At 41.1% G+C, this 144,179-nt stretch overlaps 1 protein-coding gene and 2 long non-coding RNA genes across 5 annotated transcripts; all 3 read left to right on the top strand.

Annotated features, from left to right (window-relative positions):
* Positions 1-43,719: 43,719 nt before the first annotated feature.
* Positions 43,720-141,052, top strand: ANKH (ANKH inorganic pyrophosphate transport regulator). 3 transcript variants are annotated; one of them, XM_030488360.1, is made up of 12 exons: positions 43,720-45,330; positions 100,725-100,941; positions 108,699-108,817; positions 109,871-109,954; positions 112,378-112,548; positions 113,125-113,259; positions 114,879-114,971; positions 118,750-118,845; positions 135,630-135,759; positions 136,794-136,917; positions 137,504-137,603; positions 139,954-141,052. In XM_030488360.1, exons 1-12 carry the CDS (start codon positions 45,235-45,237, stop codon positions 140,068-140,070), a joined length of 1,482 nt encoding a protein of 493 aa, XP_030344220.1. In that variant the 5' UTR covers positions 43,720-45,234; the 3' UTR covers positions 140,071-141,052. The 3 variants fall into 3 exon arrangements, with proteins under 3 accessions (XP_030344220.1, XP_030344391.1, XP_030344303.1); XM_030488443.2 differs by lacking the exon at positions 43,720-45,330 and adding an exon at positions 65,980-67,069; XM_030488531.1 differs by lacking the exon at positions 112,378-112,548 and having other exon boundaries at positions 44,879-45,330.
* Positions 76,808-77,371, top strand: LOC115609000. Its single transcript, XR_003991710.1, has 2 exons — positions 76,808-77,055; positions 77,158-77,371. It is a non-coding gene; the product is annotated as an uncharacterized LOC115609000 (long non-coding RNA).
* LOC115609036 lies at positions 100,949-103,411 on the top strand. The gene is made up of 2 exons (XR_003991719.1): positions 100,949-101,830; positions 103,119-103,411. It is a non-coding gene; the product is annotated as an uncharacterized LOC115609036 (long non-coding RNA).
* Positions 141,053-144,179: the final 3,127 nt, after the last annotated feature.

Below are 144,179 nucleotides of genomic sequence, written 5' to 3'. Positions count from 1 at the left end.
TAGCTTCATTGACACTACTATGTTCCAAAACATATTTAAGTTCACAATTATTACCAAGATTTGATAGATAGACATAAGACTGGAATTTCTCAGTCACTATGGTGGCTTTCACCATAGTGTAAGTTCTTCCAGTGCACTAGGTTCAAAACAGCCTGAAAATGATGATGCTTTCAGTGCATCTATCTCCCTTATGGCAGACAAACCGTACATTTGCTCCCACACATGTATACAGACAGGAAACTAAATATGCAATTACCCAATTCACAAGTGTGACACATGTGCACACATCTTTGAGGACACACCCTTTCAAGCTCCATCCTGTATTTCCCCAAATTTAATTCAGTTTCTTTCCTCCCACAGACACCCATCCTGCTTGCCAAATTCAATTCTGGAAAAAAACAAGAAATGAGTAGCACCAGTCATTCTGGCTGTTTATGAACCAAATGTTTTTTACTCAATTAGTGCTTTATGTAGGTTCATTAAAAGAAAAGCCCAAAAAGATGGCAACAGAAAGACAAAAGTTAAAGTCAACCTTTTTTTTTCTGGAAGTCACTCAGAGAAGAAAAAAAATTGGAAAACAATATTTAAGAATAGGAAAACAGATCCAGTGAAGCAGCCCATTCAGCTATTATGTTTTACTGCAACTGCTTATTTTAGGCCACATCAGTACTGCTGGAAAGTAGAGATGAGTACATTGTTTCCCAAGTCATATCAGTGATAAATGATTGAAAATTTAGAAACCAAACCAAACGAGCTTCTCTTGGTTATCTTCCAATATGTACAGCAAGATTGAAGGAGGAGAGAAACTACCTGAAGACTAAAATTACATGCCATCTTATCAGACAGTTTAGCTTTAAGCTACTCTGGTGACTGACAGAGATAACAGCTGACAGAAACATCAGTATCAGGCACACAGAATAAAATAACAATTCCTGAAGTAAAGCCAAAGTGAAACAATTGTTTTTCATCAAACTGGCCAAGGGCACGAATGCAGAGGGTTGAAAGAAGGCAAGAAGTAGTCTGGGAGTAAAGATAAACCAGTTAAGTTTCACAGGAGTATTGGAGTAACACTAGAAAATAAAATTCATAATTAAAAAGGAAAAAAAATCACAAATGCAAGATTATGAGAATTTACGTTTTTTTGTTGGGTTGGTTTTTTTTTCCCCCCTAAACAGGGATCATTACAAAGATTAACTCTCTTCTTCCCACCACTTTAGCTAATCTTGAGAGTTAAGAGTCTTACATAGGACACTTCTGGGTGACCATCCCCTCTGAAACCATGCAACGAGGCCGAGGTTACACAAGCCTGGCTGTAGCTGGAGCCTACTCCCAGCTCCCTGGGACTATTACCTACAAGCAAGAACTCGATTACAGGACTAGCTGCTGAGGTGCCCAGCCCTTACAAACCCTGGACCTCAGTGACACTCACGTGCTGGTTCAAATAAGTGTTAGCAATGGCTGAGGTCACACAGGAGAGGGTAAACAAGGCCAGGCTGGGTTTCTGCCCCTGCCAGGAAGCAGTGCCCCTCTGCGGCTCCCCGCCACATGCCACAAGCACCTCCAGCTAACAGACAGGCCCCAATCAACCCCTTACAGGAAACTCAGCTGCACTGAAGTGGTTTAGTTCATTTTTATTTGGGAAGGGTGCGCTAGGCCACTTCAGCTGAACAAGAGAGCTGAAATATTTAAAGTATACAGCAAGAGAATTAACCCTAACTTTACCCACAGCAGACTCACGAGCAGGCAAAGTGCTACTAAGACAAAAGTCAATCAGAAAGACCAACCAAGCCTAAGTTAGCTCACAGGCCAGCACAGACATTAACCTCCAATGCTGCAAGGGAACAGTTCTCAATGTGAGAGCATTAGATTTACACACACATAATGATTTGAGCTATAGGCTTATGAACACAGAGCTGCTGCCTCAGGGCAACATCTTGAAGTGATCCTGCTAACATCCAGCCCCAAAACTCTACCTTCAGTCATGAAGTGACATGTGGTCTTTCAGATTATTATTACTATTATTATTATTCATTTTTATGATACAGTCTTGTGAGCAGAGGCTGTAAAGTTGAAGATTGTCTTCCAAACAGAAACTAGACTAGACCAAGACTAGATTCTAGTCTGCAGGAACAATTTTTGAAATATGAGAAAAGTAACCTCAAGCTTCTCAAATTCCTTTGATTTTCAGGCCTGTCTTCCAAAGAAGACCCTAGACTCCAGAACAGGGGGATACGTGTGCTCTAAACCCCCATGCTGAAACTCCAGACAAAGGCATACATAACCCTCAGTTCATTGTTTCCTGCCACTTGCATTCTGGATATTGTGTAATCTTTACAGATTAACTATCAAAACTACAATCTAAAGAAGCCTAAACCCCAAATAGCTATGATCACCTGTTGGAGCTCAATAACCTTCTCTCAAGCTTTTGTACCTTCATATACACATACGTAAGCAAACACAGTGAATCTGAACTATGTAATTAACTTGTATGCTGGGCAACTTTTTTATTATTACTGTTTTGCAGCTTATTATTTACCATGCACACATCAATACAAATGAAGCAATAACTTCACCTGCACAAGAGGAAGTGGGTTGTGATATGCTATTGCCAAACATCCCTGCTACCAGAGTGCTAATAAGCTCAAAAATTCTGTTGCTTACCCACAAAGTAGGATTTTGGAGCACAGTGAGGGCTGGCTGCTGCCTCAGTATGACATCCCACAGCCCCAGCCAGGGAGCAGGGTACATGGAGCAGGCTGCCCAAGATCTAGACTTCAGGCATTTGCCTAGGTATGGGCAAAGGCTAGGCTAGGCTAGGACATTAGTCCACAGGTCAGGAACAACAGTGTCCATAGCCAGGCAGGAGCATAACAGACTCCTGTAAAGCAGCTCAAACAGGACTGAGGGCCCAGGGCTGAACTGAAATGGAGCTCCTGGGCCATGGGCAGAGAGTGGCCCCAGGTGAAGGTGGTCAAGACCATCAGAGCCTATTAGTGCCCCCAAGGCCCCAGTAAGAACTGTGTGTATGAGGCAAAACAAGTCTTATGAATAAGGGAACCCTTAATCCTGCAGCCTAGGGCCTCTTTCAAATGTTAAAGGCGCATAAAGGGACATGACATAAATGCCATTTTCAAAGCTCCTTTTGAGCTCCTGGAAAAAGTTAGTAAGAGCTTTTTCTTCTCCTTCTTCACATGTTCTTGTTTTAAGGTAAAGGCCATGCAGATAACATTAAACTTACTTACATGGAGATTTCTGTAGGAGATGATACACTTATAATTAAATACAACCCTGAATGGATATATTTCAAACTCTGGTTTTCACTGGATGGCATAAAGAATGGACAAGCATCTACTTAACTTGCACTGCTCATTAGGCCACCAGCTCCTGAGAATTAACAAGTTTATGCTGAATTTTGAGGCTTTACCAGGGAGGTTACAGAAGCCTCACCCCAATTTCATCAAGATACTAAACCAAAATACTGGTTCTCCTTTTTGTTTATCAAACATATATTTAGCATTAGGGTTTTTTTCAGCTATAAGAAGTTGACTAGTCTATACTTATCTTTGCAAAGAAAAACCTCCTTCAGGCAGCTTAAAATCTGGAAGTTTAGGATATGCCAGAGGAAGACAAAAATCATAGCTTCTAAGTATCATGCCACATTAGTCGAAAGGAAAAGAGAATCATTATGGCTGTTTTGTACAGACCAGCTGGAAAGGCAGCAGGCACAGCATTTGCTACCACATGGCTATTTCAGGACTGCAGATGCTTGGTTCTACCAGCCTCAAGAACCAGCTGCAAAAAAAAGGATCTCCAAGGAAATATTTTTTTTTCTCTGCCCAGTGAGAAACCCTGTAACACAGAGATTTAGGAGCAACCAGAAACTTGGCTGTGATGTTCTGCAGGAAGATACTGTTTTCCCTAAACTTCAAAGGACTCTGGATTTATACTACACCAGAAACTGCATAGTACTTTTATACAGTCTGGCATTGTAAACAGAAAGTGGTGGGGTGTTTCTATAAGAAAGGGTTAAAGAGCACTGACCTAGGCTAAAGACAGCGCACTAAAAGGCCCAGGTGACGTGGTGGCTGGGGCTATAAAAATCTGCAGCCACGTGGTAGAAGGGTAAAGGAAAAACGTTTAAAAGCTTAATTTTTCCCTTCCTGACTGCTAGGGAGGATGGGAAAGGCAGTAAAGAAGTCTCCACTGGGTTTTAAAAGACTACTGTGTTACTTAGTTATACAGAAAACAAAAGTATGGACATACCGTGAGAGAACTTTAAACTAACTTACTAAAATTTAGGGATTTTGTTGGTTCTATGATTCTATAGTGGTTCCAATGCTCTATGTAGATTGCAAAAATGATGGAAATAAAAGTAGAAAAAGGGTAGCAATGCGTGTGTACTTAAAGTGCTTAAAAAGTGGGGAAGAGAGGAGGGGAGAGAAACCTCTGACAGCTTGACTAGAAGGTAATTCCCACCATCTACCTCTCTCCTTGAAGGATGGTGCAACCATCCTAGTGGGATTAGCTCCATGATTCTTTAGCCTTCTCTTTGCTCTATGGTCCCATTTACAGAGACCAGTGAAAAACTTGCCCTTCAAAGCTTTGGCACTGTTTATGACAGCTCATTAGCACAAAAATGTAGCCTCTACGCTGATTATTTCATTCACTTGATCACATGAGGTACAACAATGTCACCTACCGGATTTGAAAAAGACACTTCAGGAAGAAATCTAAACTTAAAGTGGCCCATTACTTTGTTTCATGGGTGCTGGAATTTAGGTAGTTTTGCATTATTATGCAAAAGTTAGTTTTGTTAATTAGAAAACCTTTTTCATACTCAGAGCTCATAAAAAGTAAGATTTGTTTTTATAACACAGGATTTTTCCATTTGCCTGAAATTGCAATGAAAGATAAGTTAAGCATTTTTAAAATGGAAAACTAAGAAATTGCTAACTATATTTGTGGTACTTAGCTGTGAGACCCAGATTCATTTCAACAGTAATCTAATTTATTTAAGTTAAAGTCACACCTCCCACATGCTACATAAGTACTCTGTCTCCCCTCTGTAACAGGACTGGAGTGTCTAATATCTTATTCCCTGCTGAGGATGTGAAAATCTTCACAGAATGCATTTGTGAAATATCTCATTTAGAGATACAACAGGTTTCTCTGGAAACAAAAGTAACCTGACAAATTCCTTGACCATCTGATGAAAACTGAGGCATATTTTATGTGCATTGGTTTTATCTTAATACCAACATAAAAAGATTAGTTTGCCCCAGTTTGCTGAGCCAGTGGGCTGTAGACTACATCTACTGCTGCAGTCTCTGAGGAAGTGTGTTTACAGCAGTATGCTAAGCTTTGAAGTTAAATACCCACTATTCAGGCAACGGATAGTCTTTAAAATCACAGTTATTACTGAATATTCCTAAGCAGCTGGGTAGAGGACCAATCTTCACATATGGATGTCCCTGTACAGCAGGTTGCACGAATTTAACTTAGAACCTCACCAAAAGCTTTTAGTTCTTAGCAAGCCTGGCTATGCCTGCAAGACAAACAGGCTGCATTCAAATAATATAGGTGTTTTCTTGGCATATGAAAAAATGTAAAGTTTTGGAAGGACTTCTTAATTGACACCCTGTGACTGTGTGGTTCCGTGGGGTTCTGGTAGAGAAATTGTGTGTATATAAATATCTATGTATATATATACGCACACTCATATGCAGAAGAGGACGGACAGAAAGAGCAGAAACAAGCTATCTAATTGAAGGTAATCCTAGAGGCAAACTTGCATGCCTTGCCTACTGCAAAACAGTGAGAATTGCTTGGGTTATTGAAAGAGCAAAATCATGATATGTACATCTCCTGTAATGATTTCCGTTGAAGGCTGCATTCTAAAGAAAAAGGGAGCTGGCAGGGACAGAGAACAGTGGATTTAACCACTTGTTACTTCTCCAGCAGGAAGCCAACTCAAAATACATCTGCTAACATCTGTTCACCTGATAACTTGATAGCAGATGTGCCAAATTATCGGTTAGGCTTACTGGTTACTGCTCTTACCTGCGGTGTCTAAACCATGTCACCTGCTTCGGGAAAGACCACCTTGACAACACAAGGTTGAGGTGCAGAGGCCTTTCGGAAGACAGTGACACTGGCTAAACCTGGACCTGTCCCAGTGCCTGCCACTGACAGTGGTCAAAATGCACACACCTTGGGAGAAGTGTACAACCAGAGTGAGTGGGGAGCATTCCTTACCTGTACCATGCATGCAGTCTCCCATGACTCTCAGCTCAGACATACTTCCTGAGCAACATATAATATTTAATAACAGAGGATAGTATTCTCTTCCACAAATTTGTCCAGTCTCCCTTTGAATGTAAAATATCTAGGATCAATAGCATCCTGTGACAAGGATTTCTACTGCTTAATAAGCAGTTTTGAACCTGAGTGCTGCCAGTTTCATCCCATGTACCCTATTTCTGCATCAGAGGGGTCACAAAGCAATCAAACCTTACTCACATTGTGACACTTGAAATATTACATGTGAGGTCTACTTCTCCTAAGCTCTTTCTCTTCCAGCCTGAAGTGTTACAGTCTACTAGATGATTTCTCATATAGAAGTCATTACATACCTCTGACCTTTTTTCCTTCAGCTCTACTACCTCTTTTGGACATAGGCTTGTGGGAGGATTAAGCAGAAACAAGGAGAACAGGGGGAGAAGCAACACCATAACTGTACACAATGCACCAGATATAGGCATACTATGGATTTCTGCAGAGGTCCAGTGCTGTCCATTCTAGACTCTGACAATAACTGTGCATTAAACTGACGATAATACGGGTGACTATAACAATGTCTATATGCTGTCCATCAGAAATGTGGTAAGACAAACACGTCTGTGTGTGCAGGATGGGAGTTGTTTCCTCCTCCTGCCCCTTGAGCATCACTTCATACCTGTTTACATGGAGTTGCAACAGCTGTTCAGTACTATGAGGTTCTTCTGCAACTCTTTACAGCCTGCTTCAGTTGTTACACCCTGAATGCCACAGTAATCAGCAGCAAAATGATTAAAATGGTAGCTTTTCTGTAATACTGGTACTGGTCAATAGTCTGGGTGTCAAAATACTTGCTGTCAAGTATGCTCAACCCTAGACATATACAAGAAACCCAATGAAACAGTTCTAGTCTCCTGACCACTTCCAAGTTTTTAAGTACATTGAAGGATAAGAAATGCTGTGCCCACTTCTCTTCATGCTTGAAGTTGAGTGTTCCTACATAAGTACAGTAACAAAGAGGTTTTGACTCAAGGGTTTCAATCCCCTTTCTTTCAATAAAAAAGTAGACAGCACTTTAGATGCTGGCTAATTTTTTACCAGTTAAAACACCCCCTCTTGTATATATCACAAAGGTGTGAATAGAGCCATACAAACCGTGACTTAATACACTCACTTCTCCAAGCTGAGCTTGTAAGCTTGCTGGTTTACGGTTATCAGATCACTGCATAGTTTGTACTTGCTGGTCCTGCCTGTCTTAGAAAGCCATAGAGCCAAGAAAACTGGATTTTTAAATACGTATTTTCAACCAGTAATAAAAGATTCTTAGTTTAAGATCCTAATGAATGTATGTGCCAACTGCAAATGCAAAGCTAACATCCTACATGGTGGAGTCCTGCTGGGACAAAATCAACCCTGGAAAGCTCTTGAAACACATGCTGTGAAAACTCAAGAATTTTGTCTTTCCATCACAGGGAGAAATTACATGTAGTAGATGTTCACTATGAGTTAATGAACTGGTTTAAGCTAGCTAATCCTCACACAGGAAACATTCAGTTCTTGTATCTCAGTCAGACATGGTCAGCCTTCACTGTTATACAGTAACCCTGAAATCTGCAGGCAGTTTTTTGACTGCTAGAGTGACAAAAGTTTTCATTTCCACACAATGATTGCTTTAAAAAGGTTTTCTTAAGCAGTTTGATGGCAATAGTTTCATGGACACTAGTTCTCCAAGTGTAAAGCACATGTATATTAACATCTCTAGATACACACCAGAGGGAATGACCTCTCCTCTACCTAATCCACTGCAATTAAACAACAACAAATGTTATGACAATGATGCTGTCTTCCCATTTATTTTCTGAAAAGCACAGTACCATATAGCATCAAAGGCATCTTCACGAATACTCTGATTCTACTTCTGACTCCAGGAAAAGTGCAATTGAATTGGAGCACAGTATTTATGCTCTAGCATGGTCCATAGTAAAAGCTGTCTGTAATTGGGTATAATCAGTTGAGAAAGTCAACGATCACATTGTCATTGCATCACTTATTAGCCAGTATGCTGCATTTTTTTACTCTCCTATTTTTTCCAGTCTACTGTTAGGTTTGATCTTATTTCTCTGGACCATTGCAAGAACAGGATCCCAGCAGAATTTCATGTAAAAACAAATAAAATGTTCTTTGCATGCAGGAAATGGGAGAAAATAGTGCTACCTACCTGAATCAAGACAACTGTAGCCATAAGTGATTTAGGTGACTTTATTGCCATATGGTACACTCTAGAGATGGCTATAAAAATGAGCATTAAATAAATTAACGTTGAGTCCTGGGGAGTTCAAACAGCAGATTTTCCAGCATAAGGAAACAAAACAAAACACTATCTTAATGCATGTGGACACCATTAGGAAACACCAAGGAGTGTGGGAAAACATTTAACTCTTTTTTTCATACCTATTCTTTAAGAGGTCAGACGTAAGGGAGTAAATGTCACTCCCTTTGTTGGACATAAGGGAATAACCCACTATCAGAATTGAAGGCAACAGCTTTTGACCATATAAGTGCATGATTTAAGTGGCAGCATGGAAACCCGTTTCTTAGATCCTAACTGCACTGCCAATCTCAGGTGTATTGAACTGAATCAATTTCTCTGCATCATTATTTTGGTCAACCTAGGCAAGATCCTGCAATAGAAATATGGAAAGTAGTAACTGCTGTATAAGTGGTGACTGCTGACCTCATCTCTATCTTCCCAACTGAGAGTAGCAGAGACAATACTTAGAATTTGATTCCACAGTACACGTTACTTCTAATATGCAGGTCAAAGATCAACTTGCCTGAAGAAATACAATGAAAATATGCACTCCCCTCTCTGCAATAGAACTAGTGCACATCACGTGTCTGCCAAATCAAAAGATAGATAAGCAAACAACTGCCTTTCCCCTTGCAGTCACCTTCGGAGATTCCTCCCCTCATGTCACAGTTATGCAGTTGCCTTAAGGATAAATCACTGCAGTCCATATGAGGAGTGAGTGGAAAAGCACTGCTTCCTTATTTCCCTCAGTCTCAGCAACAAAAGAACTGCTGCTGAGAGTTTATCAATTATTTATTCAACTGCCATTTCTTCTGCTGCCCTTTATTCCCCAGATTCAAATACCTCTCTCTCTGGGCCAAACTCAATTGAATAATCTTCAATTATTCATTCAATTGGGCAAAATTCTTCCCTTGCTCATTTAAGTTCTTTTTTTTGTTTGTTTGACTTGAACTCTTGGAACAGTAGTAATTTGTAGATTAGATAATACTGAGTTTGAAAGTTAGCAAAGACCTACAAGTCTCTGCTAAATAAATTATCAAGACATGGCATGGAGGATGGAGTAAATATTGCAATGACTGTCATGGTCTTTGCGTCATATCATAATCATGCTAGCCTAATCTATGTGAATAGTGGCACTCACAATAACTGGGTAAGTGGCACAGCTGAAGTACCTGTCACTAACTGACAGTGACCTCTGTATACCTGTTGCAGCATATAAATCCCAGATAACACATAAACAACAAGTAAAACACCCAAAGAAGTGTGCCGGTTGGCTTCCTGTGCCAAGAATCCAGTCAACACATTTGGCTTGAGTTCACTCTTTCATCTTCAGAAGAAATTTCTCATTTTGCTAAGAAATATAATTAAACCAAAATCAGCATTTTCAAAAATAACTTTACAAACATGCACCCATTTCCAACAAGTATTACATATGCAAGGTAGTCTAAATTGCCACAGAAGCTAAAGAAAAGAAGGGAGAAGGATTTTAGGTTCATCATCTCTGGAAATCACTCTCTTTGAGTCTGAATTTTATACTGAATCGGTTAAAGCGATGAGGACTCAGAAATAGCATTTCTGCCTCTTTTTAGAAGCTGTGCATGATGTCTTTAATATAATGAAAGCACAATTTTTTAAAAAGGCTCAGAAAATAACTTCTCACTCTTCCTTTCCCATTCTTTGCAGTTTGAACATTCTTGTTGTTCATATAGAACCATTTCGTCTTCTGTTTCCACTAAACAACACATTAAGACAACTAAATGTAGTACCTGAAAGTTCTGAAATGAGGGGAAAACACCAAGAAGGCTAATTACTGTCCTTACACAATTGTTGTGCAATGGTTAATTATGGAGATAACAGTTGTGGCACCACGCCTAAAGCTGAACCAAGTATTTGGCTTCAAAATGTGTATTTTTTACATAAAGTTTTTTAAACTTTAATATTTATTTAATATACAAACAAGCAAACATAAAATGGAATCTAGGTGGAAATCTCACCAACTTTCTCAGAGTTTTTTTTAGTGGTAATTTCTCTCCTTGGTGGGTAGAGAACAAAGCACATTTTTCTGTCGTCTTGTCCATTCTGCATCATCTTACCCTACTAAGCAGAAGTTGTTTTCCCTGTTTTAGGCAACAGGGTCCTATGGTAATGTACTAGAAGGGCTTAAACTCTTTCTTATGATGATGAACTGTATCTCTACCTTACATCTACTGCACCCTGTGAACATGCATTTTCCAGTGCTTAACACTTAGATAAATTGACCAGATAACACATCCCTCCTAACAACACTCAGATGACATAGCTCTTTGTTGACAAAGCACTACTACTACATCCGATGACTCAGTATTTTGGAGAAGATCAATTACAAGATTGGGGAAGGCTGGTGGAAACTGAAGCTGAGGTAGGTAAAATAGTAGTCACACCACAGCATAACAGCCTTATTTTAAAAGACCTTCTGCAACTTCTGGCTGGCAGCTGGAGTAGGTCACTCTTCCTTTCTGACCTCATGGGTGTCTCCTGGGGAGAGGAAAGAGGAGGCCAGGGAGGAAGGATTGCTGGCTGTGTAGGAGACAAAGTCTCACATTCAGTCTGTTAGATAAATATTCGACACAAACCTCATCCCCAATCCTTTGCTTTGTCTCTTCTAGAAAACTGCATGTAATAATTACAAATAAGTGAAAAAAAGCACCCACAGGGCAATCTGGTGCATTTCCGCCTCCACAAGGTGGGAGATAAAAACATGACAGATGTTAGATGGCCTTGTAGAAAGTGATGAACAGACTGTAGAAATGTGGGGAGACACGCAAAGGCACAGAATACAGGAGAACAAGACAAATCAAATCTAATGCTCACTAAGTGGTCCAGATTCAAATAAAATTATTTCAGTCATTAATTCTACAACAAAGCAACATTAGCCAGAAATTAAATGCAGAGAGACCTTTAGGTCAGTATCAATCTGTTGCAGAGAATGAGTAAAACCAAAACAGACATGTGTTTTAAATTCACTTCTGTTAGATTGCTTCTACTTCACACAGGTTTGGTTCAAATAGACCTGTCTCTAGCTTGTATCGCAGAGAGCTTTTTATAAATTTCAATGTATTATTAATATGACTACTACTTTAAAGCTGCTTTTGTCATTAATGTCCCAGGTAACTAAAGCTAGAAAAAGCCAATGCTTCTACAAAGTTGGAGCATCAGTATATATCAAATGCCACAGACTAAGTGTATAACTATTAGCCTTCATCCCTACATAGCTTAGGTAAGTATTAAAAACACTCCAAATGAAAGCAGACTCACTTCAAACACCAAAGCACAGCAAGCCTCTGTATATCTTGACAGGACTGATCTATTTTGTGTCACCCTTTCAGTACAGAAAGACATTATATTAGTCACTATCACTTGACAATTATTTTATTAAAGAGCTTTAAAGGTCTTGTTCATGTAACTAGTATCTTTCACCCCCAGGCACTTTACCTGGTTGCATAGGCAAGACATCAGCAAAATACAGTCAGACCTTATTTGATTATAGCAGCACTCATTTTTCATAAGTAAGGAGAGAGAAAAGACAGAAATAATTTACTCTGAACACTCAGTAAAACAGTGGGTATCCCTGAAACTGCCAGTGAATGCAAAGGGCTGTGACTGCAGTGCTTCTATTTAGTTTCACTTGGTTTGCAATTCTGCCCTTTCTCCTTGCACAGAGGAAGCAGAAGCTCATGGACTAACTTCTTGGAGCCGCTGAGCCCAAGGCAGGCAAGAATAACAGCTCTGGGTGCTCAGTGTCTGGAGAAAACTAGCTATTTAATTTTGAGACTTCCTCCACAGGTAGTCTCAAAGCATGTTGTGCAACTGTTAGTACATCTCTCCCTCCCCAAACAGTCAGAACCATGTCAACCCTACTACAGCTCAAGAGTAGCTGCTTATTTCAAGCTTGCTGCTTATGACAAGTTCACAAGACCATGACGATGTGAATTAGGAAGGTTCTTCCTCTCTTCCATTTTCTGTCTCCCAGTTATTCCTTCCTACAGAGAGAGAAGGGTATCAGATGGAGCTAGCATGTCCATGAAATCTCACTGCAGGCAGCACTTCGTTTAACTTATGCATGCTCTGAGGATTACTGATGGACATTTTGCATTCCATGTTGAGGAGAGAACACTTTGTATTAATTATGTTGCTGTCAATTAACCATTGTTGTGACTTCAGTGGATTTATGCTCAGGACCTATTCGTCTGTGAGGCTTTTTGGTGCTGTGGCCTCAGCCGCCCATTAGAACAGCAGTCCCTTGGGAAAAGCTCAAAAGACAGTCTCTTCTTCCCCTTTTAATTTCATTCTGTAAATTTAATTCCAGTTTTTATCTTCATTGACAATAGCCTTTCTATGCAGTTTGCTTATAGAAAATTACATCATTGCCTTTGAAAACACAGAAGGTGGAATCTGTGGAAATGAATACACCATGGCAGGGGACCTCTTTGGAGCAAGGCTGCTTCACACAGGGTGAGCAGCTGTACAGGGAGCTTGCTGGGGAACTTCTCAACTGCAAACCACCAGCAGGAAGCAGCCTCTGTGTAAGGAAGTGATTAGGTATTTATATCCTTCACTGCGGCCAGTAAACAGAATTAGTGTGACTTGGACCAAGTTTTAATTATACAGGAGCTTAATGATCTAAGTTGTTGTGGGAGGAGAGCGTGGGGAAAGAGAATGAAGGGTCAACAAAGTGCATCTGTCTGTTTTCTCTCCTTCTCTCTTCAGAAATGGCACTCAGAGGTATTTCGGGGTTTTTTTCCAAGGTGTTTTTTTTTCCCCTTAGTCCAAAGAAAATGAGATTCATGACTGGCTCTTGCAAAGGTGAAAAGCAAGGAGATGCTGGGTCATGTTTCTAAGTACAACTCCTCACCACCATGTAAGTCGCTAAGCTTAAAACACCAGCAATCTCATTTCTCAGCATACATCCTAAAACCTGCTAGGCAGGTGAGAAAATCCTCTCTGAATGGCACCTGCCCACACTCCACGAGCTGACAAAGTTACTGTGCTGCCTTGACCAACAGCACAACTTGAGGGTCTTACTGAAGAAGACCCTCAAGAACCAGCACTGATTCTATAAGTGACAGCTTTAATTAGAAATTTCAGGGATAGTAGGTCAGTTCCTACCTGTCTGGAAGAAAATTAATCTTCTGCATACTTAACTTCAGGAACTGTAATCGGATTTACATTTGACTCCTTATTTTTTCTCCAATCTCCCGAATTGGAATACACCCTTAACAAATTGTATTGAATATTACTGTTTCATTCCAGCTACCAAAAAAGCTCTGAAAAAAATGCAGTTTCAGCCTGTTGTTTTGAATATTTCGATCCTTTCTGATTTTCTTTTGCATAGAGGGCGCGCTCCTTGAAAATGTCCAACACTTAGTTTGCCTAGGGATTCTCCACAGCTCAGCTGTTGCAGCTAGCATGGCAGGGAAAGAACACTTGCAGTACAAAACTCACATTTTGCATTTCTAAATGCACTTAAAGTTATAGCTAAGGCCTTGGCCAGTCTGCCTGGCAAATGGAGGGTCTGTACAGGTTCAGATCTTACTAACGCCTACTTGCAGGGATTTCATTAACCCCTGCTATTCATTTTTAGGCTGGAAATAAGTATAGAGAAGATGCATGCATGCTGAAGTAGGTAAACTCATAGACTTGTGGGTTTAGTCACAAATACTGATATTTCCCTTTTTCATCTTTCAAAGTGTTAGCTGCTACGCCAGCCTCCAACATGATTCTGAACTGACAGAATATGCATCGCTGTCATAAACAGAAAATAGGACCATCACATTAAAAATATAGGGCTCTGGCGTATACTAGTTCCACAGAAATAGAAATGTTTTTATGCAAGTAGTTTGCAATCCCCTGGAAAAAAGCAAAGGTGATCAACATCATTATCACTCTAGTAATGCTGAAAAGCACCCTAACAGTAAAGGTGATCTGAAATATGACTTTAAGACAAACAAAGAACCTATTTTCTTTTACACATGGACTGGGTATTCCGATGACTTCCAAACAGAAAATTACAGCACAAGAAATCGTGATTTGCTGCCATCCTCTTCCTTCAGTGGAGCTCATTATGATTTTGACTAACAAGCATCCCTGTCAGCAGGGGTAAACCACTGCTTTGTCAGCTCAATTGCCACTCACCTAACCAGAGCACAATCCCGCAATCAATCAACTCTGTCAGGACAGAGCCACCAAGTTAACAGAAGGAGGGGGAAATGAGTAGAATTAATTTGTCCCATGAATGCTCAATTTGAGAAATCTCAAATATGATTTACAGGCTCCTGCCCTGGTCACCTGTGCTTGTGCTGAGCAGACTCACAGTTAAGTACTTACAAGCAATATGCAGAACACAAGTATGCAGGAGAGGCATTGATGCATAGCTCAGGTAAAGGTTATACAGCTTTGAACAGCTGCAGATTACAACGCAGCTATTCAAGTAATTAAGTTTTCCTCACCTTTTGCTGAGATTGCAGAACACAGCTTCATGGTTCCTACACTGCTATTGAAATAGTACACTGCTATTGAAATAGTTTATCAAAGGTTTGCTTTTCAAAATGGCTGCTACTCATTTTCAGCTTAATGAGTAGTATCAGCCTTTGTGGTTAAAGCAACCTCGAAACTGAAGCTACCTTTTTTAATGTAAAGAGGTTGTTAAGAAGGCAAAATAAACCATTGACACTATCAAGCAGATAGTATTAAGTAGATAATTCTGCGTTTTCATTTAAAGGACGATCAGCTGGATTCAAGTGCTAAGTGAATTAAAAACCAGGTTACCACACCTGAAATCCCAGTCCAATACATCATCATCTGTGAGTCAGATACCATAGAAACCCATGTCTTGTTCAGTGTGATAAATTTTGGCACAGCAAAAACCTGTTTCTCTATGCCCAAAGATAAAAACCTGAAATATCTAAAATGAATCAGGGAGAGGTTTATTCTGCAAGAAGCTATCTATCATTTTGAGCCAAACTTCTACAGTTTGTCATCCTGAAGTAGGTATCTACTGCAATTAAATTAGCTTTTCTTTAGGCTGTTGATAAATATAATTTGTGAATGTGCTATGCACTGTTTCTGTAGATTCCAGTTTATTCACAGTGACAGCAACTGAAGGCATCATCACTTATTCACCTAGAATAAATGCCACACTAAGAAGTAATGCTATAGTTTTTCAAGGAAAAGTAATTCTTTAAAAAGCATGCAATTTACAGGTTACTCCCTTTCATAATGCACAGACATACCTTCTTAAAGAAGTTATATATATTTACACAGAAGCCAAACAACACAAACCAGTGTTGTCGATTCTAAATGCCAATTATTCTCTTAACACCTCAGTAAAAAAAAAAAAAAAAATTGAAATTCTTTGCTTCCTGATAAGTTCATCTAAGACCATGTGTTGGCATATGCATAGGGGTTATGCACTCTCTAACTGTATTGTGCCAATCGATTACATGCATCAAGGAAAGGTTTTCAGAGATTACATTCTTACATGTAGAAGTGCAAGTTCAAATCTGGAGGGCAATGCTTCAACACAAAGCAGTCAACAATGTGTACATCTGGGATTTACTATATCTCATGACTCCCTTTAAACTTCAATGAATGACAGTGTAAAAGGTTGCAGTCACACAGTAAAACACCATGAGGAGACAGCTAGAGAGCTACAAAACTGATCGCTTCCTAACACAGAAAGAGTTTTTACAAACAGAAAATCCCAAAGTGAGTTATTTTACTCTGCAATAGTAAGCAGTTGTTGAACAATATTTCCAAACTATCAATACGGAGTCAGAATGAAGGCTTTAACTAAGAAATTGGTAAGGTTCTAATCCTTCATTCAAATGCAAACAACATGCATTGAACATCTGTAAAACAAAACATGTTTATGTTTTCTGTGGCTTTTGCCTAACATACTTCTATATGTACCCACTTCACAGTCCAGCGGTGTGACTGGAACACAGACAGCTTTACTTATTTTAAATTAAATTCAAAATAGTAGTTAGGAGGAGGGGAGAAAGAGTTTATTGAGCAGAAAACAGACATTCCCTACAAATAACTTTATAAACATGCAAAGCTCTTCAAGAACCTTAAAGAATAGCAAAGAGATTCACTCAACTCTGAACGTTGAATGAGGGAGAAAAACCAAAGGCCATTGGAAGAAAGCACCTCTACCATTTTTCACTACAGTTACACTATTTGAAATGAAGTGGAAAACTGCAGTACATAATAAAAGGGGAGACTTAGAAAATGTGACTATGCTTTCAGAATCCCAATCAGAGTGATTTTAGGCAGCATTATTAAAACAAGAAATAGAGATTAAAAGTAGGCCAATGTAAAGAATATCTTTTTTCAGAATGAAATAATTTCTCTAGTTTCAACAGTTTAATCATAATAGTTCAAAAAAAACCTATCATTGCTTTTCAGCAGAACAGATCTGAGAACATTAAGGACTTGAGTTCTTTCCTTTACAGAAACTATCCAACAAACTGAAACCTCACTCTCCTAAAATGTTTGCTCCCAACAACACACAAGAAGTTACCTTCTCTCTCTGCTAAGCACACCTGACATGCAGGGCCAGATGCCCAGAGCCGAAAGGAACCAAGGAACGTGACACAGATTAGAACACAAAATAGATAGGGCAGCGTGAAAAACAGGACATCACCTGGAACAGAGCTCGGTTCCAGGTCTCCTCCAGAAAAGGAGCACTGGGTCAGATCACCTCAAGATAAAAGCCAGTAAAACATTAAGATGCAAACTTCCATTAAACTATGCGCTTGTCAATGTCACTGCACACTTCATCACATTGCATGGGATTCACATGGTCAGGGAGACTGCCCTGCACATGAAGCCTTTCGCACTGCAGGTTTTTTCCATTCTTTTCTATAAAGTTGAGGAAGTTCTGGAAATCTAGAATCATGTCAGGAGGACAGAAATCACCATGAGTACAACCATTATAGCAGGGGTCTTTTGATGTCAATGGAACAGTATTTTCCAGGGAAGGAGTTTCAGACAATTAGTCATTGGTGATAGTGCAGGATAACAGGCTAATTACAGCACTATTTCTGGACAGCAACTTTCCAGCTCACTGTAGAACACTGTAATGAGGCAGCTGGCATCATTTTTAAGGTACTTAAGGTGGCAGAAGGTTGCTATTATGAGCTGTCCCTACAAGCACAACAAATATCATAGGGGGCCTTGGAAGCCCCAGTTAAGAAAAGAATAGAGTAAATTTCTGTTCAGATGACAAATAGCAATCTTGTAGCATGTAAGGAGAGTTTCATGACTGGCAATCCATGTTCCCAGCATGAATCCCTGCTTTTGACAATTCTGCTTTTGAGAATTTCACAATATAAGGGAGAAAAACCCGAGAAGTTGGAAAAAAATGAACACAATATGCTTCTCAACTCATTCCAAGTCAGGTACTCATCCAAATGTAGAGTCAACTCGTTAAAAGCAATAAACCAGCAAAACTTCACAGATAAAAAAATGAATCATTGTATTTTAACACTTGGCAGCATGGAAAAGACATCATTTTGACTTTCATTCAGTTAAAGAATTCAGACATATGTGTAGGTTCTCTATTAACCTCAAGGACATAAACTACCATGCAAGATGTGCACTGAAGTATCTCACTGAATCGGAAACCTAGCCCCTGACAAGTTGTTAGGATTTTTTCTTTTCCCCAGGAGCTGCTCAGGGCTTCCTGCAACCCCCTTTTTCCAACTCCATGCTGCCTTTTTATACTAGTTCTCCATTGAATGCTTATTCACAGGTTTCTATCAGGTTCATGACTGTAGAGCATCATGAAGGTAGGGTGTAAACTGAAGTATGTTTGTATCAGTCAAACACCAACATTATTTTAAACTCACTGCACAGCCATTGCCATACAAGGATAAGTAGGCCAGCCACCAAAAGATAAGAAAATGACACATGGGGTTACATATAAAGCTTCAATTTCAAGCACAAAAAATCCATAACAATGCTTGGCTCACATCTACAGAAATGTGAACCTGTTTACAGAAGGCTTTGACCTACTCATGGAGAGCATTTATCCACCAATAACCCCAGGTTTTTCCACTTCAGCTGCTCACGACTCAAATTGAAGCTTCTTATCAAGAGAAAAAGGAGTTTCTCCTATTCCCTCTGTGACACATTTCATCAGCAGCTCAAGGCCACAGTTAGTGTCTTAGCTTCATAGCACAAAACACTTTCTCCTTCAGCCTTGCCAGGCTATCTTCAGATACAGGAGTCAAGACTCTTCCTCTCCTTCCTCACACCAGCCCACTGTAAGATGACAGCAGTTCTACATTTTCCTCTGCATGCATACCTCCCTCACAGATTTCAAGGGGTCCGTAAGAAACAAGCAGCATCCAAAGTAAATAAAAATTTTCGGTTTTGCCCTGCCAGTGCTCTGCAGACTATAGAATTTGGCCTTCATAAGTCATCTTCAACTCATAATGAAACACCTTATCTATATCTGTTTTTCCTATTTGTGATGTTTGAGGAATATGTTAGCAGCATGGCAAAAACAGACTTTAACGAAAATGCACCAGAAAGATCTGTAAAATGAGATGGTTACTTGGATGTGGGGAGGAGGGTGCTTTATTAAGTATATTAAAAGAAGAATGTCTTATCTGTGCTATTTCCATATACTTGTGGCTCCATTATGGAGGAAGGTGCACCCGAGATAACAAAGGAATAACTTGAAGAAAGCAATTTCCTTTAAATATTCTGGGGTGCATTACAGAATAGTCCCAGTCTGTCAGGGCCCTGAGTATACTAATATGCCTTAAATAGCTGTGACCAGGCTCCCATGAGGCTGCTCCCACATCCTTGGGCCCTCACGAGTGAAGTAGATAGCATCGTGAGAATGGAAATAAATAGAACTCATATGAAAATAATATTTTTCTCATTCTAAAGGAGAATTAGTGAACAATTTCTTCCAAAACACTGAAGGAAGAGTTACTTCTACACCACTTCAAGGATCATTTTTTATAACCAGAAATAAGATTTTCATAATATGATAGATCATCAGTTTCTGCCTTACTGGTACAACTCTCAAAAGACCGTCACTTGTACAAAATGTCAGTATGGGAGTTTTATGCAACGATCATAAATCTGAAAATGAGTTTGACCCTAAAATATGTAAATTTTCTTTGTAAATCTAGAGCTATAATGGATTCCTGAAAAAGAAAACAATTATAATTTTTGGAAGTACATTTCAGGTTGCATTCAAGAAGCAGACTGACTTGTGGTGCAATCATATGAAAGTAACTCAAACTTTTGGATTGGTTTACCCTTTCCTAAGAGCAGATTTTAATGCCCACCTTTGTAGGGAGTTTACAGTGGGCCTTGTTAGACAACTTAAGAAAATGCTTTTACATACTTGCATAAGAATTGGATAAATGCTTTATTGTTCACTACAACTGTAAAACAAAGGTCTTCCTTTGGGGAGGCGGGGGAACTCAACCAAACAAAACATTCTACCCAGATGAAGCATGCAAACATAAATCTGTTCACAACGTACTTTGAACTACACTGTGAGATGATGAATACTAATTCACCAAAAAAGAAAAAGCTATATGCAGCCAATCTACATACCAAGAGATTAATTTTAAGATACTTATTTTTTAAAGCAGTTATGTAGATTGTTTTGCAAGTATACTGCTTTTTAGATCAATGACCTCTATTTCTTTTTATTTTCAGTTTATGAAGCTTACTACAGAACTAAAAAATGTTATTTTGTACAGTCTTTTCCTGCACTAATTTAAACTTTATTACACAATATGATGAAGTCATAGTCCTATTTTCCAAAAGGAGGCAGGAAAGACCTGACCACAGCAGAAAGAATCTTGGGACATAAGGGGGACAGGGGCAACATAATTACCAATTACTTAAATTCTGCAAGAAAAACAGGGGTAATGAAGAGCATGTTGAGTGAAAGAAACAAGGCTTCTGTTTACCAATGAAGGAGAGAGTCATCTTCTGTTTCTTGTGTAATCTGTCAAGTAAGAAATGTTTGATTTGGGCAAGAACCAGCAGCAGAATCAAAAATAACACTATTGATCAGTGTCAAATCACCTTTTAGATCTAGAGTAAACTTAGAATGAGACTTCTTGCACAAAAATATCTGAAAATAAAGGACCATATGTCTCTAATATCAAAACACTGATGTTTTGTTTATCATCTGAGTAAGGAACTTAAAAGTAATTAAACTGCAAGAAGCACATCTTTAGGACACAATTCATCCAACTTATTCCTACTATAAACCTGGAGCTTTTGTTCAGACTCTATTTTGATCTCTCTAAGTTTTCTGCCTCCTGTTCTGCTGTCACTTTATTCTGTTTTTTCACACTGCTGCTGGTGCACTATGAGAAATGTCTTTTGATGTTCTTGGCTTTACTCCACCATTTTCTAGATTCTAAACAGAGACAAGTTTTGTCTGGTACTGTAAGGCGAACAGCCATGCTATGTAGCTAGAAAGTAAGCCAGCATATCTCCCTTTTAGCACCCTTTCCTGAGTTGCCAAAAGACTTTTAAGCTACATTTTCCATATTGGGTTCTTCCTCAACCTGCATACTTTTGCAGTTTAGATATTGAATCGGAATCAACTCTACCATTTCCAAGAAGAGTTTTTCGCCTGATTTAACAAGAAAAAGAAAACTATTCCTTTTTGAAAATCATATTCAGTGCTTTCCAGCAAGATTTGAGGTCTGCTGGGATGGGACTACAGTCAGCTTTTACAATCATTGTGAAATCCAGACAATATACAAGCCTTTGTACAAGTCAGAATCTATGCATTCAGAGCAGACCACTTAACTGTAGAACAGAACTTAACTGTACTTGTAGTACAGATTTTGTCTATACTATGTATAATGAACCTTTCACAAACATATCTAGTGATTCTATTTGTTCCTTGGAAATAAGAATGATGAGCAGTCAGAAGATGCAATTGCAGGGAAAATCACACTGAGGTTGAGTGTTCTTGCTTCAGGCAACTGCATACTGGTGCTGGACAAGGAAACTGTGTGCCCATCTCTGACACAGCCCTCATGGGATACAGGACATTCATCCAAGATAGAAATATCGAAGTTTTAATTCCAGGCACTACAGGAGACCCTTCAGTCTGGCTTAAAAATGCTCAGCATACAGAACTACCAACGCAGTCACAGAGAGGGGAGCCATGCTTTGAGCATATTGTATAGTATTAGGCATCTCAGACCAGGTACTCCAAGTTGCCAAAGAGCTTACTTCAAGTTACCAGAGAACTTTGACTTTAATTTCTCTGTGTTTTGAATATCAGCTTTATAGGTAGAGCAATGCCCTTTGCACAGCTCATACAAGTCTCTATGGGAATTAACGTTTATGGAACAGACGCTGCTTGAAGTACACAGGAGAAATATTCACAAAGATGTTGCCAGCAGGTGTGTACAGTCTGCTCTAAATGGGGTCTAGCATTATGAAGGGAATGGGAATAAGAGAAAGTCAGGCAGCTATGTGACAGCTTCTCGTGAGCCTCGAACTTCCCAGACACACCTCAACATCTCGCTGTATGCCCAAGCCCCTCCTATCTGCTAATTGCCACAGGGAGACATAGCTGTATCCCCTCACCCCACTGTGCCAGCTCCTCACTCAGGCCCTGCAAGAGGAAAGGAGATTGTAAAGTCTGTCAGTACACTCTGATACAGTACAGGATCATGTCCTATAATTCATCTGTCTATTGAAAACTCCTCGTCTCAATAAGCGATTTTTTTTCTTTGTTTTTTTTGTGGTTTGTTTTTTTTTTTTTTTTTTTTTGGTGACTTATTGGAATTTTCCTGTGTGCAAAGTGGTTTAGTCTGGACATTATGTATAAATGTATATGGACAAAATATGTGATTCAGTCAATAATACAGAATAAATAAATGCACTTTTCATTACCGTCTCAGACACAACAACCACTTTGGGATCACAGCAGTCATGGGCAGGCTGATCCTCAATCCTGCCTCAGAATGAAAAAAAGGATGTGGCAATCTAATTAAAGACTGCATTGATGCACACAATCAAGGAACCAAACTGGAACTGTAGACAGGAATGGAAAAAAACTGTCTGAGCAGTCCCCACACCTCTATTTCTACCCCAGTGACTTCACTTACTGTAATGTTCCTAAACAGTTTAACGACCATACACTTTCACACAAAAAATCGCAGGGGTCAGAGGAACCAAAAGTTACAAATAATAGATTATGCTAGATGTTTCACTTCATCATCACATAGCCTCAAGACTATGAGGCTTCTCTTACTGATAAATTCCTCCTTTAATCCATGGGGCTCAAATTGATTAAATATAAAGTACTGCATTTTCAAACAGTTTAAACCATGCTAGGGTTAAAGACTTAGCTTTCCCTGTCAGTGCTTGCTGCAGATGGGGACTCTCAAAGGAGCAGGACCCTGTCTTTTCTCCTCTCAGGATTGACATGGCATAAGACTAACCAGTGAGCCACTCACTCCTTAGCATCAGGCCTTTGGCCAGGGTAAGTTACAGAAAGGGCCCAGTCACTGCAAACATGCTCTGGGTGAACAGAGATGGGGATGAAAATCTGGCCCAGGAAAGATAACAGGGGGGAACTTTATGTAGTGAAGCTCCAGATTCAATCATCTCAGTCTCCCCTTCAAGCATGGAATCAGTTTCCTTTTGACTGAAGTCTCCAGCTTTGAGGACTCTCAGGTTGCTACTACAACCCGACCATCGGGTTAAAAGCCAAACATACACCCCATCCAAGCGGAATCTCTATAAAAAACTTTTCCCAGACAGTCACAACTTTCCCTAGCCACTATTTTGGTTCACTTTGAGATAAAGTTAATATAAATTCTCTGGTACAGTTGCAAATGCAGCACAATAAAATCCTCAAAGTAAATGGTTGCATGTTTCTAAAGCACAAAGAGCCCGGTGTATTATGTTTCCACAGACTTTATGCGTGTTAGTCTTAAAATTTTCCCTTCATACAGGAGATTCCAGTCCCACAGCCTTACCACTGCTGTTTGAAAGGAAGCCTCAGTCTTACTCAGCATAAGTTGTTTGGTTGTGTTCAGAGGAATAAATCTAACAGGATAAAATGCTCCTAGTAGACTCTGGTGACATTACTGTACATGAACATCTGGATTTACTTTATATTTTCAATATAATTACACATTTTATTTCTGATTCATTAGACAGTAAAATATAATGAAAACAGAACTCTAGAAATAAGTAGCTTTTGCTGTATTTTTAAAATAATTATTCTAATATGAAGTATACCTCATCTCTGTTTCTTCCTATCGACTACTTTGTTGAAGCTGTCATTTCTACAAGGAACATAGACAAAATCAAAGAATTTCTTTCTTCTTTTTTTTTTTTTCCCCATTAGAAATGAATATCAGATTGACAGGTTTTAAGCTCAAAGGCCTTTGGTTTTAAGCCCCTGGAAGGGTTCTGTGCCTCAAGTCAGCAGTTGTGTGTGTGGGGTTTGTAACTTCTCCTCTTCCTGCCTCTTAAACAAACATGGTTTCACTGCAGGCTAATGTAAAGAATAGAAAATAAGCTGTTGAGAGCTTAAGTCACCTTATACCATGTAACTGAGGTTATGACAGGGACTAGCTATAGAACTAGAGAATTAATTGTGGACTAGTTTTGGAAGCAAACTATAAACGATGGTACAGTCTACTCTTATTTCCACCATGCCAGGGTGAAATGTTAAGTTTATATTTAAGCTGCCTGTCCATCTGTAAGGAAACCAAGAAAAGCAGCCTAGAAACAAGCCTAGAATCAATTCTACTTCTGCATTACCTGTAAAGATGGCTATTTTGTGAAATTCTGTACCCACAGGTACTCTGCTGTCTAGAAATCTCCACAGAGCCCAAGACCAGTGTTTCTGGACAACGTTTTCAGAGCACTCGAGCACATTATTCTCTATGTCTTGGGTAACATGAGCCTTTAAATTTGATCGTTAGTTCTCTTACAGATGGAGACTTTTATAATCTGTTATTGTTGCTGCTAAAACAACTGAGGTTTTGAAGGCAGGAAAAACCCTTATGGAATGAGGTTTCTGAAACATGACCAAGCCAAAGCCACCAAAAATAAATCTGGCCTGTCTGCAAAACAGAACTCTTAGTCTGTGTCAGTCCATTCCCTGTGTTGCAGCTATGCTTTTGGCAATACACACTCACCTTGCCACTTAATCACAAAAGGAAAAACAACCTAGCCAACCCCATGTCAGTAGATGAACCCCAAGTCTTAATGTCATTCATACTGCAGACTGGAAAACATTAGAAGAATAAGGTTTTCTTCTCATTGTGCTCCTCCTCAAAGCAAATATATGTGGAAGACAGGAATTAGAAGAAGAATCTAAACAGCACAGACTGCACAAAAATGCAGTGACTTCAGCAACTGTACTCCAGGTTTATGTCAGCAGAAGTGGAGGACATCACCAATTAACTGACTCTCTCCAGATGTCATCAGGGAACCAGAATGCAACAGACATTACTAAGATGGCTGTTCAAACCTTAGTGAAGGTTCAGACTGCTGTAGTTTCCTTCAAATAGTCAACAGCAACCTTTCTGGGAAAGCTCCTCTTTCCTCAGTAACTACTGGCTGGAATCTCATTAACAACTAATCGACCTGCATAACATAAAAATAAGTATGTTAGGGGACCTGAGTGGCACTTGAAAGACACTCTGAACAGAAAAAACTGTCCCCTTTTTCCCTTATGTCAAAACCTCACCAAACAACAATTATAGGGAAAACATGATAAAAAGAAAATGAAGAGATCTTGAGCTTTTCTGTGAAGGATCCCACACAGGATATTTACTCAGCCAGTTGATGACTATGGAGAGAGAATTCCAGACATGTGGGTCTCAGCTAGGAAAGCCTTCCTTTCCCCTACACACCCACACACATCCACTTTGTGCTACACTTAAGCAAGCTTCAGGATGAAAAAGTAAGTATTATGGGTGAAATACTTGACATGAACATACACTCTTTGGCTTATGCAGACCTCTTGATGGATTGTCTTGAGAGTAAATGTGTACCATACAATTTTCCTTGAATAGAAGGAAATGCCAGACATTTACGCAGTGACCAAGTTACCACTGAACTTTGTTGCCTCTACCAAAGAGAGCTGTATATCTGATCCTCCTAGAAGAGGTTTGGTTGTCAAAGAGGTCACAGGTAATTAAGCTTAAGTAGATTGTTCACTAGTAACCTGTAAGAACTCAACATTTATCCAGCAGATCTTACTAGATATACTGGCCTTATTTCTTATTCCAAACACTGGGATCTTCTGAAGTACTGTCATATAAGAAGACTTCTGATACAAGTTTCACACTGGTATAGCAGTGTTGACTATGACTCGCTCCTACCCTGCATGGATAGCAAATCTTCAATACAAGGATTCTTCCATTTTCTTCAGGTTAGCAACTTTGTTTGAACCTTAAATATTAATCAGAACATAACTAAAAGCACTAAATGATTATAATGTCTATGCTAATAAGAGAAAAATAAATATCATCATGCTACTCACAGCTGATAAAATCTATTTGTGTTCAAAATATTAAGAGACCATGTGAGGCATACAGTTGTCCAAAGACACACAATTGCAACAGCCTTTATGCTGTATTGAGCTTAAGTATTTTGTGAACCTAGTGGCCTTTCAGTAGAAAACACTCCATTTATTCTTTTTGGTGTGAGAAGACAACATTCATAGCAATTCCCACATTATATGACCTTCAGGAGAATAAAGACCTGATATTTGCACTTCATTATAAGTCAGGAAGGATGACTCCACTTCCTGATTGCTAAATTTACCATAAATCCCAAAAGCTGACTGTGAAAAAAGAAGTTCCAGGAGCCCAGGTCTTCCCGAAAATTTATCACAACGGAAAAACAAAGTAGTTTACCCTTCTTCCACGCCTACACCCCAAAGGAAAATAATATTCTACCTGCTGATGACAGAACTCTACCAGCTGCTCCAGCCACACTATTGTTCTGGTCTGGATTGCTTTCTTTGCTGGTTTTTAGTCTTGGAGAAAATTCATCACTGAAAAAAAGCCCAAAAGAAACTCCCTTTCACTGCTTTTCAGAGAACATATATGCTTAGGTCAATAGAAAGTTTAGACCTATGATTATAATTAAAAACAGACAAACAACAAAACTTTCTCAGATGCCAAACTTGGGAAAGACTACTCTGTCCCACCTGGTCCCTTGGTTAGTCACCTTAGACAATTACCCTTTCATTACTATTGCAAGTTATGGAGCTGTTAGGTATGAAGCATGCATCCACAGGCAAAAGTAGTATCTCGTAGACTTGATAGGATGGATATCATTCCTAACTATTTTTAATGAAAAAAAAAACAAAAAACCAAAAAACCCTACTGAATACACCAACAAGAAAAATATCACTTCCTCTCTTTTAGAAAATAATTTAAAATACATGCTTTGCTTTTTCAGTTTAAATACTGCAACACGTGAAGGTCCATGTCTTTGGGAATTTCTGTTTCTAGCCACAATGGGACAGAAAGTGAAGCATGCATGTTTAGTGCTTACATGTTAATCTGATATAAGATTTCTATAATTATATGCACCTTGTAATAGCCACATATCAATCCAGATTCTGACCCTAGTTACAAGGTTGAAGCTTCTTGAAGCTTTGTTGAAGTCACCCATCAATTTGAACTAAACAGCTAATTATAGCCATATGTTGATGAGGGACAGATCTGTAAAGGAAGATTTTTGTAAAAAAGTAAGATTAAATTAGTGGAGATGTCAATGCTCAACTTCACAGAGAAAGCATTCACTTTAACTGCAAGGTGTTGACTTGGTATTTTAATGCCAAAGCAATGGATCTGCGAGGATCTATCAATGCTGCTTTTTGCTTTTTGCTTTTTTTTTTAAATACTGAGACTACAAAACAACATTTGCGGCTCGTTTGGAATTTCTTACTGAATATTGATCTTCAGGAAGGCTACCTCACTGTCTTGGGAGAGGCAGGAGGATACAGTGGGATTGCACCTTGAAATTTACTAGCACAGAAACTAAGTTTGTCAAGCTGGTAGCATCAGGCACCTAGATTTTAACCCCTGCCTGTCTGCTTCCTTCCCCAAGAATGTAGTTAGGCAACAACACAAGGACTTCCTGCGTTTTAAAATTAGTATTTGCACAGTGTGATGGAAACGTAATGATGGGTCTTTGCTTCTGGTAATTGTGGGTTATGCAGTCACAGCAGTTTTGCAAGGGATGAACGCAGTGGGGGGTAAATGGGGAGGATGTGGCCACCCCATTAAAAAACAAAGTGGTGAGAAGCTGTCCACTTGACTGAGGATACTTTCCAGAAGCAGTGACAAGCTGCTGAGATTCACCATAGAGCCCAGTTTACTTCCTTCAGAGATTTGGCAGGAGTGCAGTACTGTCACCACCCTCTCCCCAACCAGTTTTCCTCTCATGGTAGAGTAAGAACTTGCTGATTAAGAATAGAAACAAAAAGAAAGTTCAGATTTTGGATGTAGGTGTAATGCCCCACTACAAAGAGAAAGGTGTGACTGCCCTTGATGATTAACCTGGCTAGACTCCTTTATCTCTAGATAATCATCAGGGTGAAGCATGAACCTCAAAAAGGTGATTCAGCCCCTCTCAGCCATATCTTGGAACTGCCTATCTGCTTTCACCATCTGGGGATCCTGAGAGAGCTAAGGACCCAACCTTCAATGAATCCTCATATTCTGTTAGTAAGGCATTTACTAGCCTAGGTGTTTCCTGCCACTGGAATAAAGGGAAAGAAGCCAAAACATACAAGACACCCTAAATCGTTATTATCATTTGACATTACCTGCATCAATGTGATGCTATTTTGTCAAAGAATAACCTCTCGGGCTTGCAGTACCAAAGAGCCTTTGTTTTCAGCATACATAAAATCCAGATTTCACAACTGTAAAACAGCATATCTGATTCTAGCTGCAGATAAAAGCACAACACAATTATCGAGCAATTCAGCTGATGATTATTAGTATAAGCTCCTTTTCAGACTTCTAAAGAAAATGAACCAATTATCTTATCCCAGTAGATGTGTACTACATCTTCCATCTGAAAAGAAGGCATTTCTACATATTGTTTTTTAAATTTTGCTGAGATAAGCAACATACAGTGTAATCCTTATAATGCTACAATCGTGTTTATAATTGCTACCGTGTATTTACCATCTCCTGCATTGTTGTTGAGTATTTCAATGACTGCTGTCTTTAGTTGGTATCTGGGGTAGAAAGCGAAAAATCACCTTGCCTCATTGATGGGAGATTTCTATAGACATTTTCTATCTCATTCCTTGAGCTGACAGGGTCCCCATCTCTAGGAAGATGACCCAACGCGTTGTGAATATGCAAGTGTTTCTCTTCAACCCCTTGCCAAGCAGTTTGAAATAAATGGTCAGTGTGTTGTTTTTGTAAGAAATAGTATCTGGCAGAGAGGTGAGCACCTTAACTTCATTCACTGCCATTGCTTCAGTTCAAATTTTTTATATAATTTCACAGAACAAGAGATAAGCACTCTGACATACTTCACTGACTGCTCTGAAGAACAGTCTTCCTCTGTACCATCATAACTGATACATGAAACGATGGTCACACTTGTGATGATGACAGTTCTGTCACTGTTCAGAGGTTTCCACGTGTTCATGGCTTCACTACAAAAGCAGGAGACATTATTAGGTGAAGACAGCTGACAGATTACTGAAACTTGCCAGCTTGGTCAAAATCTCCAAAAGCTTTAAATAGCATTTCCATTGTCAGCACCAACCAATAAAGCAAAATCATAAACCCTTCCTATTTCTTTTCCAAAAGTTCATTTTCACGTATTCATAAAATCCACCAGCTACAGCACAAAAAATCTTTTTTTGAGCACTTTTAACTACTGGCAGAATGTCATCATGGAGGTGAATTGCAAAATAAAATGTAAGTAATTAACTTTGACAGTGCATTTGTTCGATGAAGTATCATCTTGCAAAGCACAGAGTCAGTTACAGACACTTGCTGCCAGATTGAAGAAAAGAAATCACTGTTTATCTGCTTAACTGCAAGGCTACTCTAGTTCCAAGACTCCTTTTGATACAGGCTCATAGAGTCCCAGCATAAAGCATGCAGGCAGCAAATCCTTGCTTCCCTCTGTGGTAAAATAGCAAATCGGCGTATTGATTAATAAGAACTGTTCCTGCTTAGGCTGTGGAAGTGTAAACAGGATGGATTACAATTGATCTCCAACAGATTAAAAATTAGCATCATATTTAAATCTCTGTTCAATTAACTGATACTCATAAAGCATTTTCAGCAACTAGCAAATCTCAGATTATTTACCTTTGATACAGCAGCGTCAACAAGACAGTCCTTGTGCTAGGACCCATCAGTTTTGGGGGCCACTTTTGTGACCACGAAGAAGGACCTTCATTTTCAGAAACTAGAGAGGACCCTGCCTTGGGCGAGCACCACTGCGTCCCATCCACTGCACCCCACTACCTCTAAACAAAAGGTATTGTCTGCTTTACTGCAGAAGTGGCTGAAAAATGCAGTGCTTTCTGAGACTTTGCCAGCAACAACTAGATGGAAGAAAATTTTGGAAGAGCTTCAGCACTTGAAGGACAACTCCAGGTCAAGTGTCCTCATGGCAGTTTTAACAGCCCATGGAGTTTGCTGGATGAATGAACAATTTCATGAACTAGAAAGATGACACCTCTTGTGTTCACCCATATCCTGGGAAGATTACCATCTTTGGTCCAGACAGCCACAAGAGGTCAAGCCTCCAGTAATAGCCAGGGCTGTAACCAAAATTGGAAGATTACTATCAAGAACAGCTCTCACAGAATTTCCCATATGCTACATTAGCAAACTGAACTAGAAATGTATTTATCCTTCAACAAATTAAGTTTTTCCTAGACGTGAGACAAATTTAATAATGAAAAAGAGAAGTTAATTTTAAAATAGTTTGTACTTTGTTATGCTTGTAAATATCAATCAAGGTAACTGCTGATCACAGCAGAATCAAACCTTAACATAATGTTAACAAAGCAAAAGCATCCCTCAGGGAAAAACTTGTAAACATCTTTATATGTATTTTGTTGTTCAACAGTTGAACAGAAACTACAGTTAATCTGTGCTATTGCTTAAGTACCAGAATTACCAGAAGGAATTAAATTCAATACATATGTAATAATAAAAATAAAATATCCTGGTGTTTGTTTGTTTACTGCAGCATTCCAGAGATGTCCAGATGTGCATGAGGGATAATGAAATGTTAGGAAGAAGCATCAAGATTTGTTCAATTAATTGTGATAGGACTGGAAGAACCAGACCTATTGAAGAACATACCAAAAAGTTTAGTCAAGTTTCACATTAGTAAAGACTCTTCCATGAAACCTGGCATCCCTGAATGACCTAACCACCTCTGCATCCACATCTGGAAGAAGTGAGAATCCCATCAGATGGAGTGGTTTGGTACATATTAATAAACATTTCTGTACTCAAACCAAGAATCTGATGTCAGATAATAGAGAACTGCTTATCGACTTCAACTGATTTGCTCTTGAAAAGGAAATCTTAAATACATGTTATTTTTTACAAAAGTGGTGCTTGACAGAATAACAAAATAAGATCAATTTCTGAAGAAAGATTTAGTTAGGATGGGAAGGGGGGCTCAGAAAGAAGCAAAAACTCAGAAAACGTACCTCAGCTCTGCCTCTTCAGGGCACTTGCACACCTGTATCTCTAATGACCTCAGTGATAATGTGTTCTGTACATAGAGAGTTCAGGATAAATCATTCAGAAAGCTAAATAAAATAATGAAAGTTAAAGGCAAGTTCTGTAATCAAGCATAAGTCTGTCTGAGAAGTGCCTATACACACACACACATACCAAAGCTTCATAAGTATGGATTCTCCTCTCTATAGCTAAACTAGCCTACACTGAAACGCATCATCAGCCAGAAGCGAAAGCAGATTCTGGGCATCTAACCACTATGAGCCAGTGATCAGCCCCAAATTTAACATTGCACATAACTGCTTCTCATGAACATAGAAGCTTGGCACAAAGCTACCAGAGGGATTTGTCTGTCACATGAAAGTTATCAAACATAATAAGGAACTGCTCTTTGATAGCGCAGAACACTCCTTGCCCAATTTAGTCCTTATTTTCATTCCCAGGAGAAACACTCAAAGCCTAGCAAACCTATGCAAAAAAGCACCAGAAGAAACACTCACTAAGCTCATCTTGACACCCACTAATGCCACAGAACCCACTAGCAGCGGGACACTAACACACAGAGATAGAGGAATCCCATAGCACTGTATTGCTTTCTTCAACTCCTGCTCATTCACACACACGGAAATGACTGAAACATGGTACCTATTAAGTGAATAATTAAAATGTCGCACGCATTGCAAAAATGCATGATGAAATGAGATTAAAAGGGTGATTTTTCTATGCTACAACTTGAGTTTTAAAACTAAAATACCACCCAGCGGAAACAAGGGGCAATTGCTGGCTTGTTGGTGACAGGTCCTAATTTGTCCTTTGATAGCATAATGACTCCCTAGCAGCACAATGATGTGTTCACTCTCACGCTACAAAAGCAATTATTTTTGCAAAACCGAATCACTTTACATTCTGGAGCTATATAAATAATTAAGATTCAACTAAATTTGTCAAAATACATAAGCACAGCACTCTACAACAGTAAAGACTGTGCTTTATTCATGCAGTTTCAGTCTAGTGCACGTAATGAACCTTGTCACTTTGCCCAGAGGATATTTAAACCCCCAGGAGTTCAGCCCAGAGCTCGAAGATCACATGGCAGGAACCTGGGGCTGGCAAATTACATCTCAGTATATGTAACATCTTCCACTACCAAAGGCTTGAATTAAAACAAATTGTTTGGGCAGTTGGCATGCTGTGAATCAAAGAGTGCTTAAGCTTAACAGGGAGATTAATCCTTAGGCAAGCAGCACTGATTCTAACTTTGTATTCCCAGGGCTTCATGTCAACCAACCAATGTTCATGGGGTTTTTTCCTATGTGCTTCTTATCTGCACTAATAAGTCATAGAGATCCATTACGCCTTTATAAAAACCTAACTTAAGTTTTCCAATGGCATTTGCAGAAGTTAATAGGTACACATCAAATATCTGAGAAAAATTAAAAACAATAGACACTTCGTTTATCTATTTATTTTCATTTCATTGAACAAAAATCTTTCAGGCTCAAGGCATAGTTGTTACTGATCATATTTAGCATGAACAAGTGTTCCTAAGCACATGAGGCAGTCTGCCACTCTGCTGTTTGGCAGTGCATCCATTTGTCCTTGCCTGACACTCTTCAAGCATCTGACTGCCTTCAATTAATTTTTGCCAGAGGAGAAAAAGTCTTGGAAAATCTTCCAAGTTCTCCAAGGATCAGCAGTTAAGCATCTGGGGATCATAAGAGCATCTGATAAACCACATTTTATTAAAAAATGAGAAATAGCTTCCTACTTGCTAGAAAACCAGACTTTATTGGGAAAACACAAACTTGGGAAAAAATGAAAAAATAACAGCAGATGAGACTGACATCCTTCAGAGTACATTGGTAAATGTCCTGACTTAGTCTGCCACCATCCACAGTGAGTAGCTAGAAAGGTATTCCCCTGTCTGGTGGGACCATGCTGATCTGCAGTGAAGGGGAGGTAAATCTGTTGCCTTTCATGGATATTTGATTTTGAGGACTGCATGGTCCAATCCATTGGGGAAGAGAGGCCTCCCTACCATTCAGGCACTAAACCATAGTGCCTGAAATATCTGCTGCCTGTACAGATCAACAGATACCCTTGCTAACTGCATTCACTGCTGGCTGTTTGTTACAGCAACCACTGCAGTGCAGTACAACTCTTTCAGCAAGAGCCTGAGGGCTGATATCCTCACACAATCTGTATTTCAAGACAGGTAACCTTTTACATGCAGTCTTTTCCTGTCCTCCAACAAGGGAAAAAAAACCTTCCCACGACCAACAAAACTCCACCATTTTTAACTGCAGACTACAAGCAAGCATCACAACTTCCTTCAGCAAATTTACATCTATTCTTCTTAGCTGAGCTGATCTTAAACAGCACCATTACCCCCCACCAAAGCAAGCCTGACCCACTGCAGGTGCTTTCACATGTTCTTGGACAGATGCCCACAAATTATTATCTTTCCCTGCCTCGCTGTGAGATGCTTCTGCTTCCCTGACCTGCCAGGTTGCAGGCGTTAAGCCTCACCACTTTCTCAGGTTCAGCTCCCAGGCCCTGAGAGGCAACGCCATTACATCCAGTAAAGGACAGAGCCTTTGGAGAAAATCAAAGATTTACCCTGGTGTCATGCTATAAATTCACAGGCCACTACACCAATAAACACTGATAAAAGCAGAAGCAAGGAAGCACAGCACAGGCCGCTTTCACCACTGAGCTCCACCTGCACAGCAAAACATGAGGTGAGCCCTCTGCTGTCATTGCCACTGACCCAAGAAGCTCTGCTCCAAGTGTGAGGCTTGCTTTGTTTGACTCCCTCATCAATCTGCCACTTCTAGCAGATCCCCATTCCCCTGCACCCAGAGGGTGGGATGCATCTGGCCAACTTGATGCAGCTGCCAAGCTGCAAGAGAGGGCTACCCTCAGCACCCTTCCATAACAACATGGGTTTCCCTAACACACCAAGCCCACCCTGACATATGTGGTTTCTCCATTACCTTCTTTCACCCACTTTTCCCACCAATCCATAGCGTGGCTGCTGGATGGAGGATGGAGAAAAATCTGTGCTTCACTTTCACAGGTGAAGGCACTGTCCAGTCTGCTAAAAGATGCTGAGATACGAGAAAGAGCAGTGCATGACCAAAACAGGATGACAGGTCTCCATCTCTTTCTTCCTCCCTCATACCCCCAGGACTAGGGCAACTTGAACTACGCTCTTCTAGACCAGGCCTTGGCAGCTCAAACTTGTTAATTCTGTTTGGAGGAGCTCTGGTTCACAGGGTTTGTGTCATATTGTCGTACTTCAAACAGCGACTGTGATGTGTTTTGGATGTGAGGAAGATTGATTACTGCTATGAGATTTTATTCATCAAATCAGTCTTTGTTCACAGTTTGCCCCAGGTCTAATGCAGTTCTTCTCAAAGTATTAATTTATTGCTGGAAGGCTCTTTTCTAAAAAGGTAAGGAAAATGTGGCGATCAATTACTTAAATATATTGGTGGGTCTGGAGCTTGTCTACACCAAATTCCTTGTGGTTCATCACCAACTGAGACAACACACTTGTTAGACAGTTTTGGTAAGAAATCCGTTCAGCATACAATTTTTACTTTCGTTAGTAACTGAGTAGATCAATTCCATTTTATTCTATTGGATACGACAGATCTTTCTTGCGGTTTAAGATAGTAACATGTTAATCCAAATTCCCATAGGCAGAAAAGACTATGCCATAGTGTTCTTTTTTTAGACTTAGCACAATGTGGTTCAGCTAATAAGAGTCTCATTCCACCAGCATGCAAGAAACAATTGTTTGACTATATTCAGATATAAATACAACCTGTTTTAGGCAATAAGTTTGGAGTCTGAGTGGATTAGCAAACTGATTGCACTGCACCCAAAGAATAAGCACGCATTTGAGAAGTTTGATAACCTAAGTGAAAACATTCAGTTTTCCATGTCCTAGGAAGAATGTGAATCCTGTTAATGAAATCTCCAGAAGAGAAAGAGAAGAGATTTTGAGAAAATCCCACTGTCCTGCTTTCAGCTGGGATAGAGTTATTTTTATTCCTCATAGCTGGTGCAGTGCTGTGTTTTGGCTTTAGTCTGAGAACAATGCTGATAACACACCGATGTTTCAGTTGCTGCTAAGTAGCACTTTTACCCTGATCAAGGACTTTTCAGTCTCTCATGCTCTGTCAGTGAGGAGGGGCACAAGAAGCCAGGAGGAAGCAGAGACAGGACACCTGACCCAAACTGGCCAAAGGGGTATTCCATACCACAGCACATCATGCCCAGTGTATAAACTGGGGGGAGTTACCTGGAAGGGACCAATCGCTGCTTGAGTCAGGTTGGGTATTGGTCAGCAGGTGGTGAGCAATTTTATTGTGCATCACTTGGGGGGGGGGAGGAGGCGGTGTTTGTTTTATTCCTCTCTCTCTCTCTTTATTTCCTGTTATTATTACTATTGTTATTCTATTTTACTTTATTTCAATTACTAAACTGTTCAACCCATGGGTTTTTACCTTTTTTTCCAATTCCTCTTCCCATCCCACTGGGCTGGGGGGGAAGTGACAGAGCAGCTCCGTGGAACCTAGTTGCCAGCTGAGATATATGACACTCACCTAAGATATTTCACATCCACACGCAAATGACAGCCAGTACTGTGCTAGTCTCTTCTGTCCCTTCATAATGCTGTTTTTAAAGTACAGAAAACAATTACAGCAAAAATTTTGGGAAAAATGCCAATAGTTGTGTCATTCAGCATCCTTTGTGAAATAAAAAGGAAACTTCTACATTCCTTTAACAGGTTTACAGGTGCTCTCGTAGCAGATTTGAACATAAGTGCAAGAAAGTACTTGAGGCGTTTTTAAATATCAAACTCATCCTTATATGTGGAAATGCATTCGATCAAAACAACATCATTTATCACCGAGAGATATTCTGATGAAATTTATCAGCTGCTAGGCAATTCCAATATTAAAGTGTCATGCAAATTGAAGTCTCTTTCATCTTTCCATCACTACTTCCTTTTTCCAGAGGACCTGACCATGCTGCCTTTTGGAGTAGTTATAAATAGTATAAATAGAGAAAATTTTGTATTGTTGGAGTGGAATTCCTTTTAGATTTTTACCATTTATTTTGCATCAATCCACCAACTGCCTTCATTTGGATAGGCCAATATTGACTTTGTCTCTCTAACCATGGAATGAAAATTGAAGAGACTTCCTGTAGTTATCCAGTGTCTACCCTTCCATTATTAGAAGAGATGAACATCTTGCAGGGACAGAGAGATATGATCAAGAGCCAATCCATTTCTCAGGGGTAAGCATTTTGGAAAGTCATGTAAGATACTAATAAGGTTTTGAGTGCAGCTTCCATTCTTCTATCAATTATACAGGCTTCTTTTCCTTTTTCTTTTTTTTTTTAACAATCCAACATATCTAGGCCTTGAAAGAAATATTTTGAACTTTCAGATGAAGATGGTTCTTTTTTTCTTCTTTCAACTCTCTGTAAGAGAGGACTATGATACAGCTTCATCTATTAAAGAACGATAGATGTCTGAGACCTTGGATAAGGACATTATCCACACGCAAATAACAGACTATACTTGGCTTTAAACTTCTGCTTGTTCTCTAGATATTTATAAACTAACTTGACAGAATAGACTCCCTGCCTGTGAACCAATTCTTTTTGGGTTTGTTTTTCATATAGGTTCAGCAAAAAAACTTGAACAAATCAGAAGATACAAAGGGGTCTGTTACAGGTCTGGGATACATGTCCCTCTGCCTAACCTACACAGGCCATTTGCTTCCCTCAGTTTTTCCCATCTGTAAAATAGGAACTTTTCTTGCCCTTGGTACTTCTGATATTGCAGCATCTATCACAAGAACATTTCATATTTCTAAAGCACTTTAGGGTCTGACAGGCATCAAGGGCAATGAAATTGTTGAAAAGTGATTTTGTATAGTTTCATAAATTGGTTGCCTTGTACCCTCTTGAATAACATCCTTATCATAAAAGTATAGAATGCTCATTCCAAAAAGCAAATATTTCATAAAAGCTCCCAGTGGGTAAAAAGAAGTTAGGAACAAAATCTCATTTCTCTAAAATAAGCAAATTTTATCAAATATTATAGTTAGATGGTCAGACAGGAGGAGTGTCTTAAGATGTCAAAGAGAGCACTGTACATTTTAAAGATAAAACTTAGTACTAGGTATATTGGCTTTAGTAGGCGTATGCTGTAGCATTTTCACTCATATAAGCCATAATAAATAATGCTTATGCATTTGTAAGTTACTATATTTTCACAAATATGTTAGATTACTCATTACCGTGGGTTCTGTAAAGAGGTTATTTTTATGATGGCTACAATAATACAAAAGCCATACTTGCCAAGACACATACTTAGGATAGACTGACCCCATTCTAAAGAAAACTGGAGAGGATGAAGTATTGCAAGCTCATAAATGCATATCTCTGAAACATTTACACATATTCTCAACAATTAATCCAATTACTAAGCTCAAATCATAAAAGGACATAGAATAGGAGAGTTTGGAACACAAATTCACCAACACCTCCTACAAGTTTTAGTCAAATGGTGTTCAACTACACCAATAATCTCACAGACAGCTAAAGTCAAATATTAATTATCGTTTTAATGATACCCAAAGCCATAAAGATTAACCTTTGCAACTCTACATTATTGGTAAGGTTGTGTGCTTATCACTTTTTGTATACAGGACAGCAAGCGATGTTACATGTAGATGTTTTAGTGAGAAGCAACCAGGCTGCAGAAAGTCCTAGTATGTCCTAATGCTTGGAGTAAAGATGCCAAATGTACATAAAAAAAAGGATTCTAAATTCCACGCAAATCAAAGCTTATTGAGGATATAAATAAATTTTAATTCATTAACCAGGAATAAGCTCTGGAAAACATTTTAAATTATTATATTTCTATCAAGATGTTTGAACACATATTATAATCATTAAATAATCCATAATTTAGAAATTACGGGGGGTAAACCCTACAGACAAGACAAAAAACCTCCTATGTTAAAGACTAAATTTCTCCCATGCTGAGGGAACACAACATTTGTATATGCTTGCTTTGATGATGAGAAAGTTTCCATCCCTCTGATCACAAAACAATGCTGGAGCCTCAGGCCTTATGTGAGGATAATACGAGCCTCTCTGTAGCATATAAGGATCATAAGCACTGAAGTCCCTTCTTCAGGATCCCAGCTACCACAGGACAAGAACTTGAAAGCGAGAAATCTTTTACTCAGGCAGAGCCTGGTCCAGTTAGCCTCCTGCAATGCGGTATTCACATTCATGCAACTACAACACCAAGGCAAGAGTTGTTGGGATTAATCTGCACAGTGTTGCCTTAATGAGTGGAGTTGCAGTTGAGCATCACCATGTTTCCCCACCTGCAGCTCACAGCTTGAGACCAGCTGCTCCCATCAGCTTCCTCGTCTTGGAGTCACATGCCCCACATTGCCTTGGAAGAAGATAGTTTTAGACTTGGAACACAAGCCCAAAAGACAAATATGTACAGAACCACAAATCACCATACAGCTGGGATTACTCCAGTCTGTGAGCTTGAGTGAGCAGTGGAGCAGACACTGCTGTGCAGACACAAAAGTGCAGCCCTTGGGAAAGGGCCAAGACTCTGGATGCCCTGTGATAGAAGGCATCTTCTGGACTGGTCCCCTGATGCAGGTCACTAGAGACAGTGCTTTGATTCTCACCTGAAAAATGAGTCAGGCACTTCTGAGTGACCCAGGTCTCCTTGTGCCACTGAAACATGACCTTTTTTTTCTCTTGGTCTGTTAAGCATTAATAGGAAGCTTCTCCTTTTTCATCAGCCAGGAAACAGTTTTGCCTGAAGCTGCCAGTTCACTTGTGCCAGCCGAAAAAAAAAGACATGGGCTTCCTGCAGGGGCATCATTTTTATCATCTAACTTGACAAGCCAGCTGCAGCCGGAGCAGACTGGCCTTAGGAGGGGGCATAGGTTGAACGTAAAGACCATTTTTATTCTTCACACAGAGCTGCAGCTAAATTGGGATTGGATTAGTTGGATACTTGTCTGACTGACAACGTCAATTCCTTTGGCTGTTTTCTGATCTTTCAATTCAACTCTAGCCATTCACAGAATAAAATCTTATATAGACATTTCCCACAGCATTTCTGTACTCTTTCCAGTTATGAACTGCACTAGCCTAGGCACACAGCCCAAGAACAGTGCCTCCTGATCCTAAGGATGACGCATGAGGAGTAAGACAAGGAGAGTTTCACGAATCCTTTGAGATGAAGGCTTTCTGCACAGCTCACAGTGATTACAATGGCATAGGCTTAGTTTTCACCTAGGAAGAGAAAACGTGCATACAGCTGTCCTTTGCCCTGCAGGAAAAGAAGAGCCCAGGCGTACATTTTTCCTAGAAACAGGCTTTCTGCGGAACTGGGGACCCAGTTCAAGAAGGGGACCTTCAGCTGGGCCACAACAATTCCTTAATACTGAGCTTTGTGGCGGGCCAGTCCCCTAAAAAGAAAATAGTGGGTAGATGATTTTTGTTTTTTATTTCTCAATACCAAATCAGAATTAGTATTTTTCCTCTAAGTGCACAAGACCCACATTCTGAGCATTTCTGCAGCAACATTCAGTCACAGTTTGACAGCATTTTAAAATTACAATCTTATTGGTTTAATTGTTGTTGTATAAGGAGGTGGAAATATGCATCAGACTCAGTTCCAAATTAAAAATTATGTCTGCAAGAGGCAGCTGTTGCAGGGGGAGGAATAACTCAAGATAGAGTCATAGAACCATACAACAGTTAGGATTGGAAGGGACTTTAAAGATCACCTAGTTCTAACCCCCTGCCATGGACAGGGACAACTTCCACTAGACCAGGTTGCTCAGAGCCTCATCCAGCCTGGCCTTGAACATTACCAGGGATGGGGCAGCCACAGCTTCTTTGGGCAACCTGTTCCAGTGCCTCACCACCCTCACAGTAAAGAATTTCATCCTAATATCTTATCTAAATCTCCCCTCTGTCAGTTTAAGGCCATTGCCCCTTGCCCTATCACTACATGTCCTTGTAAAAAGTCCCTCTCCAGCTGTTTTGTAGGCCCCTTTTAGGTACTAGAAGGCTGCTATAGAAGCCAAATACGACTGTGGAGATGTCTTTCCACTTTGTCAGGCAACAGACAGGGAAAGACAGTCATCACCTTTTCCCTCCCAGCCCAACACCATTCAGAGACCAGAATCCTTGGCCATTCTGTAGGCTGGGAGATCCAGTTCACCTGTCCTCTTTTGGAATGACTGGCTCACAAATTTTGTTAACCACAAGACTGAGAGTGCTTCCCAGAAGCACTAGACTATCAGAAAAAAAAAAAAAAATCCTAGGTAGAAAACAAGATTTGGAAGAGAGCCAGTAGCTCCAAAAGCCACGGGTGACAGCTGAATTGCCAACTGGGGATGGAAAGACCAAGCACAGAGATTTAAGGGGAAAAAAACCCAACAAAACCCAAACAAAAAAAACCCAACCACAACCAACCAAGACCTGTTTTCTCTAGTAGGTAATTAGCAGTAGCCTCAATAAGGAAACAGAGGCATCTTTCTGAATCCAGGCAATAGCACAGCAGGGTCCTCTCAAGATTCTCATCATGTAGTTGTGGTGAGGGACCCCTTTTAAGTTCAGGAAAGGACCGGGACTCTAACACATGTTAAAGTCTTAAAGCTCATGTGCGGATCCATGTGTTGGATTTCTGACTGCATGAGTAAAGCTAACATGCACTGCCCTGATAATGATCTGCTACTGGGAACACCTTTGGACTTTTGACTCTGTTGCTTAAGCAGCAATCACAGGCACATTTTGTCACCAGGCACGAGGGAGTCTTCTGATACGTTTCATCATTTATACTGTAACACATTACTGCACTGTACTTGATTCATATGGGACTTCTCCAGTGAGAAGCCTCCATTCTAGATACTCCTGGACCAGACAATTTTTCTTTCAAAAGCAAAGAGATCATGGCTAATTATTTCCTGCTGTCCATTCTGTGTCTTTTTTATTCCTCTAAACAAACAGACAGTGTTTGGTATATGAGTAAGAAATGTAGCGTAACAGAAAATATGCTAGAAAGGAAATGATTACTAATCACTGCTTTTTGCCCAAGACAGCTAAAATGACCTATTTCCTCAGCTCATCAGCTGAGCAAACTACTGACTTCAAGATGTGAGAAACCATTCTTGTTCTTTGGTTCCAAACACAATTTTGTTTCTGTAATGAATTCGAGGAGCAAACATGACCTGGCTGAAAGAGAAGCACACAAGAACCACATTCATCCCATAAACAGAAGACATGAATGGGAAGCAGACAGACAAACCTAAACCGTAGCCTAAGAATTTATTAAATAAGTTTAATGATTTTATTATACATCAGTTAGGTTAACATGTGCCCATGTGACATTCCAGTACATGTTAGGAGGTGAAATGTAAGCTACTCTTAAAATAAAACTGTACTATTGCTTCGGGCAGCAGGAAGATAAAAAGTTCATCAGAGCTCTCAAGTGACCCATCAGATGGAAATTAATTACAGATGTTAGAGGCCTGATTCATTATCTACTGGAGTTGAAAAGTATCAACTACCTTATGAACACACAACAAACTCCCAACTGGATATGCCTCCCTTACACTCCATTAAACTACTCCCATGTATCAGTATTTCCAGGACTGAACATAACTTTGTGACAAAGTAATTAATCACTATGTATGATTTATAGTTAGCACTGTGAGCCACACACTTAGTGTCCAAATGTTTTGATTCAGGAAGTTTAATTTTGTTGTGGCTTGTTTTCGCCAGGAAGGGTAGTCCTCAAACATCAACTCACCTGAGAATTTCACATGGCAAGTTAAAATCATGTATTTACAAGTGGCTTTGGGGCTTCCCTTTTACTTTTCTCTGACTCAAGAATGGCACTAAAGGTTTCTTTCCTTTAAAAAAAAAAAAAGATCCCTCTAAACTGAAACAAAATAGGGACACCTTGGCAAGAAAATATGCAAAAACACGGAGTTGTAAACAATATTCTTCCATAATTTCAGCTACAAGTTGTTCTCAGATCCATGGCAATGTGGAATGACCTCACTCCCAGTGAAATCTAGTCCTATCGGAAAGAAAAGTTACCGGCAGTACAGTTATCTAAAACCAAATACAGCCTCCGGAAAACAGAATTTAATATTGAATTAAATGGCTTTGAAATATAGCCAGCTTTGTCTTCAAAAGCCATGAGACTTGCTCCAAAAGAATGTTCTACACAGATCTTCTACATACTTCTTCTACAACTTACACATTGTAGATCTTCTGCAACTTCCACGTAAGCATACACACATGAGATGTTTAAATCAGCTGGTAATTCAGCTCAGGGAAAGCAAACAAGTAAAACAAGGCAGTTGGTGTAAGGCCCCTGCACCTACATGAGAGTTTCTACTTCAGTCCAACTTTAGTCTGGTTGGTTGGAGACCGAATGTTCCCCACCGTGGATGTGGTTTGAAGTTGTCTGATGGACCAACCACTGGTCCATCTGGAGATGATTAGATCTTACTTAGGGTGATGAAGATTTGGTGCTGTTAATTCAAAGATGCACTAAGGCAATCAGAAACAAATCCTGCTTCCCTCCTCCCAGTTTATTGTCCTCTCCTGCTTGCACTGCTCCCCAGGACACCATGCCCGTGGCATTTTAAGTGATCAATAGGATGAAGGCAAGTTTACACTCTCGTAACTGAGTTTGCTCCCGTACACCCACAAGGAAGGCTGTGCCAGCTTAAGGGCTGCTAAACGAGAAAAACTCCAGCTGCAGAGGGAAAAACACCTCCAGCAACAGCTGGGGCTGACTGTTGAGTCACTTTGGGAGCCGGGGCTCTTGCACTCCTACCCCACAGTCTGTCACCTGCCCATCAGGGCTTTTCAGAGCTCACCTCCTGTTGACTCTCCAAACTATGTGGAACGGCTCTTGGTCACAGGAATATTTCAGTACGGGAGTCTTTGGGTAAGGCAGGCTTTCCACTACTCTTCTGCTGGCCACTGCCCCTCTGAGGATCAGATACAGGTATCTGACTTCCCATGGGGCTTCCACCTTCCTGAAATATTTGGCAATCTTCCCTGAAGGTGGCAAGGTGGCAACACAAACCTAAATGCCCCAGAGAAACTCAATTACAATGAAACCCTTGAGATACCCCTCAGCGAGTTTGAAAATGTTGAGAAACTTACACAACATGTTCAGAAGGGGGATGGGTTGGTTTCTCTTCTTTTCCCCACCCCTTAAACTGACAAGGGCCTCGCAGTTTGTCAAGGCTGTGGGTCAGAATGCAATCTGTGTGCCCAGCCAGGCCGGACCCTCCTGGAAGCTGCCTTGGGGCCACAAACACAATCCTTCGTCCAGGACTCAGGCAGAGACTTTGAAAAACAACGATGCTGCATGGCCAAATGTCCACCATTTGTTTATTTCAGGTGTTTGACCAGAATAAATTATTAAAAAAAAATTAGGAAAAATATTAGGAAGAAAAAAATCATGGGAGATTTAGGTTCGATATAAGGAGGAAGTTCTTTCCTGTGAGGGTGGTGAGGCACTGGCACAGGTTGCCCAGAGAAGCTGTGGCTGCCCCATCCCCGGCAGTGTCCAAGGCCAGGCTGGACGGGGCTTGGAGCAACCTGGTCTAGTGGAAGGTGTCCCTGCCCGTGGCAGGGGATTGGAACTGGATAAGCTTTAAGGTCCCTTTCAACCCAAACCAGCCTATGGTTCTATGATTCTAGAAGAAAAGCCGTGGCTCAGATATTCTGCTTAACGCCTTGTTGAGGATCCCCACCTGTCCCGTAGCTCCTCAAGCGCCTTACAGCGAGGCCCGATGCCCACCACAGGAAAGGCCGTCCCCCGCCCTGGGCCGCATAAGCGCGGGGAGGGTCGCTCAGACGGGGGTCCTTCACTGCGCCCAGCGGGACCCACCGGGGCGGTGTGTGTGTGTCGGCAGGTGCCCGGCCCGGCCGCCGCCGCCGCCGCGGGCGGGGGGCGCAGCGCGGCCGCTCGGGCGCCAGGAGGAGCCGCTCGGTGCCGCTCTTTCCCCCGCCGCCGGCAGCCGGCCCGTGTGCCGAGCGTGTGTCAAACCCACGTGCTCCGGCAGCCCGCGCTGGGGAGCGGCGACCAGCGCCTGGGCCCCGCACCGCGCATCGCCGGCCCGCACACGGACTTCCAACGCGGCGGCCCGACCCGCACCGCGGCACCGCGGCCTGCAGCGTTCCCGCGGCGGCGGCGGCGGCGGCAGCCGGGAGGAGGGCGGCGTTTTCCTGCGTGGCGCCGCGGCCGTCGCCCCGCCGCCGGCGAGCGTCAGGCGGGGGGAGGCTCCGGCCCGGCCCGGCCCTTCCCCTGGCCCCCGCGCCCCGAGGATGGCAGCGCTGCCCGCACGAGTGGCTGGCGGCGGTGTCCCTCCTCCTTTTTTTTCCGGCAGCGGCGGCGGCGGCAGCGGCGGCGGATCATTGTTGTGTGGGAGGAGGGCGGCGGGGATGGACTTGATCTCTCGGGTCTCCTGCTAAGGCGGCCGCACAACGCGCCCCGCCGCCCAGACAGCATCTGCCAGGGCCGAGCCGAGCCGCGCCGGGCAGGGAGGGACCGGCCCCCGCCCGCTACCCCGGCGGCTTTATTTTTGGGGGCTCTGCTGCGCCTCTCCCTCGCCCTTATTCCTCCCTGTGCCCCCCCGCTCGCACACACGCACAGGGACACGCACGCACCCTCCTCCTTTGCCCTTTCATCCTTCCCCCCCCCCGCCGTCCTCCCGCGCCGTCTCCTGCCGCGGCAGATGCGCTGGGGGTCACCGCGCAGCTGGGACTATGGTGAAATTTCCAGCGCTCACTAACTACTGGCCCCTGATCCGGTTCCTCGTCCCTCTCGGCATCACCAACATCGCCATCGACTTCGGGGAGCAGGTAAGGCAGCGCCTCCCCCGGGGACACCCTCACTCACTCACCCGCCCGCCCTTCCGCAAGGGCCGGGCCAGCCGGGCTCGGCGCCTCCGCCAGGGAGGGTAGGGAAGGAGAGCCGGGCTGTGGCGGGCCGGGCCCCGCCGTCCTCCCGCGGCGCATCGCGGCTGAGCTCCCGGACTGCCCGCACCCCCGCCCGGTGCACGGGAGGGCCGGCGGGTCTGGGTGGTTGGCTGCTCATTTGGTTTGGGGTTTTTTCCCCCCTTGTGTTTCAGGATTATATAATCTGAAATTACATCATGCGTTCGCCGGGGCTAGTTCTGGTTTATGCCCCGCGCTCCCACGGCAGCTCAGGTGCAGGCAGCCCCTAGCGCAGCGCCGCGCAGCCCGGGGACCGGCGTGCTGGAGGAGGATGGGGGGGAACCGAGGGGCACCGCGCTCCCCCCGCCCCGCCCCGCGCTGCCGGTGCCGGTGCCGCAGCGGCTTGTCCGTCCCCGCTCCGCCACCGGCAGCCCCCGCCGCGGCATCCCGGGAGGAGGGCGGCAGCCGCTCCGCATCCCCTTCGGTGAGGGAGCGGCTTCCCGGCGGGGCTCCGGACAGGTGAGGCTCTGGCTGAGCTCCTTCCTCCGCTGGTGTGCTGTGAGCCTGGAGTCCGCGGTGATGGGCACAGGGCAGAAGCCTGGAAGGATCGGGGCGCAGCAAAGGGAGCTGCTGCCACCGTACTTCACCCCTGAACAGATCTGTGCACTTCAGCCCTGCTGAAATTCTCTAGCGGTGTTGGTGATCTAAGGCTGTCCCCTGCCAAGGAGACAAGGAAATATCCCACTGTACCCTGACTTACTATCAGACCCCCTTTACATGCAGCCCTCCTGCTTCATCGTCCTCATCCCCGCTTGCTGCATTTGCACCGAAAACATGTTTTGTGCTTGACATACCCACTCCTCCTTTGCCCAAGCTTTACAGGCAGAGGCTTGTTTGCCACAGCACCGTGGTATGGGGAAATCTCTGTTCTCTTGTTTCGGTATTTATGACAGGTAAGGCCCCTGTCTTGTGTCAGGCTGCACTGGAGAGGGCCTATCGTTACATTTTTAGTAGGACAGTATACTCTAATACTTACGAGTGCTAAGCTGGGCAGCCACAGTAAGTATCATATCTCAAATAGCTTTTATCCTTGTCTTAAGTCACTTGGTTTTTCTGAGAAGCTTTTGTTTTCTAAGCAGACTAGGCACTTGCTCCCATGCTCCTTGAGCAAAGGTACTAGAAAATTAGCAGTACTTCCTCCCATTTTTAAAGAAGAAAGTGAAAGGAAAAATATTACAGTGGGAAAAAATAGCTAACATTAATCATATGTTTGTCAGGGCTGTGTTAATCTCATTTTGCTTCATAGTCCTTTAAATTTAAATAAGCCATGATACTAAAAAATGCAATTCTATCCTTGTCTAACAACTGTGTACTTTCCTACTAAGTCTTCTATAAATCATACTCGGGAGTGAGGGGGAGGTAAAACTAAAGATAGAAATGACAAGGGAGAAGGTGATTTAAATGCTAATAACTGTGCCATGTTAATAACATGTAACAGAATTTAAATTGAAAGCACTTCACTCAGCAAACTGAATATGACAGGTATATGTATGATGTCTGCTTTGTACAAGGTCAGCTTGATGCGAAAGTCCATGTTAGCTCATAAAAAACATCCCCCTGGCTTCAGTGTGCTCTGGACCAAGATTTAAAAAATGAGCAAGCAGGAGGTTACAGTTTTGTAAGTGGGGGGCCTTCTAGCTGGCTGGGTACCAGTGACATGAGAGGGATATTAACATGTGGATGATAGATGAAAGCACTTACCTAAGCAACTTTGATGGCATTAGGGACAAAATATCTCAAATAATGTGTTTTATTTGATAGCCAAGTCGTAGGATTGGCCCTCTGGGAGAGCTGGGGTTATTCCCTATCTCAGATGGAAGCCTGGGGAGGTGCTTAATTGAAAAGGGAGAAATCTAGCAAGCAGGGTGACTCCTGCAGAAAATCCCAGCTCAGGAGTGGAATCTGGAAAGATACTTTTTGTACCAGCCTAGTGGGCAACTTACCTACATGGAAATCAGGAAACTGAGGCACGGACAAAGTTACTCCAGGTCTGAAGATATCCTCTTACAGGCAAAAGGACAGGGATTTTATTTTTCTGTATATAATACATGGAATCATTGTTTACACTTGTAGGGCATTACTGCTGGACTTGTGTGGCTGAAAATATACTGACTAGCTGAACCAGTCACCTTTCTGCTCTACAAGATTGTAATAATTTTAATGACAGGGCTGAATGGAAGCAACGTAGGAGAAGGGGTGTGCCAACAGATAGCTCTGAAAACGCTGCCATATCTCCTTCTGTGAACATATGCTGCAGATAAAGAAGATTTCTAAGAATGATAAGTAAAATTTGCATGAAGTAATGTTACCCGCTTTGGGTACTGTAAAAGAGACAAGAGAACTACAGGTCAGAAGTAAGAGATGACTGTAAAACAATTAGGGAGAAAAGGGAGCTTGCTTGACCAGGGAAGAAGTGTTTAAGAAATGCTGTAAGTCATAGAATCATAGCATAGTTAGGGTTGGAAAGGATCTTGAGATCATCATAAACCCTTCTGATTTGTCATATCTTGAGTGGAGAGAGTATTTGGAAGCAGAGTGGTCAAAGCAAAACCTAATACTATGAGGTACCTGAGACTGAAAAGTGAGAAACAAAGACAATCTCACTTTTTTTTTTTTTTTTTTTTCCACCTTGAGAGGCATCTCTAGGTGTGGAATAGTTTTATTCAGCAGCAAACATCATTGGGAAATTGCCATTTCCTTGGTATGGGATGGTCTCTAGGTTTCTTGATACTTCAAGGCAAATTTACAGTAAGGCTAGAGAATATTTGTAGAACACAGTTTGTGACTGTCACCATTGATCCAGATGAGATGCTTGCTGTAGCAATTCTGTTTAGTTTGTAGGAAGTGAAAAATGCTGGAGCAGTGCTCCTTGTAACTAACACACTCAGCTCCTGCAGTCACTTCCAGAACTCCTACAGCCAGTGAAGGGCCTCGTGTTGACCCTTGGACCCTAATCCAATAACACTTTAGGACAAAGCTATATTACAGAGTTACTCCAATCTGGTGAGCTAACCTCATCTGTTCACCTCTTAAAATCTTCTTAGACAAATATCTGATCCTTCCCCTGCAAAAGGTAGTCCTGATGCATGACCAGGTAAATTACCAGAAGATTAGGGATATAACAATTTCTAATCTATTTCCACGATTTCCTTCTGCAACCAATTTCCCTTACAATTTATTTACAGTACTACATAGCTTTTATGAAATAAAATACTACAAAGCTTTCTTCTTAGTGTAAGGCCTTCAGGAAAATAGTCCCAAATATTTTGGCTGAATGTTCCTTCTCCATATAAATATATGTCTATATGTGTGTGTTTGCACATCATTTATTTATTCATCTCCTGGTATATGCATGCACACACAAATATACACAACAGAGTCATTTTCATCCCAAGAGCTTAACACTTACCACCAGAAGAGAGATTCTCCCTTTCATTCTGCTGGTGAGAGCATTCGGCTCTCAACATGTTACCCGAGATTCACAGTAATAAGTGTTTTATTTAGAGCTCAGCTGCTGGAGAGCAGAGTTGGCATTAAAAATCCCAGCTCCTGTGGAAAAATGTTGTTGTATGTATTTGGTTGGAAATAAATAAATAAACTGCTCCCATGCGATAGATGGGAGCGTGCGACACAACCTCAAACAACTCACTGACGAATAATACCACTGTTACCCTGTGCGTTCAAAAATCCATCACCACCCACATCAGTTTTCCTTTTAATACAGTTTCAGAGCCACTCACATATTGTGGTGGGCTGATTCGTAATGTATGTGTACATTTGCATTGGCATTGCTATAAGAGGGGCAAGCTGAGGTGTGCGTTAGTACGCTAACTTTCTCAGAAGCACAGAATCTGCACTAGGCAGCGTTAAATACATTTTGTGAATGTGGCTGGTAACTCTCTCTGCTGCTCACAGGGTGGCAAAGGCCAGGCCAGGAGCAATATTTTGAACTCAGGCCCTGTCTGCAGTAGTCCCTTAATTACCAGCGGGAACAGTAGGAGGGTTTTTTTTTCCTTTCTAGCTATCATATAGCCAGCCCTGGATCATTAGTTTCAATTGCTGTCAGTAGCTGTTGGTTGGGCAGCTTTTTTGCCAACATGACTGTTACGTATGCAGACATCATGTTCAGCAGCTTGCAGGTCCTGGGAAACTAAAACCGAGCGAGCAGAGTCCTGCTGCCACCTTCTCCTGAGGTCACTCGGGTGCCCTGGTCCTGCACAGAAATTGCCATACCTTGTGCAAAGTGTAGTGGTTGGGATCAAACAGGCAAGCTGTAAAGGCTAAACGTTTTGGATTCCAAATTATTTTGCAGTAATTGCTTGAAAAGCAAACTGGTTTTATTTTTTTTTCCTTGTAGTTGAATAGTTTCTGTTTGTGTTTTGTTTTTAAGTGTTGCCAGAAAAGAAGAACAAGTCATGAATAATGTATCAAAAAGTATTAGTGAGCTTATTGTCTGCCCATGCTATTTGCAAACCTAGCAGGGGCTTAAACATTTTGATTAATGCTTCGTGAAGCTCACTTTTGGGGTAAGTATTATTGTCTGGACATTCAGAACAAGCAATGGTAGAGTTCACATTCCCAGCTGTTCCCCGGGGATTTGGGCCAAGTTGTGTAACCTTTCCGTGGCACAGTTCCCCTTCCTTTGAAGTGTGCCTACACACCTACCTGTGTGTCACAGGGATGAAATGAAATTGCACGTGTCAGAAGCACTCCGAGATGAAAGGTGATGTATGAGTGCAAAGTGCGCCTGTTATTGAGGTTGTGAGAGGTCAGGGACTCACTTAAATCATGCAGGACTTTAGTGCCATATAAACAAGAAAGCTAACAAGGTCTTACAATTGGTGTAGGCCATGATGGTGTGTTATTACCACAACCACATTATTAGTAGGGTGTGCTGATGGAAATGCTCTGTTTGTTTAAAATAAATGTGAACTACGCAGCATTTTTAAATTAATTTTAGACGAAATTGTGTTGAAGAAGTAGCAATTCTCAGAATTTGTCCCTCCATCTTAACTCCAGAGACTTTCTTCTAAGCAATGCTGCTTTACTTCCTTTTGCATGCCAGCCTGAACCCTACGGACTTAACTCCTGAACAGTCACCTGCCAAGCACTGGGGGGTTTCAAGCTAGTGCTAAGTGGCCTGTAGGCCACACAGGCAATTCCTGAGACTACCCAACAGGCTAATTAGGCTTGTATGTCAGTGTTAGTTGTAGTGGGTGTTAGATACCAGGCATTGCATTCCCCAGTCATGCAGAGCATTTGTCGGAGTTTCACAGCAAGCGATGCACGCTGAGATCTGGGAAGAAGTCAAAGATCTCATAAACATTTGCAGATAAAAGCCAGATCTCAACAAAGCTCTGATGCTCTTAAAGGTAACACAGACACGTACTCCCGGCAACTAAACCAATATATATTTGCATTTGGTAGCACATTAGGTACAAAGTAAACAGGTTATGAAAAGCAGTGGGGCTATCACAAGATTTCAGATGATACTGGAGATGATGAGAATGAACCTACAAATGAAGTGTCTGTCCCCTGCAGTGCTCCATGTTGCTGCAGTATAATATACATAATTTAGAGCTATGATCTGTGTTATGCCTTATTTGTCAGTATCTTCTCTTTTTTCATCATCTCCTTCCTTCACAAAAACCCCCAGTTCCCTGCTTCCCACTCCCATTGCCTCCAACCTCCCAACACATGGCTGTGTCAGTCCCTAGGGACTTCTCCAGACTTTTACTGTTAAAAACTAGCAAGTTTTGTATTTGGTGATACCCATTAAGCATGTCTGAAGTAGTTGGCTATCTATGTAGCTGCAGAGATAGCCTATTCCAGGAAGGAATGGAAGGAAGGAGGGAGAAACAGCTCTGTGCAGCACCAACCAGCCACTTTCTTATTTCTGAAGTAGCTTAATTCATCTCAAAACTGTGAGTTCAGATGATATTTGCCCAAATCTGGTTCCTGGAAAATAAAACTTTGAGGTCTGTGAGGTGGAAACAATTCTCTCTACCAGAAGGGTAACCGATGTGGTGCATTTACCACCTTTCTCGGCAGTCCTGAGTCCCAGTATCCAGTGTGAAGGGCCTTCTCTGGAGATACTGCAGTCATAATACCACTGGATATTCACTGAGAAAGGGTCATGGGGCAGCCAAATACTTCTGGTGATTATTGCAGACATAAGGGAATTGGGTCCTCCTCCCTACACCAATGAAAATCTAGTAGACTTAAGACAGCGTCTGGAGGATAGATGAAAATACCCAAGCCTAATTTAAAAAAATGGGCTCAGAACTGAAATTGTGAAAAGGTTTTGAACCACCATATTCTGTGTCATGGAGAGAAATCCCCAACGTAAAACTTTTAGGTTGAACTGACTATTTGATTTGTTTCAGGGATTTTCTTGTTCATTGGCAGTCCTGGGGTAACAGTTGGACTTGGTGATCTCAAAGGCCTTTTCCAGCCTGGTTGATTCTGTGATTTCTTTTTGTTGGGTTTTCACAAAACCGGGAAAGCTTATTTCTTTTTGCATTTGATTTGGTCTGAATGGTTTCTTTTTAGTCTTTGCTCATTTTACTGCTGCATGGAGAACTGAGTTGTATACAGTGGCTTATATGACATGACCGATCTTATGACCATTTGAAGATAAGTGACTTTTTGTATGCAAAGAAGGTATATACACAAGGCTCCAGCTCTGAAAGTACACATGCTCTATATGCCTGTCTTGAACTTAGGCATTTATCTCTCTCTTTGTGCGAGTGTTGTCAGTTCTAAAATAGTGGTGTGTTTCACAAGGCAGTTACAGAGTTTATTCCTTCGTGTTTGTAAAACATGGATGTAAGTTGCTGTATAAATAGCAAATTTAAATATATCTGCCAGCTCATGCAGAAACCTCCGTGCATAAAACTGAGCAATTGCAAACAGATTTTGCTTTGTAGCTACTTTCAGAAATCTGTGATGTTTTTAAATAACATGTATTACTGCTGAGCTCAACTCCAGTTTAAATGTTATATCAGAACATGTGTTTCTTAAAAAAGAAATGGAAAATTTGTAATGTCGCTAATCTCACTGGCTAGTAGTACCTCATCCTATTTATACTTGGAAACCTGTGGATTTTGGGGAGAGGGAAGCAGAGTGTTAATATGCAATTAGATCATGAGATTATGCTTCTTTCTGCTTGCTTGATTTCCTACTGACATTATATTGCTATAGCTACAGTTTTAGACACCGTTGCTGCCTTTTCAGATGACCACTAGCTGGAGAATTAAAAAAGAGCTGCCATAAGAACAAGAGACCTAAATGACCCATGAACTTCAGTGTCTGAAACAGCAAAGCTCTGCAGTTCTTCTGTCTCCTCTGTGGTATCGCTTCTCTTTCAGATTTTCCACAGAACTTTGCTGCTTTGCTTTAGATTTTGTCTGCATATACAGTTTTTCTTGATTAGTTCCCCTTCTGATGTAGTGCAGAATAAAATTGCCTGCATGAAGCATTAGCTAAGAATAATTTCAGGTGTAAACACGCTTTCGGCTCCAAAGAGAGCTGTAGTACGGCATTGTTATTTGCAAAACCACACTTGATTTCTGTAGCTTTTTCAAGAGCATTCTGGAAAAGGACAAAGGAAAAATACTGGAGAGTTAAGAGCAGATTGTTAAAAAGTGCTACAATGGCATGAAATCTCAAGTGCCAATTTAATTATTTTTCACAAGATGATGTAAAAAATTTACTGTTTCTGATTTGGCAGGAGCATTGCTGCTGGAGAAAGGGTGGCCACTGTTGCCCAGCATGCCCAGTTTGCTTTACTGATGCAGTGGTTCAGCAAGAGTTCAGCTTTTAGCGTGGGAGGCAAATGAACTGCAAGACGCAAGTTATTTTCAAGTGATTTGCTTCAGAAAGCTTTCCTGCATTGCTGCTGGATGGACGAGGCAATTGTTTCCAATCTTCTTCAATTTTCAGAGCAGAGAAAATTCCAGTGGAGATGCAGAGAACATTCTCGTCCATACAAGCTGGACGGCATATTTGTTTTTACATTTTTTTCAGTTACCTCTCTGCAACTCCTTGTAAATATTCCCTAAGATAGAGAGTTCTGTGGGACTGAAAAGCTGATGGCACCAAAGCACGGACTAGTATGCTTGCTAACAAATACATTTGAAAGGCTTTTGGCAGGGAGATGGTCTGTCTTCTGGCCTTATTACCTATGTTTTGTACTTCAATTAGTGAATGAAGTCAGGTGCAGGCCATGCTTGAGCTTGCAGGTGCTGACCTTTGGTCTGTGTGGCTGCATGGCTTTCATCTGCTCTGGTCAAAGAAAGTATTGCCACATGCCAGCCAGGACTGATATTTTTCCTTTGTTGAGTCAGGTGGGCAGCGTGTGCAGGTATAAAGGGGGCAACCACGTGGCACCCACTGTTCTTCCCCTGTTTTTTTTAATGATGGTGTTTGACATCTACTTCCCTGAAAATACAGGATTTATGTTTAGATTTTATTGGTCTCTTTTCCCTGTTCACTTTCTGCTAACACCATGTTACCTCTCCTTCATTCTGCTGCAGATGGGTGACCAGTATCTTATTTTCGTAACCTCCCTGTCAGCAAGCAGCAGCTCCTGTTCCTGCAGCCATGGCCAGCTAAGGTGAGGTAGCTCTGATCCACCTCCAGCAGCTCCCTCCTCATTGCAAAGGCTTTCCCTCGTGTAACATACCAACACGCTTCAGGAACTTGGCAGCCTTAGATCTCAGATCTGCCATCCTGCAGGTGAAAGACAGACTCTTGCACAAGTCCATCGTTACCATTTCCTCTGTCAGCATCTTACCAATTAAAGAGCATTTAGGCTATTTGAAAAGAAAACTAATAGTAGCATTACAGAGCAGAAAGACACTTCACATTTTCAGTTTTGGTGAGAGAGAGAAAAATGTCATTTATGTGAGAGGAAAGATTATAGAAGTGAAGCATTTATAGTTTGGACAAAAAAGGGAATTTGATAACTGCAGTTGTAAGAACTGCAGCGTGGTCATGAAGGAAAGGAAATGTGGCTAGCTAGGTCAGTGCTGTGGAGGAGAACGTGGCCAGGAGCAATGAGCGAGATTGGGGTTGGTTAAACACGATTTAGACTTGAAAAGGTTTCCGGATGACTTTGAGCGTTAGAATTATTTGCAACCCACTGAGCCCAAGAGGACAGCTAAGGAGATGAGTTCAAACCAGCTACCAGCTCTGCCCAGCAGAAGTGAACATACTGGGTGATGTACTTGGAGGGGTAGCAGGTTTTCCCCATTTGTATGGCTTGTGGTGGTGGGGAATAAATGTTCTGATCTGAGTATTAGGATCATCCTACTTACTAAATTCTAATTTTTTCCCTCTCTTGCTGATAGTTTTTTTGAAGCCTCTCAAAATAACCCCAGTTGTCCTTGGTTTTGTACAGTCATGGGGACATCTCTGGTCATTTTTCTCTGCACTTCAGTAGTACAAAGCGACTGGTAACGTGGGGCTCCAAATTTAGTTTGACAGCTCTGTCAGCTTCCCCTGTGGTTATGTTGGGGCGTAATGATTTTGCAATCTTAAGCATTTGCTTTAGAAGAGAAAGAAAGTACAAACCACAAAATATTTTTCAGCTCCTTAAGACACCAAAGGTAGTCATCCAAAAAAGCCGCCTGTTTGCTACAGGTAAATGCTTTTTCTAAGTACTTCTCAAATACACACATACACATGCACGTGTATGTGTTGTGTTGTGAGCAGCAGACTACCTTTATAGGAGAATTATACACCAAGTGGGGCTAAAGTACTGTCTTGATTGCTTACTGGTTTATATGCAAGGCCAAATGGTTAAGGAAATTAGGACAAGAGTTGTGCATGGAATTACTTAGGTAATTGCACATGCACCTGATACTGCTTATAGTTTGAGCCACCTCTGGTTACATGGCATTATAGTGGTTGGATGTGCAAATGCTGTTTTATTTTTGAATCAATGGTTTTGCACATGGATTTCATCTTTTCAAAATGTGACCTTGAGAGCACTCTTGATCCCTGCACCACTGTTCTTTATATACTTGTGGGCAGTCATTTTACTTCGGAGTGTTTTATTTCAAAGCATGAAAGCATGACGACCTTTCAGCATTCACAGTCTTGTTCTTATATGAGCTTTCTGAGATGCAGTCAACGGTCTACTGGTTAGGACATGCTCCAGCATTGTAATAGTCTTGGGAAGAGTTTTCGTCAGCAATGCCTTCTGGATCCAATATATAAGTAGTGTTCTTTTTTCTGCTAATACTGTGTGGAGGCCAATGTTTCTCTCTTTAATGAATTTATGAGAAATCACACCAGGTAGCCTGCTTGACATTTTCATGTTGTAGGCTTGACCTGTTGGTGAGCTTTGAATCGCTGTCCGGAAAAGGCCAGTATACTTGTGGGCTAGCTTTTCCAAATCACAGCAGGCCTTTTTTGTCAGCTGCAAGCTCCTACCGCATTGTGGGTGGTTGCATCACTAAGGAGAAAATAGCTAGCAAAGGCACAATCATTGCCTCAGGATTTCATCAGGAAAACCTCATGTTAAGTTACATAGTTGTGACTTGAGTTCCAAGGGTTGGGTGATGCTTGCAGTAATCTGCAGATGTGGAGTCTGTTGTATTCTGTGTGCATCCACTGATTGGAAAGGGGAAATGAGTTGTAAGAGAGAGGGGTTTAGATCAAGAGCGAAGCTGCCTGAGAGGGAGAAGCCTGACAACTTTGGCTTTGGAAGTACAAGCACATTCCAGAAGTCCCAGTGTCCAGCAAATGTCTGTCTCGGGCCATGAAAGCTTTTCACCACAGTAGAAAGACTGAGATGCTTACAGACAAAGCGGCTGCAGGGCCATAATTTCATTACTCATATCTTGCTGAATAATGAACTAAATATTTTTTTCCTCCCTCTTCCTGCTGGAAGTCTAAAGTAGACAAAGGAGTCATGCCAATGTAAATTTAGCTTAATGAGAAGGCCATCAGGTTCTCTATGACCAGCACCAAGAAGAATGTTAAAGCAATACTCGTGCAGATGGCGATAAAGGATAACCTGCACTGAACTATAGAAATAAATGGAGGAAAAAATGACTCACTAATATCCTTGACCTTTTTTCAAGAGCAGATAAGAATAGTAGCAGCACCTGAAACCATTAGATATGAATACGGTGATTTCTGGATGAGTTTGCCTTATCTCTTGAGAACTCTGAGTATGGAGTACTATGGCAAGAAATAAGCAAATCGGCTGGACAGGGAAGTGCTTATGTCTGCAGCCAGAATAACAAACGATATTTGAGTTTTTTTTTACTCTTGACAGACTCACAGCACTGGGGACCCTAAGCACTGTTTCAGTTTGCTGTTGACACAGCATAGGGGTGAGGGATGCACAGACAGCTTGGAATGGTTACAAAAGAAAAGGATTAGTAGCCGTTTTGGAAGAGGTTATTATTTCAGTTTTTGGGAGTTGGTTTCAAAAGCCACTACAAGCATGAGTATCCCTCATTTGGTCTCTGTAGAGAATAGTGCCTCTATAGTCTCATGGCATTTAACATCAAATACCTGTACACTTCTTTCTGTTTTGGCCAGATAAGATTCTATAACCTCAAATCTTCTGCGTATACCCCTTTGTTTTGTGATTCCTTTGTGAAAGAAAGAAAACATCCTATTGAGAAGGAAATAGGATATAAAAATAGGGAGCTGCACACAATTCAGTCCTTTTTTTTCCCTTCTACTGAATCCGTGCATGGCAGTGCACTGGTGCAGCATGATAACCAACAGTCTCATGTTTGCAGCCTGCCAAGCTGAACCCAACAGGATCAAGCATCATCAATATATCATCTTTTACCCTGTTTTTTTTGTCTCTTTATACATATTTATTTGAAACTGGGAATTTTTTGGGTTCAGCTCTGGGTTAGGGCCACCCGTGCACTGCTGTGGTTTGTGGCTCTGGACAGCTCCTGAACCTCTTTCCTGCCTCCTCCTTCTCACCCTGCCACCCATTTGCTGCCCTATTTCTTTCCAGAGAAGTCTGTAATCTTCAAATATCTGCTTCCTTTCTGTCCTGTCTACTTTTCCTTTTCTGTCCCTTTCCAGGGGCTGCCTCCAGAGCACGTCCCATTGTTGTTTGGAGGCAAGCAGCCCCCTGTAATCATGACTGCACAGCATCCACCGCCTGCCTCTGACAGATTCCTTCCTAGCAAACAAGAGGCCCGGTTCAGCAACAGAAATGCTTAACTGGAAATCTTTTTGATGTTTGTGGGCTTTGAATTTAGGCCTGAGTTAAGCTTATGCACAGGTGTTTATCTCATGTGAGGCAGCCAGGCTTTGCGTGAAGAATGTGAGCTGTGCAAAGCTGCAAGACTTTATCTAGCAAAGTGTCTGTGCTCTCCTCCTCTCCTTCCTCCAGACATGCAGTTGCAGTACCAGGAAACGTGCTACCCAGCTATCCATAATCCTCCTTTCATGTCCCGCCATGTCAGGGCCAGCTCTGGGTCAGTCTGGTTCAGGTACTTTCTCTCAGTGCTGCCGAGACATGGCTATGAGTGCTCTGCCACTGCTGGTGACCTGAGGCTCCTGCTCATCCTGACTCTGGTGGCTTATTCTGAATTCCTGCTCAGCACAATGCTGTATCGGAGAAGCAGTAAAGTTTTTCTCCCTGCATGCTGGTGTCTGCTGGCACGTGGTAAATGCCTGCTGCCCTCACTGGCAGGGTTTTTTAAGATGCTGCATACGAAGGTCAGGGTGATTATTTTCTCACTAAGCCTTAAAGCCAATTTCTGGATCACAGACGAGAATAACATTGCCTGCATTCCTCACATGCCTGTTCATCCTGCCATATAGGTCTCATTGCTGTAGCAATGACCACTGATGTTTTCTTACCTGCAGGGCCAGAGATAAAGATGTTGGAGTGCTGAGGGAATCTAATCTCAGCAAAGCTTCTTTTGGATCAGAGAGCAGTTCTGCTGTTTGGTGTATTCTTTCAATCATTTGAGGAAACCTGGCAGAAGCATGCCGAGCTCAGTCATTTGTACACAGGCATGAATGCATTGAGAGAGAGGTCCGGGTATTGTGAAGTAGGTGTTCAGTGTAGGTTTCAGGCAGAGACATGTCCATTCTGAATCTGTGCATCACTTGAGGGACTTTGGAGATGTTTAGAACCATACTTCACATTATAAACACTTTTTGAAAAGCTATAAATAATTTGGCTTCAGACATTTCCAGGTCATAACTAAATTACTAGGCTTGTTTCAAATCAGGGGTGAATAGCACTGTGTGAGTCAGACGAATCACATGTTCTAAATTAAACTTCTGCTGAACCAACATTGATCTTTAGACTCTTCTTAAAAATCTCCCCGCCTTACAGAAATTGCTGATAGCATTTCTGCAGAGGTTGATAACAAATTAAAAAATAAAGCAGAAGCATGGAGGAGAGTAAGGAAGCCAACTGTATAATGGGAAGAATCAAAACATGCAACTTGGATAAGGTATTCTGAATAAACAAGTAGTGGAATAACAGCTTCAGTAGTAGATAGTTTTTAGCTTGCCTAGCACTCTCAAGAGTTCAGATTGCAAATCTTGTAAATTTACTAAAGCGGGATCATCTCCTAAGGAGTATGAATGAGTATTTCCCTACCTAGGCAGTGTAAACTGCCTGAAGTATTACCACAAAGGGCTCCCGTTCTCTTTGGGAGAGGGGAAAGAAGAATATGAGATAAATGAGAATGACATAAAGATGAGAAGATAGGAGATCTTGCAGGATTTATCTGATGACCTGTCTCCCAGTAGAGATAATATATGCCCCAAATGAGATTTCACCTGGAATACTTTGTGCAGTTCTGGCCCTACATGCGTAAGGTCAATTCAAGCTTGTTCTACAGATTAGGCAACAGAAACCCCAGGTATTGGTTCTTGCCCTTTTTTTTTTTTTTTTGTATCATCCTATCTGAGAAGGAGAAACTGAAAGATGTTGATTTCTGTATCCCAGCAAAGATGGGTAGAGAATGAATAAGGTTGTTCCCTGTGAGTAGATAAGGGAAGATGTTAGCGTACCTGCAAACAAGAGCACACTGGGTAGCAACACCTGACTGTAAACAGCCAGTGAGTGCTTTTAAGCTGGAAATGAGAAAGTCTCCAGACTACCAGAAGAATGAGGCTCTGGAAAGAGCAAGAGCAGAAAAGCTGAACTACTTGTTTTAGAGATTGTGTTAATGAATGACATGCTATTGCATGTGTGCCTGGAGCGCAGCAAAGGACTGAAGCCTATACCCTGGGAAGTTGTTTCCCTTCCCTGTGTGATGAGAAGAAATACAGAACGCAGAAGTTGGTACAGACAACTATTATTTTGTATATATGTGTATATATTGTGTATATGTGTGTATATATTTCCAATATATGATCTATATATGCACAAAAAGGAATGGGAGACCCTGCGTGGAGGTGCATGAAAGCAAATGCTCTGGCTTTAGCTTATGCTACTGTCCTGTGGTCACCTAAGAGAACCTGCTATTGCTGCTTAAGCTCTAGTTTTGAATGCTTTCTCTTCTCATAGCAGTTTTTAAAATCTCTCTGAATATGCTGTCATTCTAAAACGGAATCATGGAATCATAGTATGGTTTGGGTTGGAAGGGACCTTGAAGATCATCCAGTTCCATCCCATCTGCCATGGGCAGGGACATCTTCCACTAGACCAGGTCCCGTCCGACCTGGCCTTGAACATAGAATCATAGAATCATAGAATGGTTAGGGTTAGAAAGGACCTTAAGATCATCTAGTTCCAACCCCCCTGCCATGGGCAGGGACACCTTGCCCTAAACCACGTGGTCCAAGGCTCTGTCCTTGCTTTTGAATCTCTCTTTCTTATATTTAAAAATAAAAAATAAATAAAATCATTGTTTACTTGAGACCCTGTTCTCTCAAAAGAATGGCAGTTCATTGGGGTGCACGATTCCTGAAACCACGATGTGTCTCCTCTCTGGGGGCCACGGAGGCAGGGTGACTGCTTCTGTGAGGCTGACACTGCTGCTGCTGGCACCAGCAGACAAATGAAGCTCTGTTCATTTTCTGCTCCAGCAGAATGAGTGGGGGGTGGGGGATGGGACAGGAGAATGATGAGCTTGGGGATAGAGGTTGCTTAATCCAATGAGGAAAAATATAATGAGAGAAGACAGTGTATATTCAGGTTCATAAAGAAGTGCTTTCAATGATAACACATTAAACAAAATTTGGAAGGGTTTGGCAATGCTCTTTTATCGCTGATCACAGGACAGCTTATCTGTTCATTTTTGCTGTTTCACATGCTAATGATAAATCAAAGCTGAGTGTCAATGTTTGCTTTGTCATTGTCATTGACCCTGATTTAGGTCGATCTCAAAATATGAAGTACCTTCCTGGTTTCTCATTGCTTATGTCTTCTCCCAGCATTCCAAATAGAAGGCTGGCATTGTGATTTGAAGATCCTTTTAAACATTGCTGCTGTAGTGTATTCTTAGTGAAAATAAGAGTGCCAAAAGTGTGACAGAGGGGGAAGCATCCAGACTGTGCTGAGTGTACCAGAAGAGTGTACAGGAGAGAAATGCTTAACTCCCATTGGCCACTTCAAAAGTCTCAGTCTGTATCTTTCAATCCATTTGAATTACACTGTTTTGGTCCTGCTGAAAACAAAGCAACCATTAATACAGCAATGAGATATTAAAAGAAAACCGATATCACAAGTTTTATAAAATGCATGCAGTACCTTCAGAAGCGTGGCATTTTAGAAGTGCAGGCATTACATTTGCTGGCCTCTGCATAAGTGCAGCAAATAAGAAGCCCTACTAGTGTTGCTCTAGTTAATGAAAAATGTGATTTTAAAATGTTTTCATGATGTGACTAGAACAATGCATCCTGTAAGGAGAGCAAATGCTGAAACGTGAGATGCTTGCTTCTGTGTCTGAGAAATAAAGCATTTTCATCTGGCTGAGTTGAGGTTGAGGGAAGAGGGAGCTTTATTTGACTTGGGGGCTTCTGCATTTATTTTAGTTACCCTATGTACGTGCGGGTGTCCAGGCGCTGATTGAGCGTGGTCTAATTACTCTGCTGACAGCAGACAGAAGCAAGTGGCCAGACCATGAGGTGTGTTGTACCTGCTTTGACCTACAGCCGTCATCTGGCCCTACTCCTTGTTCAGACATGCTGAGGAGGGGCAGCCAGCGGCAGGGGGATGCAAAAAGTTTACCTCACGCTGCCACTGCTGTACATGCAGAGAGGTGAATTCTTTGGCCTCTATAAAGGCTGTTGACCTTTATATTTTTTTAAGTCAGGACAGAGTTCGTTCTTCCACAAACAAAGTGGCAAATCTGTTTGTTTTATACTTGCATCCTAGACTCTGAAAGGTTGAAATCTTTTTGCAACATATCTATTCCCTTTTCATCTCTAATGATCACTCTTCATTGCTATTCATTGCATAGGGGAATGGGTGCAGATTTCGCATTTCCCTGAATACGTTCACTCCTTGAATAGTCATTATGCTCCCTGTAGCCATAGCTAGGTAGCAATATCCTTGAAAGTGGAGAACTGATTTTTTTTCCTTCCACAGTCTTTTTAAAAGACTGGTCTTTTTTATTCACTGTTGGTAGAATTAGAAATTTGCTGTATCATTCTTAACCAAGCAGAATAAAGACAGTCTGGAAATAGAAATTGCTGCAGCTTGTGCTGAGAGATGTCAGCCATTGCTCAATGTCATTATGAAACTGTGAAGTCATCAGAAATTTTCCTCACTGGGAAAGTGAATATTGGGCACTGTGGTGGGTTTCCAAACTGAAAATGGTGAGACAGAGGTCTAGGAAAAAGAAAGGAATATCACATGACATAAAAGTGTCTCCAGTTCTTTTTCGCTCACTGGAAGTTTTTGGCTGTCTGTAATATCTGATAGCCACAGAAAAGATAACTGAAGATCCATGACCAGTAAGTGCATTTCTAATCCAAGACAGCCTGTAGAGTTTCTGTATGCTCGGTGGGAACTTTCTCCACATTAACATTGAAGCCATGCAAAAACATGACCCTTGAAAGTGAACAGGAGGAGGAGATTTAGGAAAGGATAACTTATCTTGTTAATGACACCAAAGAATACGACACTCAGGAGAAACCCAATAGCATCAGCAGTAAAGGTCCCGTTACCACTGTCAAGGATGAAAAGGAAAGCCTTTAAGAAAAAGAGGCAATAAATTTGCTTTCCAACTCTTTTATCACCCAGTACATAAAAAGCCTGAGGGAATGAGATCTTACAATTGGAAGGAGTCTTAATGGCCCAAAACTCAGCCCAGACCTTGGAACAAAAGCTATAGTCATCACATTGCTTTGCTTTCCAGACAAAGAACTTATTATGTAAAAAGCAGAATAAAACTCAAGAGCCTGGGGTATGCCAATAAGCAAATCTCCCTTTACTCAGACAATAAGAGAAAAGATCAGGAGAGAGGAACAAATGCAAGGCTTCAAACAGCAGTCTGTTAACCCGTCAGACCAATGTGGATTTAAGATGAAGGTCCACCAGTTTTTCACCTACACAGGAAAACACTGTCTGTGCCTTTGCAATTTCTCTTGTAACATCAAAGCCAGTGCCTCTAACAATTCCACATCTTCTGTCAGAAGTTAGTGCAGTTATAAAAGTAAGCGGTATCTGCTTATTCATATAACATGATTCAGCTTCTTTTGCTTCCAGTAATGTAGAGCTGAAATCACTGCTGAGTGCTTATTTCATATTAGTGGTATTTCAGAAGACGAGGAGAGAAAAGAATAGAGAAATTAGTAGTTGAAACACCTGTTATTGTATTATTACCTTTGTTTTATACCAACTGTATCACTGGGGCTTGTTTGCCATAAACCAAGAAGTCAGCAATGAAAGTAGCTGGCACTCCTCACTGACAGAAGAAGAGACAGCAGCAGTGACTGAAAAAGCATCTTTACTTATGAATTATTACCAGATAATCCTAATGAGGCTGAAGGATGTCCATTGTAGAAGGCAGTAGCCAAAGCTCACAGATTTTAATGAAACTAACAAAATGAGGCAAAGGATGTTCTTTTCTTTTACTGCTCCAATAGCCTGGTCTTTATTTGTAACTGAAGGGTACTTCTGTGAAGAAATCATTAGTATCGTTATAGTAAGATGCAGAAGAGATCCCAGAAGAGATGAAGAAACCACTGCCTCGGCTTTCACTGGTTACCAAAGGAGTGTGGTCTGTGATGCCTCCATTGGAAGTAATTTTTGCCCACTGGAGGAGCTGGACAGTGTCTGCTGGGAAGAACAAACTCAGACCTGAAAAAGCAAAAACCTGATTCTCACTATGCGTAAGTGTGCAATGTTTTCTGGGAATAAAGCTCAGATAAAGCTGATCTCCCATAATGTAACTCCATGAAAATGAAATTCAAGGCAGTGATTCAGGCAAGTGCATAGTTTCTATTTGAAACTCCAAATTGAGAACTACTTTATGTGAATCATTCTATTTTCCATGATTTTCTATACAGATAAATGTTTATATTACTTAGAGAAGATCAACAAAACATACAGCTGACTATAGCCGTTCTTAACATAGTTAAACAAAGGAGGAAGGCTGCTCTGAAGCTATTTTTCATGCCTTTTTTGAAGATGGATAAGTAATCAATTTTTCAATATTGTATTGTCTCAATTATATTTATAAAACTAGTATCAGGAACAGAAAACAGTATTAGCCTAACCCAGTTCGGTAACAGGTAGTGAACAGACCTCAGCTCAAAATCGGGAAGGCTATACAACAGCTGTGGGGAGCAAGCAGCATCATTTGCTGTATAATGTGTCAGAAAAAAAGATCAGAGAAAAAAAGTTGCAGGTGGTGAGATGATATAACCTGCAGAAATATACAGGCATACTCAGGAAGAGGAAGAAAAAATTCCCCTTCTAGTTCAGAGGACACTGTAACTGTAATCCCTTATTTGCTGTTACAGAAGTAGTCAAAAAAAGATTGTTTCCTCCAGAAACCTGAAGACCCACCTTTTGAATGTAGCTCATAGCGCTTTGCCTGCTAGCAAACATCTGCCTCCAATTTCTATGCAGATGCTCTTGATCACATGTATCTGAGTCATGCTTCTTCTGGAAACATGTAATGAATTATCTAAATACCGAGCTGACCTGATGTTACACTGAACAGCTACTTATTCACTGCTTCCTTTACTGGGGTATTGCTGGTCTCAGCGATGCTGCTGTAGTCGCAGCTTAGATGTCAGCACTGGCGTAATTCGTAGCTCTGCAGTCAATACCTTTTAAGATGAAAAATGCATAAAATACATGCCTCAGAGAATCCTAAGGAAATTCCCCCCCTTCCACAAAAAACACCTCCCCACCTCACCATATCTCAGGACTTCTAACTCAAACAGCACCTAAGTTTCTTCCCTTCCCTTTTTCAACCATCATCAGGAACCACCGAGGGATGTTTACACCACTGACCCTCTGGCTCTCACCTGGGTCCCAAAGCTGTCTCTGGCAACTTCAGCATAAGTGTGCAGCTAACCAAGCCAGAACTTAGATTAAAACTATTTTTTGCTTTAATAATTGGCTTATTTGTTAGGTCATCAGCTGTGGAAGTAAAAGTTAGGGACAGGAGTGCTATGAACAAATACAATGACAATTACTGTTCACTGCTGAACATCTGTCACAATTAAGTCTGCTTTCAGATTTTCCTTCACTCTTAGTGGCTGTCACCATTTCACCTGTCCTGTCTAATATGTGGAGTTGCGTGATGCAAGTCACTTGCTACTTTGCTCAATTTCCTCCTCCCTGTTCAACGAATACTTACCTGACCTAAAAATAAATGTGGATTAGTTTATAAATACGATCCTTGGGCTGCAGGCTGTTAGAAGGGAACAAATCCAGCCAGTCGTGTATGTGTGATGAAATGAAAACTGTGCATTGATTTTTTCCTGCTTTGAACTCTAGGCCATTTTGTATTTCTGGCTGCTGCATGCAGGATGAGGCTGTATCTGACAGCAGAAGTGGACTTTAAAAGGCAGAATGTAAATAACGTATTTGGAATGTGCCCAAGGAGATGGGTCTTGCTTCCTCCTTTTTCCCTTCAAGTTTCACTTAATGGTTTGTGACCACCAGCCTCCTGCTTTTTCACTGAAGCAGTGAGAACTGCCCTTTGCCAAAATTCAAGTCGGTGTTTTTGAACTGAAGAAAAAAAGTGAACTGAGAAAATGTACCACCTTGAGAACAGATCTCCTGCTGTGGGTGCAGCAGCTCAGCGGCAGGCACTGGGCCCTGACTGTCCTGTGGTGGCAGGGGTCATGGAGCCTCCCATGGAGCCAGGGAGCTGTGCATCCCAGTGTGGCGGTCACTACAGACCGGGCATACCAAATAGGGTACAGTGAGGTAGCTCTGAAGCCATCATCCAGCACCTGGTGATACTGCTTAGGAGCTCACTCAGACTAAAGAGATATATCATAAAGTAATATGTGAAGTCAGAATACCTCCCTTACCCCTTTACCCACCACACCAAAAAAAAGATCGGTGTTTGCGTTGCTGATGCCGACTGTGGCAGATAAACACAGTGTTGCACCATTGCTGTTTCTGTGCTTTCCTGAGGGCAAGCAGGAGTGCTGGCCTCTGTGGACTGGAGAAAGGATTTCTCACTTGAGGCTGTTTGGGGACAGTGCAACTTGTGAGCAGCATTTCAGAGATTATGAGCTCTGTGTAAGCACCTTTATCGTACAGCAAGCTCCATTTGTTTGTAAGCCCAGTCTCTCCTGCTATCTTAATGATCTCCGCAGTCCACATTTGGCTGCAGTTGCAAGCAATGATGTTGCAACGGTGTCCATAGAAGGTCACTAAATCTCAATGACCCTTGGTTATCAGGAAGAACTTATCTTGCCAGCTATTTTCAAGAGAAGAAATTATGCAGAAGGCAAAGCTATGTCAGCGAAGGTCCCCAAATACTTTAAATGCCCCCAAATACTTTAAATGCCCCCAAATTCTCTGGCAAACAACAATCAAAAGGAAAAATTTCCAAAGCTGGGAAATGCAGACAACAATTTTTCTTTTGTCTAATTCTGTTTATTTCTTATGCAACCGTAAATTGCAAAATCTCTGTTCTGTATCTTAGCCATATCTGCTCTTGCACTTACAAACCACCAACTGGCAAATACGTAGAAAATGGAAAGTCTAGTGCTTCTGCAAATACGCATGGTTGTGCATGCGTGTGTATGTAAAGGCAGACATATGGAATAGGAATAGCTCTGACTGGACATTTGGACCATAAAGTTCTACTTTGTTCTATGTTAGCAGTCTGAATTTGTGTGAAAGAAATATGTCTCAGAGCTATTGGAGAGAGGGAAGGAAGTTCTCCCTTGAAGTTACCCCAGGTCAAAGGAAAATAAAGATATACAAGTCCACATCCAAACTCAGTTTTCTGGCAAGCATAAAACTCTGGAAACTTTATAAGTCTGATCACCATCTAATAAAAAATTTTGAGACGCTGAAGTTGACGGGACACAGAGGAGCTCCGGGGTAGCAGCAAGCAGATCCAAATTTGAAAGCTTATTTGTTTATTTGTTCTTTCTTTCGCATGCTGATATCAGTGATGGCTGATACTTCAGAGTCAGACTTTAAGTTAGTATTTGTTAATATGTAAACCTACATGTTCAAATAGCAAGTCATTCTCAACAGTTAACAAACTAGTTATTAGCATGGCATGACTTAGGCAGTGTTAACATCACTTAAGGATGATCTCCTCTACTCCCTCTTGTGAAATTTTGTTTCAGGAGATAGAGATGTTATCTACAGTATTTCTTCCTTCCATTTTACCTTAATTCCTATTCCATCTTGGCTTAAGCTGCTTTTCATAAGATCGTGGTTTGTCTTTTGTCTCTTTGGACAACCTGCAGCTGAATTAGTGTTGGTCAGGCAAGGTTATGCAATTTTATGTATAGTTGTAGGGCTCTGAAACCTTGGCCATTCAGCATAAACATAAGTGTTTCAGCTCCGAGAATCTGGAAGCTTTCTCATTTGTGAGGTGTTTTGATTCCTGCCTTAAAGCCACCAACAGATTTAATACCACTGGACATTTCCATTCAAGTGAGGAAAAACACTTGCAATCATAGAAATAGAACAATATTCAGCTAGAACCTCGTGGTACTGCTGTGTAATCTGATAAATTACATGACATTTCTCACGTTAACTCCCAAGTATCATAAATACTTCTAACAGGAGAATCAAGTCCACAACTTTCTCCACAAAATGTAATAACCATAAACTTCACAAATTATTTAGATTTACCATATAGTAATTTAAAAATAAAAAGTCAAAATGCACCATGTGCTTGAGCAGTGTCTTACAAGCAGTCTGCAAGTAATACTGTCCTGGTCAGTGTCAGTCTGGTCCTGGCGCGATGCATATGAGCAGGTGCTTGTGGTGCTCCACTGACTTCAAAGCAGCTTTGTGCATGCCTCAGCAGATTATTTCATGGTCAAGCTTGAAGGCACTTGGTACCAATCAAGTGTGGTTGAATGAGGCTCAGAGGTAGAATAGCAAAAGGCACCAGCCATGGTTTATGGATCCAGTCTCAGGTGAGCGCGTTCTTATGTCACAGCCTGGGATGCCAAATTGCATATTTTGTCCAGCATGATCCAGAGTGAGTTTTCCTAAAGTCATCTTTCCTATTTCCATGCAGCTTTTCCTACTGTACTTCCTACTCATCTGTGCTTCTGGTCACCTTCCCTCAGCACCTTCACCTACCACTCTTACATTTCTCTGATGGCCCTTGGGTATCAGCTGTCTGACAAGCTGCTGGCCTGCCAGTGCTCTGAACTGTTCATCTGCAAAAGCTGACTTTTTTAATCTCTTCGGATCATTAATGAATGCTCGAATTCACTATTGACATCTGTTCCATTTCTGTGAAATTAATTTCATCATCTACAGTGACTACTCCCTGGCAAAGCTTAAAACCTTTGCTTTCTTCTTACCATTTTCTTTCATTTAGTCTGTATTGCAGTTGACCGCTTTTACTGCATACTCTCTCTCTTGTTAGTCTCCTTCCTAACTTTTGTTTATTCATTTTCTATATTATTGTAACCATCTGTTATCCTGGACTCCTCTTTTAACATTTCCTTTTCTATTTGTACCTGTTTTCTCAGGCTTTCTTATCGGTACTGCCTGATGACTGTGCATCTGACCTTTCAGCCTGCTATGCAAGAAACCCAGCATCTGCTCATTCAAATCTATGCCAATGCTGTATTTATTACCCCCTCCAAACCACAAATTCTTTTCTCGAAACAAATGTTGTCAAAGGAGAAATGAGAGTGAATGGGACAGTCGGTAGGAAAACCACATCCAAATGAACATATGCTGTTTTGCAGCATGTCCCATGCATCATTCAAATACTTTTTGGCATATGCACAAACTGCCCAGGTCACACATGGCTCTGCTACCTTGTCTTCTGTCCAGCTGCCTTACCTCTCCAGCCCCACTGGCTGTTCTCCTTCCCTTAACAACAGTATTTGTGTTGACATTGCAATGACAGTGCCTGGTAACGGGATCCCCTATTTACATGTACGGTGGTACGTGGCTCTTGCCCTGGTCTGGCTTTCTTGCTCCATATGCCGAACGTCTGCAATTATTTATATGATTGATAAAGAGAGTCAGAACCTTGTTGGAAATGGGGTAAGGCCACTGTTGATTTGACTTTTGTTAACTTAATACTATTCCCAAGTTTCTTTTCCTTAGTTGAAAAACATTCACTCTACTAGTCTGGGTAGAATTCATGAGGATAATCAGCAGAACATGATTACTAATTCACTGCAGCATTCCTGGAATGTACTTCTTCCATTCCTGAATTGTTACATTGGCATTTAAATTACTAAAGCTGCATAATAACACGTCATAAACTTCTCCCGAGAACCTGAAACATTCTGACATTTCTATTAATGAAAATACTTCAAAAAGATTTTAAAAAAAGTTTTAATGAAGTATCATCATAGGAGCATGAGACCATGTGAATAGGTTAACTACATGTCCACTCAATTTAGGAGAAAATTAGTACAAATTCTTCACAGCATAGCTCTGTGATGTGTTTTTCCGGTCTTGCTCTTTAACACCACCACCCCCCCACCCCCCGTGACTTGATTTGGACCAAAACTGAGTACAGCATCCACATTATGGTGTTCCATCTCTGGCCTTTCCTTCCCTCCTCCGCACAGGCTGAGTTGTTGTGCTTGGCCACCTCTCATGCGGGCCGAGGGGTGCAGAGGGCCAGCTTCTCCTCCCTTTTCCGTGCCGGGGGAGGCATCTTCCTGTAGCCTGCAGCCTGATGGGCCGTGAGATATGTTATTTTTTCCACCTTAATTTAGGTTTATTGCAGTCGCTTTTTCTGCAAATGCAGAAGACGCTCCAGAAGAAAATAGACAAGTTCACTCAGTGATAGAGGACCTGGTCCAATATTGATTGAAGCCAAAGCAGTGTTTCCGTTGGCTTAAGTGGAGGCTGGGTTAGAGGAGGAGTGCCAGGGAGACTGACACAGTGGAGGCTGTGCCCGTGGCCATGTGGCCTGGCAACTTCCAGCATCTCCACAACTGGTGCTGGGGGTTTTAACCTGTATTTCAGGGAAAAGAGGAATGGTTGTTCATATACAGTATTACAATTTGCCAGAAAAGCTACTGAGCAAGACAGAACACTTCACTGTGAGATTTCTTGTCACATGCTCTACCTGTAGGGAATGCAGCAAAACATAATCCATTGGTAAAGACCTTGCTCTTGGGACACGGAGACTGTGAGATGGACTTGATGATCTTAAAGGTCTTTTCCAACCTAGTTGATTTAATGATTCTATGTCTCTTCTTCCTGGCTTATTTTAAGTGTATTCTGATCAGTTCGTTCCTTGTCTTGAACTTACTAGACTACTTATCCGTGCAGTATTTTTAACTCGTGTGCCGCCTTCTCTTCCCATGGGAAATCACTTAAGATTTACACTGGGAGCTGAACGAGGAGATGAGCAAAAGTAATGGTAGATAACTTGATGGGATGGTTACTGCTGTTCAGTGATGAAATACCCCTGAGGTGAGAAGCCAGCTTCTCAGGAGAGACCAAAACAAGCCTGGTGCTCCTGCCTGCTGAAGGAGAACAACCCACCATGCTTGGGTTTAACAGCATGGCAATAAAGAAAAGGTTGGGAAGGTAATAAATGCCCCAGCCTAGCATCAGCTGAGGGATTTAGGCTGCCTGCTGTTGTGAGCCTGTAGCAGCTGAGTACCTCATTCTCTGGAAAAAAACCTCTCTCTCGTAATTGCACTGAGGAAAACCACCAACTGGAGTGTCAACTCGAGTATACATTAAAAAACAATAGATCAATTAGTGCAATTTGTTTGACGTCAATTTATTCATTCCTATATGTATATTGCAGAAATGACTTGATTGGGCACCTCAGAAAATATCTGAAGGTTTCTGATGTAAGAGTGTGACTTAATGTAATTTTTACCAAAAACCTTAACCCTGCAAATGCTGAATGATCTGGGCCTGTCATTTTTCTTGTCACAATTGTTTTGACCAGCATTCCATATATAGATTTTCTTATTTTAAACACCATCACAGAAGACAGATTACTTCCCTTAAACTTAGGTGCATATTTTGTGCATAGGACTCTTATCTCCAAGCACACCTTAGATATTGATAAATATCCTCTAAGGTATGTTAGTAGTATTTCAAATGGTATGAATGAGGAGTAAATGCATGTTACTGACGCCAGAGCAGCCAGTGTCCCTCTAGTCGTGCATCAGTGCCCATTCAGTTGTCCGTCTAGTCTAGCAACTCCTTCTCACAGTTGCTAACATTTGTTAGAAGCTGGTGCTGAGGGACATTGGTGGAATAACTTGTCCAGTGGGGAGGTTGCGTCTGTCTTTGGCAGTGACACTGCAGTGGACATGGGGGCTCACATAAGGAGGATCATCCTATTTGCGTAAAATCTCTCATACTGCTTAGCATTAGTTTGCTTTTATTCTGTAAAATATATATAAAAATAATTTATAATTCAGATTTTACGAACTCCAATTCCATTAAACTTGTATAATGCAGAGGCTTGCACATACCTTTTTGTTTGTAGACTGCACTCAGTTGTCTTTCCTCATGAACATGCCTTATTCTTCCTGACACAGTGCAAAGCCTCCTATAATTCTCCAAGAATCACAGCTTTTGCATATAGAAATCAAATCCACACAGTAAAGGTCAGCATGGGGTGTTCTTTATTTCTATACTACTGCTGCGTTTTCCACTATGTGGTTTCTAAATACTCTAATTCTCAATGCACATTGCAAAGGCACTATCATACAAAAAGTCATATGACAACGTCATACAAGTCCATGGCTGGACAAGAAACAGGACCCGCTTCCAGCAGTTCAGACGTCCTTAAAAACTCTGGAACATGTTTTTTCTCTGTTAAACAGCTCATCCTTCAGAAAGATACTGTCACTTGCTGATCTTTGGTTTTAATAACCTGCTTCTTTCTGCTGCTGGCTGAATGTGCACATCCCTGCAAATAGGCACATCTCTGTCTATTACATCTCTATTATCTGTGGGCCTGTATTTGAGACGTGTTCTTTTCAGCAGTGAAAGAGCTACAATGTCTACCTATTAAAATAGCATTTAAATTAAATTTAAGAGAAGCAGATGTCACTTTCTGGTGGAGAACAGTCCTTATGCACAGAGCTCTTCTTTTGCATATGGGGCCTAATTTGGTTTATATCATGCTTAGCCTTGTGATTTTCAGGATTCAGATCAGTGACCTGGTGCCACATCATGCTAAAGCTTTTAGTTGTGACTACCACCACTAGCATCTTATTCTGTGGCTTTCATATAACATTGAATACAGAAGTGATTGGCTGAAAGGTGCAGCTCTTTCCTCCGGGACAGCTGTTGTCATTTATTTTTTCTCCTCCTTTATCACGTACCCAGTAACAAGTCTTGGTTAGGCAACAGCCGTGATCTGGCTGCACAGAAATGCCAGACTAAGGAAGATTGATTCGTTCCTCTGCTGTTGTCCAAGGATGTTCCTGTTAAGCAAGGTGTAATGTAATAAATTACAGCAGTAGCTATTTGTAGGTGGAGCTACCGTTAGGTATAAACTCCACAGTCCGCACAGCTTACATCGAAGGTGCTGTTGTTTTCTTCCATTATCATTTGTATTTCAGCTGCTGGTGCAAGCGGATCAATTTTGGTTCCTGCTTTTATTTTATTTTATTTTAGTTTAATTTAGTTTAATTTTTGCTGTGTCACTGAATTGCTGTCTACTTTTCAGACATCGTGCCCAACTCATACTTAATCCAGTGTCAGAGGAGAGCAGTGAGAATTACCAACAAGGGAGACTAAAGCAAGGTACAGTTTGTGAATACTGGCAGCGAGGGAAGGAAATTCATCTATTCTCCCACTTCAGTCGAGCAAGTCTCCTGGGTGAATTATTCATGCCGTTTCCCCCCCAGCTGTATTTGAAAAGGTGTAGCAACAGCACAGCCTTGCCTGAGAGTTGCTTTCTTCCCGCAGCTTTTCACACACCCTCCAAGGGATGGCTTCTTAGGGAATGACCCTTATTTAATACTGCGGCCTCCTTTCGTGCAGCTCAGTACTTGGGACTGTGACACAAATCCGACAGAATAACCACCATAATAAATGTAGCTCCATTACTACCGTACTGGTGTTCCTTCCTTTTGCAATTTTTCATTCCCCTCAGAAGGAAAGCAAAGAACAAAGACCAGCTGGGAAGACTCTCATTATTTCATGTCATTTTCTAATTAGCCCTTAGGCTTCTTCCAGGAGGCTCCACGGGGTTAAGCCTAATCAAAGGCTGGAGATGCCATAGGGAAGCAGTGTGTTCGTTCTGAGAGTATGCTTTCCTCCTGACACTGTTGGTACTTCCTTTAAGTCCTTTTAAGTATCCTTTAAATCCCCTTTCAAGTATTATGGCTCTTTTAACCTCCCTATTTTCCTGCTACTATCAAGCAACAAAAGAATAGGAACTCTGCAGTTTCTTCAGAAGTTACAATACCAAGGGAGAAAGACTGAGACGTAACAGGACTTACAGAGAATATCCTCCTTCGGCCCAAGGATGAAACGTCTGCCTATGCAGCTTTAGAAGCAAACTCCAAAATGACAAGTCACCAGCAGATTCCATTTATTTAGATTCAAGATAGATCTATCTTTTGAAGCATACATGTTCAGTGTAATGAAGCATACATGTTCAGTGTAATGCCAGTGGCACGTTATAGTTGGGTCATTTTGTACGACTTTAATTGGATATTTTTGACCAGTCAGTCACTGGTAGGAAACAGCAATAAAATAAGTCTCTTATTTTGAGCAAAATACAGTAAGATTAGGGCTCAGGAGTGGCACATAGAATTAAAGACAGGAATCTTATGTGGACATTAATAGTAATAGTATTAACTTCATAGGTATTTGTATGAAATTAGCCAGTATTGGTCAGCATAGTGAATATCTCTTAATGGAAATCAGCATCGATGGTCTTACAGAACAAGAAGAAAGGAGCAAGTATCGATAATTACTTTTTGAGAAGTTATTTATATAAATAAGCTCATGTATGTCCTTCTGAGCCTACTACTGTAACTTAGTGAGACTTTTAAATTGTGATATGAAGAAGAGAGATTTAATGGCAGTTTAAAAATATATTTTATCTAAGAAAAAACCCATACTGTGGAGCTTTATGCTCCCACAAAACCAACTTGGGTCATCTCTCAATATGCGCTGAAAGCAAAATATGATGGACCTGACAGTCAAGGAGTACAACCTCTTTAAAAGCAGTCACCACTTACCAAACTTTAGGAGAGCATCTAGGTGAGAAGGACTCAGTTTGGTGAAGAACCACCCAGAGATGGATGTCGTGACTGTTCAGTCAAAAATTCATAACGAAATCTTTCTTTTCTTTAAAAATAGAGTAAAAACAAAAGCTAAGCTCAGAATCATTTCAGTTCCTTTTGGTAGCAGAGTCTGGGTGTCCATTCCCTGGTCTACTCTCTTCTCTACAAGCAATTTTCCTACTTCGGTTTCCAACCCACTTGCTTTATTTGTACTTTGTGACTTGGCAGGGACATGGTGTAGGAGCAGAAGACTTTTTAATAGCAGTCCTCTCTGACCTCCCACTTTTGTAGTACTCTCTATTTTCTGAATGTAAGAGAACTAAGGAGATCTTCAAAAGAAAGGAGGAGCAGCATCTGCTATACCTCTTTGCTGAAAATCAAGTTGGTGTTGCAACAGAGGAGACGTGTGCTTAGGTAAGCTTTACCTAGAGGCTGTCATCTTTCTATCATTATGATCCCTATGAAACTCCCTGGCGTTTTTTATTTATTAAATTAATTTTGTTGTTTCACTTTCTCTGAAAGTCTGCAGCCTATGGGAAGGATGTGACATAAGGCTTTCTCTTCCAGAGCTTTCCTCTTCCAGAGCTTTCATCTTCCCAGGACCATCACAGGCTCTTCTGCAATAGAAGCCAAGTTTCCTTCAGCAGCAGTAGCAATTCAGTTCCATGTTTTCCCCAGTTTGCTGCATCATGCATTTACATGCTGGTACTTAATTTCTTTCTCCCTGCCTAGAACCTCACTCCCAGCCGCGCTAGCCATTTTTGTTAGATGGTGTGGTGTTCGCTTAGTGCCCATCCCTATTTTGTACTGTTTGCTTTCTGCGGGATCCCTTTCTGCAGGAGTTCAAGGTGTCAGCTTGCATAATATGCAATTCTTATGCTGCTGGAAGACAGATTTGGTATTACTATAGTTAAACTTCTAAACACAAGAATTCCCAAAAGAAATTCTGACTTTATTCTTGTATAGCTTTGCTATGCTTTTCCACAAAGGATATACGCTGTATGCTTTCCTACTTTTCCTAGCTAAACATGAATCAGCAAAGCTACATATGCTTTCAATGCGGCAGAAAGTTGTTGACAATATTTTTCTTTTTTTGTCCAAGAAAAAAAAAGGCCCAAACCCAACTTTTGGCAGGCGCAGCGAGAGAGTTTTTTAAATTACCATTTTGGGGCATCCTGCAATCTTTCCCAATGTAAGCTGCCTTCCTGTTTATGCCCTTCACTCCCCCAGAACCTACAGTGGGGAAAAAAAGGCTAATTTCAAGCCAGCCTATGGGGAAAGGTGAGAGATTGAAAGTAGTTTTGTGGTAAATCCACACGTCCTGTTTAAAAATACATAATTTCTCCCAGCAATGCCTTTTTGGCTTGCTGAGCTTCCAGAGAGCGTTAAGGGCTATGACAAGTTGGCATCACTGCTGTGGTATCGTAGCAACTCTAGCAAATCAAGACGGCACCCTCCAACAATGAATCGTTCATTTAGAAACCATATCTCCTCTTTCCCTTACTTGTGAAAGATTTATTCCTTTCATGAGGGAAATCTATATCCACCATACAGACGTGGGCTGCACAATACCTCATGGAGCACAGTACAATAGCTTTGGAGGCATTGCTCAGGGCATTGCCTTCTGCCAAGGCAGTAATTTTAAAGAAGTCTGAAATAGGCAGCAGTGGTAGCTGTTTGGATAGCTGCCACTTGCCAAAGCTGCTCCCCTTCAACCTCTGCATTTTACCTGTCTCACTGAAGAAAATTAACATCACATCATTACATGCTTCAGTTTGTCTTCTGGTAAGGTAGCTGAATCACATAGTGAGCCAGCAACAGAAAGTAACAATGCTGCCAAGTTAGTTAAGTTAGTTATTAATGATCGGCCTCTAACAAGCATCTAAGCTATAAGCAGGAAACAAATAAGTAAGTCTTTTCTTACTAGGAAATCCCATTGCTAAGAAACTCATCAAAAGAGTCAGCTTAGAACACACTAAGCCAGATTTCCATCCACACACCATCCAGTTAATGGAGTTAATAACAGCATTGGAACACATGCCTCTTTTTCATTTGATGTGTAGATTGAAGGAGAGGACTTGTCTTAGGACAAGTAAGCCAATTCAGTTAAATGCAAATACAGAAGAGAAATGCCTTTGCACAGTAAGAAAGTACAGTTATTTTAGCACTGAAATTCAGCCCTTCAGGGAAGTAATATGGTGAAGTAATTTGATTAATAAGTACAGGAATATGTCATACTGAGGCTTGTTGACAGCAAAGTAAACAATAAAAAATTGTTTGGGCATTCACTGTAATCAAACTTTATTATATTTGGCATTTTCTAAAATGCTAACTCTTGAATTTTGTGATTTTACCAACAGTTCATCTTTCCAAAGTTGACAGCACTCCAGAATCAAAAATTGAAAACATGCATTTCAAAGGATAAAAAAAAAATACAAACTTCAAATTTTTAAGCTAATCAGCAGATATTTTTATACCAGATATTGATTTTTTTCTTATTGCTTCAGTGCTTCTAAAGCATTAGAATTGGTATGTTTTGGTTTTTTACTTTTAACTCAAGTATAGCAAGTTTTTAGGTAGTGCTCGTTGAAAGAATTTACTGGATTTGAAAGAGTGAGGGAAAGAAAACTTGTCAAAACCATTTCTTCCATGCATGGCTGAGCTCGTCAATAAAAACCCCAAACACCTTATTTCCCCTTTCTCTGTCTCCAGCTTTCTTACCAGAGCTGCGCAGAAGAACAATGATGAGTGAATAAAAGGGTAGTTTCATTGACAAGTACACTCTCTTTTTCATTGGGCACAGAATGCCTGATAATCCAGTTAAGGTACTTTATATGGAAGGGCTTGATGTCTGCTTCATCACAGCGTGCGAAACTTCAAACATAGCAACTATTTGTGCTTTGTTTTAACCAAGCAGCGTTGGAGAAATAAAATGAGCTCAATCGTTCATTGCCGCCTTAAGGAAGCATCCGGTTATCTGTTAGCTTCACCGTAGAATAGGACAGTAGACAAGTGACAGATAAGCTTTTTTGAAACTGCAGGTGGACATGCCTTTCAAAGCTGTAGTGTCCGAGTTTGTTTGTTTGCTTGATTTTTTAATCTGAGGGCTTTTTGTTCCTATTTCAAGGTGAGGGAAGTAGTAAATGCTGAAAAAGTCATGACTGGGGTTGTACCTACAAATGCTTTAATTATAGCAGTTGAAAAGCACTTCTGATACACACAAAACTATTCAGATACCTCTCTGGTTATAGGATTATCACCGCCACAGATCCAAATTTCAGTCAGTGCATTTCAGCAATTAGTTTATTTTGTCTCCTTTCCATCATCAGAAAAGACTAGGAACAGTATTTTCAATTATAATGTTGTCTTCATTTAAAAATAAATATGTGCGCTGATGCTAAGCACTGTTCAAATATAGAAGACTCCCTAGCCTCATAGGTCTGGTCCTTGAGGAGCAAGGAGATTAGAAGAAAACACGGCGGCATCTGTAAATAAGGCTGTGGTCTGGCTTCCAGTTCCTTAGAGTTACATGGTGTATATGCATTATTTTCTGCTGAGCATCCTGAAAAAAAGTTACTAGCTTTCTAGGGAATAACTTGTATCCTGACTCTTCTTTGGCAAATAAGGGAGAGAGGTTTAAGAGGTTAACCTCTAACAGAAAGGCCTGTAAAGGTATGACTAGTCACTAGGGAAGGAGGCAAACCACCTCCTTTTCCATTTCGTATCTGCTCAAATTGTTCAGTTGAGTTTCAGCCTTAGTTAAACAAAACTTCAGAGCAGTGGTTTAAGCCCCACTGTTTGGTTTGGCTCCCAGGTTAGGACTTTGGAAGTGGTGTTAGAATCCATAATATAATTCTGTTTGCGAGCGTTTACTTAAATGTGGATGGATTATTTTTATTTAGTTTTCATTAATGTAATCCTTTGTCTCTTGGCGTTACAGTGACACCTCTGAACAGATGACAAGCAACACTGAACTTCTCTAGCCAGAGGCTGAAGCATTTTCTTTCTGCAGATCCCATGTGACTGCTTAGATCAGTGTATCATCTTCACTTAGAAGTGAATACTCTCTTCTCTCTCAGATACCTTTTAAAGCTATTTAGGCTTTAGGGATAGAATGGTAGGTTTTCATTCATCCTCCGCCAAATTGGCTGTATCAAAATTTCAGGTCTGGCATTTGAAGTCATGCCTGCCCTCGTGCCCTTGAAAAACTGAAGACACTTTTCATAGGCTAAATGAAATCTTAGTCTTGATGACCTTTTACTTGTTACAGAAGATTGTTTTTTTGGACTATGGCCTCTGGCCTTCATGTGTAGTATCAGATTTTTCCACTCGTGTGCTGTGAGTACTTAGTCATCAGGAAGTACACTGCCAGACAAATCATAGCTCTGCCTTTCCTGTTGTCACTTTTTAGTACCAGTCTTTGAACTATTCATCTGCTGATTAGTTTTTCAGCAATGAATGTGGGGCAATAAAGTTCATGATTCCTCTGTGAACTGCTCACCACTTGTCATATTTCTTCAAAACACTGAAAAAATGGAAGAGATAGATTCAGTTTCTAGTTACTGAAAAGATGTCCAAGTTTGCTGCTCCTTCCTCCAGACATTTACAGGATGTTTATCCTCACTGTAGCAGTCATTTTCTCTCTTGGACATGCAGATGAACACCACTCCCAAAGGGACAAAGTGAATAAACTTTGGTTCATTGACTGGCCTGTGGTAGGAAGAAAGAGAAAACTGTAAGAAACCTTTCCATCTGTGTCTATTTGGCAAGAAAGAAAAAGGAAAAAAATACAAGAGTTGCTATCTTCAGGAATTCAAGCCTTCTGCCTTGGAGTGTATTAAATTTAGAAAACATATTAATGTACCGCAAAACCCACAGGGCAGATTTCAATTGACTCCACCTAGATTTTGGTGGCAAAACATCCTGGCCACATAAACCGATGGAGCATTTTGTATGGAAAGGTTGGCTTCAGCAGTTATTACTCACAAGTCAAAACAGAAAGATTTATTTCATTTTCCATTTCAGTTCTCCTCCATCTTATAACCTCAAGAGGAGAGCTTGCTTCTTTTTGGTTTATCCAGATGCAAATACCTATAGAAAGTAGAAGGCAGTGAAGAATCCTCCCTGAAGCTTTCCCCGGTTGCATTCTTCATATAGAAGCTTGTTGGAAAGGTTTTCGAAGTCAGAGAGGATGCTTGGGATTCACCTCTGAAGCTTCTGCAGCTGCTCCAGAAAATAAATGCAGCCACTTTTATGATTAGGCATTTTGAGTAAGTTTGTCCCAGTATATATGTTTTCTAAAAGTAATACTTTAAAGCAGGTAAATGTATTGGAAGGGACTGTGGTTTCAGGTGTGCAGGCTCTGTAGCCGTTCAGGATCAAATAGTGTCATGCAAACAAAAAACCCTCAAGCAAAACCAAATAATGAAAATAAAAGGAGGGAAAAGGGGTGTTAAGGAAAAGAAGTATTTATTTCCAGAGAACTGAGATACCAAACTAACCAGGGTCTTTTTAGTTTCTAGCCTGAAGAGTGATTCTGAGCAAGCCTCAAACCGTTTTGAGGCACAGCAGCTAGCTCCTATACCTAGCTGATGTAGGAGGTCTTGCGCCTTTCCCTGTCTTGTAACTACTTAAAGTCTTTCTGAGATGTAAGCAGGGGAAGAAGGACACAGATCCTCTCCCACTTTTACTAAAATAAGCTTCAGAGCCTGCACCCTTCCAAGCCTGACCACCCTATTGAATGCAGAGTCCTCATGATGTTTACTTCTAAAAAGTACAACATAAAGCCATTAATCAAATTTCTCATTATCTTGGCTTGCACCACACATACAGTTATATTTGTTATATCTTTTAATATATATTCATCTATTCTGTTTGTACGTGTAGTCAAGTAAAAACAGTGATGCTGATAAAATATTGGTTTACCTGATGCTAAAGGAGATAATTTGGGACAAGGCTAATAAAAGCTGAAGCCAGAATGATTAAAGAAAAAAAAAGAGGTGATACCTGCAAGTATAACGGTATTGAATGGTGCTGGCGGTTTGGTGCAACGTGAACGCGGTACACAGGGAAAGAGGAGCTGGGGCTGTGGTGGTCAGGAGTACGGGAAAGTAGGAGCAATGTGGTTGTGACCCATCCCTCCCTTACAGGCTTTTTTTGAAAGGCTAAATTTGCCCCGTTACTGGCCAAAGAGAAAGAGGAAACAGGGAGGCAAAGAGGAAGCTGTAACCATAGTGCAGGGTAACAGGCAGAACAAAGCAGGACTATGAAAAAAACAGAACCCAACAACCTCCCCGTATGCAGCAGAGCTGTTGCTCTCAGTAGCACTGAAACATACTGCCTCAGAGACTGGCCCAGCTGTTTTGTGTTAGAAAACAGCTGGAGAAGGAGGGGAAAACACCTGGGGGACGGGACCTGGAGCACCTAAGACTGAGCCTTCTGCTGAAGTTGTCCTTGGGAGCATCCTCTGTAGAAGGAGGCAAAGCCCCCTTGCTTGAAAGCAGGCTTTGGGGGTGTTTTCTCATCCTCATGCTGCATGTTCTGCTGAAAGAAGGGATGAAATGGGATGAGAGATTGAAGCAACAATAGTACCTGTAGAAATAATTGAAAAACAAGACACAGGCACCCAGCCCTTTGATTTTCCAGGTCACGTTTCCGTACCCTCATGTGCACAAGTTATATATTGCTGAGAGGGATTATGCCATATATCTTCTTGCCCTAGTTACCTCTAGAGGAAAAAGAGTTTTCTGTTTCCAGTGGTTAGAGAGCCACCTTCTAAACTACAGCCAAAATGTATCCAAGTCCTGTTTATACCCATTCGTTCTAATGCCAGCATCATCTTCTGAATTGAATGGCTCTTCTTCCCTGTTTTTTCCATCATGGTTATATTGAAACAGAGCAGCCTCTCAGCCTTCCCTTTGCTATGGAAAACAAGCTCTTTTGGTTTCCTCTCACTTGATCAGGTTTCCCTGTACCCTCAGATCAGCTTAGTAACCTTGCACTGACCTGGGAATTCTCTGAAAGCCTCCTTGATCCGGAGCAGAGCTATTCCTGCTGTTGTCTTAACAAGGCCTTAAACTGGCAAAAATAATTCTCAGTCTCTACCAGAAATGCCTCACCAGACCCATTCTCCAGTTGCATTTTCCTTTTTCCGTGGCTGCATCGTCCTGCTGGTCAGTCATTTGGCAGCATGTTAGTACACCCAGTCTAGCTGTTGAGTTCCTGGCTCGTGGCAGAAATTCTTGTTATTAGTTCCCAGTATTTGGTTTAGCTTTTTATGCTTTTTTCATCTCATTTTTATTACACAAGTTTCAAAGTCGTCTGTGCTGGTGGTGCGTACTAGATTTGCATCCTTAGCATATGTAATCTGCATATTCATAGTCTTTGTCATGTGGTGAATAAAAATTAATGGAAATGCTGAAGAATATCAGCTTGATCTTTAGGAGCCCCACCAGTGAATTCCTTTGAGGCCGTTGCATCTCCTTTCAGCACTGCTGATTGCATTTCTCTTTGAGTCAGCCCTGTAAGCGTTTCAGAGGTCCTCTTCTAATCCATGTAATTATTCAGTCTGATGAATCCTCTCCTATGTGATACCATATCTGATGCTGTTACCTAATCAGATTGTACAAATACCAGCATGACAAATTAATTAAACCCCCTGCAATTTCATGCACTGGTTCTTTCGAAGGTTTGAAGCGTAGCCTGTCTAGCTGTTGTTGTCTGGACCCTGCAGGAATCTCACTGAATATAGCTTCAATCCTCAGCTTTGCCTGTGTTTAACATCATTACTGTATTTGCCAAAAAATCCAGTGGTGAGATATTCTTTTGATTTTGGAATTTATTATAACTTGAACCATTTCAAGTAATGATAAGAGGAGGAGAATGTTCCACTTCGTTGGCCATTTTCTGAAGTGTTCAACACTACTTTTTCTCCCATGTAAGCACTGCTGGAAGATTTCCTCCCATTTTTTTGTTTTCACTGCCGCAATATGCAAGCTTGGTTGTTTACTTGATGTGGGCAAAGTATGTAACATGGTCAGAATGCACTGAAGTACCAGTGCCAGCAGTACTCCCACAGACCTGTGCAAAGGCATCTGCAGCAGAGTGGGATTTTTTTGTGAGCTGAAACCAGCAGTCCTGCTTCCCACCGACTTGGTAGTGTTCCACCATGAGATCTACTGTCGCCTCCAAAATAAAATGTGTGTGTACAGCCAAACACGCTTGTCAAAAGAGCATTTGCGATAGGCGTGCAGTGTTGCTTCCCTCAGTTGACTTCACAGTCTCCTCTGTCGTTACTGCTGTTGATAGAGATGCAGAGGTAGAGATGTCTGCTGCAGTGGAAAATGGAAAAATACTGAGTGTCTGCCAGAGCCATACCTTGCAAGTATTTTATGGTCTGAAGTCTTCAAGTCTCTTCCTCTTTTCTCACGGCATCTTCCAAGCCTGTCCTCTCCCTCCATTCCAAATCTACCAGAACAGGCAAAACTACCCGTGTGTTTCTGTATGGTTTGCTGGCTCCCTGCTAACAAATTGTTTTCCTATCGCAGGCTTCCTGGTGAGCAGGTGAGCTTGGTAAGTATGCTGAATTCACATTGCTGAGCATCCCAAAGAACTCACTGACTTGTTACCAAATCAATAAATCTTAGTCCAAATGTCCAAAAATGTTAAGTCACGAAGCATAAGGATGTAGACTGTATGTGTGGCTTCAAAACAGAACATCCATTCTTGCATCGACCTAGATTTCACTTTTGTCTTTTAAAATCTATTTATTCCGAACTAATTTGTCCTGATGGGAAATCATAATCTTCTGTGGCATGACATAATGCTGGCACTGAAATAACTAACAAATGTATGATGTTAACATCAAGTTCTCTAGGAGCAGGAAAGAGAAAAGACTTCTGGTTAAAGGCAAATTATTGAAATGCCCTCTAGTATCAATATAATGAAGATATTTTTGTTTAGGTCCAGTGTAGGCTTGCTTCGTAGCTTATGAATCTGCTGTAGGCAGACAACCCAGCCTGGAATCAGAAAGTTGGAAAGCCCCTTGTTGAAGGCTTTCAGAGTTGTATGGACACTGGCTCGCTCACCAGCCACTGCACAGCCCTGTGCTGAAGCTGTGGCACCATGGGTTGCTTCCTACGATGTACAGTCGTATGGTACAATGCCTTCTTGAGTTCATGGGTGCTTTAAGCCACTTTAGTTCTTCCAGTCTCCACAGAAGAATGGTAATCCTAATCTGAACCAGCATTTTAAAAGTGAAATAAATAAATAGATGGCATTTATACAATTATTTTATCATAGCACAAGGTAAACTGTGAAATACTCCAGATAAACATTGTAAATTCAAAATGTACATTGAAATGTAAACTTGCCCGGAAGATTGTGTGAACAGCCCTTAAATGTTCAACATATGAATTTAGGACAGAAAGAAAAGGCTACTACATAACTGAACCTTCAAGACTGTTTAATCTAACATCTCTAAAAGAAACATGTCCAAATCATACAAAACAAGACATGTGACTGTTGTCATGATCACAGGTAGCACAGCTGAGAGTCGATAGCACTCTTTAAAAGAGATTACCTTTGGAATATTAAAAACAATATTAAATTCAAAAAAGTCAAGCTTAGCATCACAACTTCATGCAGAACTGTACCATTCCTTCTTCCCATTGCTGATATACTTTCACCTGCTTAAGTTTATGAGGCTGGACAAGATGAGAGGGGGAGGTCTCAACAGTCATTAATCCTTCCATGTCTTCTGGTAAGATGTCTGGGGAAGCAAAAGCACTCAAGGAAAGTTACTCCTTAAGGCAAAAAAACACTTTTTGAGTAGCACTGAGTTCAGAAGCTACTGGATCAGGTCCTGCACCTTGCATAAATTAGCATTTTAAGTACATTTACTTACCATTCACGAAACATGAGTTAGAAAAAAGAAGCTTGTGCTTCGGGTTATTATCATACTACTGGTTGGAGCCCCATCTCATTCCAGATGGTCTAGGCTGAGTGCTTGCATTGCGAATGTCGTTATACAAACATGAAGAGTGTACCAGTCCATTTTGCCATAGCCGTCTGGTATTTAGCAGAAAACTTTGGGGTTTACCCCTAGTGACAGTACATCCATTGGTGCTGTAGATCTTTCTCAAGAAGTCTGAGAGTGGTGGGGAACACAAATGTGCTAGTCCAAACAGAGCTCAAGAGTTGATCCCCAAATTGGAGCTCAGATAAATACCATGACTGAAAGACGTTCAACTGTTATTCTTTGTCATGTGCTATTCTGGTTTCAAGATAAGCATGCAACAGAGCTTCAGAGTAGAATTGCTTTTTAATTTTACAATACCTTTAATTCAAGGCTCTTCAGTTATAAACCCCCACCCAGTTTCAGGGAGAAAAGGTTTAATCCACTAGATACCACTGTGACAAGCATCTGCTTCCTCAAAGGCATCTTTATTAAAAGGAATCAAGATAGTCTCCTCAGGGAAGACATCACGAAAGCTCTGTAATAAAAATAAATACCTTATTTTCCTTAAGCCCTTCTGATCAACAGCAGCAGCTTTGTTCCTGGCTGCAAAAAGAATTGAGAGTATTTGAATATGTAATTGAGTGGTTCTCTTTTGTTCAGAGTGAAATAAGTCATGTAGCTAAAAAAGGAAATTAAATACTTCACCCCGATTTTAGCTGTATTTGTTTAAGAGATTGTTAATTGAGTTACATAATTATTACGGCTCAGTTCCTACTATAAGATTTTGGCGCTCTTGCCTGGACTTGACAAATCAGTCACCCCTGGTAGCATAAATCTGCAGACAGCAATGACAGCAATAGTCCTCCTCCTCTGCAGCCTCGACAAAGGATTTTCTCCAAATTCAATCAGTAAAAAGAAGTTGAAACATAAAGTTAGGTCTTCCAAAAAGACAATGCAGAAGTAGTAAGTTGCCTCACAGACAATGAAATATGCATTAAGAGATACAGAATCATAGAATCATAGAATGGTTAGGGTTGGAAAGGACCCTAAGGTCATCCAGTTCCAACCCCCCTGCTATGGGCAGGGACGTCTCATATATTTACTTCAGAGTTTATGAAAATACAGTCCTTTTCCTATTCTTAAGGCAATCTGATCTCACCCTATGGTAGGGCAGGAGGCAATTTTCAGTGCTTTTAAAGCTAGTTCAGTGATCTGTGATGAGACCTAAGAACAGTGGGAGTCGACCAGGGTCTGGCTCAGCCAGCAAGCAGGGGAAAGAGTGTACATCCCTGCCCCATGCCTGAGCAAGAGCTGCCAGGGTTGCAGCCAAGGACGGAGAGGGAGAGAGGAGGAAAACATGGAGAAGGTCTAAAGCATCTGAGAGTGGGCAGCAGTGAGAAGCTGTTTTTCTGTGACACCTTCTACTGCTCCCATGGTCAAGTGCATGATGACCTAAAGAAAGCTGAATCTGTTACCGTTATATCAACCCACAAGGGACAAACTCATTGAGTCTTGTATGTAACCCACCAGTAACAGGGGATTGGCTCCAGAGCTCTGGGGGTTAAGAGTCCTGCCCTACACTGTCATCATGGTAGAGTAACTAATTTTGGGACATTTTCTGCCTGCTGTAAATTTGGGTTGACCCAAGGGAAAGGCTCTTATTGGATCATCTAACCTTCAGGTTGGACTGTTCACAAGAGGTGTCATGACACCTGCTTTGACTTTGCTCTTATTATAGTCATGGTTTTGACTCTTTGAGATGAAGAATTTCAAATAGATAGTTTAAAAAAGATACATGCTGTGCAGCATCATTAACGTCTTAAATACCTGGAGTAGAGAACTGTGCTTTTACAGTTCTAGTAAGCTGGTTTTGATCATCTGTCTCTTTAGGATCACCATTCCCATATGACAATGCTTTGGAGGACCATCCCACAATACTCCTACAGCTCTTAGACCACAATCCCTAAGCTAGAGCACTTCTTACATTCCAGCAGAATATAGCCTAGTTTTAGCTCCAGTTATAAATTTTCCTTTGAGACCTGCAACTAGTATGAGCAATTTTCTTAATCTGGCCTCCTCAGAACAGACATACTAGATTATCAGCAGGAACATGGCCAGAGGGAGTAGCAATTAAAACTATCACACGGCATTATCTCAAAGAAATGTTCATTTTCTTTGCAAGCATACCTTCCAGCTTTTGTTTTAAGACATCCACCAGTGCTGACCACTTCAAAATACTCCAGACCTTTGCTCTGCTCTACAAGGCACGTTCCAGGACTTCATTTCCCTGATGTCGGAAAGAATTTATTCATCAAGACAGCATAGACTAATTTTTTCCTGACCTGCACCTGGAGACTCTGTAGTCTTTGTGACTTCCTGGCACTTACTTCCCAGAAGTATTCCACAGTTGCTGTGGATATCCTCATTCCAGTTTTTCTACCATGCAAGTAAAAAAAGAGAGTTCTGTCAGGATCACTGCGTGCTGTTGGCTTCATGCATGCATCTGAGATTTCTGTATTCTAGTATTATGCACCACCGCTAAAAGAGCTTCAGCATTATATTTACCCCAGGATGGTATGCCCATTGCAGTCCAAGCGGGTGGTCTATTTTGGGAACACTCAATGCTTTTCCCTGACTGCCCTGCAAACCTGAACAAAGAAAGCTCAGCAAGCTATAAGGGCTAGAGTTTCACCAGTACTGGAGTCCATGGAAGTGTGATGATGAGCAGAGCATCCACTGCTTTCTATTGGTCCATCTCATCGTGCTTTAATAAGGAAGTATCCACTGTGGATATTCTTTTCAGTAGAAAAACAGTGTTTCTAAATAAACAGATGAATAAGAATAGAATATGTGTGCAACAAGGGTTTTAAACCCTGTTGCTAAACCCCAAGGATGAAACCATTAGAGTTGCTTGTGCTACGCTTTTCTGAGGGCCTGCAAATACAGCATAAGCTATTTACACCCACAGTTTCAGAAACCAAAGCTGGGCTGAAATGTGTCCTTTGTTTCCTGCTTTATTGCTACGCCATTGCATACCAGAGTCGTCAGTATGGTCAGACAGAATGCAAGGAGTTTGAGTAGATTATGATAGAAAAATACTGTGCTTGTGGGTTTGCCCCCCTGCAAGTTTTCAAGTTTTGTTAAGGGAAAATACAGCTAGTTAGAGAGTCCATCAACTTGTCCATAGTAACGTTGGTCCTTTTATTATCTGTGCATCCAGGGCTTTGCAAATGAGAATCTTTTTTTCTTCTACCTTTCTCAGTCTTGTACCTTGTGTTGCATTTTGTCTCTGGCATTGAAGATTTCAGCGAAGGATAAACTGTAATTTGTTGTTCTTTTAGATAGAAAACTGTAGTAAAAAATTCAGTGGGTAAGACAAGCTTATAGGCCATACTATGTTATCAAAGCAAGCCAGCCCAATTTTTCAATCCCCACAATGGCAGTAGCGTGGCACTCAACTTGACTCTCTCCTCCTTGGTAAGAATCTTGGCAGGATGTCCATCCGAAGCCAATTTTGTATTTCACATTAAAGCAGCTCAGAGATAAATTTTAGCTGTGCTGAATTAATGTTGTAAATCCTGTGTGCTTCCCTGCCCATCAGCAAAAGGACAAAAAAAAACCCCCAGCTATGGAGAAGATAGGAAAGAGATTGCATCTTCTCAGTGGAAATGGGGTGTTAAATGATTCAGAAAGCAGAACTAGACTGGTTTGGAGGTAGAGGGACTGTGACAGGAGGCTGTTCTCGTGGTGAAACCTCTGCACGATGTAGAGTACTACTGTGAAAGAATGGTAGATAAGTCTATCACATTGCATTTCTTGCCACTTTTGAAATCCAGGAGTAAAGAAATCCATTATTTAAAATCAGTGACTCAGACAGAGAACCTACTAGGCAAAATTACCTGTTGCACTGTGATGTTTCAGCATCAATTTCTCTTAAGCCTCTGAGAGCTTCTCAGTGTTTTTACTGAACTTAACAAATCAGGGTCTTGTGCTTTTATAAAATAAATTAAAATGAGCTAATAGGTTTCAACTAAGGGAATAAAAAATTGAGCTGGCTGGCTTTGATAGTGTGGTATGACCTGTAAGCTAGTTTTACCCAGTGAATTCTTCACTACGTTTATGTCTTTAAAAGAGCAACAGATTGCAATTTATTCTTTGCTGAAATCTTCAATGCCAGAGAACAAAATACAATACAAGGTGCAAGGCTGAAAAAGACAGAAGAAAAAAAGACCATCATGAGACACTTGATATGTTTCAACCATGCAATTCAAGTCAAGGAGTTAGAGGGAGTGGGTTAGTAGAAAAATGTTCATTGTTATTGAAAGAATCACTTTTGATAAGAAGGGTTCATTGCATCGGGTCGCAAGGAATGCACAAGTGAGAAAGGATGTCAGTAAAAATAATTTTAAGCTTGGAGTTAAGTTTGATGTAGGCACAAAGCTGAGAGCATTGAGCTTACAAATTAAGTGTCTCATGATGGCGGGTGCTCTGTTGCTGAAGGTATCCGTAGAGATGCTGTTAGGCAGCAGAACCCATTTAAGAATTATTGTGGCACCTTTTACAATTCCTCAGTGGAGGAACCATCCACTGTGTGTCTGATCACCTCTTCAGCTGGAAAAGATTTAAATATATATACCTTTTGAATATGGATTTTGTGAACCCAAGGGTAGACACCGCTGAAACTAGATTAGGCATCAAATTATACCACAGATTTGGCTCACAAAATCACTTGTGACTGCACTTCTGGTTAAGACTCATTCCTGCCAGACACATAGAAATAAAAGTTACAAGGCTTGCTACAACTCCATGGGTGCTTCCAAGTCTCTTCTTCCCTGAGGAGACGGCTGCCTGGGTACTGCTAAAGGAATTCTGAGCAGAAGCATTAGCCAGGGATTTGCTGAAGGTAAAACAGGCTGGACTATTGCTAGATACGTGGAAGTTCCAGTGAACTGTTCCAGTGAACCCCTGGCTCGAGGGTTTGTATGTCCCGCTATATTCAGAAATAATGCCTTCTTGTCTCCCTCTCTAACTTATGTGTTCCCAGGAGATAGACAGAGCAAAAGCTTGAAGCATTGATACATTTTCCCGTTCTCTCCTTTTTGTTGAACCCAGTAAGGATAGAGCATATCTAGCCTGATTGCATTTCAGATTATTGGTATTTTACCCATATTTCCATTATCAAAGAAAGCCATTTATTATAACAGAACAGCTGCCAGCTGCCATGAGATCACATAAGCAACAGTAATCAGGTTCTCCCATGGCCTCCTGCTCTTCTAGGTCAGAGAGGGTATTTTCAGCCTTGCTTGTGCAGAAATATAACTGTGCTTCCCCTTGTTTCAAAAAGAGTGCATGATTTCAGGAGAAACTTTTTAGTTACCTGGGCTTCATACACCCACCACCTGGAAAAAACCATGGGCAATAATTTCATTGTGAGTTGACTTGTTGACTTCATGTCATTGGATACTGAGAGAGTTGGTCGAGCTATTTTTAACAGGAAACATTACCCAATCTTATCACACCACCTGCAAAAACAGGAGAGAAGTTCAAGTTTCTCAAAACTCAGGCTGGGGGCATAGAAGGTTAGATTTTCAAGAGAAAAAATTCACTCTGGAGCAAGTCTACTTATTTTTTTCTGTGTTCCTCCATACCCTCATCTTTACCACCCATTTCCCTTTTATTTTAAACAGTCAAATTCTAGAGACAAAATTACTGGTTTAGTGAGACCATTGCTTTCTGCAGGTATGGGAGTATTGGAAAGTGCTGTAATAACTGGAAGTGCTTCAAAGTGTGTTTTGCAATAAATTCACCAGCCCTAGAGAAAGGAAATCGCTATCACAATCCACGGTTTGTTTCCAATTCAACTGAATTACTTTAACCTCATCCTAATAAAGCTGGCACAAAGAATAAGAATAGAAGGGAAAGAAAAACAGATACAAATGAAAGGCTTTCTTACCGATGTTATGGGCTTGTTTATGATGGGTGTTTCCAGCAGCGGAAATACCAAGTTTGTATTTAGGCTAGTGATCTGGATGCCCTCTATTTGTCGCTTCTAAGCAATTAGAACATGACCTAATCTGGCAGCTCTACACTTGCAGTCTTAGGCGCTCATACCTAACAAACTCTGCTTTGTGTAGCCCAAACTGCGCTTTGCCTAGCCGGCAGCATGCTGGAGGGAACAGCTGCTTAATGACAGACCATAACCAGCTGTGCTCCCTGCTCCTGACACAACAGCTGGTGAAAATCACAGACCTCAAATATGTTCTGCTCCGCTGAAGTTGGGCAAAGCCCTACAACATAAATAAGAAGTCAGTGCTGGGCCACATGAGGAGGTAAATGCTTTATGAGTAAGCTAATGGACAGTAGATAATTGCATAGTGCACTAAGTACACATAAAGGTAGAGCTGTACTACATGTTCAGGGACAGCTGGGCAAGTTCTCACTTCTCAAGTCAGGCACAGAAACCTTATTTGATGGTTCTGTGTATTTTTGTAATCATGGTAGCTTTGACATGCACTTTATAGATTGTTCTTTTATTTTTTGACATAGTGCAGTAATGAGGAGGATGAAAGACCAACCTGCAGTTATTTGCCTTTCTTCTTCCTAAGCCCAGCCATATAACAAGAATTTTGTGCATTTGCTCAGCAGGCTCTTCACCTCTCTTGCATGCAGTGAGAGAGAACATTTACCCAAGCTTAATGAACAAAACCTGCAGACACTTGCTTCAGCTTGCTTTAACCTTTCATCATGTACAAGTAATGTTCATTAAGTGGCAGAGACTCGGTCACTTTACATATTTTGCCTAGGAGACATGTGATGACACTTCCAGGTTGCTCTGAATGACTAGGGGAGCCCCATTGACAATAGAGGGGTTGCAGTTTGCCAGCTACACTTACTTTAGTCTGCTGCTGACTACTGATGAGTTTGAACTACACTGGGGGACAGAGAGAGGGAGCAAGGGGCAAACAACAAAAACTAGGCCTACCCAGTGCTGACATTTTCAACTTTTGAGTAACTGACTTGCGCTTTAGTCACATCTGAAAGTGATTTAAGGAAAATACCTATTTTTCCATGGTGAGTGTCTTCCCTTACAGCCCCATTTTTGTCCCATCCTGCACATGTCACCGAGTCTGAACTTCATGATGTTCTGCAATCAAGCAGCATGGACATCTACCACTGAACTAAGTGTCTCAAGGATTTATTTCCCAAAGAGGTCAGCTGCTGATTTAACAGAAGGTTGCCCTCACATCCATCTTGGGAGGCTTCCTGACCCCAAAATACCAGTTTGCATGGCCATACTCCAGTGAAGTAACACACCTCTTCCAGCTGGCTACCAGTTCTGGCTATGGCAGAATTAGTTACTCTAAATGATAGCAGCAGGACGGTATTCTCTAGAGCAGCCATGAAGTGGTACATACAATAGTACATGTGATGATACTAAAATATTTTGCTGCAGTATTGACAGCCTTAAATTTGATTGCTGGCTTTCACAGAGTTTGCAGGGTATAATTATTACATCCCTTAAATACCACATGGAAAGGAAATTGAGAGGAAATGCCAATTATTTGTCTTCCAAGTAGGAGGACATGGGATCTTAATTACTAAATAAGAGTCGAAAGTGTATAGAAGTAAGAGAGCTGCAATAAAAGTAAACTTTACAGATCTGGCCTCCAGGGTCCTTTCTACAAAAGCCAAGATAGGAGAATAACCCACCTCATAATTCCTGAGAGAAAGAAGTCTTTGTAGGGTACTGCAACTCCAGTCCATGGAAAGGGAAGTACTTTCCCTTTTGCTTTGAGCAAGTAATATGAGTAGCGTTTCTTTGTCTCCTGGTACCTTAAGGACTTGAACCTATACAGTCCCCGTTGTGTGGTGCTTGACCTTCACTGGTCTAATTTTAATGCCCAGGAGTACACTCGGCACAGCTGAAATATAGACAAGATTTCTGTGCAGGTAAAGTAGTTGAACAAGTTCTACTGAACACCTGCAACTCATTCTTTGCAAATGCGTGGCTACATTTTGGTCCATTTTAAAGGTACTCTTGGTAGCCTCTGTGAAGTTTCAGAAGTTTTCACCAAATGCTGCATGGGTTAGGATTTGTTTAACATTAAATTTTAAGGAAAGTAGTTACATCTACAAAGCCAGGGACAAACCTCCTTAATTTCCTCTATCCTTGCATTTGGTAAAAGTATTTTTGCAGTATTTGCTTGGGTTTTTGTGTTTGGGTTTTTTTCTTGCGAATTTGGGTCTTTGTCTAGGCTGATTTGTTTAAGGGGGAAAAATAGACTAGATAACAGGATATCGTAATTGGGAGTGTCAGGTGACCTTTTGTGGAAAAATGCTGCCTAAGAGAACTACTTATAATATGTGAAAAAATGAGAAAGCAAAAGCCTAGCTTCATAGGCAGTGCAAGAAACTAATACAACATCTACATTACCGAAAAATGCTGTTCTTCTGTAGTTTATATCTGTGAAAAAGCCAATAACAGTAGAACAGGAAGGGTGAAAACTGTAAGGCAAGCAGAGCTAAATAATTTCTTGCCATGAGGTGAAAATGTAGTTGAGTTATTGTCAAGGACAAGATCCTTGATGAAAGTGAGGAGAAGTGGTACAGAGCAGGTCTTTGGAGCAGCAAGGAGAAGCGGTACAGAGCAGTGAGGCAAAAGATGCTTCCGGAAAGGAAGGGGAAATGTGGGAAATGGAGATTCAGGCAAATGCTAGTGGCATGAACTTTGCTGGCAAGGAGTGTGTTTGAGTGTGCAAAGGAGATGGCCATGGATCTTCAGATGCCATTTCTGGCTACATGTTAAGGTTCAGGGTGAGGGCGGCCTTCAGAGTGGTTGCCCTGGGAAGGTATGGGGTCTCCTCCACAGCATCTCCCAGATGTTCAGCCTGGGGCAGCTGCTCTAAGCTGGCCTCCAAGGGCCCCTTCCAGCCAAAACCTATCTGTGCGCTTTGGAGCCTAGTGAGAAGGTGTGATCATGGAGAAAGTGGCAATCTCCATTTCAGGAGGAAAGAGCCACAAGGACTATTTCAGCAAAGACTAAGATAATGCTAATAAAAAGGCAATATGCCAGAGTTGTGAGAGACTGACAGGTGTGGGACCTGTGTAGATTAAATTTGCTGTGTGCATACAAACAAGTCTTGGAACAGTCCTTGCAGAGATTTAATTTATAAACATGAGAAAATGGGATTTTTATGAACTATGTGACTGGTAGTAAATCAGTTTACTTTTTACTTTGGGGAGATAATCTGAAGAAGAGAACAGAGCCTGTCTCTGTGAGAAAATAAGGAGCACTGCTGCAGATACTCTATCACTTGTGATTAAGGCAAATATTCTTTGTGCGTAGATACATATGATATGCATTTGTATCCTCCCCAGTGTTTTCTAGCACTTAAAAGTAATCAAAATGGAATTTGGTGAAGAAATGATAGCTATTCCACAGGGCATTTTGAAGAGACAGAGAGTTGACCTCCTAGTTTTATGTGTTTCAATTTATGTCTCAATTTTATTTGTCTATACTCATATACTTAGAAGCAGAAATAGCTTTTGAGAAGAAATGAATCTCTGGCCTCCACGTGAGGAAGATCTGAAGACAAATAACCTCAGCCTGGAGTTTATCATACTTCTGTAATGTAATCACAAATGCTTTTCGCCTTTGTAGATGAGCTCTGGGAAAACCTGAATGAAACACTTGCATACTACTTTGAGACCAAAGTATGCCCTGTGAGTTTCACCTAAATACATTTTGGACAATTGATCAACGTCAGCTAGAAGATAGCAGGAAAGTCATCCTGCAGGGCAGTATCTGTGACGTGCTGATTTTGCTTCTGTTCTGTGCCCCTACAAGCACTGCTTGCCTAAAAAAGGCCAGGAAAAATTAATGGTTATGGTCTCACCTTAGGGGATGGATTTCTCCACAGCCATCAGTGGAAATGGCAGTGGTTTTGGCCTCTTTCATGCAGGTAACAGCCACCCTGTTCAATAAGCACTACCCAGGGAATGTGTCCTAAAGGGCTTCCCACCATTGTGGCTCATAGCTCTCTTGGCTTCGGGATTGGTGTTCTCCACGTCCTTCGGGGAGGCAACCATCTGGAGCAACTGATTCACCTCTCCAGGATCTCTCCCTGTCATAAATATTCTGGCACTTTGTTAAGTGTAGTTTTAAATGAGGCACATTTTGGCTTCACTGCGGCTGTTTTCTTTCCCATGGTCCTGCACCATTATCTTCTGCAGTCTCCTATGTTTTTTGTATTATTCTCTGCCTTGTTGTGCTGGTTGTTGTTCATGAATCGACACAAAGGCAGTAGGTGCCCTAGGGTAGCATGCTATAGATACTCTTCTAGCTCCCCGACACATTGTCCTCTGCCTTAGTTCTTGCAGTAGGAAGGATTTCCGTTTTCATTGATTTTCACTGTTGTAACTGCTGCCCTAGTTATTCCTGTGCCTCCTGGCTGTGCCTGTAAAAAAGTGCTGTTCCCTGATACAACTCAAGTCAAGTGAAAGCTGTGAGTGCTCTAAAATGATGTTATTTTGGGTTTAGAGTCTTTATTTAAACTTCTCCCAGGACACACGTTCATACAGCCTTGACATTGGATAGTGAGTGGATAGTGTCAACAAGCAAGACTGAGATCCTGGTCATGGTCAGAGTAATAGGCATTTCAAGTAAGAGTAGGAATCTTGCAAAAATGTTCATTCTTGCTTTCCATTGCTGCTCAGGAAGGTGAATGGGAAAAAAAAATAAAAATGCTACTGATTGCATTCAGTTTTCATCGCTTGTTTTTCGTTTCACAGAGTATATGGGCTTTCTTCTAGGCCATATTCTCGTTACTTAAGCATGCAGGGTAAATTTCATTGAAATTTTGGTACGCTAACTTTTTTAAGACAAAACCATGACACCTGCATTTGCAGTTTCTTTTGAATTACAAAGCAGCAAGAGACACAAGAACTTCAGCTCTTATTTTCAGGGCAGTCCTAATGCTCTTCCAAGGATGGCTTCTCCAGAGACAGGCATGTACCACTGGGTTGTCTAGGTGTCCCTCTCTCAGGATGGGCATCTCTTCTTCCTTCAGACCATGGTTTTGGGACACAGTCTTTTGCTGGGGACTGGGATTATTTCAGTGGGTTGAAGCAATGTCAGCACTTGCAGCGCTGTAGACAAGGATGACTAGCAGTTCTCTGACAGCCAGCTTTAGTAAGGGAGCAGGGAGGAAGTAAGGTATTTTAATAGTGGGCTAACAGGAATTGACCTCAGATAGCATTTCAGTCATCTGACACATGATCTACAACAGATGCTGAACCAAAATTAGAGATACTGAATTAGAGTAAAAGCATTGCAAAACAAAACAAAACCCAAACAAACAAACAAACAAAAGTCATCATTTTCAAGCTACAAGGTCAGACTCCCTCTACACCTTCAGGGCTACCTCTTCATACACTGTGTTTGGGCAATCTGCTTGATCCAGAATAAATGTGGTGTGCTATTTTTACCCCATTTCCTCCCCCTTCTGTGTCTGTGTCCATGGAAGTCTTACACACACCTGTGTCAGAGCACTAGCTGTTTTGCTCAAATTGCCTACCAGGGGCTCTTGCCTTTACAAGAAACAGATCCAGAAGCAGAGGTGCAGATGGGATAACACCCAGGTAGCATGGACACAGCAGTCTGATTATGAGCATCAGGTCTGTCGGGTGTCCTTCTGGGAGCGCAGTTCCTGCAGCAGTGACAGGGGAGGCAGAACAGCCAGAGCCAGCTGGTACATCACATACAAAAGATTTCACTGTGACAGAATTTAATAAATGAAAACTCAGCCAACAATCGTTGGGAGAGAGATTACTTGGCACAGGAGAAAGACTGTCCCCTACATGAGGTTGCTTTTTAACTGGACACTTTGGCTCTCTTCCATTTTCTTAGGGGAGGGCAGGCAGGGGCAGGGAGAGCATGTTACAAATGTTCACTGAACCGAACATACCTTTGGCCAAGTTAGTGCCAAATTGGGTAGGTTTTTGATGTCACCCTTAGGTAGATAACTAGCTAAAACTGACTTGAAAATGTCTCAGGCAGAATCCCAGCTTCAAAGAAGCTATCAGGACAGGCCAGCTTCCACTAGGTCACAGTCTGCTTTTCCAGGATAAGCAAAACTGAGGACTGACAAGAATTACAGTTCTTGGATTTTAATTGCTCTTATTTGGAACATATGCACTGGTCAAGTATTGACTGAGTAGTCAATAGTTAACTTCAATGAAGTAGAAAGTGTGCCCTTCCAGTTAGATAAAGACTATTTAAATTTTATGCAGTATGTAGGTAATAAAACTTTTTTTTTTTAGCAGAAGAAAACACATAACAATACACATGGCTTTCACAGTGGATTTTTTTTAATGCTTTTATAAGTCTAGTCCAATAAAAAATAGATCAATCATGCAGTAGTCTCTGAGAAGATCATGTGAGAAAAGGTCAAACTTGTAGAACCAGCTTAATGGACAGACTTTGAATTTTTGGCAGCAGAGGTGTGTAGCTGTAGATTGGAACCAGACCTTTTCTGCCAACATTAGTGAATAGTGCTGAAAGCTCATGCAAAATAGGACAAGCTAGACCCTTGACTTTTTTCTCACAATTGTTCCTTTTTAAATCACTGCTTTTGTATGCGGAAGTTTGTTGGATTCATCCATTATGCATGTCCTAGAAACTTGCTAGAGGTCTCATATGTTCCTTCTAAGAGGATAAAGCCAGCTGCAGCACCCAATTGTAAAGATGTGGTTACTGGCTTGAAATGTCATTAGGTGTATTATTTGGCATTCTTCTGACTTGAATCTTTTTGATGGGAATTTATATAAATGCTAGTTCTCTCTGATTTTAGTGAACATTAGAGACAGCACACAGTTATTCTTAAAAAAAAAAAAGAGACTCAAGAGGTTATTACCTCTAGTAAAGATTTCATCTTTCTAGTGATAACATAATGTGTTACAAAAGACATTGCATAGAACTAGCTGTAGATCTCGGTGTCTGTCTTTTTCAGAAGTGTTTTAGGAATAAGACTTACGTCAACTAACCTGTTCATGTACCTACCAAATTGTGCTAAGCTTGGAATTACTCTGTGGTTTTTTCTGTTATTTCTAAAAGAGGGGTCATCAATGTCAGTGGCTTTGTTTTAGTCGCGTTTGATTAATAGCAATTTACTGTGTCATTTTCACCTACTAGTGTATTAGGTTAACTATTCATTAAAATCTCAGGAGAAGGTGGCATCACCAATAGTCTTTTTTTCCAGCATCTGGATTTCCTAGTTTTCCCTTTAAGTTCGGTGTGAATAAGCCATCCGAAAGTAGGATGAAATATGTATGATCAAGCTAATTTCTTGTATGAAATAGTCATTGTTATTACTACCTAGTTCTGTGTGATTTTATTGACAAGCTATACAAATCTTTCTAGAGATATGCTCTGTTGTGTGTGAAACAAACATGGAATACAGATGCTACTGATGAAATTTTGTTACTGATTTTTGTTCACACAAAAAGTGTACGAAATAGTGTCAGATAAAAAAATTGAGACCTTGCTCTAGTTTATATTTTTCTTCCTTTATGAGAGATTTAATTGGAAAATCTAACAGGAAATTAGACTTAACAGGAGATTAGATTACCAACTTCATGGCTGACATGCCATGAAAGATGAAGTGCCTATGTCTTTCATATTGCACTCCAAAGATGCCTCATGAAATATTTGGGATTTCTTGTGGATTTAAGGATATCAAATATGACATCAGCAGCATCAGTAGCCAAAATATTTTAAGGTACATGGGATAGAAAAGCTACACAAGTTCTTATATAGTGTTTGGAACTTGGATGAAGAACCTTCTGTGTTGTCATCTTGAACTGAAAAAGGAAAAAGAAAGCTACAGAAGCTAAACCATCTGTACACAGCCCTACTGACCATTCATTTCCCAAGGATCTTTCCAAAGAAGCATGTGGAAGGATTGCTTTTTCAGGGCTGGCCTCTAGAGTAGTTCATCATGTCAGCCAACCACTCCACAGGAGTATAAATTAATGGTAATATACCTCTTATGAAAGTCTCTTTTGGAATTTGCCAGTCTACCTTATCTGGTACACAGTGTGTCTTTGGGGAAAATTACTCAGAAGTATCAACTTGGCTGTCATTTCTTCATACAAAAGAGATCAGAGTTCAGCATGTAAAACCAGAGAGGGAGAGAAAGAGAGCTGCTCAAGTCTCTCTGTCTGCCCTGCTTAGGTGGAAAAACTTAGATAACCTGGGGCCAAGTCTTAGATACCCCAAGTCACACAGGGTTATTTTCACTGGCTCAAGTACTGCGCTTGGTAAAGATTTGTCTCTCTGCAGAGGGATCACAGCGCTGTGCTTCTTGACAGAATGTGATTTCTTAAAGCCATGTTTATCCCAGGGACCTTGTCAGAAGTGGGTTACCATCCTCCACATACTTTGGTATTCTGTAGCTGTCTGAAGCAGGAAGGAAGCATTTGTGCTTGTGAAACTGTGCTGGAAATAATTCAGCTTTTTACATGTGACAGGAGGCTTTTAAAACAGACTACCTGAAACTGGTTAGCTGTTTCTCTTTAAATTGAAGCTGCCAGAAATACATCACTGTTGACAAAAGAAAAGAGGAGGCAAAAGCCACGGTCAAGGAGCTCTCTATATGGTGTAATCTAAGGCTATTTGCCTATTACTGGCAACAGCAGCAAGGAGATTCAGCATCGATAGGAAATTTAAATGAAAAGGTTAAAACTGTATACACCTTGATATGGATCACAAGCATCATCGCAAAAGACAGCTAAACTTGACTATTAATTTCAGAGGCCACAGGCTTTTTCACAAACTGCGTACAGTTTTATGCACATGCTAGTGGTTTTGGCATCTCAGATTAAATACAATTTCAACTCTTATCAATGCAGTAGATGGAATTAACTATAGCCCAGATAGGGTTCATGTATCAACTGCAGATACTGCATATCTAACATACAGTATTTTCAGGAAGGGAGCTGGAGCAAGACATATGAAAACATTTGGAGCCTCAGGTGTTCAGGTCAAAGCACATTGCAAGAGAGAGATTTTGCAGGTATCAAGGATGGAGAAATTGGTATTTTCTACAGCTTTTTCTTGTGTTGACAGTGCAGCTTTAGTTGGAAAAATTAAGCACTCCTCACAGAAATAGTGGAAAAGAACAGTAGGAAAAATGCTCATTTTTGCTATGGGGATGAGGTTTCTTTTGAAGTCAGTGGTAGTTGCTTGCTTATATGGTCTTTGGAAGGGAAAAAAAAAGTCAGAAGACTGCAACGAAAAGACTATGCTTATATTTGAAATAGAAAGACTTCACCATGATTACCTGATGATACTCTGCCTGGTTTGTTCGTTCAGAAAAAGCATTATTAGAACTACTGTGTAAGCCCATAGACTGAAGTTTGGCGGGTAGGTTGGCGAGATGTTCCTGGTTGGCCTCTTTGCCATGGCCCTGTCAGCACGCATCAGCTATAACCCATAGGAACTAAATCCAACAAGTCGTATTTCGTCCTTCATGCTTTTTGAATCTAATCTTGTTTTAACAGTTTGCTGGGTGTACCAGATGATTGATGCTGTCACACTGCAGATAAAATTTATCATTCTGTCATTTTTATTCCATATTTTAGAATCATTTTTGTGCAAGCTGGAATCTAAAGCAATGTTACACATTTTTTTTCCTATGGTTCGCTTTAGTTATAAAAATAATCCATCTAATTCTCAGTGATTCGTTGGCAGACATTTCCTAAATACAGACCTAGAATGAATTAGTAGGTTAGTTGAACCTGAATATGTCTTGAAATATATGTGCTGGCTGTATTTCTTTTTAAATATGCTACAAGGAGATACAAATGAATATAGGATCAGAACCTTGCGAAATATATGAAAGGAGAACAATTATGTTTAGTCACGTGCATAGTTGGCCTAGTTTCATAATAAACATCACAGGATAATATCGGCTATCCACAATTACATGGGATGTAATGAAAAGGTCATTACACTGAAATAAATGAATTGAGCTGAAATTTTAGCATATAATACTATCAGAGTTTTTACCTGTAAAGATGGCCTACAAGGACTGTGCTTTGTTCGATTTAGGGCTGAGGCCTCAAAATGGCATTTAAATGGTCTTTTACCATCTGAGATTATTAGCAGGTCATAAAATAACTGTAAAAACGAAAGACACTGACTTCTGGTATAGCTGGAGTTCCATTATATACTTCAGAAATAGATATTTACCTTATCTTCAAATCTACTGGACTTGAATTTACTGTTCATATAAAATTATGAAGTTGCCTGTGTCACAAGTTACTGCTGCTGAACCCAGAGAAATAAGGTCCAACTCAGGATGAAAACAATGAGAGCTAAACTTGCTTGGTCCTTCAGAAATTAGCTGCTGAAGATTGGGTTTGGTTCACTTCCACATGTGCTACATTATTTGCTCTTTCTGTGTTTTAACAGGCCTTGAATCGGGGCATCGCTGCTGTCAAGGAAGATGCTGTGGAGATGCTGGCCAGCTATGGGCTGGCATACTCCCTGATGAAGTTCTTCACGGGTCCGATGAGTGACTTCAAAAATGTAGGTCTGGTGTTTGTGAACAGCAAGCGAGACAGGACCAAAGCAGTTTTGTGCATGGTTGTGGCTGGCGCTGTAGCTGCTGTATTTCATACCTTAATAGGTAAGGTCACTTCATGTCTAATTAATGTCTTTTAATTTGCTTCCTTTGCCTGTTTTTCAAACTGATTAATCTGTAGGTTTACGATTTCATTTGTAAGGGCAACAGGAGATGCAAAGGAGATTAAATACCTTGGGCTGGTATCACACCCATCAACACAATTTTTATTACTTTTTAAACAGGTTAAGTGGCAGATTCCACCCCCAGGGTTCTCCTGCCTGGCAGCAAAACATGCTGCTGCTCTTTCTCAGTCAGGTGTGTGAGCAGAACTTTGGCAAGGTTGACAGGTTGCATGAAGCTGATAGTTCAGTCTTACTGTTAGGGGTCAACTAGCAGTATCATCCCAAATGGGTTTAGGTTTTCTTGGTAGGGCTGTTTGTCAGAACTCATTGGCATTGTTCGTGTACTCCCTCTGTACCTATCCCATTGCTATTTATCTCACAGTACAAAACTCTAAGCAAGTAGGTGCCAGCATTCTCATTAAAATATCAGTATTACTCTGTACTAGTGCTAGTCATCACCCACTTCTGTTGAATAGTCGATCTGTAAGAAAAATAATTACTAAGAGCACTTACCAAACTGAGACCAGCTCCCTGAGTGTACTCTGAAACAAAGAAAATACACAAGCAGATATGAACTGAACATAAAAAGTAAGACAGCCACAGGATTTGACAGTTTCTGAGAGCTTGGAGAAATGGGCTATCAACCCAAGCATCAGCCGCAGCAATACAAAGCCATGTGACCTGGAAGAGTTTAACTTCATCGTCTCCAAGAAATGCACCAGATTCTCTGCACTTTCTGGTTCATGCTACAGAGCCAAAACCTCTGGACCTCAACAAGGAGGAACAAGAGATACTGGAGGAAGAAGCAGAGAGCATATTTCATTCAACAGGTACAATATTAAAAGCTGGGAGCTCTAAGGGGTGGGAGGAGGGTGGTAATGCAACAGCCTATGGAAGCATGTGTTGGTTGACAGGAAGTAGGGTTGGGTTGGTTAACCAGCAGTAGGGGATCTTTCCATTGCAGAAAGATGGGAAATGCAAGTGTGATGGTGATAGCTGGAATTGCTGTGAAATTACAGAGTGGCCTGGAAGTGAGGCACCATTTATTATCAGGCTGTCAGTATCTCAAGAGCAGGATAGACTGTTTCAGTTCCTGCCCAAGTAGGTACAAGACCCATCTGGTAAATATGAATGCCTCCTGCTCTTATGCTTTAACAGGCTGCCAGCTGTATTCACCAGCTTTATGTGCCTCCCAAGCACTCGGGTTTGTTTGACCATCATGTCTTCTATTCCACCACTGATACAGCAGCCCTGTGCTGTTAACCTTTATGTTACAGTCATAATAAATGCTTACAGTAACAGCTCACTAGCCATGGCCAGGGATAAGCTGTTTCTAATTTTATAAGCTGAATTCATACATTTGAATTAATTTAATTCACTGATACCGATTGGTCAATTCCTCAATATGTTTACAGTTGAGGCAGCATTAGTGAGTCAGTAGTATAAACTTTGGGCCATTTGTACATTTGGCTCTCATATTTCTTTGCTTGGAATGTTTCTTCAGCCCCCAGAGCTGCTCTTCCAGTTGCACACTTGTTTTCCTGTCAGTGCTGGTCAAAGTTTTCGGCTTTGCCAGCTGGATAAAGAAATATTTTGTAGTCATCCAATATTTTATTTTAAGCTATGATAGCTTTTAAGAGAATTTAAAGAACAGCTATTCAATTTCCAGGTGAAAGACATAGCTGGATTTTCTGTGTGGGACTTCTTACTGAAGGGAGGTGTTTGGGGCAACCATTGGAAAACATGCCGGATAAGATTCTTGCCTTTGCTGTAAAGTAGAGCCCTGCTGAGTTCAGAACCTCTGAAATGCCCTCTCTGCAGATATTGGGGAAAGAAAGAGAAAAGAAGGCTGTACTTACCATGCTTTAAAGTCCTGAATAAAGGGCTTCACGCAGTCTTTCAGCTGCTTATGGGGGCAGACTGCAAAATATTTTTTAATATTTTAACTTGTCTATGCCTGAAAATATGCAAAGGCCACAGCAGAGACTGGCAGACCGCCTGACAGAATGGAGTTAGTCAGATTCCAGCACCAATTGCCTGAGCGATGTTGCCAAGTTTTATGTTCCAAGTTTTCTCTGAACCTGTTTCAAGTCCTGATTATTCTTCTCTGACCCACAGATGCACAACCTGCCTAGCAGGAGGAAGAGCGGGAGTCCAGTGACAGACAAGCAGCCTCCTAGGACGTGCAAGCCTATCACAGGCTGTCTACTGAGGACCCGAATACAGGTTACTGATGCTCGGCAGATGAAAAAGAGAAACAAACAGTGCTCAGGGGACTGAATTTCTTCCACATGCCATGTCTGTGGGGCTAAAGAAGATGACATGACTGTCTGCCATGGACTGTTGAAGCCCAGGAAGGAACACAGAATAAAAAGCCCAATGAAATAAGGAGGAGTACTGAAATTTGGAAGGAAGAAAACAAGTGGTGGTAGAAACACAGTGACCACAATGAATCACCACATTTCCAACTGTGATAGAGACTATTTGCAGTCTGCACACACAACTCCTCACAAACAGCAGCCTCTACATAGTTACAATATCAAAACAGACCATTTCTCCCACCTGACTCATGTTTAATTGCTTCAGCACCAACTCCCCACTACTGCTTCCCCACCACAGCTCACGCAGTCCTCTGTGGGAATGACTGCCTGAGCCAAACCACTTCAACTCACAGCTCTGGGTCCCTCAGTCATCACCACACCACATTCCCATGAATATCCGCAAAGTCCTCACCAACAGTTCCTATCACTCCCCTGTACAGGTGGCAGTAAGAACCAAGAAACAAGTTGACCTTGACCAAAGGGATTTGAAACCATATTCTCATCCCGCTTACAATACTGCTGCAGACCTTGGTCAGGACAGTACTTCTAAATTTACTGTTTCAGTTGTGATCTGAAAGTAGAAGATAGTATGCTGCCTTCCTTCCCTTGTGCTGCTTTGAGGGCAGCTATTACCACCAGTTAGGGTTTCCTGGTGGGAAGTTCGCTATGTAGCCAAGGTCTAAAGCATCTTGTTATTTCACAGATTGGCTTTTGGTAGGAATGTTTGGCTGTAAGAGAAGGGATTCAAGACTCTAAGCCTGTCTGTGCATATTTTTGACATCTTACTAAATTGCCAGCTTGACAGAGGGAAGAAATCATTTATATAACATAATGCTAACATGATGCAATTCATGATGTTGCTGGTAAGCCCTCCGTACTGAGTCCTTCTAACTCTAGTGTCGTAAGAGACATGCGCATTTTTTTGGCGATAAAACAGCATTGTTCAGCCTTTCACTAGTTTACTAAGAAATAGTATACTGAGAACGATTATTTCCTTTTGCATATTAATATTACTTTCCACAGCTCTCTGAGGTTCTGGGAATGACAAGGCAGAAGTGACTTTGGGGAAAAATCCTTTTTGCTTAAATAAACATTCTTACCTGGTGCCAACTACAGCTGATTAAAATCTTTAGTAACCAGGTGAACCTATAGCAGGCTGGATGGTCAAAGAGTGATTTGAGAGTGATTTGTTTTGTGCCAGTTTATTACTGACAGGCTAGCAGGCATGGGCCACTCCCTGCACAGACTGCGCAGAGGAAAACTTGAGCAGTTGCAAGCAATTCAGCTGATACTTTTGAACTTCCCACGTGCATGGTCACTGCATTACATGAAAGATCTGCGTAACAAGCGAGACATAGGTGTAATCCCACCACTTGCAGAGTGACACTGTTGGAATTTTCTAGAGATCAGAAATAACAGTGTCATTTATGATAACCGGAGTTTCTTTTCCAGTCTGTCTTGTTCCAGTATGCCCACTGTAATGGCCTGTACCAAACATTTTGCTCTGAAAAGGGTGACAGCACAGGAACGCAAAGCAAAATATAATCCAGGCTTGCTTTTTTGCTTTCTTTCTGAAAGATGATAAGATGTCATTCATTAAAAATGTGTCCTACTTCAGCATCTTCAGATGGCCATTGCTAAAGCAGCAACATGCTTCCCCAGCTGACCCTGCCCCTTCTCCTTGCTTTTTTATCAGCAAGGTATTCAGCGCAAAGAAAGAAGAAAGACTATGATCAAAGCATTTGTGGATTTTAGGATAGCAATAATTGCACTTGAGTTATAACAGGCTAATTCTGAGACTTATGAGATGTTGGCCTTCCTACAGCGATTTCAGAGACCAGCGGTCATAGATAGATTTGTAAAAATCAACTAATGCAATTTTGGAACTAGAGCTGAGCACAGAAAAAGATGGTTGCAGTAATCAGACCGCCCTGAGATGCTCCTAATCTGGTTTGGTTTGTTTTGGGTTTTTTTAGTTCATTTATTACTATAAGCAAAAAAAAAATCACAATGCTAATCAAAGACAAAGGAATCATGTGTACCCTGTGCCATCTCCAAATGAAGATTTGCCATTCAATTTTTTATTTTTATATTTTTATAAATAGCATTTATCTGTCTGCCCAAATCACTCAGCTGAACAAACTCCTGACCAGCACCAGTTTTGGCCGTGTGAGCCATCTTTCTTACCAACAGCAGAATAGATTTTACTTCTCAAGTCTCCAAGTTCATTTTTTAACTGGCAGTGAAGTATGAAATAGAATGCATCTAAAGAGAACACACTTTAACCCCAGAACATTTTTGGATTTTTTGTTTTTCCCTCTAGCAAAGCTAATATTGACATATGTAACTGTCTGGAAGTAAATGGTATCACTTCCTGTGAGGGTTTCTTTTTGTTTTCTTTATGACATAAGTATAACATGCTGGGTAGTAGACAACTCCAAAATGACTACGATAGAGCTATTTATTGAGACTGCTGGCATTATTAAGAGTGTGTTCAGTTGTTTTAAGAATGTCTGACATTTATGGTAGTAATTGTCTTGTTAGAGAAATCAGTGTAGAGAAGAGGAGATCCAATTAGGTATGCAGTTTTCAGTGTCATTTCTTAAGCTATGTCTTAAAACTCAATTGAAAAAGTCAAAAGCAAGAATTCGTGCTTAGATTCTGTAGCAAAACTAAGCCATAGACATACCAAAATATATGAGGTATTAGAGGAGTGCAAACAGGCAGCTTGTCTTGGGGTTAGACTACTCTGTTTTGGCTGAAATGATGCAAGGAATGAGAAGACCCATCTGCTTTAGATTCATGTAATACTCTTCAGCTCTGTTGTCTGTGTTATTAATTTTGTACTATGCTCCACAATAAGTTTGTAAGGTTGGCCAAGGTTAAATTCTAATTGCATCAGCAATTGCTTTATTCACAGCTCAGAGACACATGCCTGTATATTTGTCAGTAAATCTCACTTGCTGAGTCCTTCTTTCTGAGGATGGAAATGTTTGTGGACATCAGCAAAAGTGATTGTGTGATTTCACTGCTATGTAGAAAAGTTGGCTATTTTAAAACTAGCTATTAAGCTTTCCCATTACAATTTTAAAATCAAAATCACATTAAAAAGTGCAGTTAGAGTTTTGGGGGTTTTGGGAGTTTGGTTTTCTTTTTCTGGATGGGGGAGAGAAAAAAGAATCTTAAAGCAGGTGAGGCATTGGAACAGGTTGCCCAAGGAAGTTGCAAATTGTCCATCCCTGGCAGTGTCCAAGGCCAGGTTGGACAGAGCCTCAAGCAACCTGGTCTAGTGAAAGGTGCCCCTGTAGCAGGGGGTTGGAACCTAAGAGTCAGATGGATGAATCTAACCCTCACAGCAGCCTTCCAAACTCCTTCATTCAAATAAGTCAGTTCAGAAACATCCATATACTGCCCTGCCATAAAAGCAGCTTTCTACAGGGAGTTGCCATGCAAAAATCCATGGATAACAGAGTTTTCAAAATACTGAGCAAAAATCAGTGTGTGGTTATTCATGCAAAAATAAAAAGGGGCTGTTCTTGATGTGTGGCTGGACTGCAACAAGCACATCAACACTTCAAGAACTAAACTGGCCTCCCTGAACTGAGGGAAGGTTGGAGTCCTGGTTTAAAGTTCTTCCCCAACCCCATTCAAAAGGAAACAAGGCTGGGAGTGCCTCAGGAGGATGGTTAAGCAACTTGGGAATTTCTGGGTGAACTGAGAGACTGCGAGTCTAACAGCCATAGTTCAGATAAAAGACTTACAGATAGGGACCAGCGTAGGCAAAGGTGGAGTTTTCAACATTTTAGCATCTTCTGGGTGATTCTGGATATCTGGAATGAGGCTCATGCCTGTTCCCAGGGCTGTCAAACCACCTCCTTCTATTTTACTACCTTGTTTACACTGTCTTGTTTGGACTGAAAAAGTCTTTTCAGTCCTGTTAACCGTTTACCTGCTATATCTCTGAGCCATCACAAAACAATGATGACTTAAACTCGTCTTTAATTGCTTCCAAACACTTGTTTATGAGTTGTGAGAGAGAGTTTTAGGCTAAAAAGATTGAATTGGACAACTAATGTTAGCTTTTGTCAACCTGATTATGTGACCTGCATGCATGAAAATGATAACTTTCCTGAAATACCCTATATGAAGGTCCGTACAATGATAATTGTTATATAGGTAAAATCAGATAGATGTCAACATTTGAAATAATTAGAAAAGACACAAGTGGGAGAGGACTGAGGTAAGGTTTCCTATTCACAAGTAATTCTGCCATTACTTGTGTTGGAACATTGACGTTACAACCTAATCATTCTTTTAATAGCTATTGCAAGTGTATAGAGGAAACTAAGTAATAATATGCAGATCTAGAACATAGTTTATAAAAGATTAAAAACTATTTGGATTATTTTTAACTGTGCATACAAGTTCCCATAGTTCAGAGACTGCAGTCATAGCTAGCTCTTCGTTATTCCTGGTCACTGGGAGGACTCTGGGGTTATTAAAACATCCAGATAACATGGGTACTAACAGAGGTATAAGGAGTTCTTCAGAGAGCTCTGTGGTGAGTCCCTGCATCTGTGCTGTCTTTAACCCAACGCCTTGGGAAGAGGGACCTGGCAAGAGGTGTGTTTCCCAACAGTGAAAATGCTCATCTTGGCTTGAAACAGGACAGTGAAATAACATACTGGCAGTCGGAAGTGGCAACCCCCTGACTTCCAGTGGTTCCCTCTTCTGACTGTGGCTTCTGAGATGCGGGCTCTAGATAAGGAAGGAAACTAAGGCTGGTCAGGGCTGCCCAGAGACTGTACAGTGAAGGGTGCAGTGCCTTGACAGGTCCCAGCAGAGGTGATCATTAGGCAGAGTAAGGGAGAGGCATAATGAATGTGATTTTTGCATGCCTTCGCAATTCATAGTATCCTTTTACAGCTTTGGGCAGGTTTACAGGTAATGTCATGTGAATGCAGTGCCAATAGATGGTTTCGGTATTTTAAGTTACTACATCCCATGAAATACACTCGTGAATGCCTGGTGAAAACAGCTTTTCTAACAAAGAGCCTTTGAGTTAATGAAAGACTAGTAGATTTTCTGGAGTACCAGTGTGTTAATTTAGCAAACAGATGTGGCACTTAATATACCCATGTCCCAACCCAGCCATTTGTTATCACTCCTCTGCCAAAGGTTACTTGAAAAAGAACCGTGAGAGCACTCCTTAGTCATAAACAGCAGCTGGTGAGACTGTAATATCCTGAAGCCCCCGCAGCTGTTTGCTAAGTAGATGCATGTCCTAGGCATCACAGTCCTTCAGGTACCTCTGTGTACCTCACCCAGAGCCCATATGTAACCTTTATTATTCATTTCTCTTCTTGTGTCTCTACAGCATATAGTGATTTGGGGTATTACATTATTAATAAGCTGCACCATGTGGATGAATCAGTGGGAAGTAAAACTCGGAGGGCCTTCCTTTATCTTGCTGCCTTCCCTTTTATGGATGCCATGGTGAGTGCCTGATTCAGAACTGAATTTTAGTATTCATGTCACTTTTTAGTTTGTTGACCTTAGTTCACAAAGTCTGCTACCTGGTGGGAAGCTGGAGGTGGGCAGAAGGAAGGTGTTTCCTTTGCAAGCAGTAGCTCTAGATATACCTGGACACATTGTCTCCTGCTACCTGGAGAAAGCATCTGGTTGGACATACAGAGATCATAACAAAAGTAAAAACCTCAGTTGCCTTGTTAGGGTTACTGTATGTGCATGCTGGAAAGCACTGATCGGATCACTTGCAGAGCTCACAGGGAATAAGCTCAATATTTTCTCAAAGACATTTGTTGAAAATATCATAATATTTACAAGCACAGCTAAGTCCAGTATATCTCAAATGCTGGAGAGCCACACATGGGGTGGGCTGCTGCTTCCCAGATCACCAGGCTTACTGCTTGTGGCCTGCACAACATAAGAATACAGCAGCTGTCTTTAATGCCTTCTACTTCTGTGTAAAACTGGTAAACAGCAGCCTTCTCACAGCATACTTCGACCACTTTCTCTACCATTTTGTCTGCTTGAAACAGTCTCTGACCATAAAAAGAAGTTGGATCATTAAGTTTTCTCTTCCAGTATATATATATGTATATGTACAGGACTCAATATAACTCAGTGGGCCAATGAGTATTACACTTCAGAGGTGCATCCAGCTGGCGAATGATAATAAACATTTTTTCCCTTGGATTATTTAGTATGATAATCCATCCTGTGCAGCGCCTGTTTTATGAAGAAGGAGCAGTTTCTTATTAGATCTGCTCAGAAATTTCTATGCAGTCTATAAAGTTATTCCCATTCTCCCTGTCAGCCTTGGTAATAAGGAAGTTAATGCAGCAGTGCTTTCTCTGCATTACTAGCTTAACATTTGCCTAGGTTCACACCAAATACTGCTGGTAGAAAATAGCTTTATAAGTTGTTTGTGTACCATGTAACAATCAGAAAACAGTATTCTGGGACTTGAAATCATTCACGAATATCATAATTATTTCCCAAACTCTCCTCTGTGGTTTTTTTTAGGCATGGACCCATGCTGGGATTCTGCTGAAACACAAGTACAGTTTCCTAGTGGGATGTGCCTCCATCTCAGATGTCATAGCTCAGGTAAAGCCTCCACTAGCAGTCACTGTTTCTGTTGTGTTATGGACTAGATGCTTTCCTAAGCAGGTACTCCCTTGCACAGAGACTGCCTTCTTTCTCTATTGTGAACGACACGCCAGAGGAAGTAATCCTGTGGTCTGTTCTCTGGCTGCTTGCTCGTCATGTGGAGGCTGTTTACTGACAGCTGTGGTTTAGGCTGGTCTCACTTGTCTGGATCAGGTCAGTCCCAAACCAATGTCAGGAGAAGGGAACCAGGATTCTTTGGACTAGGGCTATGTCTTACAGCACCTCCACAATCATGTTTCAGAGTGGCTGAGAAACAAGATCTCCTCCCTGTGCATTCTCCCACATGCGTCACACAGCTGAACTGAAATCCTGAGTGGGGCTTGTAGGTGGGGAAGTGAATGAAGGCTTGGTTCTCCAGTTCACCCGTCAGTATTGCCCATGGTGTCTAATCCAGTGAAATGCAGTCATATAAGCTATCTTCTGAGTGCCAGTATGGCACTGTTCTTGTTACTGGTCCAAAAAGGGAAGGCTCAGAACTGCAGCAGAAGGGATCTGTGGTGATAGCCGCTGGGTGATGCGGAGAAGACCAAATGTTGTTTCAACTTTTATTTGTGAAGGAGGTATTAATTATCTTCTTGCTTTGTACTAGATACACTTAAAAACAACATTCATACACATTGCTGCTGGCCAGTGTTGTAGCAGTTGACAACCAATACAACACCCTCTTTTTAAAGCATATGTAAAAATATTACTAAATGAAGAGTCCCAGCACCTGTAAAACAGTTGCTGTACTGCCCTATTACCAGCTGAATGGTGTAATGACTGGGTAAGAAAGAGGCTAATAACAGTACAGCATCAAAGGAAATATGAAGTCAACAGCACTTAGTTCAATTTTCCATAGCATTTTCCTCCCACTAAATACGAGCAAACCATAAACCAGGTTGAACCATTCAGTCAGCTGCTATTCTATGTTTTGCAAGTCTGCCTCTCTACAATACTGGGCTAAATCCCTGAAGATAATACTAGTTACTGTACATGACCTTAGCCCTCAGGATCTGCTCTTGTTCTGATGCGACCATGCAAAGTTTGCTGACCTTAGATGCATGTCGAGTCATATACAGCTAAAAACAGAAACAAATTCTTACTTTGGCCGTGGCGCACATGCCCTTTCAACAGTGGTTGGTGAGTGGGGTGCCAGGACTGTGAAGAATAAGACACCTGTCATCTTATCTCAACAAAATACTGCACAGAGCAAGAGCAAATCCAGAAGACAAGAAGTTGTGACTCTCCATACCCCAGAGCTCTACACGTACATCCTCTCCCTGCACAAGCAATAGATGCACATGCAGTAGCTAATTCTCTTTGGCTAGCTTCACATACACACTTTTTGTGACTGACTTTGCTCCTGTTTCCTGAAAAATAATTCTTTTGTAGGGTTCAGAACAGCAGTTTTGCAAACCCTCATAAACAGCATGGCCTGCCTAATAAACATTTGCACAGTATGATTTTTCTTAAGTATTTCCTGAGCTTTAGCAGTGAAGGAGAGAGAACCTGCCTCTGAACAACGTGTTTTGTATTTCTTGTAACTCCCTGGAATGCCAGCATATCCCAGCAGGGTTGTCCTTGATTCTGCTGTTCACAGCACCAAACACAGTTGGCTTTCCAGTTGTGCCTCCCATCCAGAGACATCTGGAATTTAACAGACACACCATCAGCTCTGTACTTAATGAAGAGAATAATATCATATTAATTCCTTTGCATTTTTTGGACTGAGAATTTAATCTTACGAGACTGAATTATGAGCTGTTCATTAGCTCAAAAGTTTCCATTTCATTTACTTCAATGGGGTGCTCAGGTAGCTGAAAAGAGAATGGTGAAATACTGACATTTCACTCAGAAAAGTAGAAAAGTAGGATGACATAAGACTTTCTGCTTCTAAATGCTGAAGTGAATACTTGAAAATATCTGGCTTTTTAATTGCCACTGCCCCCAACCCTGCAAAAAAAAAAAAAAAGAAAAAAGTAACGCTTAGAAGCTGACCCTAGAAGCATGTTTCCAGCCTCAGCATATATCAGAATAGCACATTCTCCTGGGAAGCGTGACAGCCACATGCTTCCTGACAGACCTTGCCAGACTTGCATGCTACCCTATTTATGGCTCCTGGTCTGACACCTACCCATACCTTCAAGTACTGTTTAATAGAGCTTCTATATGATGTTAACTCTTGTTCTTCTCATTTGTATGACTGAATGCAGAGCGTCCTGACTAAAGTTTCAACGCCACAAGCTCGAAGTCAGATAGATACTGTAGTCACACATGGTTGTTGGTTCAGATGGACTAGCTAGGAGTCAGAGAGGAGATAACGCTGGCCCTAAAGAAACACAGACAGATTACTAATCATTTATTTGTTTGCCCTGCAGGTTGTTTTTGTAGCCATTTTGCTTCACAGTCACTTGGAGTGCAGGGAGCCTCTCTTGATCCCCATCTTGTCCTTATACATGGGAGCGCTTGTCCGATGTACCACGTTATGCCTCGGATACTACAGGAACATACATGATGTCATTCCTGACAGAAGTGGGCCTGAAATGGGGGTATGTCTCAGTACTTTGCATTTTTTTGAATAATTTAAAACTTGCTCTATTATAATACTTTGTTAAAACCACTGTGCATGAAGCACCTCCTCTCTCCATCCTGCAGGAAAAAACATTTTCACTTACAGAGGCATGGTAAAAACTATTCCAGCGACAGTGCACATGAGGCAATGCTTCCCATGGTATGGATGTGCTGCCTACTGAACACCTCTATACTGAGCTGTAAGACAGTAGAGCATGAACTTCCCTTATTTCAGAGGAAAGAAAGTCTCAAAATCCCTCTTTTTCCTCGAATGTCATACCGGTTTTCACATCTTCATCTGGTAGCTAGAACAAATTATGCAGATAGGGACCTTATGCATTATTTATTGAGATCCATGACACAGCTTCTTTTGAATCAGTATTACTAACATGAGTGAAAATATTTTAGGCTCCTCATAAAAACTGTTGAAATGAATGTACCAAACTGACAATGGGTGGGAAAAACAAAAATCCTTTCTCTGTGCTTTTGGTTCAGTTCTGCATGGTTTTTTTCAAAACCACTTCTGCTTATTTATTTTTATCTATGTGTTGCAGGGAGAGGCTACAATAAGGAAGATGCTGAGTTTCTGGTGGCCTTTGGCATTAATCTTGGCAACTCAGCGAATAAGTAGGCCCATTGTCAACCTTTTTGTTTCCCGGGACCTAGGCGGAAGTTCTGCAGCCACGGAGGTAAGAAAAGTGCTCTCTGTTACTGCAAATGATCACTGACATGGAGTTACCTCTGTGTTTCTCTTCTCAGCCGTGCTGACAAGAAAAAAGTTGTCTTAAGTACATTTCTGTTTAGTGCTCTTTCCATCCTTGAAAAGACTGCTTGCACTCTTACCGTGATTGTTTCTGCCAGGCCTAGTGGGACCTCATCCTCAACAGGACCAGTAGGACTTTTTCACAGGACGGTTCCTACATCCCAGGATTTCATGCTTTACATATTGGTACATATGCTCTGGAGCATTCAGATCACAAAGATTTTAGGGCAATCATCAGTAGTCCCATGTTCCGCTGATTCCTATCATGGATATTTATGACTGTGCAAACTGATGTGAAACTATTGTTAGCAGTCAGTGTATCACACAGAATGGGGTAGAGACATAAGGAAGCACACTGAAAAAAAATATCTCTCCTGGCTGGAATATGAAGTGCACCCTGTTTCTCTTGAGGAATTTCAGATCACTCCAATAGTCTCGTACAGCTGATGGGAGCTGGACTTCTGATTGAAATGCAGAGCCTTCACCAATGCTCACCATGAACTGACCTATTCTCTTAAGAAGTTGAAGGACCTTTGCCGCCAGTTTTGGTGGGAGGATGTCTAGATCCACGTAGTCATTAGCAAATATTTCATGTTTTTCTATAGGGAAGACAAAGCTGTAAGATACTAAATGGAAAGGAAAATTCAAACAGCTGATGCCTAACAAAGGTTCTGTCAGCACTGCTAACTTGTCATACCTGATACTATGTGTTTCACTTGCTCAGGAGTTGCCAGTGACTGCCAATAAACACCTGTGGAGATAGAATTTAGGAAATGTAGTGCTTTTATATGCGTAAAAACATCTGCAGGAAGAGCTCCCTAAACACCTAATATGGGGGTGGGAGGGGGAGAATATGTCTTTAATGTACCTCTTGGACTGTAGTTGTGAAAGTGCAAAAGGGCCTAGTTTTAAATTGCAGACAGTGAGTTGTTTCTCATTATATAAATGGACATGTGTAATTATTTTTGTTGGTTTTCATTGATGAGCACCAAAATGGGAGAGGGTATTTTTTCGTCAGCTGCCCTGGAGCAGTTTGGTGTCCAAAGTCAGTCAGTCACTGAGGCTTACTCTTCTGTAGTCTGTCTGTCTTAAACCTGTTTTACTTATAAATAGCCAAGTAAAAAATATATAAATTCAAATTATAACTTATGATCCAAAGCTACTGTGAGCTGTAAGACATTCTGCTACTCAGGTATCTGTAGGTAAAATAACTCAGGAGCAGTGAGGGAGGGAGGTATTTGGCTCGCTGAGGGGCACATGCCAGCTCAAGTTAACTGTTATCCCAAAGTATCAGAGTGATGGTGAAACGACAAAGCTGAGTAACATAGCTTCATGGCACAAAAGATTTCATAAGCTTAAGATGCCAGGCCAAATGATGGCCACTTGGACAGTCTTCCTGAAACAAAGAGCTTCCAGTCGCCTGCATGGTTTCTCACTGTATTAAGGTCAATTTGGTGATGATGTTGGTAGGAAGCAACAATGTATGTTAGTTCAACTGTTCTATTCAAAGATTGGATGTTCATGTTTCCCTGTCTCTTTTCATAGGCGGTGGCGATTCTGACAGCTACGTATCCTGTGGGACACATGCCGTATGGCTGGCTGACAGAGATCAGAGCAGTATACCCTGCTTTTGACAAGGTGAGTGCCTACGTTAGGGGTGTTATAAATACTTCTCGTGTGGTTTCGCATGCGTGGTCTTCCTCTTTCCCTGTTACAACATTTTGATTTAAGGGTGTCTTCAGTGATATCAGAGGGATTTCTGCCAAACATGAAGAAAGTTAGTTCATGGCTCCATAATAAAGTGTAACAGATTCTTTAAAAAATAAACCAACCAAAGATTAAATAGGGCTGTATTAATGCACATCTATTGTCTTGTCTTGATTCTCTTTACTTTTGCTTTTGATATCTATTGTTCCTTGTCCCACTGATAAGATTTAAAAATCCTAGTTAAAATTAAATTGGTTTAGGTGGCTTCAAGCTGTTATCCGATTTATGATTTTAACCTTAGCTCTGTGTTACAAGGTATTGAGCTATCTTTTGACTAAATAGGTGCTGTGCTTTTAAGGATTAAAAAAGTCCTCACTTACTCACTATGATGTAGCTACTTAGCTAATGAAGTGACTTCTCACAAAGTGTCCATCAGTGAGAAAGCAAGCTCACGTCTCTGCTCCGGATTCTGTGGTATCTCTCAAGTGGGTTTAGGTTCGTTTGCTTATGTTAACATTTAGCAAAGGCAGTTTCATAGACTGACAGTAACACAGATAACATATTATTTTAGTAGTACTGATCATGTAATTATGTGACAATGCAGGGATTGCTCCTGGAACTGAGCACAGAGTAAATATATAACCAAAATGAATTTTGTTTAGAGTCTTTTTTTGCTCTGTTTTAGAACTGGTACTCACAAGCCCATATGTTGTGCAAAGAACAGTCATGTCCTGTGACACTTAATTCAAATGCCAAGTCCTCTCCTTCCCTGTATTTACCAATTAGTAACTGAACTTTCTAGCTCCAAATACTGATGAAAACATTTGCTTGCTCCATGATGTACTTAGCAGAAGCAAGCCCTGTTTGAAATGATCCACCATATTTCCAAGGAGAATTTAAAAATAAAACAAAGAAAAATCAAATCAGTCATTACTTCTTAGCCTGCCTGTGTCCAGCTAAACTGACCTATAAGATAAAATACAACGTGCAGCCAGATCATGCTGCTGAAAAGGAACTGCAGATGCAAAACCAATAAATTGCATGATAAAAGTGGTTTGTGACAGGAAACGCAGGGGCTGCTAACCTCATCCGTTATGAGCCACGATCAAATGCACTATCGCCAAGTAAAATTAACAGCAATTAAGACTTCTAAATTCAGGTGTCATTTAGCTGGTGGAAGATGTGCTGACAACTTTAGTGGTGACAGGATTAGACCATGATTTGTCTGTTTATTTCGGTTAAAAGGCTTCTCATAGTGCTCTTGTGGAACAAATGTGAGGAAGAAAAAGCTAGAGTAAGGCACAAATAGATACCATTTATCTAACTGATGAAAAAATACATGATGGGGATTGTAGTTGTATGTTTTAAGAGCAAATTGGCATAAAAATATGCTAAGTGAGGTAGCAGCAGTATAAATGGTATCTTATCCTGGCAACCATGCGTGCAGATGCCTCCACCATACCTTTCAGACAATAAATACCAAACCAGAAACCACAGTGGGTTTTTTAGATTGCTGTGAGAATTGCTTTACCCTCGGTCACACGCCATTCTCATGTCACCATGCCTTTCAAAAGCTTTGTTTCCTTAAGCGAAGGCTTTCTCAGAAGAGTCCAGGTTGAAGCACTTTTTATTTCCAGGCTCTGTAAAGCCTCCACTGTGATTTTGAGATGCTGAAACAGTTTGCATGCATGCAAACTCCTATTTTCTTTTGTCAGTTACTCAGAAAGCTGGCAAGGCTGATGGCCATCAGAAGCACACTGCATTGCCTCAACAGACTGGTAGGATTTGGGATCCAGATAGCATGCCACTCTTCAGTGGCTTTACTGGAGAAGTCAGATTCTTGTCTTCACAGGGAAATCGTTACCTCTGATCACATTTGTAAGAGAGATGCAGGGTCCTGTTTCAGCCTTTTATGAGACTCTGTGTCCAGAGCAACCTCATGGCGTAGCAGGTACACTCAGGTTAAGGCTTACAACTAATTTTCTGAAAGAAAACAGGCATATCCCAGTTCTGTGCTCTGTTTGCTGTTTTACATGGTGATAATGCCATTACTCTTAATAGACTGCGCTGTCGGGTTCAGAGCAACACCACTGGCTGAGAGAGGACTTACAAACACTATTTATCTGATTAATAGATGGGAATAGATACTCTTTTTACTCCATAATCTGCATAATGTTTTGATCCAAGAACTAAATAGTGTGCAGGAGAGAGGAACAAAGAGTATGTGGTCAAGAGTTGGAGCAAAGGGTGGAGTAGAGCAAGAGCAGAGTTAGCAGCAGCAAGGTAGGAACGAACGAGAGCCCTTTTTCTTTGCAGCCCTTTTGGATGGCTGGATTTGGGTGTGCTTTCTTTCCTCTGTTATTTTAGCCTTGTCAGGAAGTTGAGCCATGCATCAGAGTTCGTTTAAACACTGGTGAGCAATGTAAGCAAGGCCTATCTTCACATATATAAAAACTAACGGTAGCAAAGTATTTCTTCAGAAACACAAGAAATAAGAACAGGTGTGTGAAAAAAAATGTTTACAGAGAGTTTTCGTAACCCCGTCCCAAAAAGAGCAGATGTGGGAGTAGCTTCCTGCTTTAGGGTCTGGGTTGCCTGCATGCGTCTTCATGCACCCAAACTTCTAAGCAGGTATTTAGGCAAGAGCAGGGGGCTGCCCAGGTGCTGTTGCTGCACTGATCACCACAAAAGCTTTAAATTGCAGAATTCCATCAGCTTTTTGAAGGTGTATGAAATGGTGTACCCTTCACTGAGCTCATGTTTAGTTTGTCCACTCCCAAAATGTGTTGGCATGAGCTCCTATTTCTCTTACAAATAACTCCAGAAAAGAGGCTGACCATGTGACAGATACTACCAGAGTTACATCAAGGATGAATAAATGTTGTGCTGGATCTCATGGTACAGTTTTTATCAGTGTGGGCACATTGTGTATCTCAAACAGCTCCAGGGTGAATGCAGTAGGTGACCCAGCAGATTATTACTACAGGGCCTTTAATAGTGCCCTGCTTTTGATATCCCATCCTCTCCTTTCACAGGCCATTTAGTTTGTTTTTGTGTGTTCCCTGAGGGCAATTCTAAGTCTTAAGCTTCATTTGCAATATCAGACATTTGGAAGAGGGCTTTTGTTGTTTCAAATAAAACTTCGCTGCCATGTGAGTACAGAGCCCACGTTCAAGGTGGAACATCTAATAGTCCTAATTATGTTCTGTTCATTAAATGGCATTAACAGAACCAGCTGTTCCAGGAGCTTTGTTTGTATTACCTACTTGTCTAATTGAATCAGTAAGGGTGCTTGCATTGGTGCATGGGTTTGGTACCACTCTGTGGTAAAAAGGAACGAAATCCTATTTTGCCTGTGAAAACATGCTACAAACTTTAAACTAAGGTAAAAAAAGAAATCATGTGGAGTTTCCTCAGAATGAGCTACTACCCTTTTTCAAAACTGAATTTGTTAAATAGGACTTATTCCTTAGAAAAGTAAGGATATTACTCAACCCTCAGTGACCATAGGAGCAGTTGCTGTCAGTTTAAGCGGAAAATATGCCTTGGTGGTACAAAGTATTCAGAAGGCTCTAGGTTAAAAAGCATACAAGCAAAGGCAGGCATGCACAGACACAGACAGTCAGGTCCAGCACATGACCCTGGTGCCATCAGCCCCACAGTAGTCTGGAGCCAAGCTAATGCTCATTATCTCTTTCTCTTACCCTAGAATAACCCCAGCAATAAATTGGTGAACACCAACAGTACTGTCACAGCAACACATATCAAGAAGTTCACTTTTGTTTGCATGGCATTGTCCTTAACGGTAAGAAACCTTTGTTCAACTCTCTGCCTTTCATCTCAACCAGAAAATTATCTCCTTTGCCTAATGCTAACAGCACTAGCAGTTCAACAAAGGTGAGTTGTCATTTCTTATGAAGCTCTGTTGATTTTATCTGAAGGAGGGAGTGTGGTCACAGTACTGGAGTACCAAGAAAATAAGCTATGATTAGCTCAGGCTAGATATCTTAAGGGCTAGACTTATTTTATTTGATTCTCACCACTTTTCATTTCAAGTCAGCCTCCACACAAGGAGATATTGGAGATCTGCTTTTCTTTTCTTCTCTTTCTTTTTTTTTAATGGTCAAAAACTCTGGTAACCAGCACGTCAGGAAAATGAAAAACCACATTTGTTGCATGTGCAGTGGGATGGCAGCCTGTCCCTGCGCATCCTTCATCCACTGAGAACAGTGGTTCCCTGCTGCCTCACTCGGCATGCCTCATTATCACCGCTGGGCAGGACTTATGGCCCAGGGGGCTGACATGGGGTCCGAGACCATGGGCAGGGTGGGGGGAGCTCCAGAGGGTGGGCAGAACGGAGAGGGCTGGCAGTGCCCTCAGAGCCATCACAGGTTCTCTCCTCAGTACCTGCAGTAGCAGGACAAAAGCCAAGGGGAACCTAGAAAATAAGTTTCTCGGAGAAAAAGTCCTCCCTTGCAGTAGAAAATAAGTGGGAAATGCTGCGATAGTTTTAGGATACAACTGTTCAGAGCCCTAAAATTGAATCTGTTCATACCCCACACAGGTTTTCTCTTTATGCCCAGTGTTGTGTACTTTCCACAGAGTATCTGGATGCTTGATGCTTTGTAACTCTCTTCTCCCCACATTCACAAATTTACTGTGGAGTAATGGAGGGCTGACATAATTTCTCTCTCCCCTTCATTTTCATGTAGAGCCTTTTGGACTGAGTTGCAGATGGCCTGTGCATAAAGGAAAACTAATTTACATCAAAGGAAACCTTACAGTTCACAAGCCTGAAGTATTTGTAACTGTCCCCACCCCCTTGTCACAACCTGGGAAAGTGGGTACTGTACTCTGTCTTATTTCACAGTTGAAAATGAAGCAACTCAATCCATTCATAGCTGAATTAGGAGATTTCTTCCACTCTTTATTTCCTATTCTTTTTCCTTAAACAGCTACAACTGGCTACCATCAAAGGCAGAATTGCATGAGCCAGTGTGGCATCTCTTCTGTCTATTAATTTCCTAGACTTAAGCTTGAACTCTTTTCATGTGGCTTAGAGACCAGCAGCTCTCGCTCTAATTTGTATTTCCTACAGCATGTAACGGAGGGAGACGTATGCCTCCACTGAATTGGCCATTGTGTGGAGACTTTCCACAGCTCTCGTGTAATCTACCATCACACACCCTGAGGTTTTCTCTTGTGTGCTGTGCCAGGCCAAGGTTATGTTCTCTACAGCTGGAGCCTCTCTTGAAATCTGTCAGTGTTGTTAGAGACCCACGAAGGGGAAAGCTTTCCGCTTTATAAATTGTGCTGAGAATAGTATTCCAATCTCAAAGCCTTCTCTGAACTGACTATTTTCTTAACTGTTCTGGACATTTATCAGCTTACTCCAGTTCTAACAGATCATGAGCTTCTCACATTACCATCACCATGCTCTGCAGAGTAATTTTTAATTACTGCAATAGGCTTTGTGACTTTGCAGGATTTTTTCCCCAGAAGTTCTCCATAGTACTTTCAAGAGTAGATCTTTCATAAGCTCATCATGGGAGATTTGTCCGCACTGAAATTCCAGAAACACTTTTCCTGCCCTGTTTCTATTTTTGCCTACTAGTGACAGATTGTTAGGATTGCTTGTCAACAGATAGAGCAGAAAAATAGACGCATGAGCTCTAAAGATTCAGGTTGGTTTGAGGGCCTGAGCCTGAAAATGCTTCAGTGCAAGCTCAGTAGACATCGGTATGACTCAAGTTACTGTGTGCCACCAGTTCTAAGGAACTGGACTTCAAATTTGCCTCTGTCACAGCCAGGTCAGATAGCCACTGTAGCTGAGCTCCCATGGCCATCCGTGATTGCAGAGGTTTTCTGCAGGGGCTGTACTGCAGTGAATGGCAGTTGGACTAGTGGCATCACTTGCTCTTTGGGATCTTGCTCTTTGGGATCAGCAGGAAAGTGGGAAACAGGTTCCCAGGCTGACCAAGAGATCAAAACAAGTCACATACTTAGTCATGTGAATCCATTCTCCAGTAGATGATCTATAGAAGGATTCCAGAAGATGGAAAGATAAAGGAAGTCCATTAACCACTGGAATAACAGTGAAACTTTTAGTATGAGCAGCAACCACGCAGGAAAGTACCCTCACAGCGTAAACCCCTGGGAAACCCTCCCAGTCATTGAAGACATGCTGTTTCATAGAGTTGGAAGAAAAATGTCCTACCTCTTTCTGCAGGCCAGTCATGCCTGCACAAGTATGATAAACCTACTACTACAGGAGAAGCACTTTTTCACCCTTGTTGACAGTGGCAGTATTGGATCAGAGCAGAAAAAAGACATAGTTCTGTTAAGAAACATAACTTTGGAGGGTTTTTTTAATCTTTATGGGATCTGAAAGACTGCACTTGAGCTTTCCCAGACTGACTGGGCAGCATGCAAATATGTTCTGCCAAGTGTGATCATAAGTAGTGTCTCATGGCTTTGAAGCATCAGGTGGGTGTTAAACCTGCTTCTTCGAAAAATGGGAATAAGTTGTATAGCCTAGTGAAAAACATGTAGACAAGCTGTTTTATTTAAAGGCTGTAAACAGAAGCCATTAGACTCCCAATATGTACGACAGCTGATGTGATTAGTCATATTGATGTGGTTTTGATTATAAGTAAGTGGTGACTCCTTCCAGCAGCCCTGTTTTGTGGCTATGTAACTGAATGTAAAATTCGTATAGCAGAGAGGAGGGACTCAGCTGAAGAATTTTGCCCATACAATTGAGGGACTGGTTCTGATTTTAGAAAATAAGGCATGCTTGGTAGTTTACTGTCAGCTTAAGAAGTGTGCATAATGGTGCTTGCCATTGTTACTTCATTGCCATTAGGCACTTGAGGAAAAAATGCTCCTTCCTATATATAAGTAGAGATACTGCTCCAAACACCAATCTTGCTGCTATTGCCAACTAAGGCTGTTGAAGAACTGAACATTTTGTTTCAATGCTAGACTTGTTTAGATGACCCTACAATTCAGCCCTGAGATCATTGCACTAAGTGAAGACACAGACTCCTGAGAAAGGAAACTGGTGCATTTATAGTACACGTCCTTTTGGTTGTGGGATGTGTCAGCCTCCATACAGTGCAGAAATCCCAAAATAATTTGTCCGGGTGCTAAATTACTGCATTTATCCATTGCAGCAAATGTTTGCTCTGTCGGGGTGAGCATTCCCTTATTTGTGAGCTGTGTGTAGAGGGGCAGGCTGTGTGAGTGAGCTATGCAAGGGAACCTTGCCTTGCTCAGCAGGAGTAACAGCAAATAGGCTGTGCTTCAGCAAGGGTTTTTCTTAGAATAGCGGGTAGTGTCTCTGAGCTCGGACACCAAAGTGCAGAATTCAGGGGGTTTCCAAGGCAGCCTGTAGAGCACAGCAACTGCCAAATTACCTTTCTCTTGCTTTCTTTCCTTTTCTGTCTTTTTCTCATTGTCTCGATTTCCCAGTTGAGCTCTTCCTTAAGTCTTCTGTGATGACACAAAAGTTGCAGTTAAGATCCTTTTCCCTGGTTAATGTTAGCTGCTGGCAGCCACGTGATTAGCGTTCAGTCATCTGCCTCTGAGCTGCAAGTCTTTCCAGGCTGATTTCATGCTAGTGCCTGTTCTATGAAAGTGATGGGCAGAGGGCTCCCTTGGGAGGGCACAGGCTCCTTCACTTACAGCTGCTGCTGCCCACCCCACGTGAGGGTCACAGCCATGCCTTCACGCACACATCTGTGTGCAAACCCTGCACAAGTCAGTGAAGTTGTGTGCCCTGAGTTGAAAGCAGCACTAAGGGATGTGGGACATCTTACTCTCTGAGGAGACCGGCAATGGTGGCATCTGTTCGCATCTTAGAGTCAGCTTGGAAGGCAAGTGATGTCTTACTTAACAAGAGCTGAAAGCGTCCTCATTTAAGTTGCTGTTACTGGGGTAAAAGCATGGCCAGCTCTGTGTGGCTCAAGCAAAATCACTGCATGAGGAACATACAAGCTGCTGATCAGAGGAAGCAATTTCTCAGATACCACTATGAAAGCTCCATAGCTCACCATCATTAAAAATTACCCAGAATAGTCTGTACTTACTTGTTGGTTTATATCAGAGAAGGAGCAATCAACTCTTACAGCAGTAGTTACACTATTTGGTTCAGCTTCCTGTTTAAGCAGCCTCAGCTGGGACAGACCAAGGTGCTTTAGGGATACATTTCCAAACACCAGCTCTCGTTAGCTGCATTGTTCCTGTTAACTAAAGTGTCATCAAGATGTGGTCTTTTATATCTTCATATTCTTGAGTGCTCATGCATTACGAACGGCTTTCCCTTACCAGTAAGACAGGCTCAAGGTGCCAAGGGTGACATGCCGTGCGCACCATGCCATGTTCATCCGTCTGTCACGAAGTTAATGTACAGCAGGAGAGCTGCACAGTACTCCTCAGTTTTAATGTGTTCTATTAGAAACACCTCAAAGCTCTTTCCAGCATTAAGTATAGCACCAGTGCTATTATAAAAGGAATTTCAGTGCTGCTTTTCAGGTTTTTTTTAAATGGACACGTAATTACAGACAAACAGGGAAAGTAGCAGCTGCCATGAATAAACAAACCGATTAAGGGGAGAAGCTAATTGCATAGAAAGCTATCTTATATTTAATTGGCGGACTCCACTTAAGAAACTAAATCCAGATGTTTAAGTTAATTTTTCATTCCATTCTCTTCCAAAAGGAGACTGAAAGAGTGGAGAGAAAGCTTTTCACGTTTATACCAGTATGTGTGTGTGGTCTATGCAAAGCTTACACATTTCAGAGTTACTTGTTACAAACCACAGACAAACCAGTATATTCATTGTTTTGGGGTTTTTTTTAAGAAAAAAAAAACAATTGCCATGAAGTTTCAACTAAAGTGAAGGCCCAGCCACTTAATCTGAACAAATCCATACGCATCAGTTCTGTTGTGATAACCAAACTCAAATGCCAAATTCAAATTCACAAGACTTAAATCTCAGTGAAAGGTTAAATTTAGTGTACTCAGGAGCAAACAGCTGGTCAGTTTACTGGTTTATGTGTTTGGGCCTGATTGTTGAATATGTGTGGGTCAATACATGTCAAAATGTCACCTGCTTTATGGTCAGGTTTGTCAATAATTGAGGAATCTAATGACAGCTTTAAAATGTTTCTAATACTTAACAACATTACTTTCTATATTATATGTTAGGCCATTTTTTATGTTCTGTAAGAAAATATTACATATTTTTGTAAATAGAATGTAATACTTAGACTCATATCTCAACTTATTCTCTTGCCAGGGGAAAAAACACGTACTGATTTCTAAGGGCTCCTGCTGATGAGCATCTGTAGTTTAAGGAGTAACTATTGGCAACTGTCTTGTTTCTTTCATTTTACTGGAAGTTATCAGCCCCTTAGGAAGAACATCATGCAGGCATTGTGTCAGCTCTAGTGCTCACCTCTTGTAGGACAGCAGCATAAGCTACCATCAGCTGGCAGTTATATTCATCTTATATATTAATGTGTAGGCTGTGTAACTGTGAATATGTGTCTGTTAAGTATATAATGATATGCGGAGTGTAGTTATATATAACTGCTCTTTGTGTATTATAACGATCAGAAGTTTTAAGCTGTAGTATTTAACGTTTGCTGGTGCACCTTATTTCCCCCCAGCCATGGGCAAAAAAATGGGACAGACTGCTGGGGACCACAGACTCTTTTACTGAACTTGCAAAATTCAATATAGAGGGACCCCATCACAGTCTTAAAACAGCAGTTGCAGAGCTTCTTTTGCTGGGTCTCTGTAATGGGATAATTCAGTTTCAGCCTGAAGAAGGGAGGAGAGAAGTCTTTGTTCCTTCTGATGGCAATTTGCTGCAAGCCATCCCATCGCTTGCCTGATCTCCACTCGTCTGCTTGGTCATCTTCTATAATTAATCATCAAGCACATAGGAGATAAGAAGAAAACCCTGATTGAGAACAAGGAAGCCAGTGTAACAGGGAAAATTCCCTATGTGAAAGAATTAAAGTACAGAATTCAGGACTCAGTAGCTGCTGCTTTCTACTTATTCCTTAATTCTGTGAGAGCTACAGCCAGTTGTTGAGGAAGAGAAGCAACTGTGTTATTCAGACTGAGAAGCCTTGTCTATTTAAAGGGCAATTCCAGATGCCCAAGGTTTTGTACTCTGCTTTGGATTTGGTTATACCAAACTAGGACCTGCCAAGTGGATCAGTCCTCTTGATCAGCAAGGCTTCACCAGCCAGTGAAATGTAGGCATTGGCAGATAAAATTGGAGCCTGCATGAGTGAAGACAGAATATTCATACCAACTCAGTATATTACTGCAATAGCATTGCTGTATTGACATATTCCCTGGTGCTATGCAAACATTTTATTCTCAATAGTTGTTTAATTTCTGGTTGAACTCAGCAAATCTTATTTTCCAGCCATCAGTCTGGCAGTTGATTTTTCCCCATGAGAGGAACCAAAGACCATCCAGTTTTCAGTAGGCTCATTTGCTCTCAAATTTTCAATCTCTAGTCTAATAAATATGCCATTTCATATCACTTTCTGCATTTACCAGTAAGTTCATTTTCCAGATGATAAAGTAGCCTGAGTGAAGCTCTTGCATACATAAGCCACTGACGTATTTGACGTTTTCAGCATCGCCGTCCTGCTAAACAATGACATATAAAGCAACTGTTGGTAAAAGAGAGAAGTTAAAAAATTCTTTTCACCTCTGCAGCAAGACTGACTGCTGTCTTCCTAAGTATCCTGCGCTTGCATCAGAGTAATCAATTAGACTTGCATATTGAGAAATGCCACAGAACATGTTCCTCTTTCACTGATGAAACGTTCTGAAGGCAGAAGAGTAGTGTCCATAGCATTAAACAACTGCACAGCAGTTCCCTGCAGTATGCAGCTCTCACTGGATGTCAGCTGGCTGGTGTCTGGAGTCCCACACCGGCTGACATTCAGCTGCCATGAATGCACTTAATGAGTTGTGATACCTACGGAAGCATCATGCACTTCACTTTGTTTCCATCTTTGGAGACAAAACACCTGAAGGGTCTTATTTCAAGCCTGAGAGACAGTAAATTGCATTCAGGGCCTGATGGGACATGAGCTTTAATTTTTAGATGCCTTAGGCAGCTTCACTGTAGCCAGAGGGTGCGCAAAGAAGTGTTTTAAAATAGAATTTGCCACAAGCAGTATACGTGAACATACTTTCACAAAAACGCAGTTAATTTTTTTCCCATTTCTTAAAGAAAATAAAGGTCAGTTGCCACTACAACTGTGAATCAGTATTGGGCTGTCAGGTACCAAGAAAATACAGGAATACAGGTATTTATGCGCTCACCTTCATAAATTTAAGCAAACAGAATGAGAATGTTTCTGTGTACACACTTAAGTTTGGTAAAGATCAACCTAGAGTAAAGTGATTTGCAAGTTCTGACCAATGCAAGAGACTATCAGGGCTTTAATATGATATTCCGTCTTCACGCTCACTTATAACGCCTTTAGCCAAGTATCTGCCACCTCATCCCCATGATTTCAAGTGATTCGGATGCTGGAAAGGGGGGCAAGAAAAAATACTGTTTCTATTTCCTTGTGACTACTGCCACAGTTTTCTTCCGCATTGAGAGACAGTTGCTACCAGAGAAAATCACCCAGTTATTACTACTTACATAGCTTTGATAGCTATATACATTCCAGGCTGCTAATGCTGGTTTTTAGTTCACAAGCTGAAGAAAGCATTTTGAGAACAAAGTGGTGGTTTTTGAGGTCCTTAATTTAGGCATTTACACCTCTGTGCTTTACACCTAACTGCATGCAATACTGAAACCTTCCCACTTGCCCATCTCAACTTTTATAATGTAGATGACTAACAGCAGACATTCAGAAGATGACCCATCAAGGCCAAGTTGGGAATTGGAGATGGTGGGGTGAAATACAAGAGTATTTAATACTGAAGAGAGAGCCAAAGATGTAGTCTTTGTGCAGTGACAGTGCAGGAGAGTCCAGCAGCTGAACAAGTAGTTACAAATGGACTGAAGTTAACAAAGGCTCATTTTTTCCATGAATTTGTGACTCATGGTCAAGGGCACAGCATCAAGGTCTGAAAAGGACAAGCCGTACTTCAACTGCCTTGGCCTTTCAGATACTCCTGCAAAAGGAGAATGCAATATGACACCCAGTTATAAGCCTCATTAATCTCTTCAATCTTGAGGATTTGGCTATTACAGCATTTCTACCTTACTAGAAGAAACAGCTTATCCACACTAAGGAAAACAGGATTCATCGTGATTTCTTTCATGTAAACAATGAAATCTGTGAGTTTATCAGTGTTTGTGTGTTCAAACTATAACATTGCATAGGCTATGTTACTCTATAGAAATCAAGAACTTCAATTCTGGATCAGAAAGGTAACGTGTCTTCTGATAGCAGTAATGCTTTTCAGTTTTTGAGGTGCTTGTGTTTAACAAACATGGCCAGGAACATAAGCTAGAGTTTTGCAGTGTTGCGGTTCTGGCACATTAGTTACCAGCCACTGCGCTGGAATTTAGAAATGGAAGATTACTTAAGAGCCAACTTTCTGGTTTGTGTTACATTAACCAGGGCAGGCCTTTGTTATTTTCTAAAGCTGACCAAGGTTATGTGATTTTTGTGTGTTTTGTTTGGGTTTTTCTAGGAAGTCTGACTATGTACTATGACTTCAGAGTTTGAATAATAATTGAAATTTTTCAGTGCATCACACAACATCAAGTTATAGATTACTACAGCCTATACTCATTCCCCTTCCACCAAATTTAAAGCAATTGTACTTTATAGGACTTTGTCCAGTTCATCCTTCCCTGTCCAAGGTCATGCTTACAGCTCTCCTCAACAGGAGATTTTCCCCGAATATCTCCTTTTCTGCTTGTAAGAATAACAAATTGCCCCCATGTAGTGCTGAAGACCTTCAGACTCAGAGTAGCTACTGCAGCATATATCCTCCATTCCAGATATTTGTTGCTTGCTTTCAGGGATACCTTTTTATAATAAAGAGCTTAGGCATGGCTAGCAATTGGCTTTAAGAAACAGTACAAACTGCATTTTCTTCAGAACTGAAGTATTGTATAGCATTATTTAGCCTTTCATGTAGTTTTTCCTCACAAGTTAAAAGATAAATGAAGGGAAACGTGTGTAGGAACCATGTTTTACTGCCACTGTATATACCTGTGACCTGTTGCAGATCAAAAAGCAGCCAAAAGTTTAAGCCTTTGCAAAAGCCACTGGATCTGTGTTCAAGGTTCATTCATTTTTTCCTATCTTCTATTGGCTGTCTTTATTTTACATTTCTGCATTGCCTTATTATCAAAGGTTACAACTGGGCTTTATTAGAGCCATGGGACAGTAGGACTGAGAGGCAGTAAAATCCATAGGAAGAATGTCATGACAAGAAGCTGGTCCCTTTCAGAGGATACAACCACAGCTGCCAGCAGTGCCAGTATCCAAAATTCCATGGATGACTGAGTTCGGTGTCATTATCTCTCATGAGTATACAAAGAAAGGAAATAAATAAAGAGGGACAAATTTCTCCCGCCCTCCCCACTCTTATTTCTTCAATGGCTTCTATACAGCTTCACTGTATTTATGAGATTGCACAAGTCCTATCTAGGATATTCACCTTTTAAAAAACAGCATAAGCTTTTGGGATTAAACCCACTTTCTTTCGTTTTCACTGTCATACCCTATATAGATGCCAGGGACAGCTTTTAGAGTAATACCACTCATCCAGTGGATGAGTTTGCTTTCGCTGCTTTGATTTTGCCCATCTCTGAACTCCCAGATTGGTTTTTTTCTATCTTCAGGCTGCTGGCACACAAATAACAATTGGAAAATGATATACTGGCAAAGAGTCACTCAAGAAGCTTTTACCTTTTCACTATCAAGCTTAGCTCTTGCTTCAGTAAAAATTACTTCAGATGCTAGTGGAAGTATTGCTGCCTGCTCAGGAAGATGCTGGGCCACCAGAAGCTGACTTTACAAAATACTCACAAGGGCCTTGTCCCATCCATGGTACTGCACTGAGCCTTTGTCCCAGAACAAAGCATTTCTGTTTGCTCCAGTGAGGTGGAGACTAATGTCTCCTTCGTGATTGTTCAGGTTTCACACAAAGAGTCTATTCTGCGTGAGTAGCTGGAGCAAGCAGAAAAGGAAGGGTCAAAAACTCTCACTGCAACATGTTTCTGCTCAAACTCTAATCACAATAGGAAGCAGCAAGGGATGGAGAAAACTCAGGACAGAAGAAAATGACAAAGTTGTGAAGTCTACAGTTTTTGAAGACAGCCTAGGAATCTGCCAGCTTTGGTTTATTTGAGCTTTTTTAATGTGAGGCTGCACCCAGTAAAATATCCTGCTTCCTGTAAAAAATAAAGCAGCATAATTCAATGAGGAGATATAATGACTACCTTAATTTAGTAGCCCAACCCAGCCTGAAAAATACCACCTAAGTATTATCAGCTGGGAGGAAAGCAGATGTGGCATTGTGTTAATGCTAGCAGAGAGTCAGTGTATTATTGTGCAAATGTTGGACCTTGCTTTATTTCTGAAGAATGTTGAGTTCCATCACTGAACTATAAGGAAAGCTGGGGGAGGTGGTAGGAGACTTGAGTCTGTAGAAAACAGTTATTTCAGGAGAAGATGTGAAGTTCGGGAGTTTTCCCACAGGCAGGCTCTGGTTTCTTTTGCTCCCTCTGCTGCTTGACAGATTTTAGGATGGCTGTTTCTAGCTTTACACCACCTTTGCAGTACACAAAGTTCACAGAAATCTATACTGACTTGTGCGTGCCTGAGAGATAATTGCTATAAGAGAACATTCTGGTGATTTAAGTCATCAGCATTACGATAAACCACTTTCAAATACAACTGCCATCTGACATTTTTACTGCACACAGGTGCAGAGCCTTTTGCTTCATAATATCACAAGATTGTTGAGGCTGGAAGGGCCTCGGGAAGTTCATGAGGTCCAGCCTCTGGCTTGGAGCAGAGTCAGCTGTGAGGTCAGGGCGGGTTCTCTGTGGCTTCAGCCAGTCTGGTCTTGAAAACCTCGTATTTCCCACACAAGAAAAGGACCCACTTTCTGCCCACTTCAAACTTACAGGACACATGAGCATATCATTGTGATATATCCCAGCAGAGCATCAGACTGCAGGAATCTTCAATGCTTCCCTTTGGGCAGATTTTTCTTCCTTTTTTTTTTTTTTTTGGTCTTACAAGCTGTGTATCAAGAACTCCTCAAAACTGGAATTTGTTTATTGCACACTTCAAAGGGCAAAATCATATGACTGGTATTCCTCCGTATTAACAGAAGTGATATGCTTAACTGATACTATCGCAAAGATCTATGGTGTAGTTCAAAGCTGAGATGTGTAATAAGATGTAAAGTAGATTTTCTCTGCCCTCGCTGGGCATCATGTAGCATAAGTAGGAATAGAGAGGTCACAAATAAGGTGTATGTTAGTTAAGATGAAATCCTCAGTATATACACAGAAGAATATTTTGCGAGTAGAACATGTCTCTTGGACAGCCATACTTCTGCAAACATAGCAAGTTCAACAAATGGTAGAAAACATCTGCTGGGAGTTGTTTTGCAGAAGAAAACTATAAAATGCATTTCATCACAGAAGAACCTTTAACAGCTGAACAGTATTCTTCTCCGTGGTAAAAAATTGTTATTTCAGTCTCATTCCAGGCTGGTATATGTCTAATTTATTTTGGATTCCATGGCTTCTTTCTGAGAAACATAGAGCCATATCACGTCTTTGTCATTAGGCATTGCTGCTTCTAACTGGAGGTTGCACTGTAGTCTAGAAATGCTGTACTGTTATTCATAGCTCACTGGAATACTCTTTTGTGCCTTATATTTATCAATGAAAGTCCCAAAAGACAGGCAGCTTTCCACAAATGCTGAAATGCAAATCAGTCTAGCACCCTGCAGATTACTATACACGTGACAATAGCCTTTGTTAGCGTAATGTATTATAATGCATTACGTAGTGGGTCTCTGAGGTTTAGTAATCCCTGTCAGCAACCAGAATAAATGGAAATAGCTTCTAAGAGCCTATAAAAAGGCTATTAGTTTTCAAGAACTACTAGCACAGTAGCAGATGCACATGCAGCAGCTAGAACAAAAGTCTCATGAACAGTCTTTAATCACAATCATTTGTGAAAGTCAAATGGATGAAGTGTATTTTAGAAGAGCTAGTAAAGAGAGGTTGGACTGAGCACTAGCAGTTTGATACTCTCCCAACTGAAACAAAGATTTGGCGCATTCCTTCAGGCTTGTCGATAGCAGAAGTTCTTCATCTGTAACCTTTTAATAAGCCTCAATACTGAATTTGCTAGCTGAGAATAGCAAGATTCCCCATGAAAGTAAGCACACCTACTTATGGAGAGTATCTACACCACAAGTGAGAGAGGGGGTTGGCTTTTTTTAATGCAGAACTGCATTAAGAAAACCCGGTAATACATGTTGTACGCACAACACAATGCTGCATGGGATGAAGGTGCACCACAGTTACTGAACTCTTAAAGTCATAACTGCCAGCAGCTCAGAAAATGCAGCCAGGGAAGAGCATCTCATACTCTGCACTTGCCCTGCTCCTTGTACCCTTCCCTGAGGCAACACCCAGGAACGTTTAGCAGAGAGATGGTACTAATCTAGCTGGGGCTTTGATCTGATATAGCTGTACTGATTATCTTATGGTGCCATAAATTACTGACATATTTAGTCAGGTAGTGACAGGACACGGGGGAATGGCTTTAAGCTGACAGAGGGGACATTTAGATTAGACATTAGGAAAAGTTCTTTACTGTAAGGGTGGTGAGACACTGGCACAGGTTGCCCAGAGAAGCTGTGGCTGCCCCATCCCTGGCAGTGTTCAAGGCCAGGCTGGATGGGGCTTTGAGCAACCTGGTCTAGTGGAAGGTGTCCCTGCCTGTGGCAGACAGGTTGGAACTGGACCAAAGTTGAAGACCTTGGTCTTCAAGGTCCCTTCCAACCCAAACCATTCTATGATTCTGAAGTCTTCCAAGTTGTACTACGTAGATCAGTTAAGGGCATATTACCAGATAGCACAGCCCTTCAAGATCAAATAATTAAAACACTTCCAGAAATGCTTTAGTCTACTGTTGTTTACACAGAAATAACACCACCATATTATCACTGTCTTTACTCAGGCCTGCGTATTCTCTAGCATTCCACTCTCCTGTTTAGATCTTAATTTTTTCCTGTATTTTTAAAGCACTCAACATTGTTCAGTTGAAATTCCAGTTAAATGATCAAAGGCTTTAGCAAAACTATCCTTCAATATCATGCTGCACTCCTACCCTAAGACAGCTGAAAATCAAATCAACTCTTGTTACAATTTCACAAGCAAAATCCTTACTCCCAAAGCATTAAAACGCCTCACCAGAGCTGCCAAGTACAATCTTCATTACTGTGCAAAGCCATTGCAGCCATCTGCAATTGCAGCTCGAAGCTGCAGTGCCATTACGCACACGCATTGCTAGCCTGTGCGGAAGCTTTTACTGTTTCATCTTCACCTCTTGATTAGATTAAATGAGGGTAAAACTGTAACCCTACCCAAGCCTATTTATTCTATTTTTAACCTTGCAGACATGCAGAAAGATGTAAGGGGGAGGGGGAAACAGCATTTAACTAAGAGATAGGAGACATACTGTGGGTAAACATTTCCTAAAAATCTTGAAATTAGCACCGCTTACTCCAAGTAAGACCCAGTAGACTGCATCTCTGATTCTGCATGTCACGCTCCCTGTTTCACCATACTACTTGCATCATTTCATCTGTTATCATCTGCTCTGGTCTCCTTTCTTGTAAGTCTTCACTTTCATAAACACTGTAGAGACCACTCAGCATCACAAAAAAGCTAAGACTTCATCCTATTTTCAGTATACTTTATCTGTAATAAAATCAGCAGCCAAAATATCTTTCCCTCTTCTGCATCTTTAGTGTTACTGTTTTCCTGAAGTAGGACCTATTTTTCCCACACACACTACATTTTGAATTTGTCTTTGAAATAATACAGAAATTTCCCAAGTTGTAAGCACTCTAGAAGTTAAATTGCATAGGACTTGCATGATGCAAAGCATTCATTTCTTTTCCTGAGGCTTTGCTCCCTGTGGGCAATGAGAATATCATCTGCTCATAAGATGACAGAGAGGAATCTCTTAGCAAAATGAAACTAATTATCAACATCACAACCAGAAAAAGATGGAAACACGCTGAGACAGAAATAGAAAGTCCTTCTGCTGCCATGCCTCACCTCCTCAAGCTGCTGATTCTTCAGCTTAGCAGTCACCAATGTCTTTCCCCACCAGCTGCTATATAACAAGTGCTCTTTGAAGCCGTTTATCAGCACTGACTGCTGATCGGGGGGGTAGGGAGTGGGCAAGACTGCAATTTGCAGCAGCTGAGGAGGAATGACCGCACACCACCTGGGTATAAGTCATTACCCCTGATTTGCAAACTGACCTTCCTCCCGTAGCAGCTGGATGGAGATTGACTCTGTTCTTACCAAGACCAGAAACAAATTTTAACTTCAAAGAGAACAAGATTGAGAACAATGCTTTTGGTCATTTATTTGCTTGCCTGTCTAACCATGTTAGAATACTTTGTCAGAAGGAAAACACTGCTCTATTTGCCTTTGCTAGCAGTGGGTAGACTCCACTGTTAGCATAAATGCATGGGCTCCTGCAGCAGCAGTAACTACACTGTTTAGTAGGATGCTAATGGCACTGTGCAGTACAAGCAGCGTAAAGGTCTTTGCTTTTATGAAAGCAGCAAATTATAACTGAAGAGTGGACATCTTTGTGTCTTATCTTCTTTATTGGACTTTGAAGAAAGATTTGACAAAATATGCCCCATATGATTGCTTTACAGGTCATTTGCAGTGAGAGTACAAATCACTGCAGTCTGCCTAATGGTGTCTGCAACAATGAACGAGTCTGCTTTGTTGCTGTATGGTTACTTTCTAATAACCAGATTCTCAACCACACAACCTCTGCTCTAGATTGTCCCCTCTGCTTCTGTTGTACCCTGTACAAGCAATTTGGCAGGGAGAGAGAAGTGCTGGCTAAAGCAGACAAGAATCCATGCTCAGTTTATTTGTCTTCTGCTCTTACGTCGCTCCACTTACTATTCCGTGTATAGGTGATGGACATACACTGCAAGATAGCATCAAATTAGTCAAGTAAAACATTCAGTTGTGAAAAATAAATAGTGTCTTCTACCCTAAGAAGTGGAGAAGAAAACTGAAGATGAACCTTTTTGCAGGAAGGTGACATGTCTTGTTCTGACTGCATAGGCGGTCAGAACATGAGACCTTCCATGGGCCACTCAGTCTCAAGCCTTGGGAAACTTGTGCATCTGGGTGCTTGTAGCCTAAACAGAAAGGGCAATCTTTGGCACACAACCAAAGAATGAGAGTGCAATCCCAGCTGTCTTGGAGGTTGTAGGACTTCACAGACTAGCTTTAAAAGCTGTCTGAATATGCAGGGATGTGACAACTGGATAAAAAGAGAAAAGCTAGATACTACGATATTAGCTTGTAGGCTAAATTGTAAGAGAGTAGTTATAGAGTCTTACTATTGTACAGCCAGTGCGCATACTTCACCTGTTACACCAGTTTGTAACCTGGCAAGAAAATAACTTTTTTAACCACAAACCCAAGTTTTTACGTTGTTTAAATAACAAAGTAGTTGTACTTGAAAGGATGTCAGGTATCCCTTCTGACAGATAAAAACCTTGTAGGGGCTGTCAGCACTGTTCTTCAGTGAGTGCCTTGAACTGAAGCTGGACCTGCCAGCTGCCAGCAGCCCCCTCAGCTCCAACTGGAGCCCTGTCTCAGAACTGACTAAAATATTAAACAACGCATTCTACTGCTGTACGATTTGTTGCAGGGTTGTTATGGATGTTTTCCTTTCATATACGGACTAAACAGCATACTCTTTAGTAAAAATAACAAGACTTAGTGGATTTGTGGCCTGAGCACACTGTCTGCAGGACTATGCTGAGCACCTTTGCCTTGCTAATTAGGCATGTTACATACCAACAATACTAGTATCAGCAGTGCATTTAAACCTCTAGTCTTAGGTTTAGGTCAGATCTCTTGGTCTTGGAGTACTTCAAATCTTTAGTTAGTAAAACATTTGATAATCTGTTTTGGAATATGGATGTCTTAACCAGGGCAAATACTATAAAAATTAAGTTTCTTACTGTTTTTGTAACAATGAGACTATTCAAGTACAACCATTTGCAGGTGCCATAAAAATTCTTTTTATATGCCTCAGTCTTGGTATGCAAGGAACATGAAGAGTAGGATTTGGTTCTGAAATTAACATGTCATTTTACGTACACTTGTATACTCTGCGTATTTGAATGCGAGCTAATTATAAATATATGTATATTTATCATCAGTAGTTATCTATCCATCAGTAAACAAATGTTTTAAACCAGGAAGGCCTATCTTCTGTTGTGCTTCCCTTCTGAAATGTAAACGTTACTTAATTTTGTTCTTCCTAGCTCTGTTTTGTGATGTTTTGGACGCCAAACGTGTCAGAGAAGATTTTAGTTGACATAATTGGAGTCGACTTTGCTTTTGCAGAGCTGTGTGTTGTTCCTTTGCGCATCTTCTCCTTCTTTCCAGTTCCAGGTAAAAAACAAGAAAATAAGAACTCTGTAACCTCAAAATCAAACCAGCTGTGAGGCATGGTCATAGATTCTGGCATGGCTCTACATACAAGAGTGGCTAAATGCATGCCTAGCATAAGTAACACCATTTTTATTGAAGCTGGTGTAGAGCAAGACCATTTACATCTATGGTCCAGATAAATATTGCGGTAAGAGCAGTCTGTCATTAGGCAGATTTCTGACTGTCAAAGTGAAGCCTGAATTCAGTCTATTTTAGCTGACCAAAACCACACACATGAATGGCAATACATGTGTGCCAAAACTGAAATTAACTATTTGGAATAGCATCTAGGACCACCTCCACAGTAACATCACCTGCTTTAGTCTCCCCTTCAGCTGCCAGACTCAGTGACGTTTTCAGATATCATCAGAGCATAAACAATGTAGAATAAAAGTTAATGCCCGTAGTCAAGAGAGAGACAAGCTTGACAGCCATAATCAAAATGTTTCCCCTCAAAAAAATTCTAACTTACATAATTAAATGCTACATCATGTAGTGTTTTCTGCTTATATGACAAGATACTTTTGTAATAAAGCTAAACTACAAACATAAGAATAGGTACATGTAGATACCTTTTTTTTAGTGCCTAGCTGTTATATCCTGTACCACATAGGAACTAGATGGAAAATCTTCCTTGGTATGATTTCTCTTTAGGAAAGGGGGTAGGGTTTTTAACGAAGAAAGCAGAATAGACCGTCTAATACATTGGTTGAAGAGAGCAGCTCTTAGGAAGGATGGCTGTCTGTAACTGGCCTGTTGTTTTTGTTTTTTATTTTCCTTTCCAAAAAATCAGTATAGTAAAGCAATTTGGATACAAGATCTTAATTTCTAGTGGGGTTTCCCAACGTGCAAAGTTACCAGACACGAGTTTCATGAGGGTTATTTCGGAACAGTGCTCTCTGCATGAAAAAGCTTCATGATGAGATGACTGACTTTTTTTACTACTCTTGCCTTCCTTTCTTCCCATTCCTTCTCCTTCCCCTGTTTACAAACAGTGACTGTCAGAGCACACTTGACGGGTTGGCTGATGACTCTGAAGAAGACATTTGTGCTGGCACCCAGCTCAGTGCTGCGGATTATCGTCCTCATTGCTAGTCTCATTGTGCTGCCTTATTTGGGGTAAATCATTATTTTCCACAGATCTGATGGGTTTGCTTTCCTCTTCATTTCTGTTCCCTGTCACTTGATAACTGAATTTGCATAGCTCAGAACATTTTCCCCAAATACTAACTATAATATAAAGCCTAAATAGTGTCAATATCCAGAAAATAAACATCTACAAATTCACGAGTGTGACTGCTCTAGGCAGGCACAATAGTGATGTCCCTTTTGAAAAAATATGCAGATGTCAAAGAGGCAAAAACATGTCCTAAGGGGAATTTATTTCCATGCTATTAAGTGCACTGTTAAGAAAGATAATGGAAGAATGTCTTGTTTATAAGTTAAATAATCTATTCTACAGCACTCTGTACAAGACTTCAAATTCTTAGTCCATAATTTCATTCAGAATATGGTTCTTTTACTTAACAGTGAAGCCATTAAGAAACAAAAAAAAACTTTAAAATACCATTTATTCTCTTTGCCAGTGTATTATGTCTTTAAAGGAACTATTTCTAACAACAAATTGGTTCTATATGGGAAAATAAAATGACGAATCATGCATTCTCACGTAACCATGACTACTTTCTTTTTATGGCACCCACAGAGTTCATGGAGCCACTCTTGGAGTAGGATCCCTTTTAGCTGGTTTCGTAGGAGAGTCAACCATGGTTGCAATAGCAGCCTGTTACGTCTATCGGAAACAGGTAAGAATAAGGCTCTGCAGGATAGGGTGAAAGTGGTTGATGAATATAGTGGATTTTAGTTCAGATTAAAAGCTCACTTTTGAAATGTAACACCCCAGCATCCCCACTTACTGAATTTGGTTTGCTTCCCGGTGCAGTCTCAAGAATGTGCAACTTAGGAACTCTTTGGGTTGAAATAAAACCAAAAGGTTTACTCCAGCTGCTAGTGGGCATTCAGGCCATGGGATGAGGCTATGGCACACGCTGGTCTGAAGTAAACCTCTTGCTCCTCAAAACATACAGATATCATGGATAACATGTCCTTACCACCACTTACTTTGTGCTGTAGATCAGCTACTACCCTACAACATAGCTTCTTTATGTAGACATAGGAACTACTCATGCAAGCTTATCATACGTATATGTATCTGTATATGTATATATCGTTTAGTGGTGGACTTGGCAGTCCTGGGGTAATGGTTGGACTTGATGATCTTAAAGCTCTTTTCCAGCCTAGTTGATTCTATGATTCTATGTGTGTGTGTATATATCTATATGTATACTTTTATTTCTTTATAAAACCAGCTCTGCTGAAAGTGGACGAAAAGTACAGTTGCTTACTTTTTTTTTTTTCCATCTAAAGAAGTGGCTTAAAACCAGATATACTCCTGCAGCAGTAGAGGATAAGCGCTTACAAATACTGAAATAGGCGAGAGTTTCTCCTAGGCATGCTTTTACTAATTTCATACACTATGATCCTGCATGTACAAAGTAGTAGTGGTACATGGGTTTCAAGGAATATTCCACTAAATGAAGGCAAATACAGGATAAATGTTGGCTGGGTGACTGGATACATCACAGTACCTGCATGTTATGTCTTTCCAGTTATGTGTTCAAGGCATTGTGTAGGGCACCAGGTCCAACTTCAAGCAGAAATGGCATAGCGTATGCGGCATTCCATAGTGTAGAAGGACTCTGTGGATGGAAGTGGAAAATATAATCTATGCATTTACTTCTTTTTTTTTTTTTTTAAATGAGACTTCTTACTAAGGGCCAAGTTAAGATGCCCACTGCTTCTGTTCTTAGCAAAAATATACAGAAGATGGAATATCAAAAAGCCTTCTGTTGGAACAAACTAAACCCAGTTTTGATATGCATTAACAGTGCAGGCCATGGCAATAGACCAAACTGTACGAAGTTCGTAAGAAAATAGAAGACCTTGATCTCTGTCATGATTAGTCTGTCATGCTTTTCTTGAGAACCAAAGAGTAAAACCTGTAGACACTGAAATAGCTGTTCTTGGCCTGTGGTTTCATTTATCTGTTTGGGCTCCTCGTCACTTGTTTCAGTAGTAGCTTATAGAGTATTTCTGGCCAGGGACATGGTGCTTAATTTTTTGCAGTGATGAGTGCAGGTAGTAGTAATAATAACTGTGTCAACCTAATTTATTCCCTTAGCAGAATTAGTATGTAGATGACAGCATTGTCTCAACAGCCAGTGTGACAGTGGCAGAGCCAACCGGTAGCTGTATACAACTTGTTTCACCTACAGTGGTAATAAGTGGGCAGTGTTTGAGAGCTGCAAATCAAGTGCTGTGTAGAAATTTTGAAAACTCTGATATGCCCATCTCAGCTGAATCAATTATACCTGGGGGGGAATTTTTGTCAGCTGTACAAGTGTTTTCTGTAAAACTAGTCAGCCTGCTGAGAAACGGGTAATAAGGAACAGATGCTTCAACTTGTTTTGTAGTGGAGCTGAATGCTTCTTAGCTTTACTAATCCAGGACATCCTGGATGAATCATAGGGCTTTTGAATGCCCTCCTGCTCCTGCTAGCCAAAAATATGCAAATATTTTTGGCCTTGGTGGGGTGGGGATCACAGTGGATCAGCAATACCAAGAAAAGCCAGAGTGCTCACATCTTGTAAAATTCCTGAAGTTTGACATTTGAGAAACTAGGTTGGCACCTCTGTCTCCCCCCTAGAACAGCTTACCTTCTCTCATGTTTTTATTTTGTTTTCTTTGTTTTTTTCTTTTAATGTAAAGTCTGTGATGTAAAAGATTCCAGATGCTCTCTTCCCTCCAGTCATGCTGAAGCCTGTTTTGGCTGTCGCTTAGCATAAGAAATACCTCTATTATTGCATTTATGTTAGAAAGGAGAAAGCTGAGCCCCAGAAGGTTATGGAAACCTTCTAAGTTAGCCAAGTTATTAGTGACAAGCCACAACTATGACACAAATATTCTAGCTTTTAATAACATACTCTAAAAAAAAAACACATTATTCCCACCTCACTTCTCCAAGTGCTTAAAGTCCATAGGACTGTGTCCATGCACAACTTACTGATAGGTTTCTGAATGCTTGTTTCAATCTAGAAAAAGAAGCGGAATGAGAATGAAACAGCTACAGAAGGTGAAGACTCTGCAATGACCGACATGCCTCACACAGAGGAAATGACAGACATCGTAGAAATGAGAGAAGAGAATGAATAATAAATGGGATGCAATTGTTCTCTGCAGGGACGATTGGAGTGACACTTCAGCAGCTTGTCGTCTCTCATAATTTTTGTTTGTTCGTTTTTATTTTTGTAATAAAGAGGCCTTGATTTAAAAGGTTTCAGATAAATTCTCTAGCATACTGAGTATGCTCTCACTGATGAGGGACCTAAAAAGAGGTCTTCGCTTTTTCTCTTTTTTTTCCAATTGAATCTGTTTTCTCACTCCATGCAAACATAAAAGATACAATTGCATCACTGTAGAGTCTTCCTTATGCATCCACCTTCTCTGGACAATCTGCATTTGTCAACCAAAGCCCTGCTCTCTGTGCATGTGTGTGTGTGCGTGCATGCATGCGCTTGCACGCTCGCACACGCACACGTGCCACTGGCTCAGTGCTACTGCCAGAATCCTACTCCCTCCCCTCTTTGCTTTTCCTTCCTTTTCTTTATGAGAAATGCAAAGGAAAAGAAGTTTGGAATAGAGAGCTTTATTTTACTTGCTTGAAAATGACTTTGCTACATAAACTAATATACTATGGTAAACTATATCTTTTTGTTTGGCCTCATCACTAGAGCTTATACTGCACAGGGTACAAGACAGGAACATGTAAGTCTCCACATACAAAGTGGAGAAGAACAGGTTCCTCTCTCATGTTAAAAGTGTGTGGATGTGTATATACACACACAGGTACATAAACAGAGACATACATATATATATATTTATATATATATGCATACAATAAATAAAATGTACACAGGACAAGAACTCTATTTAGCTTTCATTCCGTCAGAAAGATAATAGTCTTTTGACAAATATAAACATTTAATTCAGAATTTTCTTGAATCGTTATTCCCACTTTACGTATAATTTTCTTTAGAAAAAAAGACATGCACTTTCCTCTTGTGAAGAGGGTGATGGCAACTGATAGACTTTGACTGTATTCGAATTAAAAAGAAATAAATATTGACAAGCTTTACCAAAGTTCTTGTCCACTGATTTAACTTTAATGTTGAAAGGTTGATTTGCTCTACTTATTTCTGGTGCCTATATATTTGAAAAGATCAGATAACATTTGCAGGATACCATGGTATATCATGTTACTACACATAGCTCCATGAAACGTAGAGATGTACACATACTCACACACACTGTGTTTATGTATACATACTTATATATACACACACACATCTATGTATGTTTTGCTATAATATTTTTACCTATGCAGTAGATCAAAATCTGTATGGTGAAGCTCAAGTACTGATGGTCCTCCAAGTCATTAATTAGGGACTGTGATTATATGTTAGTTCTCAAGGCAAGAGTTGTGTGGAAGTGGGAATCTGCTCACATCAGTCAGCAAGTGCTGTACTTGGGGAAGACGGCAGGCACTGTGTGGTTGTGGTTGAAGTGGGCCTTAAATCACAGAGCATGAGGTTGGGTGGGCAACTTGTATCAGGTGGAAGTGAAGCGTATATAAAAGGTGGCCAGACCAGAGAGGGTTTGGGTGCCACTGATGATGGCTGCAGCAGCAGCTCATATTTCTGTGCACTTTGGCTGCGGGGCAGCGTTCGTTACCAGTTTGTAGTCGCTCGGGTTCTTTCAGATTTAATCATGCCACAGTCTGGAAACTGTTATCCTCCAGGCTATATCCATAAATCAGTTAATTTAAAACCTTATTTAGTCAAAGTATATTTTTCTAAGTTGTGGAAATTATTATTTAATTGTGGACAAATTCCATTTCTAGATTTATTTGCCAGGTAGTCCCAGCACTCAGAGAACTGATCAAAACTAAACATTACTTTAAATGTTCTATCGATATATGTGTATGTGGACATACACATGTGTATAAATATATATATTGTATATTATGTACATTTATTTTAAGCTACAATACATTTCCTATTTTTCCAAGTTCAGCTAAAAACGTCTCTAAAACAGCTACAGAGTTGGCTAGTAACCAGTTACGGCCATCATGAAAGGCATTGTATCAATGAACTTTACATTTTATTGTAAACATTTGTACCAATTTGTTACATGTACAAATGCAATAAGGAAAAAATGTAGGAATTATTGTGTTGAATGACAGATTTGCAAAATCAGTTCATGGTTAATGAGCAGTGGCACTAGGAGGGTAAGACTAAATCCAGTAGCCGCATGTTTTCTGTGCCACCACAAGTTTGTTCTTGTTTCTGACAACGGTTTAAAAAAAAAAAAAAAAATCAAAAAAAAAAACCTCAAACAAATTAACTTTGTGCAGTACGTACACTGCACACATTCATGAATACAGGCTCTCTCAAACAGTCATATGTATATAATGTGTATATAGACTGTCACAGACACAGTGGCCATTTGAGGTCTTCTCTATTCAAGTGGTTTTGATTTCTCCAGTATGTTTGTACCCAAGTCCACAAGATGCAGTTTTTCAGGAACTGTAGAGATAAAGCAAGAAAATATTTTTGTGTAATATTTCTTGAGTAAAATTCAAACGGCAGTATTTTTGAAGAATTTTGAGCATTACTGATGTAGTTTCAAGGTAATAATTGCACCAAAAAGTAAAACTTTGAAAACAAATTACATGAACTTTTTGCTTTAGATAGAAGATGAACAAATACAAAGAACTGAAGTGTTGGTCATACGGAGCTAAACTAACGGTGTTGCCAAAGATAAATTTTCAGTTGTGTGGGTAACACTTAATAGTTGTTTACTTTGCAAGATCCTGAATGAGCACAGGAGTGGTGGGATTTGGGCAAGAATTCCAGCATTGCATCTCTTTCTGCTTCCTGCAGGTCATGTATTTCTTTACATTGCTCTGCTGGATTAACAAAACACGCTGACATTTCTGTAATGAGCGAGTCCAGAGCAGCCCCTCATGCCAGGCCGGGCTGGGTGCTCACTGCATGGGCAGGCAGCATGCTCAGCATGTCCCCTGCAGCCCCTGGCTCAGCTTCTGGGTACTGTTGCCAGGAGCTGCAGTGACCACCTGAAACCTCACTGCTCCAGCTCCTGGTCTGTGGCAAATTCAGCTGGGCTGCTTAAACAGCCAGGGTGATGGGTTAGCAGCTGGAAGCAGGCAGCTGACCAACTCAGCTAAAAGCCCCAGTCAGGCTGCCACTGGTTCCAGGGTCTCTGTCAGGCAGACGCTGGTGTGTGCTCTGTCCTATACCTCTTCCTTCCCAAAAGGACTCTTCTGAGTTCTAGTAAAATGGCTTAGCAGGCTCTCTTGTGTTATTGCTTATGAAATGGCTACTATCTCTGCGATAAATATTTTACAGTAGAAACCTATTAAGTTTCTGTGTCGAAGAGCTGGAGCACAGTCATCTCAATAGAGACTCACATAGAGTCAACTCACATAGAGACTTGGACTTTCCAGACTTTTCTTGAGAATTACTGAATTATACAATTGAAGGTACAGTAAAAAGAGGAACAAAGTTGATCTGCATCCTGCACCTTAAGTTTCAGAACAGCTTGCACAGCTGGAAGTAAGAGCAGAACACTCATAAGAACGCTCATAAGCTGTGGATTAATGTTCCTTGGCTTTTAATATGTACATAAAATTGTGTTAACTTGTCTTGAGTTTTCCTTTTGCAGAATTAAGGAGAAACACTGGGGTTTACTCCTCCCTCACTTCCCTAAGCAGGCCTCTCATGCTTACCAAGCAGTGGACTTGATGGAAAAAGCTCTGCATTTCCCAGCCAGTGCTTGAGGCCATTTGGGCACACGAGCAGGTTCCCAGGCATCCCCTGGCACAGCCACTCCAGGCAGGAGCGCTCAGTTGCCCGCTTGTTAGATAGAGCCACCCTGAGTGAGAGGATCGGGTGAGTAACAGAGAAGTCTTTTGTCTTCTACTCATTTTGCTGCTAAATATTTCCTTTGAGCGGGAGAGATTTATATCTGGCTTTTGCTCGGTGTTCTGCCGAATCTGCAGCCAGAGAGGGAGCAGCCCGAGACAGAGGGCAAGCTGATGAATGCAGCCGATTCAGGGCAGGCCATGAACAGAAACCTTTTGAAGGCAAGAGCGCCTTCTTTTGTGGGATGGCGCCTCGTGCTTTAAAAGAAGGGAGAAAAGATGCTTTCAGGCCCAGGCGCCGGAGTCACTGGGCACAGTT

This window comes from Strigops habroptila, chromosome 1 (assembly GCF_004027225.2).
Source record: "Strigops habroptila isolate Jane chromosome 1, bStrHab1.2.pri, whole genome shotgun sequence".
Classification (NCBI taxonomy): Eukaryota; Metazoa; Chordata; class Aves; order Psittaciformes; family Psittacidae; genus Strigops; species Strigops habroptila.
Note: the sequence above shows the minus strand (reverse complement) of the source record. Positions and strands in the feature narration are given on the sequence as shown.

Bases quoted from the DNA above. Each gene is read 5' to 3' on its own strand.
- ANKH (XM_030488360.1), top strand. From the start codon at position 45,235: ATGGTGAAATTTCCAGCGCTCACTAACTACTGGCCCCTGATCCGGTTC. The intron at 118,846-135,629 runs GTAAGAAACCTT...TGTTCTTCCTAG, and splicing joins GCATGGCATTGTCCTTAACG to CTCTGTTTTGTGATGTTTTG. The intron at 135,760-136,793 runs GTAAAAAACAAG...GTTTACAAACAG, and splicing joins CTCCTTCTTTCCAGTTCCAG to TGACTGTCAGAGCACACTTG.